Raw genomic sequence first — 121797 nt, forward strand, 5'->3', positions numbered from 1 at the left:
AGTTGGTAAGTGAAAATTGCGAAAAAAAATTATTTTTTAATATATTTTATAAGAAATCGGAACACATATGACATCACACTGAGCTAGTATTCACGAGTTTAATGTGGAAGACGAGTAGTATCTTTCAACCAAGCCATGTTTAAATTTAGTTTAAACTATATGAGATTAGGTTTACTTATATAATTAATCATTAGATGTTTGTTGCAGTGTTGCATATAGTTTAATTGATTTATCGCGATTATGTTGTTCTTAAAATTGCTTGTTTCAAGCAAGTTTTGAGTATTGCTAAAACATGAAAGATGGTATTCTGCTTCGTACCGGTTTACTAACTAAATATGAAATGCATATAATGACTTTAAAATTAGAAACTACTAGACCATTAACATACGACTATAATCAGAAGTTGGGTAACAATTACTTGTTTCATTTATTCAAAACCGAATAATGAAACATATATATTTTTATAATTAATGATTTTTATCTATTAATCCGATTCTTCTTACATACTTATATATCTTAGACACTATTATTTAGGATATACTATTATTTAAGATAATTCTTCATGTTGTAACTACCCATCTAGTTTCTAAAGTCAATTTTATTGCAAAGACCATTCATTTATTATTTTCCTTCTTTATAGAAAAATTAAAATATTTAAATAGAAAAAGAAATTCACTCACATATTCATCCATGTTTTATCTTCTTATTCATTTTTATATTAAAATCGACTTTAAATTATATTACTCGTGTAATTAAAAAGTAACCATGATAGAAACATACATATATATATATATATATGCTTATTTTTGTTAGAAATTTCTTGGCCATAAAAAAATCCAAAACTAAATTATATGATTTCTCATTGAGAATTTCTAATTATTAATCTTCTTGTTTCCTTTGCTCCATAGTCATTTATTTTCCTTGAAAAAAAAAGGAAATAGATATACCATGGATGTGATTGGGCATTCTAATGCACACATTCTTCTTTAATTTTTCTATTAAAATACAAAATTCACTTTGTTCTGAAACAAAAGATATATGATAAAATTCTCGATATATTTCTTTATTTCCCAGAAAAAAAAATCACAAAATTAGAAATTTTAAGGTGACGATCACTCAATTTTTTAAATTTTCGGTGAAAATATAACAATTAATAAAACCAATTTGTTCTATAATACATACTTTAATTTTTTTGCGAACTTTATAGTTATAAATAGATAATTTTCCTTAGTTAAAGGTATTTATTTTACTACCAAAACTGTTAAAATATCCACTTTCACATAAAAATGTAACTTCTCGAATTAGAGCTGATTTTCAGGAAATAATTTTAGTATGGTTATTAAAAATTTGAGCTTATTATATTTTGCAGCTCAATTATTTATCGGTCAAAACTAGTAAGACTAGCACTATTTGTTATCTGTATTCTTCGCATTTTTATTATATTACCATATTATTGAGCAAAACTAAAAACAATTACATTGCCATACTTGTTCATGTTGGTCTTATATATATTACCAAGTTGGATAGATAATGTTGGTAAATCATTAAAAACTAACACCCAACATTGACAGCAACAGGTCAAATAGAACTCTTTGTCGTTGGAATCTGTCTCAAGATAAGGATTTGTATGTGACTAAATCGTAATCTACACTTTTAGATAGAGTTAATAAGTAGCATAATTAATATTCAGATTTTTTCAGAAGGATATAGCGCAATGACGCACATCTTTATCTGATAATCAAGAGATTCCTGATTCGATAGTCAAGTGAGACTACCCTTACTGCTTTATTAAATATTATGATTATTTCATTATATTAGACTTATGAACCTCACTTTTAATCCAAAAATAATATCCAGATTTTTCTATTTATGGAGAGATGCTTTTTTCTCATAATAAAAGGTAAGTAAGTAACTGCTGGATTTTCAAGTTCATTGGGTAGATTTTACTTGCTTTCTTACCCGGTACCTACCACACATGGCCGAGGTTTAAAGTTTACATTAGGAATAGCTGGTCACGCACCAGAGAGGACATAACAAAAAAAAAAATCGCAATACGTACATCGTGAGAGTCTCTCTTTTGGCACCAAATTCTGTAAATAAAATTGTAAAGGAAAAAAGACAAAAATCTCTTTTATAGTTTGGAGTCGAGATAAATTGCATCATGTTGTTTTATTTTGAACAATTAGTCCCACTGTGATTTACTCCGTTAGACGTAGGGAGTTACGACGTTAATTTTTTTTCAATTTTCAATCATCAATCTTTAACCTTTTAACTATTTTGGTTTTAAATCTTTTTCTTTTATCGTTCATATCCTCAACTTTTCATTTTGTTTCATTTTAGTCTAATAGAAAATCAAAAGGGAAGGAGGGTACGGGCCGCCAATCGGCGACCCCAACCCCTCTGTTGAGGTCGCCGGCGTCCTTTGTAGGTACTAGCAACCTCGGCGGAGGGGTCGGGGTTACCGATTGGCAACCCCGACCCCGAATCGACCGAGGACTCCGATCGGAGGTCCCCCGTCAATTCGGGATCGAGGCCACCAATTGACGACCCGACCCCTCTGCCGAAGTCGCAGGCGTCCTCCATAGGTACCGACGACCTTGGCGGAGGGGTCGGGGTCGCCGATTGGCGGCCTTGACCCCGAATCGATCGGGGACCTCCAATCGGAGTTCTCGGTCGATTCGGGGTAGTTGGTACCCACGGAGGATGCCGGCGACCTCGGTGGAGGGGTTGGCGGCCCCAACCCCAAATCGACCATGTGATTTTCTATTGGACTAAAATGAAACAAAATAGAAAGTTGAGGATATGAATGATAAAAGAAAAAGATTTATAACCAAAATGATTAAAATGTTAAAAAGATTGAGGACTAAAAATAAAAAAAATAATGTCGTAACCCCTATGTCTAACGGAGCAAAACACATGGGGGCTAATTGTTCCAAATAAAAGAACATGGTGCAATTTGTTCCAAATCATAAAGGGGATTTTTGTCTTTTCCCCAATTGTAAAACCTTGTTTCTCTACCAAATGAATGGAATGGATTTGAATAGAATATACAGTAATTTTGCATTTCGTGCATTTTCAATTTTTTATGATGAACATGAGACGAGATAGAGGTCGAATTATAACGGATTGAAGAGATTGTAAATGGTAACATTTAAGAGACCACGAGGCCCAATTTGGTTAAGAGGCCGATGTATCCGGAAACTTGGGCTACTTTTATATGTAAGGCTCGACCTTTACGGTGCGTTTGGTTTCAGAGTTAAAGTAATTTTGATTTTGATTTTGATTTTGATTTTGATTGTGAAAAAGGACAAATGGGATGAGATTATAAATTTGACTTGGGAAATGTGTGTGTTTGTTGTTTAGTGTATTGAGTTAAAGTTAAAATTTTTGATTTGGAAAATGTGTATTTTTGTTGTGTAGTATAATGAGTTAAAGTTAAAATTTTTTAACCCGGAATCCTAATAAGGCTTATCTTGAACCTGAATGGGATCGGCCCAAATCGATTTGAAGCACGAGGATAAACTGCATTCGTATTCTAATTTTGAGTTTAAATCCCAATCAATTTTTTTTAGAATTAATATATTTTTCGGTTTAATTTATTTGTTGGTTTTTACAAGGAAATAAGCATTTACAAGTTTTATTCATGTGAACTGATAAGTGTCTATTACTTTAATTGGAAAATCAAATTCTTGACGGATAGAGGAACCACATACTCGTCTCGTGCAACCCAAATATAAACCTTCACGTAATAACTAAATAAGATACCAAAGGGCTATTTATTCTGAAGTCACATATACCGTCCTGCTCATATTTATTGCAAAGGAATGAAAAATGATGAAATCAAAATCTCCATATATAACGTTGTACAGCGAGAGTTCGCGGGACTGAATGGTGATAGGGTTTCGAAATGATAAAGTCTGCCTCAAACGATTTCATGACTCGGAAATTTAGCCGCTTTGAGGTCTCCAACTAATATCCACGCACGAGTCCGAAATAACCAAGCAGCCAACAAGCCTGCTTCTTATCTCGGCCAAGACAACCCAATTTACTGAGTTGTGAGTAGAGATAGCCCACTTGAGCAAGTGAACCCAAAATCCTCAGAGAAGCTTCGGCAGTTATTGCCGACGAACATAAAATCCTTCCATGAACACCCTGAAGCTCCAAGAATGAAATCAACTCGATAAGTCGACAGTTGCTGTGGTCTACGGAGAATCGGTTGAAGAGAAAAAAGCTACTCTTAACGTGGGAATGAACAGTGAAATGAAAGAAAAATGCGGTGAATGCAAATTGCGAGGAATATAAAGATAGAAAAACGAAAGATATGAGTTTGATTGATGGGTGTGTGGAACCCTACAACGATATTCGAGCCAAGTATTTATAGACTCGATAACAAAACCCTACGATATACCAATAAACATGACACTAATAAAATTAGCCGCCCCTGACCATGAGCGCACGTCCACTCCTTCAAGTTTTCCGTAATGGGCTCCTCAGTGGGCTTGATTAAAATGGGCCAACGTCACCAAATCTTGGGCTTCCTCTCTCTTGGACTCCAAATTAAATTCAACCCGAGAATCACTAATCACGGGCTGTCCTTCAAGCTCGAAACGACATGTCCAAAAACTCGGGATTATCCATTACGCGTTACGACTTGGCAATTCTCACGGGATGCGGAAAATAGGTGTAAACAAAAACATAGTCTCTTTCCTTTGTAACTTTATTTACAATTATATTTATAGTCTTGCGATTTGATTTGCGTAGTCTCGTCCATAGTCTTACTAAACCGTCTTATTACGATTTATTTTCTTTTTTACGGTGCCAAGAAAGAAGGCTCTCGCAACAAACGAATTTTGATTTTTCCTCTGTAAAACTTTTGCCCTCCGTTTGGATTGAGTTGAGGGAAACGGAGGGAAAGGAAAGAGAGGGGAGGAAAAGTTTATGGACCTTTTAAGGAGCCGGATCGAAGACAATTGGTTTGGAGGGGATGGACCCAAATTCAGGTCATATTTCGCATAGATAAATCTGATTTTTTTTTTTGAAAGTCCCAGTCTGGTCAATATTGTTAATCGGTTTTCAAAAACGTTTAACAAAAGGTGAAATGCATGTTCACTCTGGATCGACATAATTAATACTTTTAGTTTTTAACAAATTAGAGACCAGGGCTATAGCTATTATATGTGCAATCAGAGCAGGCCACTCTGATCCTGGTCCAACAGCTTGTTCTTTGTAGGAAGAATGTGATTCATCGATTTTCCGTACTGATAGAATTGCATTTAGTAGATTAGATTACTCCTTTTCGAATGGAACTAAGCATCTCCCAACATAAAGAGTCAAGCTCCATTTTTCAAAATTTTTAATTACTCGCCGGAAAAGGATTTTAAACGAATTGAAAGTATATTTTGCAGCAGAGATCAAATGGCATCCCAATGAAAATGAACTAGTTTTCAATCTGGTGCATTGCACGGTTTTTTTTACATATAATAATTATTCACAATTTATAAAGATGAATCTATTTGTTATGAACAATCATAATTTTCAATAGCTAATTTTCAATTTTGAATAACAATTACTAACACTTTAGACTTTAGATTGATTTTAAACGATTTAGGGTCGATTCTAGAACTAATTGTCTTATTTAATGTTCATTACATATTTATTTAACTGTATATTATGCGAAATCTAATTTCTCAATTTTTTAAATTTATGTTCCCTAATTGTATTTTGTGACTTTTTCATTTAAACTGAGACAAAAATTAGTAAATGAGAGAGTAATAAGTATTGAACGACTGATGCTGAAACTTCCAAGTTTTGGCATAGTACGTTTAGATATCAATTTATTATTTTGCATGGATTAAATTAACCTCCCGGCTTACACGGTAGGCGGGTCGATCCATTGATATCTCTTTATCAGCAGAAAAGGGCAGGAACGTCGATCCACTTCTTTTAGTAAGTTTGACATTGACATGGCAAGTGGTTTTGGAACGTTTGGGACGGATCGAGGAACTTGTCTCTTCTGCCAGTGGGAGAACCTTTTTTTTTTAATCAATAAGTCGGGGTATGATTTAGTAAGGATCACTTGGTCGAAAGTTGCCACGTGCTATTCGAAAACTAGATGAATCTTGACTAATTTAGGACAGAGCTGAATCGGTTCATTCAGTCAAAAAATTGCTTTACCTCACCCTGCACGGTACTTGGCCCTTGGCGAGGGCACTTATGCAAACATATATCTATTTATATGTATACTCTCTGTTTGAATTGACGAAAACATATTATAATGAAGGAAAAAAGAAGGAAAGAAAGATTTTTTTGAAATTTCTATACAACTTTTCTTCCCTGCCCGTCCCGTCGCTCCATTTTTATCCTCTCCATACAAGTTCTAGATGGGGAACCCTGGTTTATAATGAAACAAAGGTATCCATCTGTTATAATTTTCTTTTTCCAATTATAAGAAAATAAAAAATTTAATAAAAGGTATGATTAATTTCATGAGAATCAAATGTGAAGTCTCTATATTAAACAATTGCATACACATGCCACTATATAAAAGAGAAGAATTTTTTTTTGATGGAAGATGAAAGTGCAATAAAAGAATAAGAAAAGAATCTACCTTTTACTTTAAATTTTTACAATAAAAGATGAAGATGGAAAAAATTTTAATTTAAGTAGTTTGATGCTTATTTTTAGTGAGTAAGAGTATTGAGAAAATTCACGTTGAAAGAATTTTACTCATAATTGAGATGATCCAGTTTCACTGAATTAGTTGGGTCCATTAAACTTCTGAATATCATGCTACATACTGATAAAGAAAAAAAAGGGAGAGAAAAAAGAAAAAAGAAAAAAGAAAAGGCTGATTGGCAGGGACAATGTCTCCGGCGTAACGCACACTCTGCTCGGTTGAAGGAAGTCGAATAAAAGTAGGTAGTGTTCTTTCTGGCCTTCGGGTATGTCGGTGAGGGAGGGAAACGGACTGGAGAATTTGTATAGAAATTTTGCTAAAGACTTTCCTAAGAATTTCCAGTTAGCCCGAGCCCGAGGATTACTCTATGAATTACTTTCGTCCATATTTATAGAAGTTTTGATTATATACATAGCTCGTTCCTGTTGCACAAGATCATTGATACGCCGGGAAAAGTTACTAAGATTGAGCACAATTAGATCTTAGCAACATTACAGTTTGAGGCAGAGCGGTCATGGAAATGGAGGCATACAAGAACCCGAATATGCCCATTGAGTACCGAGTGAGAGATTTGATCGGTCGAATGTCTCTGAAGGAGAAGATTGGTCAGATGGCTATGACCGGGAAAAGTTCCCTCACTCCCACTGCCCTCCGAGATGGCTCCGTTGGTACTCTTTTCTCTTCTCTAGCCACTTTTAAGTGCCGTTTTACACAATCCTATGTAGATTCTCCCTGAACTAAGCATTACTTAATTATGTGCTGTCCTAATTTTAAGCACTCTCACTCACATATGGAGCGCACTTAGGTAGTGTTCCTTTTAACTTATAGATAAAGAAAATAAGTGCTATACTAAAATAAGTAAATTTTGTCTGATTGAGAAAAAAAAACTACATGCACTTAATTTCATTGATTTGTATTACCATTTTTTTCCTGATTTGGCCCCTATTATTTCAATATTAAATAGCCCAGCCTTCTCTTCTATCGGAGAGAGAGAGAGATAGAGAGAGAGAGAGGGCAGATAAGCCCTCCCTTGAGGTCGTAGGCGTCCATAGAGGTTGCCGATGACCATGATTTTTGGAGGAAGCATGATTGCAGGTCCGCTGCCTCTCTCTCTCTCTTTGTGATAGAAGAGAGGCGAGGCATTTCTTGTCCGTGGCGGTCTTGCTTAGACAAATTCGTTGACGACCTCTAGTGCCGCCGGTCACCTTAACTGGGGTAGTAGTGGCCCGTGTCGAAGTCACCGCAATCCTCTCACTCGCAGTCACTCCGGCATGAGAGTAAATGGGATCAATGCGCAAATTACTAGAAATTGGGTGACATTACTGCAAAACTTGAAAAATACCTGATTGGCTGAGCAAATCAGCTAAAAATATAAGGAGGTCTTCATTCAATCATCAAGTACGTTTTTGATTAACTCATTTAAGTCATTTCATTTTGTCCATTTACAATACAAACTGAACTAATTAATTTAAGTGCTTAATTTGGATAATCAAATACATATTTATCGATTTTGGTGTTGTTTTACTCCTATTTATAAGAGTTTCTTCTTCTTTTTTTCTTTTTCTTTATGACTTGGGGTGTTTGGGCTTCACTGGACTGATTCTCGAGGCTCCGTAAATCTCTAGTGGCGCGGCTGTCATTTTTCACCATCATAAATCACCGCCACTTGCTTTTGCTTCCCACATTTTATGGGTTTTGGGCTATTTACTTATATTTACAGTGTACAGTTTCGTAATTGTAATTTGGGTCATTTTTCGATTTTCGCCCAGACTGTTAGAGAGAGAAAGAAGGAGGGATGCCACAACATCATTTATATAGTAAAGAAAATTTTATATTCTTTTATCAATAAATATTTATTTATTGGGAAAAATATTCATAATATTTCCTTATCTAATATATAGTAGAATATATAGATTATATTTTCTTCATTTTAGAAATATATATATATATATATTTGCAGTATATATTATATATTGAGATTTAAGACTACTATTACCGATTATATATATGTTGTATATATCGTATAGTGGAACTTAGACTATTATTTTCTAAAATGAAAATTTCATTATATTGAAATTTTTATATTCGATAGAAAATTTTCATATTAATCTTTATGACCTTTGCACTATATATACTGTACATGTTTATTCGATATACTACCACCAATATTTTACATTGATTTGGTCGATTCTCAAGACTTCACCAGCATTTCACAAAATTTCATCAAGTTTTCTTAAAATTCCTGATTTTCAAATTCATTTTTTGTATAAAAATAATTTTTTAGAATGTTAGGTTGTTTAGTGCGTTTATTGCATGAAAAATTTTCTTTTTTAATCTATACCTTAATAGATTTTGAAGTGTTACAACGGTTTATCATATATTAAAAGAATTGGGATAGAAAAAAGTAACGAAATTATCAATTTTGATATGATTTTCCTTGATAAAGAGGTATACTTTGCGTGTTTGACCAAGTATATTATTTTATTAATAAAAATTAAATTTTTACTACTTTATTGTTTCTAATGAAATTAGGATTCATTGAGGTATAAGAAAGCTCCAGATTGATCTGTTTTGGACCTTACTTTTAGAATAAGCTTATACATAATTAATAATTTTAAGATAATTACATTCTCATCAAACTACAGTCAAGTTGATGTTCAAGTAAATATATCATTTTTGCTTAGTCGATATGAATGATTTTTTTGTAATTTATTGATATCCTTAACGTAAATCATTCGGTTTTAAAATTATATTTATGCAAAATGAATAAAATTATTGAGATTAGATGCAACAAAAAATTATTCAATTATGTCTGCGCAACGTATCCAAACAAACATATGTAATTCAGTGTTGATTTTCAACACTCACTAAATCTTCATAATGATATATCTTCCAAAATGATGGTTATGTAATGTACCTGTACCAAAGCCGTTTTGACATGCACACACTCTAAGCACTCTCACTCTCTTATGGAGCGCACTTGCGGACTTTGATGCACATATACATGTGGTCTTACTCCTATTTATCGGAGTTGATGGCGGTGATCTTCCGCCGTCATAAAACAGTGCGTCCCTTGATCTGCAACGCGTTGCTACACGGACTTGGAGCAGCAATAATATACATGCAAGCTCACAAATCATACTGATGTGCAGGAGGAATAAATGCAGAACGGGGGCCATATGACAGTGCACCAGTTAAGGATTGGGCGGACAAGGCAGATGAGTGGCAACAAGCAGCACTTCAGTCGCGACTCGGTATACCGCTCATACTGGGGGTGGATGCAATTCACGGCCACAATAACGCATATGGCACTACCATCTTTCCGCACAATGTGGGGCTAGGTGCCACTAAGTAACTTAGCGTAGTTTTTTATTCTTAACTCGTTAGGTACTTGAAGTAGCCAGAGCCAAGCCGTCGTCCGAACATGATAGTCTTGGCTGAGAATACGTCGTGTCTCACCAAAAATTTCACCAGGTGCTTTTCTTGGTTAACTGGGACATTTATTTTTCGCAGAATAATTAACTGGGACATTTATGTGTGACAGAGATGCTGAGTTAATCCAAAGGATAGGAGCAGCAACTGCTTTGGAGGCCAGGGCAGGTGGCATTAATTACACTTTTGCCCCTTCTGTTGCGGTAAGTTCTTGATAATGTATATAGACGTTAGTCCCCATTTGGCAATTTTTTTAGTTTTATTTAATAGTATAATTTATTATGCTATACATTATATTTAATTTTTCATGAAAAAAAGGAAATTTTGTCCATATACGCATTTTGATTTATTAGACAATTTATAACTAAAAACAAATTAAAAATTTAATTTATAAGAACATGGAAAAATAATCATATCCCGTTGTTATCATCATCATCATTACTATTATTATCTGCTGCTCGAATCCCTAAATACTTTTCTAACGAAAATACATAAGTGTGAAAACCAAATTAATGATAAAAAAATAATATTAAAAGTAAAAGAAAATTTCTGTTAAGATCGGAAAATAATGAACGTGTGAGGAGTAGTGACTATTATCTCTATGAATTAATCAAGATGAGACTGAAAATTGTTTACAGAAACACAAAAGTGAAAACAGAATATCAAGTTTGTGTTTCTAAATACAAGAACAGTGGCGATATATGTTAACATTGTGGCAGGTTGTTAAAGATGTGAGGTGGAACAGATGCTATGAAAGTTACAGCGAGGACCCGGAAATCGTGGGAAGGATGACTTCCATAATTACCGGCCTGCAAGGGATTCCGCCAGCTGAGCACTCAAAGGGCCACCCTTTTGTCGCCGGAAGGTAACTCGCCCAGTGCTTCAATTTGGAAGGGTGAAATGAAAAAGAGGACTAGTGTTTCTTACTAAGTTCCTGTCGTTGTTAGGAACAACGTGATCGCGTGCGCGAAGCATTTTGTTGGGGATGGAGGCACTGAAGGAGGGAAAAACGAGGGGGATACGAGAACTAGTTATGATGACTTGGAGACGGTCCACATGGGCCCTTACCTTGACTGTATCTCTCAACATGTTTGCACTGTCATGGCTTCCCACTCTAGCTATAATGGGCAGAAGATGCATTGTCATAAGTTTCTTCTCACTGACGTTCTGAAGAACAAACTTGGGTTTAAGGTAATCGCTTCACCTCTTTGTTTTGGTAATAAAATTGGGTCTCTAGGATATATGCATTTTCCAGTCAATGTTGAATATTCACACGGTAACCATTTCGGCATTTGTCGGGATTCATAATTTCTGATTGGAGAGGCATTGAAAAAATTGAAGTAGGGGCAGACTATCGTGTATTGGCTGCTCTTGGAATTAATGCGGGGATCGACATGGTAATATCCAAGACTTCTGATCCGGCTTGCTAGTTTAAACATGTTACATTCCCTTAGAAGTAGCTCCTTTATTTCTTTTCCTTTCTCGCAGGTTTTGGGCCCTCTTGACCTCGTAAAATTTCAAGAGGACTTGATGTCACTGGTGGAGGCAGGGGAATTGCCAATCTCGAGGATTGATGATGCAGTGGAGAGGATACTCAGGGTGAAGTTCGCCGCTGGAATTTTCGAACACCCTTTGTCCGACAGGTCATTGCTAGATCTTGTAGGCTGCAAGGTAAACCTCAGAAAATCTCATATATCGTTCCAGCCTTTCCTGAGAGATTCTTCCCGTGACCTAGTCCATTAAACTTGGGAAGATATCAACTTTCTGATCTGAGGACCACATGAAACCTGACGTGGTCCGATCTGATAAATGTTTGGTGTGATCAAATGATCTGCAGCCACATAGAGAGATAGCGAGGGAGGCAGTGAGGAAGTCCTTAGTCCTGTTGAAGAATGGGAAGGACCTGGAAAAGCCTTTACTTCCATTAAACAAGAATGCCAGGAAAATTCTTGTTGCGGGAACGCACTCAGATGATCTCGGGTATCAAAGTGGGGCCTGGACTGTAAGCTGGATCCGAGAAGGTGGCAGGACAACAATTGGTATGCACGGAATTGCATCTTTCATTTCTGTTGCAATCTTGCAGTCATAGGTTCTGCTGTGTCTGCCGAAGCATAGTTTTGATATTTTGTGTCTCTGCAGTTCAGTTTTTGTAGCGTAATCAGTGGAATTTGTTTTGGTTTCCGTTATACAGGGACCACCATTCTTGATGCGATTAAACAAACAGTTGGACCTGAAACAGAAGTCATATTCGAGCAATGCCAGTCCGTGGACACATTATCAGCTCATGATTTTGCATTCGCCATTGTAGCTGTTGGAGAACCTCCGTATGCAGAATATATCAGCTCAAAGACCGGACTTGTTATCCCTTCTGATATAGCTGATATGATATGTTCAGTTGCTGATAGAGTACCAACACTTCTGATTTTGATCACCGGGAGACCTCTAGAGCTAAAGCCACATATGCTTGAGAAGATTGATGCTTTGGTTGCTGCTTGGTTGCCTGGGACTGAAGGAAATGGAATTACAGATGTAGTTTTTGGAGATTATGACTTTGTGGGACGATTACCCGTCTCATGGTTCAAGAGGCTTGACCAATTACCAATGGATCCTGGCGCTAACATGTACGATCCTCTGTTCCCATTTGGCTTTGGATTGACACACAGCCCAAAATGAAAACCAACAGCATTTAGGCCACGGATCGGGCAATAAGTTTCGCTTCTATGACAAGACATGCATTAATTATATTCCTCAATATTAATTTGGATATATATGTTTGCTTTTAATTTTCAAATAAGTGTGTTCTATCTGATCACCATTACAAAGTACCCTAGAAGGTTGTGTAAGTTATCATTTACAGAGTTCAATGTTTATTGATCATCGTCAATGTAATATATTTGCTCTATCATTCTTTATATATATCTATTCCCACCCTCGCTTTCAACATCTTCGAGGCTCGCACAATAGTCAAAGTATCTTGAGTTGAGATAGATAGGGCACATAATCAGTTGGTCGGTGTTTGAAACTTCAAGAGGCTCAGCTGAACAACTCCCGGACCAAGATGATGAATGCACTGGGAATAACTCCAATCGCCAAGCAAAAGCCCACAATGAGCGCTCGCGTACTGGGGTTACAAGAACCTCCACAGTTGCTGCTCAACAGACGTCCCTTTACTTCTATAATATGGCATTGCAATTCCAGAACCATAATGAAGTCAAAGATGGAAAGATCAAATCATGAAGAAGGATGCGTGCCCTTCATTATGAACCTTTCTATGAGCGAGCACAGTAAACCTTTGGCACCAGGATGCTGGGAATGCCAAAAAAATAAAAAATAAAAAATAAAATCAGAAGCTTCAATGCCTTAAGCAGATAGAGAAGTTGAAGTTAATCACCACAACTCTCAAGGACCGTTCAGTTTAGAAAGATTGACCCGCATACATGCCTCGTCAATGCAAACTATCAGCAGCGCTCTAGATATGGAATATATATGGCTTCACTTTCTAATAGTAGATCTTGCATTTCCAAACTTTGAAATCTTCTACCACTATTTTATGATAAAGTTCCAATTCGAAGTTAACACGACAGGTAATCGACCTTACTTGAGACTCGATTATCTTTTGGCAGTGAAAGTGACCTAATTGAAGAAGAAAGGAGGCAGAATTTATTACGTCAATGCTTTGTCCAATGTAGGAAGTTAAAATGGTGTCCAGCTATGGTCAAAGAGTCCACTGCTCTGCACCATGCATTTTAGCCTGGTATGAAATTGTCGGCGGCTGAGCTCGAGTCAAGCTTTACCCAGCCCAAAAATGGTGGGCCCAAAAGATGTGAAAAAAAAAAAGAGTACACGATACAGCTCCCTCTAGCTTGGTGTGCGAAATCAGGTACCTTCCCATGAAGGTAAGGTACATTCTGAGAGGGCCACTACTATTTATGAATCTACCTTAGTAATTTGGCAATTTATTCAAAATATGAATTATATATTTCAAACTGAGCCAAATACATAACATTCTATCACATTCAAAGTATAATATTAGTCTTTTATATAGGAAAATATGTGTATTGAAATGGAGTTTGTTTTTCAAGTTAGATAGTGATCCAACTCAACCATATTTTGTACAATGATTGCAAGTATTAATAACTATATTGATGTGCGAGAATATATATATGTATGTATCTATGAATGTGAAAGTAGATGAGAAATGTATTATTAAAAAATTAATTATAAAAATGGTTAGGAAAAATATGAGTGTGAAATTATTATTAAATGAAAAATAAATAAAATAATAATGATTATAATGTTAAATTTGAGAAAAAAAATAGAACTGAGTTGGGTAAGGTAGCGATCCAACTTGAAAAACAAATGCAAAATTAGTGATTTGCACTTTTCGTCTAGCTTTGATGTTAAGTGATGCTTATGTAAATGCATAAAATGATTTCGAGCATCTACCTTCTTTTCAGAACAACTGAGCAATGAATATTGTTTTCACCGAAAGAAATTCATAAGGATGCAGTTACATACCGTCCCATCCATATTGCGGAAATGGAACAATTCTGAACCAGCGGAAAAACACCATCAAACCAACCAATCCGTGAATACAAATTAAGTGAAGCCTAATGAAGAACATGAAGTAAATTATTACTTAAAGAAACAAAATATTGGACCTGCTAAGTCGGCGTGTGAGAGGAGTCTCTATCAGCCAAGGACGTGCGGGCATTCCGATACCGGACTGTGCTCTCCTCAGGAGTCAGACACTATCTCAACCCCATGGGACTGTATCAGACGTTCTCTTCATCCAGTTTAGTTCTCCAAGACCTGGAATCTCTTCTCTGCAGCCTTGTACTCTCAATGCTCGTAGATTCTTCAAGTGCTATGTATTGGGTACTCTCCTGAGGGACAAGCAATAGACTACATCCAAGTACTTCAAACTAACTGGCAGTTGAGGCCCTAAACTTCTCAGTGAATCACATCCTGCAATGAATAATGTTTGTATAGATTCCATCAGTCCAAGGGCAACGATCTTCTTCACTTCATTGCAAGATTCTACCCGTAGCTGCTGTTGTTTCTTTAAGCATGACAGATCCGGTAATTTCTTCAGACTACCGCAATAAGATATACTCTGCAGATTTACTGGTAGATGATGCTCGATTCTTTTCAATGACTTGCAACTAGAAAGGTACATTATCTTCCAGCAACTCTAGCTCTCCAAGACCTGTAATCTTTACTAGTTGTTCGCAATAATCCATTGCCAACACCTCTAAAATCTTTAAGTGTGAAAGAAGATACTAATAGTCTCTTTAAACTTGCTGGCAAGTGAAGCCCCAACCGTTTCCATGACCTGCAGAAACCAACGGAGAGCACTTGCAGCGATTCTAACCCTCGAAGACTTGGAAGCCCAGATAGTTCTTCACACTCAACTGTTCTCAACATTTGTAGATTCTCCAAGTGGGAATGATCCGGTAAATTCTTGACATGCATGCAACTGTTTAAGTACAAGATTTGAAAACTTCCCAGCAGTGAAAGCCCATTGAGGTCACTATCTTCACTTGTAACGTAGAGAGTTTCCATCTGCTCAAGTTGTCCAACTCGAAGACTTTTAAATCCATCTTCTCCCATCCAACACTGAGAGAATTGTAAGTAGGATAAGCTCTTCAAGTTGGAGAGGCTGCTGGGCAGCTTTGTATCCATCTTCAAACGCTTAAGAGTTGAATTTGATAGACTTGATGGGGGGCTGCGGCAAACTTTCCAAGTCTTGGCAAACCAACTCAAGCGAGTCCAATTGAGAGAAAATGCCCAATAGTTCAGTGGGTAGGGTGGTGACTTTTGAAAGGTAAAATACAAGGCTTTTCTCCAATTTTGACGGATTCCTAATAGAATGTCTCTCGACCTCTGCTACCTTGCATGGGCACATGTAATTCGAAAATTTGATGGGGTCCGCGCGTGTTCGTTTGTTGAAATTGACTAACTCAGAATCAATCAGTTGGGTTAGATTTAAGAGATGTGGGACTCTTTAATAGCACTGACATGAACTTTAAACTGAGCAAATTTTTCGGAAGCATTGGCAAATCTTCAAGTTCATTAGTCTTCTAACCAGAGGGTTTCGGGCGAAGAAAGCTTACTTATTGTTGAGGGAAGCTTACTACCGCAAACCCATATAGGCACACTGGAAATATAAGATAATATATAAGAACATAGTTCACATGCTCGGATAAATGTGTGGGACATTCTAAAGATATTTTCATTTGCGTAACCTATATAAAATATTGACTAATTTATTAAGAATGATTTTTGGAGCAAGTCTCCGTATTTTGGTTTGGGAATTCCGAACTATGATAGTGGTTCAAGACGAATCTTTAGCGTAAGTTCTTTGTTGAGAATAACTATCAGAGCAAATTTCGATATTCTGGTTTAAGATTATTCGCGATCATTGACATTGATTTGAGACTAATCTTTAGTATCAATTTATTGAGAATTATAAAAACTCTAAATGTAAAATTATGAAAAGTTGAGAAACCATCTATTGAGCTTCGTATTTTTATATTAGTTATAGATTGGAGGAAGAATAATAGCATAACTAAATTAATGATGCGACTTTGCGAGAAGTCCCGTAGAAAAGCTAGCTAGATTGTAGTTTTCTTCTTCTTATTTATCCAACTTTTTATGTGTTATTTTGCTTACTTTTTTTTGCTTAGGTTATATTTCTTAATTTTGTTAAACAATGTTATGTTACTTTTGTTTTGTCTTCTCCGGCAAGCGCATATAGGATATAAAAGCAAAATAACAAGAGTGATGTAGGCAGTGACGTATGCCCTCACTTGGTAATTTAGAGATTCCAAGTTCGATATCTAATGGGACTATTCGTGCTTCTTTATTAGTTACTAGAAATTTTATTTTATTATACTAAGCCCATGGACCTCTCTATGTAAATATTTATATATTTATATATATACCAGTAAATATACACATATGTTGCACATGAAATTTTTTTCGATTAAGTAATAAGATATAATATTTATAAAATGCTAGAAAATATATACAAAATTAAATTTCATTCGTATAATATATAATTAATTATATAACATCATTAATAATCTTATTGATTGGTTTAAAGATACCGAATCAAATATTTATTACTTGATATCATTAATTTATATTTATAATTTTTTTGCCAAAATTAAGTCGATTTACCTTATAAAGTTATGATTAATATAAGAAGTGAAGGTATAATCTTTTAATATTGCGCATTACTTGGCTACTATATATTTGTTAGACTTCTGAAGTAGTTAATCCAAACAAAAGAAGGAAAAACTTTTCAATTCTAATGTATAACCAGAAAGAAATTAACTACATTAGTAATTTACTATTCTTTTTGTATTGCAAAAATAATAAATGTTAAAATAATATAAAAAACTTTCGCAGAAATCAGGATCTAAGTCATGATAATAAAGAGCAATATGAGTGAATACTATAAAATGAAAATAAGAGAAAAACAAAATAACAAAAAAAAGGTCGTCTAATCTATACTATCATAATAGGGGAACCAAAGTAGTTGGTGTGACTTTCCTTCTCCGAAAAATACCCCTAATTAGATAGCATAATTAAATAAAAAGCGCTGAACGTTTGGAAGTTAATTAAAGGGTGATTTAGTCAATTAATATCTTCATTAATTGATAACTATTCCACTTTTACTATCTTCTCACTCTCCCTCTCTCTTTCTTTCTCCACTCTCTCCGATCTCTCCTATTTCCTTCAGCATGTCCTTCCTTTATTTAATTTTATGATTTAATATTAAAATCATAAAAAACATTTGATAATCTATATTATTTGATTTATGTTATAAGTTATTGAAGATAATTATATATGATGGGAATTATAATTCCACATAGAAAATATGAAAGAATAACCATTAGTTTATATGAGACTTGGGTATCACCATTTATCAACTTGAACTTTTAAATGAAAATGAGCCCAAGCCTGTATAAGCCCAATACAAATTCAATATGGTATCAGAACTCAGATTACGCGTATACGCGCCGATACTCGCATGCGCATACACCTGCACCATGCCAAGCCCAGTATGACCGAGAGCAGTAAAAAAAGAGCACCTCGTGGCTAAGTCCCCCTCACCCATATATGAAAGATGAGCCCGACTCGAGGTTAATTGTCGAGAACAGGTGTTTAAGAGCACGTGACAACGTATAGGCAGAAATACACAACACATTGCACTTGATGGCGGGTATTGGGAATTATAATGTCACATGGAAAAAATGAAAAAACAACCATTGATTTATATGAGACTTGGGTATCATACTTTTCGGCTTAAGCTTTTAAGTGGAAATTGACCCAAGTCCGTATAAGCCCAATGGAAATTCAATAATATCTTTGCAAAAATTTTAAAATAGCAATGAAAACAGTTACGTTAATTCACGCAAGTGCAAGTCTTGATAACTAAGTCGTGCGTAGTGCGAGCACAAATCTTGTTGCTTGTAATTCTAATTCTTCGTGAAAAAATTACCTAGAAAGTATTGGATAATTATTGCTAATCTTCTTTTGTGTGTAAATCACATATAATTTCAATTTTTTTCTCAAGTTTTCATTTGGGATAAGTACCAATAAAATAAAAAATTTAAAACCTTTTTTCTTTCAGATCAAAACGTTTATTTTTGTATAAATGGGACATAATATTTGTTAATATTTAAATAAGGCCTTTCCAATAATTTGAATATTTTTAGGTTTCAAAAGTTAAACCTAAAATCTATAAATTCTAAAAAAATTAGAACGATGACATATGCACACATAAAGAGCAAACTTATGGGATCGAAGATTGAAAGAGAAAGGCAGATCGGCCGGCAGTAGTTTGTAAGAGGTAATCTCCGCTCATGACGAGGTCATGGGCAATGGTGGTTGTCGGCCAAAGGCCCCCACCGCTCAATTTCTTACTTCCTATGAAAATAGACCAAGAGTACGGAGAAAAAAGTCCGAAAGAAAATGACTAGAGATAATCAAATAATATTTCGGAATATAGAGGAAAATTTATGATATTCTTAAAAAAAAGAGTAAATAAGATTTAAAGGGTTAATTGAGAACCATATGAAAATATTATCTATTAAAAGCCTATAAAGTATTTATAAATTATAAGGGAATATAAATTTTATAAGAGGTGACATACCTTTTGAAATATAAGAACACGACCATTGAAATTTTCCCGCAACAACATCGAGATTCTTTTTAGTCTTTTTAATGAACTAATTTAAGAGAAAAGTTTTAGAGGAAGAAGGAAGTTCAAATGATTCATTATATTTCTGTTTCAAAATTGAAAGATAGATATAATAGAAAGAAATGCGGCTCTTTGAATAGTCATATCTCTTTAATAATCATATCATTTCACCAGAAAATCATATTTAACCAAATATGAAATAGTATTTGATGATTAAGAGAAAAGTTTTAGAGGAAGAAGGAAGTTCAAATGATTCATCATATTTCTATTTGAAAATTGAAAGGTAGATATAATAGAAAGAAATGCAACTCTTTGAATAGTCACATCTCTTTAACAATCATATCATTTCACCAGAAAATCATATTTAACCAACTATGAAATAGTATTTGATGATTAAATTTATCTATATTAATTTAACCATTAAATTTATCTTCTTATTAAATTATAGTTTTTTTTTATTTTTTTGGTTGAATTTGTTTTTGTTATACTAAAGAAGATATGCAATAAAAATAAAAACTTAAGTGATATGTGAATTTCGTTTAGCCGTATGAGATGTATGGGCCTCTTGAAATGTTGTTTGAAAACTTGTTTCACTTGTATTGTTTGAATAAAGAACATTTACCGAAAAGTACGATGATTTCAAAAATTAATTTGGTTCTGTTAATTATTTAAATGGGCAAATTTGTATATCATTATTTAAATGTGGGCAAAATGGGAAGAAAAATTGGAGAAACACCTCATTTTATTTTTGCCATTGAAAGCATGAAAGGCTGCATGAGACAAAGATTGTGTGAAATTGTTAGGCAATGATTATGTGATATGAAATTCTAATAAATCGATATGAAAAATAGGATAACCATACCTGCGACAATGACTAACTTGGTTGAGATGGATCTGAGGGGAAAGTTGTTAGAAATCAGACACAAAAGCACATGAGTATTTTTGAAATAATGAATATAAGTATTATGAAAACATGCGACCAAAAATAATGAACCTGAAAGGGTGCAATGAAAATTCACAAGGGCACAAGAGTATTTTTGGAATAATGAAAAATGGAGAAACATCTCATACTTTTATATATAGTATAGTCTTAAAAAAATGGTTTCAATTTTTAAATATTTTCAAATTTCTTGAAATACCTTCTACGGATAAATGTGGGAAAATTATCGAGCATCTTGGGAATATATGGATAATTTTTATAACTTAATGTATTCCTTAACAAGATCATCTGTATTACATATTTGTATCTAGGCTTTAATTGTTTAGCTCTAAACTCAAACGCTTGAGTATATTCATGTGGTGTTTCTTTACATTGATTTTATTTTTATCATTCATTTTAGTTTCTGCGAATGGGTGTAACTTTTGAAATTGTCACTATTTCATTTGATTCATAGAGTCTAGAAGGAATTCTTTTGCCAAGATCAAAAGTATATACTCTCTTTAATTGACTTAAGATTCAACGGTACGTGGGTGCATATGTGCATCTGCTGAATGCAATTTCACTTTATTTTTGGGCAAATCGAATTTCAATTTTTCCTTTGTAAAACTTTTACCCTCCATTCGGATTGAAAGAAATAGAGGAAGGAAAGATAGGGGAGGGAAAGTTGTATGTATTTAAAATAATATACAACTTTCTCTCCTATCCAAACGAGCTCAGAGCTCGTAAAAGTTGTGGACAACAATAAGTTATGTGGGAAGCATGCCATTTACCAAGGAAACAAGGCCCTCGAGAGCTTGTTGCACGTCTTTTATAAAAAGTTGTGGACAACAATAAGTTGTGGATGCACGATGAATTTAGAGACCTCGGAAGGAGCATTGTTGAACGAGGGAAGAAACTTAGCAGGCTGTCGACGCCCAAGGAAGCTTTAAAATATGCTGAATGATGACAAGGTAAAGTAACAGAGAAAATCAGAATACGTTGTCTAAGAAAACAGAACTGAGTCTTTTCGATGAGAATGAATTCTTTAGATGACTGTAATTAGCCATTATATACTCATAGCCTGTTTACGTTTCTTCCAGGGAACCAAGGAACTCGAGGCGCTATGCCTTTCGTTGGATCTTTACTTCAAGCTCGCTGCTAATGCACAAGATTTTACTGAGTTACGAGGCATAAGGTTCACAGAAATGGATTGGCCGAATTTCGAAGGAGACTGGATGGATTTCCTTAGGAAATTAAAATGGCTTGCTTTGTATAACAGTTCAATAAATTTTATAGCAACTAATTTTGTCTCGAAAGTTCCAATCTTGGTCAATATTGTTAATCGGGATTCGAAAACGTCCCACCAAAGGTAAAATGCATGTTTACTCTGGATCAACATAATTAATGCCAATGGTTTTATTCTTAGTTTTTAACAACTCAGAGGAGGGCCATGGCCATTACATGTGCAATCAGATCAGGGCTAGCCTCGACTGAGGCAAGTCTGGCGCCACAGGAGGTTAGGTTAGATCGCTCTGGTCCTGGGCTGGTTCTTTTGTAGCAAAAAAGTGATATCGATTTTCCGTAAATATTGAATTATTGATAAATTAAATTGCTGTTTTTCTAATGGAACCAAGCATTTCCCAACAGAAAGGATCAAACTCCGATTTCTAATTTTTTAATTACTAGCGGGAAAAGCATTCTCCGTAGGAGGGCTTTCCTATGCGGGTGTTGTTCCGTCGGAAATCCATTGGAAAAGGTCATTTACGACAGATTTTCGACAGCTTCCCGACAGATCATCTTGTCGAAAAAAGCGAGAATTCCAGCAGTGAGCCTTTCATTGTGTATCAGCTGCTTCAGAACCTGTTGACCATTCTGGCTTCTAAAATGAACTAGGGCATTTTCCCGGGTCTTTCCTTGCGAGCCCGCGAATTCATTTTCATCACGACATTGGTATCTTCACTATAACTGATCTCATAACATCGTCCATCTAGTATCTCTTCCAACCAGCGAAAGTTACTTCAGTAAATTTCTCAACCACCGCAAATACTACTCCAGAATAGGCAAAGTCAGAAGTGATTTCTGCCCTCTGAATCATCTCTGCTTCCCAATATATATAACAAGTAGATTTGGAATCATGTCATTTATTCCAGAGAATATACGATATTCTTTCACAAAGAATATTGTAACTCAAAATTCTTTTGATATATATTCGGAAGGCTCCTCTCTCGCTATCTCTTATCAGAAGAAAAGGCCAGGTCGTCGGGCCACTTCTTTTAATAATTTTGATATGACAAGTGATTTTGGAACTTGTCTCTGCTGGCAATGGGAATAACTTTTTCTCTTTTTAATCAATAAATCGGGGGTATGATTTACTTGGTAAGCATCCTGTTAATCAATTATGTATAGTTTGTCGTATAGTGAAAATTGAATTCGAAATCTCTAAATTTAATAGGTAAAAATATGTATCACTAATAAATAGATAAATCTCTCTCGTGAAGAATTAAAAAAAAAAGAAAAAGAAGACAAGCTGATTGGTAGGGATAATATCTCCAGCTGTAACGCGCACTCTGCTCGGTCTTTTCTCTGACAAGAAATGGACTGGAGAATTTGTATAGAAATTTCCGTAAGGACTTTCCTAAGAATCTCCAGTTAGCTCGAGCCCGACGATTAGTTCTGAGCAACATTACAGTTTGAGGCAGAGCGGTCATGGAAATGGAGGCATACAAGAACCCAAATACGCCCATTGAGTGTCGAGTGAGAGATCTGATCAGTCGAATGACTCTAAAAGAGAAGATTGGTCAGATGGCTATGCCCGGGAAAGGCTCTCTCACTCCCACTGCCCTCCGTGATGGCTCCGTAGGTACTCTTTTCTCTCCTCGTACCTCTTTTAAGTGTCATTTTACACAACCCTGTGTGGATGCTCCCTCAACTTATAAATAATCTGCTGCCCTCACTTTAAGCACTCTGACTCACATATGAAGCGCACTTACGTCGTGTTGGTTTCAAATTATAGTGCTAAAGAAAATAAGCACTTGCTGAAATAAACAAATTTTGTTTCATTGGGAAAAAAATGTATATTCACTGAATTCATTGATTTGTATAACCACAAAACTTTTTTGATTCCTACATTGACCCCTATTATTTTAGTAGCAGATCTCCTGCCTCCCTCTCTTCGTGATAGAAGAGAGGTGAGGCATTTCTGGGCGGTAGTGGACCCGCTTAGATAAGTTCACTAACAACCTCTAGTGTCACCGTTCACTTGATTGGGGCAGTAGTGGTGCTGAAGTCACCGCGGCCCTCTCCCCCGTACTCACTCTCCCTGGCATGAGAGCATATTGAATCATTTTGAAAATTACTAGAAATTGAGTGACTTCGCTGCAAAATTTGAAAGGTAGCTGATTGGCCGAGCAAATCAGCTAAAAAAAATAAGCAGGTCTTCATTTACTTTTAACTACTTTTTTTTTTCGGTGAGCATCATTTAGTGTTTTTTTGATTAAGTTAAGTTATTTTTCTTTTCATTCCCATATAAACTGAACTCAATTAAATATGAAATTAATTTCATGTAAAATTCGAAAATTTCACATGATATAACTCATTAAAAAAACATATGAATTTCCATACAAATAAGGAATATTCAGAAAATTACAACTGAACAAGTAGAATCCCAATAAAATGCCACAATTTTACCACCATTCAAGATTGTAAAAAATAATTAAGAGAATATATTTTGGGGATAAATTTGATGCCAAGTGAACAACCACAACCCAAACTAGTATTGAGGAAAATCCACAAGCCTACCTCAGACTCGGATCTAACCGCAACCCAAAAACTGAAGCCAATAGATTGCTAGACCATTATCTCTTATAAACCTATGGGTTTCTTCTTAATTTTTCCATGTGGGATTACCTCAAACATCCGCTCTCACCATTCTCCATATAGGAGAGAAACCGCCCGAACAATTCCCCCCCTTCTCGACTATAAGGAGGACTTCGTCGTAGTCCTCGTGATACGATGGCAAGCAACATACTGGACACAACTAACTTCGAGCCAGGCTTCCACTTCCGAACTCGGATACCAATTTTTAAGCCTTTCACTAGCCACGAGTTTCACAATCGGGTCTTGGTGTAGTATGAATTTCCACGCATATGCATGTGCGCTTCCCCATGATCATTAGCCTGAGCTCTAATATCACTTGTTGGGAAGGGTATGCTCGGTCAAACAACAATGCAGCGATTAGTCTTCCTCCTCTACTAGTGAAATCGAGATAGGAACCAACCAAATCAACCAACAATCAGTAAAAAAAAAAGACACCGAGAATTTTTACGTGGAAAATCCTAATGTGGGAAAAAACTACAGGACCAACTCCGAATTAACGATCTACTATCAATGAAGATTACACAGTGTTTTTCATCAGGGGTAAACCCTTGGATCATCAAACTCAAGAGACATACTCTCTTGGATCACCCAAACACCGAAATTCGTAAGCCACAAGGGTGATTTACAAAATCAGTTGAAATAACACCTACAGAGCTTTAATAGGAATTCTGACCGTTCAGAACTTAGCCACGTGTCGTGAAGCTTCTGTCAAAATTTCGTCTCAATCGGAGTTCGTTTGACGTCTCGATTGAGGTTTGATCTCCAGCTGCGCACTGCCATCTGTTCTTGAATTTCAGCTCCGTTTTTGTAGCTTCTCTGTACTGTAGATCGGCACATGTTTTGCTGCCTTTGTGCTGAAAAATAAACCCTAACAAAAATTGGTCATTGGGCCTACTAAACCCCGATAAAAGCCCAATACGATTTGAGCCCAATTTTTTCCAAATTGGAGGGGTACCCAACAAACTCCCCCTCCCAACTATTTGGAAGTTTCGAACATACTGGCTATACTTCGACAAACATGTAGCTTTTCCTTAGCGAGAGGTTTTGTCATCATATCAGCTCCATTCTCATCAGTGTGCACTTTGTCTAACTTCACCAGCTTAGACTCCAACACATCTCTAATCCAATGAAATTTGATATCATCGATATGTTTCAACCTCGAATGAAAAATAGGATTCTTACAAAGATGAATGACGCTTTGACTATTACAGTGTAAAACATACTTCTCTTGCTTCAAGCTTAACTCCTGCAAAAAATTTTGCAACCACAACATCTCCTTGCAACCTTTGGTCACCGTAATGTATTCGGCCTACGTAGTAGACACAGTGATGCACTTTTGAAGCCTTGATTGCCATGAGATAGCTTTCCCTGCAAAAGTCATCAAGGATCCCCAAGTGGATTTCCGGGAATCGATATCTCCCACCATATCTACATCCGTGTAGCCCACTAACTTCGGCATACCAAAGTGTAAACACACATTGGAAGTTCCTCTGAGATACCTCAGGATCCACTTAACCGCATTCTAATGTTCTTTCCCCGGATTGGAGAGAAAACGACTAACCACACCAATATAATGAGTGATATCTGGTCTTGTACAGACCATGGCACACATCAAACTCCCCGCAGCTGATGAATAAGAAACTTTCTTCATCTCTTCTTTCTCCTTCGCAATTATAGGGCAGTAATTCGAGCTAAGTTTAAAATGAGAAACAAGTGGTGATGAAATTGGTTTAGCATTACCCATGTTGAACCGATCCAAAATCTTCTCGATATACGTCTCTAAGAAAGCCAAAGTTTTCCACTAGATCTGTCACGAGAAATATGCATCTCAAGGATCTGTTTCGTCGGTCCCAAATTCTTCATGGCAGAAGACTTGCTGAGCTCTTTCTTCAACTCTGCAATCTTGCTCATATCATGACCAACAAGCAAGATATCATCCACATATAATATTAAAATAATAAAATCACCATCAGAGAATTGTTTCACGAATACACAATGATCTGAAGTGGTCCGTGTGTAGCCATGGCTCAAGATAAAAGAGCCAAACTTTTTGTACCATTGTCGAGGTGCTTGCTTAAGCCCATACAAACTCTTTTTCAGTCTGCACACCAAATACTCCTTATCATTAACTCAGAATCCTTCAGCTGCTCCATATATATTTCTTCCTCCAAGTTACCATGTAAGAAACCTGTTTTAACATCGAGCTGCTTGATCTCCAAATTCAGACTAGCTGCCAATGTGAGAACAACTCAGATAGATGACATCTTCACCATGGGCAAGAAGATCTCCTCGAAGTCAACTCCTTTATTCGGTTGAAGCCTTTCACTACTAGTAGATTTTTGTATCGGGGCCGTGAGTTCTCTGTCTTCAACTTGTAGACCCATTTGTTCTTTAATGCTATCTTACCTTGCGGTAGCTTAACTAGATCATACATGTAATTCTTAGACAAGGAGTTCATCTCCTAATTCATTGCCTTCAATCAATGCTCCTTGCGTTCATGTGCCACAACTTCATCATAGCACTCGGTTTCTCCCCCGTCATTCAGTAACACATACTCAAGAGGCGGATATCTTGTAGAAGGCCGTCTTACTCCGTTAGATCTCTTAGGTAGATTATCTGTAAGCTCTAATTGTAACTACGAGTCCGTATCATCCTCGGTCACATCATCATTTACTTGAGGAATCTCACTCCCAGTCATGGTTTCTACATACTCGGTAGGTAACTCTTCAACTCGATATTCTACATTAACCGGTACAGGAATAGAGATCTTGTGAGGACTGCCTACTATGACCTTCTCGAACTTATGCAAATCCTTGATTGTCTGGTCCTCAAAGAACACAACATCCCTGCTCCTAATGATCTTTCTGCTATTAGGGTCCCAAAACTTGTACCCGAACCCTTCATGCGCATAATCCAAGAAGATGCATTGTTTTGCCTTAGCATCGAGTTTCGATCTTTCATCTCGAGGAATGTGAATAGATGCCCTGCACCCCAAAAACTCAGAGATACCTGTACGATACTTCCTTGCTGGTCCATACCTGCTGGGGTACATCTTCATTAAGTGCAACTGACGGTGTAAGATTAATAAGATCAACCGCTGTCCTCATTGCCTAGCCCCAAAAGGATTTAGACAGTTTCGCCTGAGAAAGCATACAACGAACCCTCTCAACAATTGTGCGGTTCATCATCTCTACAAGCCCATTCTGTTGTGGTGTCTTCGGTACCGTCCTCTCCAGTTTTATCCCATGAATCCTACAATAGTTCTCGAAAGGACCCCTGTACTCACCACCATTATCAGATCTAACACATTTAAGCTTCATGCCCGTTTCTCTTTCCACTGCTACATGGAAGTTCTTGAAAATTGCAGTCACCTGATCTTTAGTTCTCATAGGATAAGCTCAAATCTTCATGGAGTGATCATTTATAAAGGTCATAAAATAGATCGCACCACCAAGAGATCTATCCGACATGAAACAAACATCAATATGCACAAGATCAAGTATATGATTGCATATGGAGGGACGACTTCTAACAAAAGAAACTCTCATGTGCTTACCAGCTAAATAGTGATCCAAGTGCTCAAATGCAAACCATTAATGGGCAAAGATTTCTTTCTAGCAAGAATTTGAATACTTTTCTCGTTGATATGCCCAAGTCTCCTGTGCCATATCTTGATAAGATAATCCTCAGCAACATCAACCTGACCGGAGTTGTGCCTGACACGCAGCCTGTAGAGAGTGTCGGTCTTCTGACCCCGTGCCATAATCAATGAATCCTTGGAGAGCTTCCATCTCCCATTGCTAAATTTGTTATTGTAGCCTTCATCATTAAGCTGACCCGTTGAGATTAAGTTAAGGCAAATTTTTGGAACATTCCTCACCTTCTTCAGAAGCAACTTGCAGCCAAGCTCGGTCTCTAGATAGACATCACCAATACCGACAATCTTGCATGACTGTCCATTTCCCATTCTCACATAACCATAGTCTTCGGAAGTGTAAGATGAGAAGAAATCCCAATGAGGAGTGACATGAAACGAGGCACTTGTATCTGCAACCTAGGTAGAGTCCTGACACGTAAGATTCACATATGTTTCATAAAATACGATGTAGGTCTCTCCATCAAATGCCACTGCTATAGTGCCTTCTTCCTTCTTGCTCTCACCATTACCATTTGGATTCCTCTTCAGAGCTCTACACTCCCTTTGTAGTGTCCTTCTTTTCCACAGTGATAGCAAGTGACCCCTTTTCTCCTCTTCGACTTTGATCTACCCCTCGGTTTGTCACGTGAGTTACGATGCTTGGAAGAGAAATTTCTGCTTTGACTTCTCCTGCGTTGTTCAGTAACCAAAGCTTCAGACCGATTGGAAATCCCAGAGCCTTTCTTTCTAGTTTCCTCATTAAATAAACTATCTGTCACCGTGGCTAACGATAGCCTTCCATTAGGTGCAGAATTGCTCAACGCAACCATAAGTGTGTCCCAATTATCCAGTAGAGTCCTTAAAAGTAGACAAGCCTGCAACTCATCGGGGAGTATTATCTCCAAGTTCGTCAACTGGTTAACAATATCCTGGAAATTACTCATGTGCACAATCATATTACCTCCATCCTGGTAACGAAGATGAACCAGCTTCTTCACAATAAATGCCTTATTTTGCGGAGTCTTCCTCGCGTAGAAATTTGCCAACTTATTCCACAAAACTTTCGCATTTGTCTCCTGAGCTACATGATGATAAATACTATTGTTTATCCACTGTCGAATCAAACCAATAGTCTTCCGATTTGCGTGTTCCCAAGCCTTGTCATCCTTATCTTTTGGTTTCGCCGAATTCCCTTCACTTGGATCGTACAAGTTCCTGCAAAATAGAATATCCTCCATCCGAGACTTCCATATAGAGTAGTTAATTGCATTCAACTTAAACATAGATCCTGTAGACTCCATCTCAAAAAAGACTGAAAACCTCAAACTTCTCTAACTCGAGGCTCTAATACCACTTGTTGGGAAAAATCCACAGGCCTACTTCAGACTCATATTTATCCGTAACCCAAAAGCTTAAGCTAATAGATTGCTAAACCATTATCTCTTATAAACCTATGAATTTCCTCTCAACTTTTTCATATTGGATTACCTCCAACACTCGCTCTCACCATGCTCCATATATGTGAGAAACTGCCCTAACAACTAGCGGGATCATAGTAGGGGTTCAATAATATCATAAATATATCATGGAGATCTCCAGAACTTAGATCATCCATGTGTCCCTTCATACCTCTCAACTATAGTGATGACTTCACACTGACAACCTCTCTGCTCCAAGCAATTATTTCCTATTGCTTGACTTACGACTGGCTTAGTTCGTCACATGACTTACCAACTTCCATCAACCTTAGTTACACAACTCAAAAAACCTCATTACTCATTTTCAAATATTATAACTGATTGTATAAAAATACATGCATGATCCGTGACACTAATATAGCCCTGTTAGTACTATTTTGATACACTAATTATAATCACGATAAAAATATCGGATTAGAAATAGATTACTCACTTTAACAAGACCCTGAATCTCAAATCTTCGAAAACCGATCGTTCTAATTTTCTAAAATTTTTCTCTCTCTTTCCTCACACGGTTTCTCTCTAACTCTCGACCTCTCTCTGTGCCGTGAAAGAGAAATTGAACCGCAAAGTGAAGAATACAAATAGGGCCGGCAATATTTGACACGACACGATAACACGACATGGATACGACACGAAGTTAAACGGGTTCGGGTTGAGGTTTTTTGATATTCGGTCTAAACGGGTTCAACCCGTTTAGACACGATTAATAAACGTGTCTTAACGGGTTGAACTCGCATAACCCGATTAGACACGATTAAACCTGTTTATTTAAACGTGTTTAATCGTGTTATTTAATCGTGTAATCCGTTAACCCGTTTATCTAATCGAATTTACCAATATACCCTTCCACTAACCCTAATTTTAAAATTCCTCCTGCTACTGCGCTGCTTGCTTGGGAAGTTCCCGTTCCGCCTCCACCTCTGTCACTGTCAGCAGAAGAACTGAAGAAGCCTCCATCGCTCCACCGTGACGCGCCCCTTGCTCTCAAGTCTTGATCGTCACTATCATCACTGCCGCTGGCCTTTTCTTCTGATCTAACTTCGGTTTCTTCCTGTTCTGCTAAAGGAAATTGTTCTTATCTCTGCTGATCCTTCATTTCTTTGCCGCAATCAGTGGATCCCAGCCTTGGTTACTGTAATCTGTTGGACACAGCGATGGTGGCAGTGATTCATCATTTGATCCGGTCAGTTCCTGTAACTTTATTTTCATTTCTATTCTCATCGTTGACATTCGAGCTGTTGCTGCTGTCCTCCTCTGCTCTTATGATTTTGAATGCATTTTGGTGATGTTATTTTTCGGTTAGTGTGACTGAAATTGCCTGAAGAAAGGAATGCAGGATGTTTCCAGTTTCATTTGAGCAATTGTACATGAGTGGGAGGTCTCTCTTTGTCTGTCTTACTGAATATTCAGCCACTATGAATGGCGCTCATAATGTGGTTAATCCCAATACTCAGTGGCAATGCTGAGACAAGGTAGAAATTCTAGGTGAAATTAGTATATGATAACTTAAAGTACTGAGCTTTCCCGTTGGAGGCACTGTTGATTGGGAGAGGACTTCTTTAACAATGAACTTTCTTAAATATACATTGGATAGTTGCCTGAAACATACTTTATGCACTTTATGCTGGCTATCTTGTCATATCTTGTCACCATACTTTTGCAATTTAATTTGCGTGTTCTTTTTCCATTTGCATTAACCGATTTCTCATTGTCTATTTTATTTAGAGATGAGTTCAGAAAATAATTTGGAGGTGAACCTGGAATCCTCTGGGAAGGAAAATCCTTTATTCACAATAAATGAAGATGATGATGTAATTGAGCTCATTGGAGATGAGATCAAAGACACTGTAACAGGAGCTCAGGCAGGGACATCGACGGGCAAGCGAAAAAGAAGGCTTACCTCACCTGTGTGGCACTTTTATGAGAGGTTGGCAGAAAAGACGATTGATGGTAAGAGTCGTTGTAAGTGCAAGAAGTGCGGCGCTATTTTTATTTCTGATAGTCAATATGGGACTGGAAATCTGAAAAGGCATAGTGAAAAATGCGTTCGTAAGGATACACGAGATGTTGGTCAGTTGCTCATGAACCATGATATTTCTTTGAGAAATGCTACATTTGATCCTGAACGCTTTCGTGAGTTATTGATTGCTGCCATGATTATGCATGATCTGCCTCTTGCCTTCGTGGAGTATGCTGGAATTAGATCTGTGTTCTCATATTTGCGTGAGTCGGTCTCTGTTATATCTCGAAACACTGCAAGGGCTGATGTGTTGAAAGTTTATAAGAAAGAGAAGTCACGGATTAAATGCTTGCTTGAGGAAGCTAGTGGTAGGATTTGTTTGACATCTGATTTGTGGACCTCGATTGCTACTGATGGGTATCTCTCTTTGACTGCACATTTTATTGACAAAAATTGGATTTTGCAAAAGAGGATTCTGAATTTCTCCCTGATGCCACCTCCACATACCGGTGTGGCATTGTGCAATAAGATTACCTCTTTGTTAGCTGAGTGGGGTATTGAGGGAAGATTATTTTCTATTACTTTGGACAATGCCTCTGCCAATGACACTTTCGTGGGCTTGTTGAGATCGCATTTAAATTTGAATTATGCACTCCTAGCCAAAGGTGAATTCTTCCATCAACGATGTTGTGCCCACATAATTAATTTGATTGTGCAAGATGGACTAAAAGAGATTGATGTTGCAGTCGACAAAGTGCGGGAGAGTGTCAAGTATGTTAAGGGGTCTCAAATTAGAAAAGAAAAGTTTCTTGAATGTGTGAGACTCATGTCTTTGAATCCGAAGAAAGGCTTGAGGCAAGATGTCCCTACTCGTTGGAATTCAACCTTTCTTATGCTTGAAAGTGCATTTTATTATCGCCGTGCATTTTGCCACCTAGAGTTAAGTGATTCAAATTATACAAATTGTCCTACCTCATTGGAATGGCAGAAGATTGAGAAGATAAAGAAGTTCTTGGGGGTTTTCTTTGAGATTACGAACTTATTTTCTGGAAGTAAGTATCCGACTGCAAATCTATACTTTCCTTCCATTTTCAAAGCATATGTAATGCTCAAGGAGTATAGTGATGGGACAGATGAAGATCTGAGAGCAATGTCGTTGAGGATGCTTATGAAATTTGAAAAATACTGGTCTGAATTTTCTGTGATTTTATCGATTGCGGTGATATTGGACCCTAGGTATAAACTTGAGTTTGTGGATTGGAGTTACAGAAAGTTGTATGGTAGTCAATCTTCAGAATTTCAGACTGTTCGAGACAAATTATTCTCATTGTATGAAGAATACACAACACATCAAAAGGTGAATCGAACATCTGCATTACAAGAGAAAGTGGCGTCAAATCTTGATCAAGAGTCAGAATCCGTAGATATGCTAGAGGTAAAATTTTTAATAATGTTATGTATATTACTTTATCAATATTTGTATTTGTCCCCCATGTATTTTCTTTTTCTTGTTGTCATTTGCACTTGGAATATGTTTGTCATTTCATTCTCCTTGTTATTTTTAATTTTTTATCAGGAGTTCGATGATTATGCTGATAATGTGTATTCAGCGTCTTCGAAAAAGTCTGAGTTAGAAAAGTACTTAGATGAGACAAGGAGTGATAGAAAGACGGACTTGGACATTCTTGAGTATTGGAAGCTTAACTCCCAACGATATCCGACGGTTGCAAGGATGACTCGTGATATTTTGAGTATTCCCGTATCCACGGTTGCCTCTGAAGCAGCATTCAGCTGCGGAGGTCGTGTTCTCGATCAGTATCGGAGTTCTTTGAAACCCGACCTTGTGGAAGCACTCATGTGCTCTCGAGATTGGCTTTATGGATTAACTGGTAAGTTTACTTTTCAATTCTGATTTCTAAAGTTCTTTTGTTGATCTCTCTCTTTTTTGAATGTAGATAGTTGTGGGATTTCCATGGATCAAATTACAGAGGATGTGATGAACTTAAATATTAGTGAGGAGCCATCAACTCAAGGGTCTAATACCGTGGTTAATTAAAGGAGCGATCAATTCAGATGCCATCACTGCAAGGGCATCTTTGGTTCTTGATTGGCTACTACTAGCATTGTCAGCATTTCATCTGAGTTAGCCTAATTACTCTTTATTTGAACAATGCTACCTACTTTGGAAGAATTAATGATATGATGCAATTATAAGTTATTGTGATCTATTTTAAGACTAGACTTACATATCATGATATATGTACTTCCTAGAAATTTCTGTTCGGAATAAACAGGTCGTAATCGTGCTAATGTGTCGAATAAACGGGTCGTGTTTACGTGTCGAATAAACGGGTCGTGTTAACGTGTCCATGTAATCGAGTTGATCGGATAAACGGGTCGTGTTAACGTGTCCGTGTAACCGGACTAATCGAATAAACGGGTCGTGTTAACGTGTCCGTGTAACCGGACTAATCGAATAAACGGGTCGTGTTAACGTGTCGGGTAATCGGGTATAATCGTGTCGTGTACGAACACGTACCTATTATGACACGTTTCGATAAACAGGTTTAAACGTGTCGTGTCCGGGTTGACACGGATATAAACAGGTCGTGTTCGTGTTTTCAAAATCTGACCCGTTTAATAATCGTGTCGTGTACGGGTTATGACTTTGATGACACGAACCCGATTAGACACGACACGTATAAACACGACACGACACGAATTGCCAGGCCTAAATACAAATATAAAAGGAAGAAAAAGCAAAGGGGTGGGATTTGGTCAAATTGAGTGGCCCGCATGAAAAGGCAAGAGTGTGGGGAAATTGACACATGAAAGCAAAAACTCAAAACTTATCTTCTTAAAAGAAAGTATTCATATTAATTAACTAATTAATAAATCTATATCAAATGCAATAATTGAAAAATATACATGTATAAGCACGTGAAATAAATTTGGTATGTTACTCGACACTCAATTTGTACATGACAGACTCGTGCTATGCTCAGGCTTTTATAATTTCTATTGATTAAAAATCCGATTCACGCTACGTGTATTTTTATTTTTTATTAGCTTTTAAAATATAATTATTTTCGTGATTTTTCAAAATATATATAGGTTAAAAGAAGATTTTTATTAATACTGATATTAAATAATAAAATTAATAAAAAATAAAAAATAAAAAAATGTTGAGGATAGAGAGAAAAAGAGGGAGGGAACGGTGGAAGAAAACGAGAAGGGGGTGGGGGAAGGGAAAAAAAAGGGAGAGAGTGAAAAGTTATTTTTGGTGGTTAATAAACACATAAATATATTATATCATCCTCTTAATTTTTGATAATTTTAGTAGTTACTAAATTGATAATATTATACTGTGAGGGGTACTTTAGGGAATATGAACGTTACCCTATTTCAATTTGTAATATTAGACACACATAATCAAATACAAAGGGCGTACACATAATTTGAATGACACTAGTAGTTAATAAAAAAGAATCATGATTTTAGAAAAGTTATATTAGTAATTCTCCTTTTTCTTTTAAGTCTATTTCTTTTTATGTTATGAAAAAAAAATGCCGAATATCATATTCTTTCCCTACAACAAAAGATGTCTTCCAGTCCAATAAAAGACAGTCGCTGAGTTCCCCAATGAATTTTTCAAAAAAGGAATGAAAAAAAGTTCTTTAGAATCAACATCAACGATGCTACAACCTCGAATCATTGGCGAGGAACATTATGAAACTGCACAAAGAGTTAAACAAACTTTACAACGTTACAAAGAACTTCAAGACATTATAGCTATCCTTGGGTTGGACGAATTATCCGATCATTATCGACTTTGGTACTCATGTACAATGTTGTTTTACTCCCGGTTTATAAGAGTTAATTGGCCGTCATTTTCCCGTCATAAAACACCGCCACTTGCTTTACTTCCCTCATTTTCTGGGTTTTTTCTTTTCTTCTTAAGATAATTCCTACGTAGTAGTAAATATCCACTACTTCCTTCACCGAAAAAATAACCACTACTTCCTAGAATGATCAAAAATATATACTTCTACATATTTACTTCGTAATTATTTTGAATTTTCCTTTGTTGACAAGTAACCAAAATACTTAGTGTTGATTTTCAGCACTCTTCCCTCAACACCAACTCTTTATGACGATATTTTCCGTAATCATGGTTATGTGCTAGTACAAAAGCCGCCTTGACATAGGAGATCAATTTTTGTTCACGTAAAAAACGTTTTGACACCAATTCGACAATGCCTGTGGTGATTGCAGACGTGTCAGGAAGTGGTTCTAAGAATTGACGTATTACTAGCTGGCCCCACCGATGCAAAACGTAGTATATGGCTTTAGAAGTTTGGGGGATTGAACGGTGGTTAGATTTTAAATTCCAAGTTGAAATGCGCTTTAGACGATTCACAGTTCAGGAATTTAACCGTTTAGGGTTCTTCACCAAAATCCACTTGATTGAGAATCCGAAACCACCAAGCCGCTGTAGAGCCGGCCTGATAAAATTTGGCCAAAAACTCAGCCTCGGGAAGCCAATCTGAAGATGGAACAAGTTCCACTCATACAAGGGAACTCGAACCTTGAGCATGCTTCGTCAAGTGGTGCCGAAGGATGATAGGATCTCGTCTTGGTGCTTGGAAGCTCCAAAAACAATGATAGATCTGATTCAAGAGGAATTTATTGAAGGTAAAGGTACGGGACTAAAAGTTTAGGTATTGAAAGGTGCAAGTATTGAAAGATGAGATAAATGAAAGTGTGGATAATTGAAAGTGCGGGATAAGTAAAGTGCAACCAACGAAAGATATGAAAAGTACGAGTTTGATTGATAGATGTGCAGAGAGTTACAACGAACTAGACTACACATATATATAGGCATGAACATTGAAACCTTAAAGAATATATCTAAATCAGATATGCTTATAATATTGAGATCAAGACATTATCAAAATAAGAAATTGACTATTTAAAAAACCTAAATTACCTAAAATAAGATATCAAATAAAATTGGAGGAATATCCAACCTATTTGACTTCCTAAAATAAAAGATAACACAAGACAACACGAGAATATTAACATGCTTGATCTCCAAGATTAAAATCTGCCACCAAAGGAAAATCAATTCCTCTCCGCCCTTTGTTAAAAATTCGTCCGTCCATGCCCATGCCATGTTATGTGCTCCAGTCACCATCTTGGGCTCCTTCACTGGGCTTCAAAATCGAGCCTCTTCCTCAAATTGACTCTTGGGCTTGATCTTCAAGACCTAAACCTCCAAATTCGACCTGAAATTCTTCCGAGACTTGGGAAAAATTATTGAATCATCACACACGTATCATGGCTCGGCTATTTTAACATATTACGGAAAATTGGTGTAAACAATTCTATCTGCAGGGTGACAAGTATACACAATTACACTCATCGATCCAATTCCTCTTACATGCACACAGTCAAAAGTCTAAGCACTCTCACTTACTTATGGAGCAGACTCACTGACTTTGCACATTTCCAACCCAAAAGCTTCACTCACTTATGGAGCAAACTCACTGACTTTGGTGCACATATGCATTTGCAACCCAAAAGTTGTTGGACCTATTTCATATAAACTACCCACTTTTCTTTTTCTCAACCGGTGTGGGACATTCTTTGTCCTCTCACACTCTCCCATTTTCTCCAACATCCCACCCTCACGCGGTATCATGTACACAATTGATTTAATCACACCCACCCTCGCTTAGAAGTCCCAACATCAGACACAACGGGACAACGAGCGTCCTGCTCTAGGCGCACGCTACGCTTACACTTGAGCCTATGGGTTGTACATACCCGCGCAAATGCATGTTATGCGCACTATATCGCATGAAGGTGGTAGGATTCTAACCATGGGCTCTAATACCGGTGGGATAAATTTTTATATAAAATGAGACTAATTCGGACTTGGACCCATTTGCAACCCAAAAACTTAAGCTAGTAGGCTACCGAGCCTTTATTTTATATAAACTACCCACTTTTCTTTTTCTTAATGTGTGAGACATTCTTTGTCCTCTCACACCCTCCCATTTTCTCCAACAGTTGATCGGTGGTGATTTTCCACCGTCATAAGCACTGCATCCTCGATCTACTACCGTCTTGCTACTTTGATTTTGAGCAGCAATAATATAGATGCAAGCTTAAAAATCACACTGATATTGGTGTGCAGGAGGACTAAATGCAGAAAGTGGGCCGTATGACAGTGCGCCAGTCAAGGACTGGGCGGACAAGGCAGATGAGTGGCAACAAGCAGCACTTCAGTCACAGCTCGGTATACCGCTTATACTCGGAGTGGACGCAATTCACGGCCACAATAATGCCTATGGCACTACTATCTTTCCGCACAATGTGGGGTTAGGTGCCACTAGGTAACTTAGCCTCATTTATATATATATATATATATATATATATATTCTTAATTTGTTAGGTACTTGAAGAAGTCAGGGTCAAACCGTTGCCCGAACATGATAGTCTTGGCTGGGAATACCTCATGTTTGACGAAAAATTTCATTAGGTGCTTTTCTTGGTTAACTGGGACATTTATATGAGACAGAGATGCAGAGTTGATCCAAAGGATAGGAGCAGCAACTGCTCTGGAGGCCAGGGCAGGTGGCATTAATTACGCTTTTGCCCCTTGTGTTGCCGTAAGTTCTTGATACTATATGGAGATGTTAGTCCCCATTTGGCAATTATTTTAGTTTTATTTTATTTAATCCAATAATTTAGTTTATTATACTATATATTTTCTTTAAGTTAATTGATGAATAAAAGCAAAAAAAAAAGAAGGGATTTTGTCCATGCACATACTTTTTTTTTGTTAGATAATTTATAATTAAAAACAGATGAATTATTTAATTTATAAAAACTAGGAAAAGGAGTCACATCCTTTTCTTTCCGGTGCTTGAATCCCTCAATACTTTTCTCATGAAAATACACAAATATGGAAGCCGAATTAATGATAAAAGATAATATTAAAAGTAAAAAAGAGTCTCTTAATATTGGAAAATAATGCACGTATAAGGAGTAGTGGCTATAATCTCAATGAATTAATCAAGATAGAATGAAAAATTTGTACGGAAACAGAATATATATATATATATATTGCTCAAGAAGTGAAAACAGAATGGCTTTCATTTGGCAGGTTGTTAAAGATTATTATGGCAGGTTGTTAAACATTATTATGGCAGGTTGTCAAAGATGTGAGGTGGAACAGATGCTACGAAAGTTACAGTGAGGACCCGGAAATCGTGGGAAGGATGGCTTCCATAATTACCAGCCTGCAAGGGCTTCCGCCAGCTGAGCACCCAAAGGGCCACCCTTTTGTCGCCGGAAGGTAACTCGCCCAGTGCTTCAATTTGGAAGGGTGAAATGAAAAAGAGTACTAGTGTTTCTTACTAAGTTCCTGTCTTTGTTAGAAACAACGTGATTGCGTGCGCGAAGCATTTTGTTGGAGATGGAGGCACTGAAGGAGGGAAAAACGAGGGGGATACGAGAATAAGTTACGATGAGTTGGAGACGGTCCACATGGCCCCTTACCTTGACTGTATCTCTCAACATGTTTGCACTGTGATGGCTTCCTACTCTAGCTATAATGGGCAGAAGATGCATTCTCACGAGTTTCTTCTGACCGATGTTCTGAAGAACAAACTCGGGTTCAAGGTAATCACTTCAACTCTTTGTTTTGGTAATAAAATTGGGTCTAAGATATTTGCATTTTCCCGTCAATGTCAAATATCAACATGGTAACCATTTTGACATTTGAAGGGATTCGTAATTTCTGATTGGAGAGGCATTGATAGACTCAAAGACAACAGGGATTCAGAAGGGGCAGAATATCGTGTATGTGCTGCTCTCGGAATCAATGCGGGGATCGACATGGTAATACCCAAAACTTCTGATCCGGCTTTCTAATTTAAACATGTTACATTCTCTCAGAAGTGGCTCATTTATTTCTTTTCCTTTCTTGCAGGTTTTGGGCCGTCTTGACCTCGTAAAATTTCAAGAGGGCTTGATATCACTGGTGGAGGCAGGGGAAGTGCCAATCTCGAGGATTGATGATGCCGTGGAGAGGATACTGAGGGTGAAGTTTGCTGCAGGAATTTTTGAACACCCTTTCTCCGACAGGTCATTGCTAGATCTTGTAGGCTGCAAGGTAAACCTTCAGAAAATGTCACATAGCTTGCCGGTCTTTCCTTGGATAGATTCTTCCCATGACCTAGTCCATTAAGATTGGGAGGATATCCACTTTTTGATCTGCGGACCACATGAAATCCGACATGGTCCAATCTGATTTATGTTTGGTGTGATAAAATGATCTGCAGCTGCATAGAGAGAGAGCAAGGGAGGCAGTGAGGAAGTCCTTGGTCCTGTTGAAGAATGGGAAGGACCCGGAAAAGCCTTTACTTCCATTAGACAAGACTGCCAGGAAAATTCTTGTCGCGGGATCGCATGCAGATGATCTTGGTTATCAATGTGGGGCCTGGACTGTAAGCTGGGCCGGAGACAGTGGCAGGACAACAATTGGTATGCACGGAATTGCGTACTTCATTTCTGCTGCAATCTTAGAGTTGTAGGTTCTGCTGTGGTTGTCAAAGCTTAGTTTAGAAATTTGTCTCTCCAGTTTAGTTTTTGTGGCGTAATCAGGGGAATTTATTTTGGTTTCTTTTATACAGGGATCACCATTCTTGATGCTATTAAACAAACAGTTGGACCTGAAACCGAAGTCATATTCACGCAATGCCCATCAGTGGACACATTATCAGCTCACGATTTTGCATTCGCCATTGTGGCTGTTGGTGAACCTCCATATGCAGAAAATATCAGCTCGAAGGCCGAACTGGTTATCCCTTCTGATCTAGCTGAGATGATATGTTCAGTTGCTGATAGAGTACCAACACTTCTTGCTTTGATTACTGGGAGACCTATAGAATTAAAGCCAGAGATGCTTGAGAAGATTGATGCTTTGGTTGCTGCTTGGTTGCCTGGGACTGAAGGAAATGGAATCACAGATGTAGTTTTTGGAGATTATGACTTTGTGGGACGATTACCTGTCTCATGGTTCAAGAGGCTTGACCAATTGCCGATGAATCCCGGCGCTGCCTTATACGATCCTCTGTTCCCATTTGGCTTTGGATTGACATACAGCCCAAAAATGACAACCAACGGAATTTAGGCCACGGGTGGGCAATAAGTTTTCGCTTCTATGTCAAGACATGCATTAATTATATTCCTCGATATTTATTTGGAGACATATGTTTGTTTTTAATAATTTCCATGTATGTGTGTTTATCTGATCACCATTACAAAGTACCACAGATGGTCATGTAAGTTATCCTTTAGAAAGTTCAATGTCAAATGACCGTCAATGTAATATATTTGGTCTATCTTATATATCTACAACTCCTCGACCAAGATGAATACATTAGGAATAACTCCAATCGCCTATCAAAAGCGCATGATGAGCTCGCGTTCTGGAGTTACTGTTACAAGAACCACAGTTGCTGCTAGACAAGACATCCCTCTACTTCTATAATATGACGTCTGCAATTCTAGAACCATGATGAAGTCAAAGATGGAAAGATCAAATCATGAAGAATCATGTGTACTCTTCATTAGGAAGCTGTGAATGCCCCCCCAAGAAAAAAAAAAAGAAATCAGAAGCTGAGAAGTTGAAGTTAATCGCTACAACTCTCAAGGATCCTTCAGTTTAGAAAAGATTGACCAGCATACATACGTACCTCGCCGATGTAAACAATTAACAGCACCCTTGATTAGGAATATAAATACATGGTTTCACTTTCTAATAGTAGATTTTGCATTTTTGAACATTGAAATCTTCTAACCCCATTGTATGAATAAGTTCCAATTCGAAGTTGACACGGCCTGTAATGGACAGTACTTGGGACTCGATCATTCTTTTGGCAATAAAAGTGGAATTAATTGAAGAAGAAAGGAAGCTGACTTCATTACACTGAGCCGATGCAGGATAGTAGAATGGCTAACTCCAGGCTCCAGCTATGGCCAAGGGTCCACTGCCCTGCACCATCATTTTAGCCTGATATGAAATTTTCGGCTGAGCTTGAGCCAGGCTTTACTCAGCTCAAAACCGTAGGCCTAAAAGATGTAAAAGGGAATATATATATATATATATATATATAGCTCTCTCTCTCTAGCTCGTTGTGCGAAATTAAGTAATTTTCCATGAAGGTAAAGTACATTTTGAAAGGACCACTACATTTTTGAATCTATATTTGTAATTTTGCAATGTACTCAAAATATGAATCATAGATTTCAAAATTGAGCCAAATATGTCACATTCGAAGTATAATATTAGTTTTATTTGGAGGAAAATATGTAAATTGCAATGGTAGCTTTAACCTTAATTGGTGTTTATGTAACTGCAGAAAATGACGTTGATCATCTACCTTCTTTTTTAGAACAACTGAGCAATGGATATTGCTTTCACCTAGTGAAATTCATGAAATTGCAGTTACATGCCGTCCCATCGGTCTTGCTGCCTTGGAATAAACCAGAGGAAAGCACCATTAAACCAATTAATCCATAAATAAAAAAGTGAAGCCTAACAAAGAACACTAAATTAACTATTACTTAAAGAAACAAAATATCTGACCCGCTATATCGGGGTGTGAGAGGAGTCTCTATCAGTGAAGGACATGCAGGCATTCTGATAGCGGACTGTGCTCTCCTCGCCAATTTCTGAATATGGGGGTCTGACACGGGACAATGTCAGACTCTCTCTCCAAGACCTGGAATCTCTTCTCTGCGGCCTTGTACTCTTAACGCTCCCGAGGGACGAGCAATAGACTATGTCCAAGTATTTTAAACTAACTGGCAGTTGAGGCCCTAAACTTCTCAGTGAATCACATCCTGCAATGAATAATTCTTGTAAAGATTCCATCGCCCCAAGGCCGACGAATCAATAATCTTCTTTACTTCATCGAGGCATTCTACCCTTAGCTGCTGTAGTTTCTTTAAGCAATACCGATCTGGTAATTTTCTCAGACAACTGCAATAAGATATTGTCATACTCTTCAGATTTACCGGCAGGTGATGCCCAATTCTTTTCAACGAGTTGCAACTAGAGAGGTACATATCTTCCGGCGAGTCTGGCCCTCCAAGACCCGGAATCTTTACTAGTTGTTTGCAGTGGTCTATTGCCAACACCTCTAGAATCTTTAAGTGCGAAAGATTCGGTACTTCCTTCACACTTGTGCGAGTATATTCTAACAGTCTCTTAATCCTGCTGACAGGTGAAGCCCCAACTATTTCCATGACCCACGGAAACTGACAGAGAGCTCTTGCAGCGATTCTAAACCCCCAAGACTTGGAAGCCCAGATAGTTCTTCACACTCAACTATTCTCAACACTTCTCCAAGTGTGAAAGATCCGGTAAATTCTTAATATGCATGCAACTATTTAATTACAAGATTTGCAAACTTCCCGGCAGTGAAAGCCAATTGAGAGGTCACTATCTTCACTTATAATTCGGAGAGTTTCCAACTGCTCAAGTTCTCCAACTTGAAGACTTTTGAATCCATATTCTCCTATCGAACACTTAGAGAATTGTAAATAGGATGAGCTCTTCAAGTTGGAGAGGCTGGGTAGCTTTGTCTCCATCTTCAAATACTTAAGAGTCAAATTTGATAGAATTGATGGGAGATGCGCAAACATTCCAAGTCTTGGCAACCCAACTCAATTGAGTCCGATTGGGAGAAAATGCCCAATAGTCCAGTGGGTAGGGTGGTGACTTCTGAAATGTAAAATACAAGGCTTTTCTCCAATTTCGAAAGATTCTTAATAGAATGTCTCTCTACCTCTGCTACCTTGCATGGCCACATGTAATTTAAAAATTTGACGTGGTCGGCGCGTATTCTTTTGTTGATATTGGCAAACTCCAAATCAATCAGTTGGGTTAGATTTAAAGGATCCGGGACTCTTTAATAGCACTGACATGAACTTTAAACTGAGCAAATTTTTCGGAAGCATCGGCAAATCTTCAAGTTCATTAGTCTTCTAACCAGAGGGTTTGGAGCGAAGAAAGCTTACTTATTGTTGAGGGAAGCAGGCATATTTTGGTTTGGGATTTCGTATATATCCCAATTTGGCTTGGGATTTCTCCTTTCAGAGAACTCGGAGCATCCAACTCTTCAAGCTTCTTCATGTTTCCAATAGAGCTTGGTAACTCATGGACGTTGCAACCACTCATCTTGATCACTTTCAACCCCTTCAGCTTCCCAATAGAATCAGGCAACTGAACAAGTCCAGAATTAGATATATCCAATTCATATAAAGATTTTAGATCACCAAACGGGTTTGGAACCTTCTCAATCTTGCGAAAACTTCTTAAAGAAAGGCGCTGAAGCTTTTTAAGGTTCCCAGAGGAATCGGGTAATTTAGTGATGATTGCTTTTGACAGATCTAATTCAACTAATGATTGCTTGTCTCCAAATGTCTCAGGAAGTCTTTCTAACCAACTCCCAATGAGCGAGAGGCGTTTAAGTCTCCTTAGCCTTCCAACAGTCGGAAGGTCGATAATATTGACTTCTACTACTCTACTTCAAGGATAATCAAAAATTTCAAATAACCAATTGATTCCGGCAATGACTGGAAATCGTAATTAAGGTCTTTTAGGAACATCTCTTCTAATAATTCCAAGGAACCAATATTTCTTCGGGCAAACCCTTAGGAAAACGACAATGCTTCAAATTTAAGTGCTTCAAGTTCTTTAATTTGCCAATGGATCTATCGATTTCACTTAAGGAATAACATTCTAGGATCGATCTCTTCAAGTTCCGACACTGTGAAAGATTGAGCATTTTATCTAATATGCAGAACAACAGATCCAAAACTTCTAAACTATCTCCAGCATGGCAAAATTGTAAGAACAATAAAATGAGAGATGACAAGACAAACAGACATCTATAGAGAGTGTGACTTTTGAAGCCCTCAATCAAAATAAGACCTAATGTATGTATTTACAGAGCTGCGATGGTTTCTGCTAGCTAATGGACTTTTAATGCATAGACCATTTGATTTTCTCCGAAGTTTTTGAATTTTCATTAATTTTCATTGCTGTATAAAAATGTAATGTTTATACAGGATGAAAACCTGCGTGTTACACATAAAATATTTGTGACTTTCTGTAGTGATAAGTAATATGAAATAATTAAATATATTATGTACACATCTTGTTCACTGAAAATGGAGAGGATCATTTAGTTTGTCGCCATGACCATTGCGTTGTTAGTAATTTTTTCTTTCGGTTAAGTGCGTTGTTAGTAATGTGATTCTGCCAATGTATCCGCCAACGTGATAATAAATGAATTTGTATAACAAAGAGAAGTAATTTCAAAATATATATTTTGAAATTGAAAAATAATTTCAAAGAAAAAAGGAACCACACAATCTGAGAAAATTATTTTAAGATAATTATTGTAGGAGAATCAGTAATTACTACAAGTAAGGTTTATTATAAATATTATATAATTTTCACTTCAACATATATATGTATATATCTCTATATATATTATAAATATTTAAAATTTAAAAGGTAATGAATCACGTGGATTAACATATTCATTGGGTAGAGTGAACTAACGATTTGTATATCATTGACATAATATGTATGAATCCTCGGTTTCTTATCATGCATCTACAGTGTGACCACTTTCATATGCTATCAAAATAACATTTCCGAAACCCATATGGAGGATTGGGTTTCACTATCTATAAACTCAAGTTTTTAAATTGGACAGTACCCCCCTATAGGTACGCTGGAAACATAAGGTAATATATAAGAACAAAGTTCACATGCTCGGATAAATAAGTGGGACATTCTAAAGATATTTTCATTTGTGTAACATATATAAAAGGGTATATTGCACTATATAGTTTAACGTTGACACATATTCTTAGATCTATCCCAACGTCGATTTTTGGCCTGAGATATCCCAATGTTGCTAATTTGATGTCACAATTTAGCCCCAGGGGATAGTTGGTGAAACAAAAATAGCAATATTGGAATACCTCAAGCAAAAAAACGACGTTAGGATAGATCTAAAAATATCCGTCAACGTTAGAGTATATGGTGCAATAAATCCTATATAAAATATTGACTAATTTATTAAGAATGATTTTTGGAGCAGGTCTCAATATTTTGATTTGGAAATTCCGAACTATGATCGTGGTTCAAGACGAATCTTTAGCGTAAGCTCTTTATTGAGAATAATTATCGGAGCAAATTTCGATATTCCGGTTTAATATTATCGGGATCGTTGACATTGATTTGAGACTAATCTTTAGCATCAATTTATTGAGAATTATAAAAAAGGGGTATTTACCTAAAATGACCCATGATTTGCCCGTTTTGTCAAATCTATCCTTTTTTTTTTGTCAAATTTATCCCATAGTTTACTTTTTGCATCAAATCTATCCCGACGTTATCTTTTCCGTCGACATCTAATAGCCGTGCTGACATAGCGCCTACGTGGCAAGGGTGGCCTACTCTCTCTCCACGTGCCACGTCAGCACAGCCGTTCGATGTCGACGGAAAAGATAACGTCGGGTTAGATTTGATGCAAAAAGTAAACCATAGGATAAATTTGACAAAAAAAAGCATAGGATAGATTTGACAAAACGGACAAACCATGGGTCATTTTAAGTAAAAACCCCTATAAAAAACGATAAATGTAAAATTATGAAAAGTTGAGAAACCATCTATTGAGCTTCGTATTTTTATGTCAGTCATAGATTGTAGATAGAATAATTGCATAACTAAATTAATGATGCGACTTTGCGAGAAGTCCCTTAGAAAAGCTAGCTAGATTGTAGTTTTCTTTTTCTTCTTAGTTTTCCTAATTTATGTGTGTTATTTTGCTTAATTTTTTTTTGCTTAGGTTATTTTTCTTACTTTTGTTAAACAATGTTATGTTACTTTTGTCTTCTCCGGCAAGCGCATATAGGATATAAAAGTAAAATAACAAAAGAGATGTAGTGCAGTGACGCATGTCCTCACTTGGTAATATAGAGGTTTTAAGTTTGATATCCAATGGGACTATTCGTGTATTTTTATTAGTTACTAGAAATTCTATTTTATTATACTAAGCTCATGGACCTCTCATGTAAATATGTATGTATATATACTAGTAAATCTACAAGTGCGTTGCACGTGAAAATTTTATTGATTAAGTAATAAAATATAATATTTATAAAATACTAGAAAATATATTAAAAAAATTAAATTTCATTCAAATAATATATAATTAATTATGTAACATCAGTAATAGTCTTATTGGTTGGTTTAAATATACCAAATCAAATACGTATTACTTAATATCATTAATTTATATTTATAATTTTTTCGCCAAAATGTAGTTGATTTACCTTATAAAGTTATAGTTAATATAAGAAGCGAAGGTATAATCTTTTTATATTGCACATTACTAGGCTATTATAAATTTGTTAGACTTTGAGGTAGTTAATCCAAACAAAAGAAGGCAAAAATTTTCAATTCTAACGTATAACCGAAAAAAATTGTAATAAACATTCATTTTAAGTAAATTAGTGATTTAATGTACTTTTTGTAGTACAAATATAATCAATGTTAAAATAATATAAAAAAGCCTTTGCAGAAATCATGATTAAAATTATGATAATAAAGAGCAAAATGAGTGAATACTATTAAAGGAAAATGAGAAAAAAAAATAAAATAACAAAAAAAGAAGACCATGTAATCTATGCTATTATAATGGGGGAATCAAAATAGTTGGTGTGACTTTTCTTCTCCAAAAAATACCCTTAATTAATTAAATAAAAAGCCTAAATTATCATAAGTTAATTAAAGGGTGATTTAGTCAATTCATATCTTCATTAACTAACAACTATTCCACTTTTCCTATCTTTTCACTCTCCCTCTCTTTTTCTCTCTCATCTCTCTCCCATCTCTCCTATTTCCTTCCGCATGTCCTTTCTTTATTTAATTTTATGATTTAATATTAAAATCATAAAAACATTTGATAATATATATTATTTGATATACATTATAGGTTATTGAATATAATTATATATGTTGGGAATTATAATCGCATATGAAAAAGATGAAAGAAAAACATTGGTTTATATGAGATATGGGTACCGCCACTTATCAGCTTGAACTTTTAAGTGAAAATGGATCCAAGCTTGTATAAATCCAATGGAAGTTCAATATGGTATCAGAGTCCAGGTTACTGCACCACGCCAAGCCTAATTTGCCCCAGAGCAGTAAAAAAAGAGCGTCTTATGGCTAGTCCCCCCTCGTCTAAGTACGGAAGATAAACTCGACTTGAAGTCAATTGTCGAGGGCGGGTGTTTAAGGACACATGACAACGTGTAGGTAGAAATAGACCACACATTGTACGTGAGGGCGAATGTTGAGAATTATAATCTCACATGGAAAAGATGAAAGAACAACTATTGTTTTATATGAGACTTGGGTATCATCACTTATCGCTTGAGTTTTTAAGTGGAAATGAGCCAAAGTTCATATAAACCTAATAGAAATTCAAAAATATCTTTGCAAAAATTTTAAAATAGCAATGAAAACAATTAGGTTAGTTCACACAAGTGCGAATCTTGATAACTAAGTCGCGCGTAGTGCTAGCACAAATCTTATGACTTATAATTCTAATTCTTTGTGAAAAATTACCTGGAAAGTAATGAATAATTATTGTTAATCTTCTTTTGTTTGTAAATCACATATAATTTCAATTTCTTCTCAATTTTCATTCGGGATAAGTACCAATAAAATAAAAACATTTAAAACATTTTCTCTTTCAGATCAAAACGTTTATTTTTGTATAAGTGGGACATAATATTTGTTAATATTTAAATAAGGCCTTTCCAAATATTAGAAAATTTTTGTATATGAAAAGTTAAACCTAAAATCTATAAATTCTAAAAAAAAAAAAAGAACAATTACATATACACACATCAAGAGCAAACTTAAGGGGTCGAAGATTGAAAGAGAAAGGCAAATTGGCCGGCAGTGATTTGTCAAAGGTAACCTCCGCTCATGATGAGGTTATGGGCAATGGTGATTGTCGGTTAAAGGCCCCCACCGCTTAATTTCTTACTTCCTATGAAAATAGACCAAGATTACGGAGAAAAAAATTAAAAAGAAAATGACAAGAGATAATCAAATAATATCTTGGAATATAGAGGAAAATTTATGATATCCTTAAAAAAAGGAGTCAAACCTATGAGAAGCAAGATATAAAGTGTGACTTTAGAACCATATGTAAATATTATCTATTAAAATCCTATAAAGTATAAATTATAAGGGAATTGATATCTTATAAGAGATGACATACATTTTGAAATATAAGAATACGACCACTAAGATTTTCGAGCAACAATATCGAGACTCTTTGGAGACTTCCTAATGAACTAATTTAAGAGAAAAGTTTTAGAGGGAGAATGAAGTTCAAATGATTCTTCATATTTCTATTTGAAAACTGAAAGGTATATATAGCAGAAAAAAATGCAACTCTTTGAATAGTCACATCTATTTAGCAATAATATTCTTTCACCAAAAAATCATATTTAACTAAATATGAAATAGTGTTTGATGATTCAATTTATCTATACTAAGTTAATTATTAAATTTATCTTCTTATTAAATTATAGCTTTCTTTTTATTTTTTCGGTTGAATTTTTATATTTTTTTGTTATACTAAAAAAGACATACAATAAAAATAAAAACTTATGTGATATGTGAATTTCGTTTAGCCTTAAGGGATACAAGGGCCTCTTGAAATGTTGTTTGAAAACTTGTTTCGCTTGTATTGTTATAATAAAGAACATTTACCGAAAGGTATGATGATTTTAAAATTTAATTTGGTTATGTTAAGTATGTAAATGGGCAAATTTGTAATATCATAATTTAAATGTGGGCAAAATTGGAGAAACACCTTATTTTATTTTTGCCATTGAAAGCATGAAAGGCTTCATGAGACAAAGACTGTGTGAAATTATTAGGCAACGAACATATCATACGAAATTTTGAAATTATAAATCGATATGAAAAAATAGGACAAACATACTTGCGACAAGGGCTAACTCGCTTGAGATGGATATCAGAGGAAAATTATCAGAAATTAGACACAAAAGGACATGGGTATTTTTGAAATAATGAATATGAGCATTATGAAAATATGCGACCAAAATGAAAGGGTGCAACAAAAAGTCACAAGGGCACGAGAGTATTTTTAGAATAATGAAAATTGGAGAAACACCTCATACTTTTATATATAATATATGGATATTTAGTCTTAAAAAAATGGTTTCAATTTTTAAATATTTTCAAATTTCATGAAATATCTTTTAAGGATAAATGTGGGAAAATTATCGAGCATCTTAGGAATATATGGATAATTTTTATAACTTAATGTATTCCTTAACAAGATCATCTGTATTACATATTTATATCTAGGCTCTAATTGTATAGCTCTAAACTCAAACGCTCGAGTATATTCATGTGGTGCTTCTTTATATTGATTTTATTTTTATAATTCAATTTAGTTTCTGCGAATGGGTGTAACTTTTGAAATTGTCACTATTTCATTTCATTCATAGAGTCTAGAAGGAATTCTTTTGCCAAGATCGAAAGTATATATTCTCTTTAATTGACTTATGATTCAACGGTACATGGGTGTGTGCATATCTGCTGAATGCAATTTTACTTTATTTTTCGGTAAATCAAATTTCAAATTTTCCTTTGTACAACTTTTACCCTCCATTTGGATAGAAGGAAACGGAAGGAAATAAAAGGAATGGGAGGGAAAATTGTATGGAAATTTTTGAAAATTCTATATAATTTTCTCTCCCCTCCCCTCCCCTCCCCTCCTATCCAAATGAGCTCAGAGCTTGTAAAAAGTTGTGGACAACAATAAGTTATGTGGGAAGCATGCCATTTACCAAGGAAACAAGGCCCTTGAGAGCCTGATGCACATGTACTTCATAAAAGTTGTGGACAACAATAAATTGTGGATGCCCGATGAATTTAGAGACCTCGGAAGGAGCATTGTTGAACGTGAGAAGAAACTTAGCAGGCTGTCGATGCCCAAGGAAGCTTTTAAACATGCTGAATAATGGCTAGGTAAAGTAACAGAGAAAATCAGAATACATTGTCTAAGAAAACAGAACTGAGTCCTTTCACAGAGAATAAATTCTTTAGATGACTTTAATTAGCCATTGTATGCTCATAGCCTATTTATGTTTCTTCCAGGGAACTGGGGAAGTCGAGGCGCTACGCCTTTAGTTGGATCTTTCCTTCGAGCATGCTGTTAATGCACAAGATTTTACAGAGTTATGAGGCATAAGGCTCACTGAAATGGATCGGCCAAATATCGAAGGAGACTGGACGGATTGCCTTAGGAAATTAAAATGGCTGGCTTTGTATAACAGTCCAATAAATTTTATTGCAACTAATTTATCTCTAATTAGCTTGGTCATTCTGGACCTTTCAAGGAGCTCGATCAAAGACGACTGGCGTGGGTGGACCCAAATTCTGGTGCTATTTCGCATATGCAAATCTGATTTTGTCTGGAAAGTTCCAGTCACAGTCAATACTGTTAATCGGGATTCCAAAATGTCCCACCAAAGGCGAAATGCATGTTTACTCTGGATCAACATAATTAAGGGCATATTTATATCCCATGATTTCACCTCTCTTTTAAATTTATCATATACTTTTAAAATGATCTGAAACATTTATGGTTTACATTTTTTTTCAAATATATCCCGCCGTTATATATTCGTCAACATTTAACGGTCTTGCCACTGTATCCCTTTTACCGAGATAGATCTGAGAAAAAAAATTAAAATTATGAAATAGAATTGAGAAAAAAATAAACCATATGATAGATTTGAGAAAAAATTAAATCATGGGATAGATTTGGAGCCTACTTACGTTTCATTAACGAAAAATATAACGTCAAAATAGATTTGAAAAAAAAATATAAACCATAGGATATTTTAGATCATTTTAAAAATATATGGTAAATTTGAAAGAAATGTGAAACCATGGGATATGAGATAAAAACCCCACATAATTAATGCCTATGGTTTTATTCTTAGTTTTTAACAACTCAGAGGTCAGGGACATAGCCATTACAGGGGCAATCAGATCAGGGCTAGCCTCGACTGAGGCAAGTCCGGCTCCACATGAGGTTAGGTTGGATCGCTCTGGTCCTGGTCCTGGCACAAGATTAATTTATTATTTTGCATAGATTAATTTGGCCTCCCGGCCTACACGGAAGGCTCCTCTCTCCCGGTCGTCGGTCCACTTTTAATAATTTTGATATGACTAGTGATTTTGGAACTTGTCTCTTCTGGCAGTGGGAAGAACTTTTTCTTTTTTTAATCAATAAATCGGTGGTATGATTTACTTAGTAAGCGTCCCTTTAATCAATTATGCATAGTCTGCCTTACACCAAAATTAAATTCAAAATCTCTAAATTTAATAGGTAGAAACATGTGTCACTAATAAATAGATAAATCTCTCTCGTGAAAAATTAAAAGAAAAAGAAAAAGAAGACAGGCTGATTGGTAGGGACAATATCTCGGCGTCACGCACACTCTGCTAGGTCTTTTTCTAGCGTACGGTATGTTAGCAAGGGAGGGAAATGGTGGGACAAGAAATGGACTGGAGAAATTGTATAGAAATTTCCATAAAGGCTTTCCTAAGAATTTCCAGTTAGCCCAAGCCCGAGGATTACTCCAAGAAGTTTTGATTATATATAGCTCGTTCCAGTCGCAAAAGATCATTCATACACCAGCAAAAGTTACTAAGATTGAGCATGATTAGGTCTGAGCAACATTACTGTTTGAGGCAGAGCGGTCATGAAAATGGAGGCATACAAGAACCCGAATACACCCATTGAGTACCGAGTGAGAGATTTGATCGGTCGAATGTCTCTGAAGGAGAAGATTGGTCAGATGACTATGACCGGGAAAGGCTCCCTCACTCCCACTGCCCTCCGTGATGGCTCCGTCGGTACTCTTTTCTCTCCTCGTGCCTCTTTTAAGCGTCATTTTACACAACCCTGTGTAGATGCTCCCCGAACTTAATTAAGCATCACTAAGTAATCTGCTGCCCTCACTTTAAGCTCTCTCACTCACATACGAAGAGCACTTACGTCGTGTTCGTTTCAACTTATAGTGCTAAAGAAAATAAGTACTTACTGAAATAAACAAATTTTGTTTGATTGGGAAAAAAAGTATATGCACTTAATTCATTGATTTGTATTACCACAAAACTCTTTTGATTCCTACATTGGCCGCTATTAGCGCGATAGAAGAGAGGTGAGGCATTTCTGGGCGGTGGGGACCTGCTCAGATAAGTTCGCTAGCAACCTCTAGTGTCGCTGTTCACTTGATTGGGGCAGTAGTGGTGTTGGAGTCACCGCGGTCCTCTCCCCCGCACTCACTCTCTCCAGCATGAGAGCATATGGAATCCTTTTGCAAATTACTAGAAAATTGAGGAACATCGCTGCAAAATTTGAGAGGTAGCTGATTGGCCGAGCAAATCAGCTAAAAAAATAAGCAGGTCTTCATTTACTTTTAACTACATTTTTTTTTTGGGTCAGCATCATTTAGTGTTTTTGGATTAAGTTAGTGTTTTTTGTTTGAATTAAGTCATTTTTCTTTTCATTCCCATATAAACTGAACTCAATTAAATATTGAAATTAATTTCAGCATGTGAAATTTCCAAAATTTCACTCGATAAAAGTCAATAAAAAAAACATATGAATTTCCATACAAATAATGAATATTCAGAAAATTACAACTGAATGAGTAAAATTCCAGTAAAATGCTACAGTTCCACCACCATGCAGGCTTGTAAAAAATAATTGAGAGAATATATTGTGGGGATAAACTTGATGTCCAGTGAATAACTATAACCTAAACTAGTCGAATCATAGTAGGTGTACAATAATATCATAAATATATCATGGAGACCTCCAGAATTTAGATCAACTACGTGTCCTTCGTACCTCCAGACCATAGTGGTGGCTCCACACTGGCAGCCTCTCTACTCCAAGCAGTCATTTCCCGCCACTCAATTTATGATTGACTCAGTTCGTCACATAACTTACCAACTCCCATCAATCGTAGTTACACAACTCAAAAAAACTCACTACTCATTTTCAAACATTTTAACCAATTGTACAAAAATACATGTGTGATCTGTGACACTGACATGGCAATGATAATGCAATTTTGATACACTAATTATAATCACAATAAAAATATCAGATTAGGAATAGATTACTCACTTTAACATGACCTTGAATCTCAAATTTTCGAAACCAATTGTTCTAATTTTCTAAAATTTTTCTCTCTATTTTCTCACACGATTTCTCTCTAACTCTCGACCTCTCTCTCCAGTGAAAGAAAAATTGAACCACAGGGTGAAGAACACAAATATCAAAGGAAGAAAAAGCAAGGCGGCTGGATTTGATCAAATTGAGTGGCCCGCATGTAAAGACGGGAGTACGGGGAAATTGACGCATGAAAGCAAACTCAAAACTTATCCTCTTGTTCACCAAAAAAAAAAATTCTTCTTAAAGTAAAGTATTCATATTAATTAACTAATTAATAAAACTATATCAAATGCAATAATTGAAAAATATACGCGAAACAAATTTGGTATGTTACCCAACACTTAATATGTACATGACACAGACCCGTGCTATGCTCGGGCTTTTATAATTTCTATTGATTTGACTTAAAATATAATTATTTTCATAATTTTTAAAAATATATTTAGGTTAAAAGAAGATTTTTATTAATATTGATATTAAATAATGAAATTAATAAAAAATAAAAATGTTGAGGATAGAGAGAAAAAGAGGCAATGAACGGTGAGAAGAAAACGAGAGGAGAGAGAGGAGGACGGAAAAGGAAAAAAAGGGGAGGGAGTGAAAAGTTATTTTTGGTTGTTAATAAAATGCATTAATATATTATGTCATCCTCTTAATTTTCAATAATTTTAATGATTACTAAATTGATAATATCATACTGTGAGGGGTACTTTTGGGAATATGAACGTTACCCTAACCACCACCCAATTTTAATTTGTAATATGAGACAAAATTAAATACAAAATTATCGACTTTGGTACTCATGTACACTCTTGTTTTACTCCCGATTTATAAGAGTTGATTGGCCGTCATTTTCCTCTGTCTCAAACCACCGCAACTTGCTTTGCTTCCCCCATTTTCTGGGTTTTTCCTTTACTTCTCAAGATAATTCCTACTTAGGAGTAAATATCCACTGCTTCCTTCACCGAAAAAATTAACCTTTGCTTCCTAGAATGATGTAAACTATATACTTCTACATATTTAATTTGTAATTATTTTGAATTTTCCTCAATAATTAGTGTTGATTTTCAACGCTCTCCCTCAACACTAACTCTTTATGACGATATTTTCCGTAATGATGGTTATGTACTCGTACAAAAGCCGCCATTACTTCCTTAGGAGATTAATTTTTCTTCACGCTAAAAATGTTCTACACCAATTTGGCCACGCATTTGGTGATTGTAGCCGTTTCAGGAAATGGTTTCAAGAATTGACGTGTCACTAGCCGGCTCTACTGATCCAAAGCGTTGTACCATGGCTTTAGAAGTCCGCGAGATTGCACGGTAGCTAGATTTTAAATTCAAAGTCGAAGTGTGCCTTAAACAATTCTTATCTACAACCGTCATAAGGACTGCATCCTTGATCTACAACCGTCTCGCTATTCCGATTTTGAGCAGGAACAATATAGATGCAAGCTTAAAAGTCACACGGATATTGGTGTGCAGGAGGACTAAATGCAGGCAGAGGGCCATATGACAGTGCGCCAATCAAGGACTGGGCTGACAAGGCAGATGAGTGGCAACAAGCAGCACTTCAGTCGCGGCTCGGTATACCGCTCATACTGGGAGTGGACGCAATTCACGGCCACAATAATGCCTATGGCACTACCATCTTTCCGCACAATATGGGGCTAGGTGCCACTAGGTAACTTAACCTCCTTTTATATATATATATATATATATATATGTTCTTAATTCATTAGATACTTGAAGTAGTCAGGGCCAAACTGTTGTCCGAACATGGTAGTCTTGTGCTGGGAATACCTCATGTTTCACCAAAAATTTCATTAGGTGCTTTTGTTGGTTAACTGGGACATTTCTATGAGACAGAGATGCAGAGTTAATCCAAAGGATAGGAGCAGCAACTGCTTTGGAGGCCAGGGCAGGTGGCATTAATTACGCTTTTGCTCCTTGTGTTGCCGTAAGTTCTTGATAGGGCAGTTTTTTTTTTGTTGTTCAAGAAGTGAAAACAGAATATTAAGTTTGTGTTTCTCAATGCAAGAAAAATGGCGATATGCGTTAAACATTATTATGGCAGGTCGTTAAAGATCTGAGGTGGAACAGATGCTACGAAAGTTACAGCGAGGACCCGGAAATCGTGGGAAGGATGGCGTCCATAATTACCGGCCTGCAAGGGCTTCCACCAGCTGAGCACCCAAAGGGCCACCCTTTTGTCACCGGAAGGTAACTGGCCCGGTGCTTCAATTTGGAAGGGTGAAATGAAAAAGAGGACTAGTGTTTCTTACTAAGTTCCTGTCTTTGTTAGGAACAACATGATCGCGTGTGCGAAGCATTTTGTTGGAGATGGAGGCACTGAAGGAGGGAAAAACGAGGGGAATACGAGAACGAGTTACGATGAGTTGGAGACGGTCCACATGGCCCCTTACCTTGACTGTATCTCTCAACATGTTTGCACTGTCATGGCTTCCTACTCTAGCTATAATGGGCACAACATGCATTCTCATAAGCTTCTTCTGACCGATGTTCTGAAGAACAAACTCGGGTTTAAGGTAATCGCTTCAACTCTTTGTTTTGGTAATAAAATTGGGTATAAGATATTTGCATTTTCCCGTCAATGTCAAATATCAACATGGTAACCGTTTTGACATTTGAAGGGATTCGTAATTTCTGATTGGGGAGGCATTGATAGACTCAAAGACAATGGGGACCCAGAAGGGGCAGAATATCGTGTATGTGCTGCTCTCGGAATCAATGCGGGAATCGACATGGTAATACCCAAAACTTCTGATCCGGCTTTCTAGTTTAAACATGTTACATTCTCTCAGAAGTAACTCATTTATTTCTTTCCCTTTCTTGCAGGTTTTGGGCCCTCTTGACCTTGTAAAATTTCAAGAGGACTTGATATCACTGGTGGAGGCAGGGGAAGTGCCAATCTCGAGGATTGATGATGCCGTGGAGAGGATACTCAAGGTGAAGTTTGCTGCTGGAATTTTTGAACACCCTTTCTCCGACAGGTCATTGCTAGATCTTGTAGGCTGCAAGGTAAACCTGCAGAAAATGTCACATAGCTTGCCGGTCTTTCCTCGGATAGATTCTTCTCATGACCTAGTCCATTAAGATTGGGAGGATATCCACTTTTTGATCTGCGGACCACATGAAATCCGACATGGTCCAATCTGATTTATGTTTGGTGTGATTAAATGATCTGCAGCTGCATAGAGAGATAGCGAGGGAGGCAGTGAGGAAGTCCTTGGTCCTGTTGAAGAATGGGAAGGACCCGGAAAAGCCTTTACTTCCATTAGACAAGAATGCCAGAAAAATTCTTGTCGCGGGATCGCACGCAGATGATCTTGGTTATCAATGTGGGGCTTGGACTGTAAGCTGGACTGGAGGCAGTGGCAGGACAACAATTGGTATGCACGGAATTGCGTCCTTCATTTCTGCTGCAATCTTACAGTTGTAGGTTCCGCTGTGGTTGTCAAAGCTTAGTTTCAAAATTTGTCTCTCTAGTTTAGTTTTTGTGGCGTAATCAGTGGAATTTGTTTTGGTTTCTGTTATACAGGGACCACCATTCTTGATGCGATTAAACGAACAGTTGGACCTGAAACAGAAGTCATATTTGAGCAATGCCCATCAGCGGACACATTATCAGCTCATGATTTTGCATTTGCCGTTGTGGCTGTAGGTGAACCTCCATATGCAGAATATATCTGCTCGAAGACCAAACTTGTTATCCCTTCTGATCTAGCTGATATGATATGTTCAGTTGCTGATAGAGTACCAACACTTCTTGTTTTGATCACTGGGAGACCTATAGAGTTAAAGCCAGAGATGCTTGAGAAGATTGATGCTTTGGTTGCTGCTTGGTTGCCTGGGACTGAAGGAAATGGAATTACAGATGTAGTTTTTGGAGATTATGACTTCGTGGGACGATTACCTGTCTCGTGGTTCAAGACGCTTGACCAATTGCCGATGGATCCCAGTGCTAACTTATACGATCCTCTGTTCCCAGTTGGCTTTGGATTGACACACAGCCCAAAAATAAAAACCAACAGCATTTAGGCCACGGATTGGGCAATAAGTTTCGCTTCTATGACATGACATGCATTAATTATATTCCTCAATATTAATTTGGATATATATGTTTGCTTTTAATTTTCAAATAAGTGTGTTCTATCTGATCACCATTACAAAATACCCCAGAAGGTTGTGTAAGTCATCATTTACGGAGTTCAATGTCTATTGATCATCGTCAATGTAACATATTTGGTCTATCATTTCTTATATATATATATCTATTCCCACCATCGCCTTCAACATCTTCGAGGCTCGCACGATAGTCCACCTCGAGAGCTAGCTTGAACAAGGGGGGTGGGAGCTGCAGTGGAAATCCCATATGGGGGCAAGGTAATCAAAGTATCTTGAGTTGAGATATATTGGGCACATAATCAGTTGGTTGGTGTTTGAAACTTCGAGAGGCTCAGCTGAACAACTCCTGGACTGAGATGACAAATGCACTAGGAATAATTCCAATCGCCAAGCAAAAGCCCACGATGAGCGCTCACGTACTGGGGTTACAAGAACTTCCGCAGTTGCTGCTTGACAGACGTCCCTTTACTTCTATAATATGACATCTGCAATTCCAGAACCATAATGAAGTCAAAGATGGAAAGATCAAGTCATGAAGAAGGATGCGTGCTCTTCATTGTGAACCTTTCTATGAGCGAGCACAGTAAACCTTTGGCACCAGGAAGCTAAGAATGCCAATAAAAAAAAAAATCAGGAGCTTTAATGCCTTAAGCAGATAGAGAAGTTGAAGTTGATCACTACAACTCTCAAGGACCCTTCAGTTTAGGAAGATTGACCCGCATGCATACCTCGTCGATGCAAACTATTAGCAGCGTTCTAGATATGGAATAAATATGGCTTCACTTTCTAAAAGTAGATCTTGCATTTCCAAACTTTGAAATCTTCTACCCCTATTTTATGATAAAGTTCCAATTCGAAGTTAACACTACAGGTAATCGACCTTACTTAAGACTCGATTGTCTTTTGGCAGCGAAAGTGAACTAATTGAAGAAGATAGGAAGCAGAATTTATTATGCCAATGCCTTGTCCAATGTGGGAAGTTAAAATGGTTAACTCCAGGATCCAGCTATGGTCAAGAGTCCTCTCTCCACTGCCCTGCACCATGCATTTTAGCCTGATATGAAATTGTCGACGGCTGAGCAGGAGACAAGCTTTACCCTGCCCAAAAATGGAAGGCCCAAAAGATGTAAAAGAAAAAAAATAAAAAATAAAAAACATTATACAGCTCCCTCTAGCTCGTTGTGCGAAAGCAGGTACCTTCCCATGAAGGTAAAGTACATTCTGAGAGGGCCACTACTATTTATGAATCTATCTTAGTAATTGTGCAATTTATTCAAAATATGAATTATATATTGCAAACTGAGCCAAATACATAACATTCTATCACATTCAAAGTATAGTATTAGTCTTTTCTATAGGAAAAAAATGTGTACTGTAACGGCGTTTGTTTTTCAAGTTAGATAGCGATTCAACTCAACTCGATTTTGTGCGATGATTGCAAGTGTTATTGATGTGTGAGAATATATATATATGTATGCTTATATGGATGTGAAAGTAGATAAGATATTTATTATTAAAAAATTAATTATAAAAATGATTAGGAAAAATATGAGTGTATAATTATTATTAAATGACAAAAAGGATAAAACAATAGTGATTATATTGTTAAATTTGAGAAAAAAAATAGAGTTGAGTTGGGTAGAGTAGCGATCCAATTTGAAAAATAAACTCAAAAATAGTGATTTGCACTTCATCTTGCTTTAATGTTAAGTGATGCCTATGTAAATGCAGAAAATGATTTCGAGCATCTACCTTCTTTTCAGTATCGTCCCATCCATCTTGCGGAAATGGAACAATTCTGAACCAGAGAAAAAACACCATTAAACCAACCAATTCGTCAATACACATTAAGTGAAGCCTAACGAAGAACATGAAGTAAATTATTACTTAAAGAGTCACAATGTAGATAATTGATGCTCATTCCTGAATATGAGGGTCAGACACTATCTCAACCCCATGGGACTATATCAGACTTTCTCGTCATCCAGTTTAGTTCTCCAAGACCTGGAATCTCTTCTCTGCGGCCTTGTACTCTCAACGGTCGTAGATTCTTATTGTTGAGGGAAGCAGGCATATTTTGGTACGTGATAGCACCAATACTCTCAAGCTGGAGAACCGCCCAATTTGGCTTGGGATTTCTCCTTTGAGAGAACTCGGAGTATCCAACATTTCAAGCTTCCTCATGCTTCCGATAGGGCTTGGTAACTCATGGATGTTGCAACCGCTCATCTTGATCGCTTTCAACTCCTTCAGCTTCTCAATAGAATCAGGCAACTGAACAAGTCCAGAATAAGATATATCCAATTCATATAAAGATTTTAGATCACCAAACGGGTTTGGAACCTTCTCAATCTTGCGACAACTTCTTAAAGAAAGGCACTGAAGATTTTTAAGGTTCCCAAAGGAATCGCGTAATTTAGTGATGCTTGCTTTTGACGGATCTAATTCAACTAATGATTGCATGTCTCCAAATGCCTCAGGAAGTCTTTCTAACCAACTCCCAAGGAGCAAGAGGCATTTTAGTCTCCTTAGCCTTCCAACAGTCGGAAGGTCGACAATATTGACATCTACTACTTCAAGGATCATCATGGATTTAAAATTACCAATTGATTCCGGCAACGACTGGAAATCATAATTAAGGTCTTTTAGGAACACCTCTCCTAATATTTCCAAGGAACCAACATTTCTTCGGGCAAACCCTTAAGAAAACGACAATGCTTCAAATTTAAGTGCCTCAAGCTCTTTAATTGCCAAGGGATCTATCAATTTCACTTAAGGAATAACATTCTAGGATCAATCTCTTCAAGTTCCAACACTGTGAAAGATCGAGCATTTTATCTAATATGCAGAACACCAGATCCAAAACTTCTAAACTATCTCCAGCCTGGCAAAATTGTAAGAACAATAAAATGAGAGATGACAAGACAAACATACATCTATAGAGAGTGTGACTTTTGAGGCCCTCAATCAAAATAAGACACTAATGTATGTATTTACAAAGCTGTGATGGTTTCGGCTAGCTGATGGACTTTTAATGCATAGACCATTTGATTCTCTCAGAAGTTTTTGAATTTTCATTGCTGTGTAAAAATGTAATGTTTATACAGGATGAAAATCTGCGTGTTACACATAAAATATTTGTGAAAATCTGCGTGTTACCATGCATTTAGAGTGTGACCACTTTCATTTGCTATCATCTCATTTGCAATCAAAATAACATTTCCGAAACCCATATATAGAATTGGGTTTCACTATCTATAAACTCAAGTTTTTAAGTTGGACGGTACCCCAAACCCATATAGGCCCACTGGAAATATAAGATAATATGTAAGAGCAAAGTTCACATGCTCGGATAAATGAGTGGGACATTCTAAGGATATTTTCATTTGTGTAACATATATAAAATATTGACTAATTTATTAAGAATGATTTTGGGAGCAAGTCTCAGTATTTTGGTTTGGGAATTCCGAACTATGATAGTGGTTCAAGACGAATCTTTAGCGTAAGTTCTATATTGAGAATAATTATCGGAGCAAATTTCGATATTACGGTTTAAGATTATTGCGATTGTTGACATTGATTTGAGACTAATCTTTAGTATCAATTTATTGAGAATTATAAAAACGCTAAATGTAAAATTATGAAAAATTGAGAAACCATCTATTGAGCTTCGTATTTTATATTAGTTATAGATTGTAGGTAGAATAATTGCATAACTAAATTAATGATGCGACTTTGCAAGAAGTCCCGTAGAAAAGCTTGCTAGATTGTAGTTTTTTTCTTTCTTATTTTTCCTCTTTTTGTGTGTTATTTTCCTTACTTTTTTGCTTAGGTTATATTTCTTAATTTTGTTAAACAATGTTATGCTACTTTTGTCTTCACCGGCAAGTGCATATAGGATATAAAAGTAAAATAAAAGAAGAGATATAGCGCAGTCATGCATACCCTCACTTAGTGATCTAGAGATTCCAAGTTCGATATCTAATGGGACTATTCGTGTCTCTTTATTAGTTACTAAAAATTCTATTTTATTATACTAGACCTATGGACATCTCTATGTAAATATGTATATATTTATACATATACTATAAAATATACATGTGAGTTGCACATGAAATGTTTTTCGATTAAATAGTGAGATACAATATTTATAAAATGCTGAAAAATATATACAAAATTAAATTTCATTCGTATAATATATCATTAATTTTATAACATCATTGATAATCTTATTGTTTGGTTTAAAGATACCGAATCAAATATTTATTACTTAATATCATTAATTTATATTTATAATTTTTTTTGCCAAAATTAGGTCGATTTACCTTATAAAGTTACACTTAATATAAGAAGTGAAGGTATAATCTTTTAAATTACTTGGCTATTATATATTTGTTAGACTTTTGAAGTAGTTAATCCAAACAAAAGAAGGAAAAAATTTTCAATTCTAATGTATAATCGAAAAGAAATTGTAATAAACATTCATTTAACTATATTAGTATTTTACTATTCTTTTTGCATTGCAAATATTATAAATGTTAAAGTAATATAAAAAAAACTTTCACAGAAATCAGGATCAAAATCATGATAATAAAGAGCAAAATGAGTGAATACTATTAAAGGAAAATGAGAGAAAAGCAAAAAAACAAAAAAAAGATCATTTAATCTATATTATTATAATGGGGAACCAAAGTAGTTGGTGCGACTTTCCTTCTCCGAAAAATACCCTTAATTAAATAAAAAACCTTGAACGATTGGAATTTAATTAAAGGGTGATTTAGTCAATTCAAATCTTCATTAATCGATAACTATTCCACTTTTCCTATCTTCTCACTCTCCCTCTCTCTTTCTCTCTCCACTCTCTCCGATCTCTCCTATTTCCTTTAGCATGTCCTTTCTTTATTTAATTTTATGATTTTATATTAAAATCATAAAAACATTTGATAATCTATATTATTTGATATATGTTATAAGTTATTGAAGATTATTATATATGTTAAGAATTATAATGCTACATGAAAAAGATGAAAGAACAATCATTGATTTATATGAAACTTGAGTACCGCCACTTATTGACTTGAACTTTTAAGTGAAAATGGGACAATGCCCGTATACGCCCAATGGAAATTTAATATGGTATCAGAGCTTAGGTTACGCGTATAAGCACCGATGCTTGTATGAGTGTATGAACTTGCACCATGCCAAGCCCAGTATGCTTGAGAGCAATAAAAAAGGAGCGCCTCGTGGCTAAGTCCCCCTCACCCATGTACGAAGGATGAGTCCGACTCGAGATCAATTGTCGAAGGTGGGCGTTTAAGGGTACGTGACAACATGTAAACAAAAATAGGCCGCACATTGCACGTAAGGACGGGTATTGAAAATTATAATCTCACATGTAAAAGATGAAAGAACAACTATTGGTTTATATAATACTCAAGTACCACTACTTATCAGTTTAAGCTTTTAAATGAAAATAAATCCAAGTTCATATAAGCCTAATGGAAATTCAATAATATATTTGCAAAAATTTTAAAATAGTAATGAAAACAATTACATTAGTTCACGCAAGTCTGAGTCTTGATAACCAAGTCGCGTGTAGTGCGAGCACAAATCTTGTTGCTTATAATTCTAATTCTTTGTGAAAAAATTACCTAGAAAGTATTGAATAATTATTGCTAATCTTCTTTTGTGTGTAAATCACATATAATTTCAATTTCTTCTCAAGTTTTCATTTGGGATAAGTACTTGTCAGCACCCAATTTTGGTCCACCGGCTTCAGAGGGGCAGAATCGTCGTTTTTTTGCCGCCCGTGAGGGAAGTATTTCCGATTAATTACCCGAGTATTCACGACTTTTCGGAGATAGCACATTTTCCTAATCTAGCACCAATTTTATGATTTTTCAAAAATAATACTATTTTGGGACGTTTTCAAATTTCGCGTGCATCGATGTTAATTTTCAAAATTCGGGACAAAATTCGAGATTGAAAATAATTTTATCGCATAATATCGATCATCAAATTTTTCGAAGCGTGATGGCGGTCTCGAATTATTTTTCCGACGTCCGATCAAGAAGACGAGATTTTTAAATTTATACGCGCGTCGATTTTGAAATTCGAAAAAAAAAAAAAAGTCAGCAACGGTCAGAAGTCACTGACTTTTGACCGCTGCTCCTCTTTCATCATTTATTTTCCTGTTCTTCTTCTTCCTCTTTTCTTCTTTTCTTTCTCTTTCTTTCCTTCTTCTTCTCCCTCCTGGCAGGGACGGACCCGAGCCTCCCGCGCCGCTGCACCCGAGCCTGCCACACGCCAACTCCTCTGCACACGCCAACGTCTTCCTCTTCACACGCGAATGGATTTCGTGCACGCGATTTCTCTCTCTCTCTCTCTCTCTCTCGATTCCGGAACAAAACCGGAAGCTCACACGAAAAATGGGGGGGACAGACGAAAAAATCCCGGAAGCTCATCGATTCTCTCAAAAAAATTCCTACAGCCCACGCTCTCCCTCAGCTCGTTCGGACGATTCGCCCTCAGCTCCCGGATTCGAACCCCCTCAGCTCACGAACTCTCTCTAAAATCCCGGCCCGACTTTCCGCCGAGATCCACAGCTCGACCTCACGCCGAGACCCGCAGCTCGCCCACGGCCGAAAAAAAAACCTCCAGCTCCCTCGCCGAACCCGCAGCTCGAGTCTGCCTCACCCACGGCTCGGCCGCCGAACCGCCTCCTCTCTCCCTCTGAGTTTCCGTGTTCTGCTAACCGGGTCGGTTTCTCTTTTTCGGGTTGAACAGGCACGCCATCCAGCAGCTCGGCCCGCGCACGCCAGCCCAGCCCAGCCATCGCGGTCCGGTCCGGCCCACTAACCGCGGTCCAGTCAGGCCCAATCTGCCCTCATCGGCCCAGTTCGGCCCGATACCCCAGTTTGGCCAAATCCGGCCCAATCCGGCCCCTCTAGCAGCCCAACCCGTCCGGCGTTTTTAAATTTTTTAAATTTTTTTATTTTACAGATTCACCCCCAATCTCCCGAACTAGGTAAATCCCCAACTTAGTGGCATGTTTAGGACTCCGCTTTTGAATATTAATGTTTACTTGGATGAATATGATGCGAAATGAATGTTATTGGGCTGTGCGGGTGATCGGATTTGTCTCATGCTCGATTTTACGAACTTTTCGTTTTGTCTCATTTCAGTACAGAGGACGCAATTTTTATTTTTCATCTGCCCTGAATTTTAAAATTGTTTCCAGTCAAGTCCCGGTTATTTTAATATCTTCAGATCAGTCCTGAACTTTTCGGAATTTTTAAATCAGTCCCTAAACTTTTTGCAATTTTCAAATCAGTCACTAATATTTCGGAATTTTCACATTAGTCCCTGAACCTTTCGATTTTTCACATCAGTCCCTGAGCTTTTCGGAATTTTCAAATCAGTCCCTTAACTTTTCGGAATTTTCAAATCAGTCCTGAACATTTTCCAAAGACATCCGACCCTTTCCTACTTGGATCACCGACCGACAGCGCGTGTGCCATGTTTAAATATTTTATTCTTGTAATTATATGTATACGGCATGACAACGTGTGTGCTTTGCATGATTTTTCGCTTTCCATGAATCGGTGCCGTTTTATTGATTTCGTTGATATCGTGTTTGCGTGTATGTTTGTATGTGTTTATCATGATCATGGCGGCACCGGTTATGTAAATTTGTATGTTTGCCGTGCTTGATGTGGTGATATGCTCTTGATCTGTGCTTAAAATGCTTTATCGTTTAAATCAAAACCTCTCATGAATCGGGTTAATCATGCAAACTCGACTTAAAATTAATTTTTAAATCCTAAGGCGATCGGGAATTAGGATTCGCATCGGACGGTCCATCAATGATCGGCTCAACGGTCCGAAACCCGAATATTTAGAGCATTTGGCAAAACATTAATTAATTTAATCAATAATTTCACTAACGGGGTAATTGGACGTTCACACGATTAATTAATTCACTTGGCCCTAATAATTTTGTACGAATTGGTAATAAACCGGTAACACGCGTCGATAGGTTGCAAACATGCGTTGGTGCCCTTCTCAAAACTTGCAAATTTTATAAAACTCGAGACACGTAGTTCGATGTGACATGGATGTCTAGGAAGGACTTGCGCGTCTTGACTCGAGGCCTCACCTGATTTCAGGAAACTCAGGTCTGGACGTGGAAGTTCTTCTTAGATCACTTCCGGATAGATTAACAGATCTTTTGGCTCTTTAGGGTTCTTGACAACCCTAGAAGGTCCAGGGGATCGGTTAGCGCCGGTCACAGGCCGAGGTGGCCCGCACCGCGTAATCTCTCTTTCCCGAAAACAATTTTTATCTCAAGGGCAAAATCGTCTATTTGCAACCTAGTGACACCCCCCTAGGGTTAGAATAAGAGAAACATGCGGTATCAAGGTAGGGATGGGCTACCTATCTAGGCGCAGGTTCATCTGCATAGCCCGCCCTATCCGACCGATGAGTTTTTGTTATTCTAGCATATTCTCGGGTAGTTAGTTCGGGTGGATTAGCTCAAAATACAAATACCGAATTAATTGTATACTCGGCTAAGACAAAATGGGCAATAGCGGGATAGGCACTAGGTTCCAGGATGTACAGGCGGAATCAATGTTCGGTAATAACCTGTAACAACCGTAGTGTCACGACATAGAACAATCCTAAAAATAACCCACAAACACAAGACTTGATAACAGACGTCACGTACGTCAAGCCCTCGGAAAATAATGCCAAATGCGAAATACCTTCCCGAGGCGATCCCTGATCGATTCGCACCTTGTACCCATTTTGTCTGTTTTAGGGTAGGATTTGCATGCCAAGATATCCCGGTTAAAAATCGGTTAATTCACGTAAATTCGGCAATAACAAAACCCCATTGTTTGCTTATTTATGCCCGTTTTGTTACATTCTTGCACTTGTTTTGTTACGCGGATCGAGCTCGATTCCTCAGGATGCGATCCATATGGGGTCCAACGCCCCACCGTAGATCACGGGGTCTAACCCCCTAACACTGAGCGCGCATCTTAATTTCAATTCCAGTCTTTTCAAACCACACGGTGAGCACGAGTGGAATAATAACCGAACGCGATTCGACCGGGATTCAGTTGTTGTAACTTGTATTTTATTTATTTGAGAGGACAATGTAAGGATTTATATTGTGCATTCATTCATGTAAGAATCCCGGTCGGAGAGTGGACGGTCGGAGTGTTCCTTCGAATTTACGGTGTCAAAACGCGTAAGATGAGCGGAACTTAATTAAGCGGTAATTAAATAAAAATGGCAAGCCTAGACAAGCTAGAGTACCGATAGGGCATGCGAGATATAGGCTCGCATGTAACAGAACCCCCGAATTCGGAATCTCGGGTTCCGCAGACCATATGCCTTAGCAATTAGGTGTACCCTGTACCCCTAGACCCGGGTAACTTGCCGGCCCTCGACCTTTCGGGTCGTAAAATGGCAAGTGGCGACTCCTTCTCACGTGCGTCCGTCGCGCGTCCCCGGGAAGGTGGACACTCCCAAGCCGCGTTGCATAGGCGCGCGCACGCGTGCCCCGACGAGATGAAATTCGGGTGCGCACAGTACCAATAAAATAAAAATATTTAAAACATTTCCTCTTTCAGACCAAAACGTTTATTTTTGTATAAGTAGGACATAATATTTGTTAATATTTAAATAAGGCCTTTCCAATAATTTGAATATTTTTATGTTTCAAAAGTTAAACCTAAAATCTGCAAATTCTAAAAAAATAGAACAATTACATATGCACACATAAAGAGCAAACTTATGGGATCGAAGATTAAAAGAGAAAGGCAGATCGGCTGGCAGTGGTTTTTAAGAGGTAAACTCTGCTAATGACGAGGTCGTGGGCAATGGCGGTTGTTGGCCAAAGGCCCCCGCCGCTCAATTTCTTACTTCCTATTAAAATCGACCAAGATTACTAAGAAAAAAGTTCAAAAGAAAATGACAAGAGACAATCAAATAATATCTTGGAATATAGAGGAAAATCCATGATATCCTTTAAAAATAAAGTAAACAAGATATAAAGGGTTACTTGAGAACCATATGTAAATATTATCTATTAAAAGCCTATAAAGTATCTATAAATTATAAGGGAATGGACATCTTATAAGAGGTGACATACCTTTTGAAATATAAGAATACGACCATAGAGATTTTGGGGCAACAATGTCGAGATTCTTTTGAGACTTCTTAATGTACTAATCTAAGAGAAAAATTTTAGAGGGAGAAGGAAGTTCAAATGATCCTTCATATTTCTATTTGAAAACTGAAAGATATATAGAGTAGAAAAAAATGCAGCTCTTCGAATGTCACATCTCTTTAACAATCATATCATTTCACCAGAAAATCATATTTAACCAAATATGAAATAGTATTGATGATTAAATTTATCTATACTAATTTTGCTATTAAGATTATCTTCTTATTAAATTATAGTTTTCTTTTTTTATTTTTTTGGTCAAATTTTTTTATTTTTGTTATACTAAACAAGATATGCGATAAAAATAAAAACTTACGTGATATGCGAATTTCGTTTAGCCATATGAGATGCAAGGGCCTCTTGAAATATTGTTTTAGAAAACTTGTTTCACTTGTATTGTTTGAATAAAGAACATTTCCGAAAAGGTACAATGATTTCAAAAATTAATTTGGTTCTGTTAATTATTTAAATGGGCAAATTTGTATATCATTATTTAAATGTGGGCAAAATGGGAAGAAAAATTGGAGAAACACCTCATTTTATTTTTGCCATTGAAAGCATGAAAGGCTGCATGAGACAAAGATTATGTGAAATTGTTAGGCAATGAACATATGATATGAAATTTTGAAATTATAAATCGATATAAAAAATAGGATAAACATACTTGCGACAATGACTAACTTGGTTGAGATGCATATGAGGGGAAAATTGTCAGAAATCAGACACAAAAGCACATGAGTATTTTGAAATAATGAATATAAGTATTATGAAAACATGTGATCAAAAGTAATGAACCTGAAAGGGTGCAACGAAAATTTACAATAGCACAAGAGTATTTTGGAATAATGAAAATTGAAGAAACACCTCGTACTTTTATACATAGTATATAGATATTTAGTCTTAAAAAAAAGGTTTCAATTTTTAAATATTTTCAAATTTTCATGAAATATCTTCTACGGATAAATGTGGGAAAATTCTCGAGCATCTTAGGAATATATGGATAAATTTTTATAGCTTAATGTATTCCTTAACAAGATCATCTGTATTGCATATTTATATCTAGGCTCTAATTGTTTAGCTCTAAACTCAAACGCTTGAGTATATTCATGTGGTGCTTCTTTATATTGATTTTATTTTTATCATTCATTTTAGTTTCTGCGAATGGGTGTAACTTTTGAAATTTTTCACTGTTTCATTTGATTCGTAAGAGTCTAGAAGGAATTTTTTTGCCAAGATCAAAAGTATATATTCTCTTTAATTGACTTAAGATTCAACGGTACATGGGTGCATATGTGCATCTGCTGAATGAAATTTCACTTTATTTTTTGACAAATCGAATTTCAATTTTTCCTTTGTAAAACTTTTACCCTCCATTCAGATTGAAGGAAACAGAGGGAAAGGAAAGAGAGGGGAGGGAAAGTTGTATGGAAATTTTTGAAAATTCTATACAACTTTCTCGCCCCTCCCCTCCCTTTTTCTCCTATCCAAACGAGCTCAAAGCTCGTAAAAGTTGTGGACAACAATAAGTTGTGTGGGAAGCATGCCATTTACCAAGGAAACAAGGCCCTTGAGAACAACAATACGTTGTGGATGCACGATGAATTTAGAGACCTCGGAAGGAGCATTGTTGAACGTGAGAAGAAACTTAGCAGGCTGTCGTTGCCCCAGGAAGCTTTAAATATGCTGAATAATGACAAGGTAAAGTAACAGAGAAAATCAGAATACATTGTCTAAGAAAACAGAACTGAGTCTTTTCCCCGTGAATAATTTCTTTAGATGACTGTAATTAGCCATTCTATGCTCATAGCCTGTTTATGTTTCTTCCAGGGAACTGAGGAAGTCAAGGCGCTATGCCTTTCGTTGGATCTTTCCATGGAGCGTGCTGCTAATGCACGAGATTTTACAGAGTTACGAGGCATAAGGCTCACTGAAATGGATTGGCCGAACTTCGGAGGAGACTGGACGGAATGCCTTAGGAAATTAAAATGGCTTGCTTTGTATAACAGTCTAATAAATTTTATAGCAACTAATTTATCTCTAATTAGCTTGGTCATTCTGGACCTTTAAGGGAGCTCGATCAAAGACGACTGGCGTGGATGGACCCAACTTCAGGTACTATTTCACATATATAAATCTGATTTTGTCTTGAAAGTTTCAGTCTCGGTCAATATTAGTAATCGGGGTTCGAAAACGTCCCGCCAAAGGTGAAATGCATGTTTATTCTGGATCAACATAATTAATGCCTATGGTTTTATTCTTAGTTTTTAACAACTCAGAGGTCAGGGCCATTGCAAAAATGTGATATCGATTTTCCGTAAACATTGAATTATCGATAAATTAAATTGCTGTTTTTCTAATGGAACCAAGCATTTTCCAACAGAAAAAAATCAAACCCCATTTTTCAAAATTTTTAATCACTAGCGGGAAAAGCATTTTCCGTAGGAGAGCCCTCCTACCTCGGTGTTGTTTCATCGGAAATCCGTCGGAAAAGGTCACTCACGACGGATTTTCGACAGCTTCCCGATGGATCATCCCGTCGGAAAAGGCGAGAATTCTAGCAGTGAGCCTTTCATTGCGAGCCCACGAATTCATTTTCACCACGACATTGGTATCTTCACTGTAACTGATCTCATAACATTCGTCCATCTAGTATCTCTTACAACCTGCGAAAGTTACTTCAGTAAATTTCTCAAAAACCCGCAAATACTATTCCGAAAATAGGAAAGTCAGAAGTGATTTCCGTCCTCTGAATCAGCTCTTCTTCCCTATATATATAGATAGTTAAGTAGATTTGTAATCATGTCATTTATTCCAGAGAAAATTCGATATTCTTTCACAAAGAATATCGTAACTGAATATTCTTTTGGAAGTTTGGTTTGTAAAATCCGCTGACCAGTCTGCCCAGTGGCACCGAGGCCAATTTTGTGAGGGAGATGGTGGCGCAGACAGACATCGTTGTTGCCGCGAGCCACATCGATCCCGTAATGTTAGGGGAATTCCAAGCCGTGAGATGTGTTTAGATATCAATTTATTATTTTTGCAAGTAAAATGCACTTCACATCCCGACCTTTGGGCCTAGTCGGAAAGTGCCTCCCGACTTTTCAAATTTTGCACTACACCATCCGGACTATTTAGAAAGAAGTAAAGTGCATCACCAATCGCTTCTCCGATCACTTTTCCGACCAAGATTTAATTTATTATTGTTTAATTTCAGATTTTAAAAATAATTTCAATTATTAAAATTTCAAAAATTAAAAAAAAACAGAAAGAACATAAAGACACTGCCTCCTCCTCAAATCTCATCGGTGGCTACAAGTGGATCCAGCCCCATTTCTTACCGATTTTCGGTGAGTATCCATCATCGAGGAATCCGTATGTGATGGAAGTTGTGATCAAGGAGATCAGAAGATCAAGCTTATTCGAATTCTATGGAAGGATTCCGATGGGATTAGTCTCTACCAATTTCGGAAGGATTCCAATGGGGTTATTATGCTCTATCCTCTCTTTCTATATGTGCATTGTGATTAACAAATCTAATATTTCCCCTTGGGGTTATCCGGTGTTACTTATTCGAATTTCTCATTCGGGAATTTGAGCTCTGTGGAGCAATTCACAGGACAAAACTTGGGCAACTGTCCTGATTATTAACTCTGTTATTCTCTCATCTCCTCTAACACAAACACGAGAAGAACCCAACACAATCTCCTTCTCATCAGTATGATTCCACCCTTCTCTCCCAACGATCTTTTGGGGCTGCTTTTCTTTTCAACATTCTAAGTTTTTAATAATTGAAATCATCTTTTTAAAATCTGAAATTAATAAAACAATATTAAATTAAATCTTTGCCGGAAAAATGATTGGAAAAGTGATCGGAAATGTACTTTGCTTCTTTCTAAATAGCTCGGGTGGTTTAGTACAAAATTTGAAAGGTCCGGGCACTTTACTATTAGACCGAAAGATTAGGGTGCAAAGTTCATTTTACTCTTAATTTTTGCATAGATTAATAATTTTGAATGACTAGTGATTTTGGAACTTTTGGAAGCATCGAGGAACCTGTCTCTTCTGGCAGTGGGAAGAACTTTTTTCTTTTTTTTAATCAATAAATCGTCCCTTTAATCAATTGCGCGTATTCTGTTTTAGAATGAAAATTGTACCTGAAATCTTTAAATTTAATAAATGGGGACGTGCACCACTAATAAATAGATAAATCTCCATCGTGAAGAACTAAAAGAAAATGACAAAGGATAAAAGTTGATTGGCAGGGATAATATTTCAGCGTAACGTTCACGCTCTGCTCGGTTTTTTTGTGAAGAATTTGTATAGAAATTTCCTTAAAAGACTATCCTAAGCTAGCCCGAGCCCGAGGCTTACTCTATGTACTATTTTCGTCCCTGCTCAAAGAAGTTTTGATTATATATAGCTGGTTCCAGCTGCAAAAGATAATTCATACACCAGCAAAAGTTACTAAGATTGAGCACGATTAGATCTGAGCAACATTACAGTTTGAGGCAAAGCAGTCATGGAAATGGAGGCATACAAGAACCCGAATACACCCATTGAGTACCGAGTGAGAGATCTGATCGGTCGAATGTCTCTAAAAGAGAAGATTGGTCAGATGGCTATGCCCGGGAAAGGCTCCCTCACCCCCACTGCCCTCCGTGATGGCTCCGTTGGTACTCTTTTCTCTCCTCGTGCCTTTTTTAAGCGTCATTTCACCCAATCCTGCGTAGATGCTCCCTGAACTTAATTAAGCATCACTAAATTATCTGTGGCCCTCACTTTAAGCGCACTTCTGTCGTGTTCGTTTTCAACTTGTAGTGCTCAAGAAAATGAGTACTTATGGAAATAAACAAATTTTGTTTGATTGGGAAAAAAGTATTCACTTAATTCATCGATTTGTATTGCCACATATCTTTTCTGATTCCTACATTGGCCCCTATTATTTTAGTAGCAGATCTGCTGCCTCTCTCTCTTCGCGATAGAAGAGAGGTGAGGCATTTCTAGGCGGTGGTGGACCTGCTCAGATAAGTTTGCTAGCAACCTCTAGTGTCGCCGTTCACTTGTTTGGGGCAGTAGTGGTGTTGAAGTCACCGTGGCCCTCTCCCCCGTACTCCCTCTCTCTAACACGAGAGCATATGGAATCATTTTGCAAATTACTAACACGAGAGCATATGGAATCATATTGCAAATTACTAAAAATTGAGGGACATCACTGCAAAACTTTAAAGGTAGCTGATTGGCTGAGCAAGTCAGCTAAAAAAATAAGCTGGTCTTCATTTACTTTTAAGTTTTTTTTTTTCGGTGGGCATAATTTACTTTTAAGTACTTTTGAGGGCAATGGTGTTTTTTGATTGACTCGTTAAGTTATTTTTCTTTTCATTCCCATATAAACTGAACTCAATTAAATATTGAAATTAATTTCAGCATGTAAAATTCAAAAATTTCACCAGATAAAAGTCCATAAAAAAACATATGAATTTTTATACAAATAAAGAATATTTAAAAAATTACAACAACTGATCGAGTAAAATCCTTATAAAATGCTACAGTTTCACCACCATTCAAACTTGTAAAAAATAATAGAGAGAATATATTTTGGGATAAATTTGATGCACAGTAAATAACCATAATCTAAACTAGCTGGATCATAGTAGGAATTTAGTAATGTCATAAATATATCACGGAGACCTCCAGAACTTAGATCATCCATATGTCCTTTCATACCTCCCGACCACAGTGGTGGCTCCACACATAGCAGCCTCTCAACTCCAGACAACCATTTTCCACTGCTCGACTTACTACTAGCTCAGCTTGTCACATGACTTACCAACTCCCATCTCATTTGCAAATATTATAATCGATTGTATAAGAATACTTGCATGATCAGTGACACTGACATGGCCATAATAATGCCATTTTGATGCACTAATTATAATTGCGATAATGATATCAGAGTAGGAATAGATCACTCACTTTAACAAGACCTTGAATCTCAAATCTTTGAAAACCGATCGTTCTAATTTTCTAAAATTTTTCTCACTATTTCCTCACACGGTTTAACTCTGACTCTCGATCTCTCTCTCTGCTGTAAAAGAAAAATTGAACCACAGAGTGAAGAACACAAATATAAAAGGAAGAAAAAGCAAGGCGGTGGGATTTTGATCAAACTGAGTGACCCGCACGTAAAGTCGGGTGTGTGGGGAAATTGACACATGAAAGCAAACTCCAAACTTATCTTCTTGTTCACCGACAAAAAAACTTATCTTCTTGTTCACCGACAAAAAAACTTATCTTCTTAAATACTTTATTAATTAACTAATTAATAAATCTATATCAAATGCAATAATTGAAAAATATATGTGTATAAGCACGTGAAACAAATTTGGTATGTTACACAGCACTCAATTTGTACACGATATAGACCCGTGCTATGCTCGGCCTTTTATAATTTCTTTTGATTAAAAATCCAACTCATGCTATGCATGTTTTTATTTTTTATAAGGTTTTAAAATATAATTATTTTTCATAATTTTTCAAAACATATATAGATTAAAAGAAGATTTTTATTAATATAGATATTAAATAATAAAATTAATAAAAAGATAAAAATGTTGAGGATAGAGAGAAAAAGAGGGATGGAACGGTGAGAAGAAAACGAGAGCAAAGAGGGGGGGAGGGAAAAGGAAAGACAAGGGGGAGAGTGAAAAGTAATTTTTGGTGGTTAATAAACACATAAATAAATTATATCATTCTCTTAATTTTCAATAATTTTAGTGGTTACTAAATTGATAGTATTATACTGTGACTTCAGGGAATATGAACGTTACCGTAGCTACCACCCTATGTCAATTTGTAATATTAGACATACATAATCAAATACAAAATTATCGACTTTGGTACTCATGTACAACGTTGTTTTACTCCCTATTTATAAGAGTTAATTGGCCGTCATTTTCACGTCATAAACCACCGCCACTTGCTTTGCTTCCCACATTTTCTGGGTTTTTTCTTTTCTTCTCAAGATAATTCCAACTTAGTAGTAAATATCCACTGCTTCCTTCACCGAAAAAATAACTTCCTAAAATGATCTAAACTATATATTCTTTATCCTCTCACGCCCTCCCATTTTCTGCAACAGTTGATTGGTGGTGATTTTCCACCGTCATAAGCACTGCATCCTTGATCTACAACCGTCTTGCCACTCTGATTTTGAGCAGCAATGCTCTAGATGCAAGCTTAAAAATCACACTGATATTGGTGTGCAGGAGGACTAAATGCAGGCAGAGGGCCATATGACAGTGCGCCAGTCAAGGACTGGGCTGACAAGGCAGATGAGTGGCAACAAGCAGCACTTCAGTCGCGGCTCGGTATACCGCTCATACTGGGAGTGGACGCAATTCACGGCCACAATAATGCCTATGGCACTACCATCTTTCCGCACAATGTGGGGCTAGGTGCCACTAGGTAACTTAGCCTCCTTTTTTTATATATTTGTTCTTAATTCTTTAGGTACTTGAAGTAGTCAGGGCCAAACCGTTGTCCGACCATGATAGTCTTGTATTAGGAATACCAAAAATTTCATTAGGTGCTTTTCTTCGTTAACTGGCACATTTATATGAGACAGAGATACAGAGTTAATCCAAAGGATAGGAGCGGCAACTGCTTTGGAGGCCAGGGCAGGTGGCATTAATTACGCTTTTGCCCCTACTGTTGCCGTAAGTTCTTGATACTATATGTAGATGTTAGTCCCCATTTGGCAATTATTTTTGTTTTATTTTATTTAATCCAATAATTTAGTTTATTATACTATATATTTTCTTTACGTTAATTGATTAATAAAAGCAAAAAATAGAAAAAGAGATTTTGCCCATGTACATACTTTGTTTTATTAGATAATTCATAATTAACGACAGATGAATCATTTAGTTCAGAAAAACTACGAAAAGGAATCACATCCTTTTATTTTTCGGGTGCTTGAATCTCTCGATACTTTTCTCATTACACATCCTTTTATTTTCTCTCAATACACAAATATGGAAACCAAATTAATGATAAAAGATAATATTAAAAGTAAAAAAGAATCTCTAATGCACGTATAAGGCGTAGTGGCTGTAATCTCGATGAATTAATCAAGATGAGACTGAAAATTTTGAACAGAAACAGAATATATATGTATATATATATTTTTTTTTTATTTTATTTTTGCTCAAGAAGTGAAAACAGAATATTAAGTTTGTGTTTCATAATGCAAGAAAAATGGCGATATATGTTAAACATTATCATGGCAGGTTGTTAAAGATCTGAGGTGGAACAGATGCTACGAAAGTTACAGTGAGGACCCGGAAATCGTTGGAAAGATGGCTTCCATAATTACCGGCCTGCAAGGGCTTCCGCCAGCGGAGCACCCGAAGGGCCACCCTTTTGTCGCTGGAAGGTAACTCGCCCGGTTCTTCAATTTGGAAGGGTGAAATGAAAAGGAGGACTAGTGTTTCTTACTAAGTTCCTGTCTTTGTTAGGAACAACGTGATCGCGTGCGCGAAGCATTTTGTTGGGGATGGAGGCACTGAAGGAGGGAAAAACGAGGGGGATACGAGAACAAGTTATGACGAGTTGGAGAAGGTCCACATGGCCCCTTACCTGGATTGTATCTCTCAACATGTCTGCACTGTCATGGCTTCCTTCTCTAGCTATAATGGGCAGAAGATGCATTCTCATAAGTTTCTTCTGACCGATGTTCTGAAGAACAAACTCGGGTTTAAGGTAATCGCTTCAACTCTTTGTTTTGGTAATAAAATTGGGTCTAAGATATATGCATTTTCCCGTCAATGTCAAATATCAATATGGTAACCGTTTTGACATTTGGAGGGATTCGTAATTTCTGATTGGGGAGGCATTGATAAACTCAAAGACAACGGGGATCCAGAAGGGGCAGAATATCGTGTATGTGCTGCTCTCGGAATCAATGCGGGGATCGACATGGTTATACCCAAAACTTCTGATCCGGCTTTCTAGTTTAAACATGTTACATTCTCTCAAAAGTAGCTCATTTATTTCTTTTCCTTTCTTGCAGGTTTTGGGCCGTCTTGACCTCGTAAAATTTCAAGAGGACTTGATATCACTGGTGGAGGCAGGGGAAGTGCCAATCTCGAGGATTGATGATGCCGTGGAGAGGATCCTGAGGGTGAAGTTTGCTGCTGGAATTTTCGAACACCCTTTCTCCGACAGGTCATTGCTAGATCTTGTAGGCTGCAAGGTAAACCACACAAAATGTCACATAGCTTGCCGGTCTTTCCTTGGATGGATTCTTCCCATGACGTAGTCCATTAAGATTGGGAGGATATCCACTTTTTGGTCTGAGGACCACATGAAATCCGACATGGTCCAATCTGATTTATGTTTGGTGTGATAAAATGATCTGCAGCTGCATAGAGAGATAGCGAGGGAGGCAGTGAGGAAGTCCTTGGTCCTGTTGAAGAATGGGAAGGACCCGGAAAAGCCTTTACTTCCATTAGACAAGAATGCCAGAAAAATTCTTGTCGCGGGAACGCACGCAGATGATCTTGGTTATCAATGTGGGGCCTGGACTGTAAGCTGGACCGGAGACAGTGGCAGTACAACAATTGGTATGCACCGAATTGCATCCTTCATTTCTGCTGCAATCTTACAGTTGTAGGTTCTGCTGTGGTTGTCGAAGCTTAGTTTCGAAATTTGTCTATCCAGTTTAGTTTTTGTGGCGTAATCAGTGGAATTCGTTTTGGTTTCTGTTATACAGGGACCACCATTCTTGATGCGATTAAACAAACAGTTGGACCTGAAACAGAAGTCATATTCGAGCAATGCCCAACAGCGGACACATTATCAGCTCATGATTTTGCATTCGCCATTGTGGCTGTTGGTGAACCTCCATATGCAGAATATATCAGCTCGAAGACCGAACTAGTTATCCCTTCTGATCTTGCTGATATGATATGTTCAGTTGCAGATAGAGTACCAACACTCCTTGTTTTGATCACTGGGAGACCTATAGAATTAAAGCCCGAGATGCTTGAGAAGATTGATGCTTTGGTTGCTGCTTGGTTGCCTGGGACTGAAGGAAATGGAATTACAGATGTATTTTTCGGAGATTATGACTTCATGGGACGATTACCTGTCTCGTGGTTCAAGACGCTTGACCAATTGCCGATGGATCCCGGTGCTAACTTATACGATCCTCTGTTCCCAGTTGGCTTTGGATTGACACACGGCCCAAAAATGAAAACCTACAGCATTTAGGCGAAAGATGGGGCAATGAGTTTCATTTCTATTTCAAGACATGCATTAGTTATATTCCTCAATTTCAATTTGCAGACATATGTTTGTTTTCAATAACTTCCATGTATGTGTGTTGGAAATAGTTCATACTATTTCCAAATGAACTATTTCCGTCAGAATAATATGTTTTTTAATTAGAAATAAAATTTAATTTCCGTTGGAACTATTTCCAAATGGACTATTCCTACTAATTTTCCAAACAATGGATGGGCCGGGAATATCTCTCTACCTGATAACATGTTAAATGTATTTAATTCAGTGTTATTAGAACCGGACCGGATGATGAACCGGAAGGGGTACGGGGTCATGGGTTTATGGGTCCAACCGGGGGTTCGATGGGTCGGATTGCACGTTTATTTAAAATAAAATAAATATTCATATTATTAAAAAAATTATGATAATTAAGTAAAAGTATGATGATTTTAAAGAAATATAACAATAGTATAAGAAAGTATCTATATTTAATATTTCTTACTTCAAAATAAATATTTTATTTTAATAAGTACTTAAAAGTAGAGTTAAAAGAATAAAAAAGTGGTGGTGGCTTGGTTGGTAGTATGCTAATATGATAAGCAAGAGGTCATGAGTTCAAATCCTTACACAACCAACCAATTTTTACATTAAATAGGAAACCCATAGAACCGGCCGGTTCAATGAAATTTTACTTAAAATCTTCCGGTTCAATGGGTCCGGCGGTTCAAAGCTGCCATTTCGGTTGTCAGGTGAACCGGACATGGTGCCGGTTCCCGGTCCGACCGGTCGAACCGGCCAGTCCGATCCGGTTCTGATAACAATGGTATCTATTGAGTGATAAGTGGTTTTTTTTCTTTTTTTCTTTTTTTGTGAATCTCTTAAGAAAAGGCCTAATAATAAAAAGCTTGTTGCCAATGCAATTATTGGCAGATCTCGATCTTTAATATAATCGAATGCCATTGTAGGTCAGGACTTGGGACCATACGATATAAAAAGATATCTCTTCCTCATGCTTTGGTTAATTAAGGAAATCACGCTTTATAATCTTTTTATATTTATTTATTAATTTCTTTTTTGGTGAAATGGGAGGAAAGGAATTATATCCTTTAACCCATAACCATGCAAAAGGGAATGAATAAGAGAAGTTAGGAATCGAATAAATTATGTTTCTTTTACCTAATTTATTAAAAATAATCAAATTCGTGAACTCTACATGCTCATCTTGGGGAACTGTTGATGATTTAGGAAATAGGATATTCTCAATAAGATTATATCGACGAGTTAGGTAGTTAATATATTCGATATATCTAGATTTGATTTAGGTTGTGTTTGATAACTCCAAATTAAGTGCTGAAATTAAAATTTCGGCATTTAACTGAATTAAACTTGTTTGATAATACAAAATGAAAATTGACATAATTGAATGAGCTAATCAAAAAAGTGTGATTAAGTAATCCTAAAGCTACTTAATCAATCAACGGTGTTTTTGCTTACTCACTCAGCACGGGCGACTTTTGGATTATTTGCATCCATGCATCTGAAGTGTTTTGATTTTGCAATCTAGTCCCATTTCACAAATTTCATCCAGAATGTTAGAGAGAGAATGTGTGTGCACGTCCGATGGAGGGGAAACTCCCGGAAATTGGAGCGGGTGGCTCGATCCCAACTACCACTGCCTTCATCGAGGTCACTGGTAACCACTGCTCCGATTTCCTTCTCCTCTCTCCCTTCGAATCAAAGAGAGAAACGGGAAATCCAAGAGGTAGTGTCCGCAATCCCGACCACTACCGCGTCCGTGAGGCTGCCGGCGACTATAGAGGACATCGGCTACCTTGTATGTGGTGATGAGGGTCAGGATCGAGGCCCCAATGCCCACTTCCTCTCTAATCAGAGCCTTCGAGCTTTTATTTATTTATTTATTTTGTGATTTTGATTTTTAAAATTTTTGAGATTGAAAAAAAATGCGGATTAAAAATGAAAAGAATTTCAATTATAGGGTAATGTATAAATATAACTTTAGCATTTATTATCATTACTCAATCACACTTTTTACTTAATCAATTAAGCATTTATTATGTTTGTTTGGACTTCAAATTAAGTGCTGAAAATTTTATCACTTAAGAGAATAAGTACTTAATTGATTAAGTCAAAATTATTTGATAAAGTTAAATTGTTGAAAAATTAGAGCTTTTGGTGTAGTACTTGCATTGTAGCCACTATTTTCTTCCTTCACTTTGACCAAACTTTTAATATTTTTTATTTTTGTCATTTCTGAAAATTAAAAAAATTTGAATTCTTTCTAAAAAAAGAGTAGAAAGCGATCTGCACAGGGAGGGGATAGTAGTCGTCGTCGTCGTTCCGACCACCACCGCCATAATCGAGACCATCAGCGATCTTGCCTGAGTGGGCCACCACCGCTCGGAGATCGAGGTTCGACCCCCATCTCCCTCTTCGATTCAAGGGGGTTCAAACCCCAATACTAGACGGTGGTGGTCCCGATCCCAGCCACCACTGCCCAAGCAAGGTTGCTGGTGACCTCGATTATTGCAGTGGTGGCCATAATCGACGGCCACCGCCGCCCTCCTCCCTCACTCATCGCCCCCTTCTTTTTTCTCTCTTTATCTCTCTAAAAGACGGATGGACTGATTTGCAGACTTTATAAAAGTTCAGGGGTATCAGTGCAAAAAAGGTGAGAAATCCCCCCAACCGAGCGTATAAGCTAAATTTGCTGAATGATTAAGTTGGTTCCATTTACTTACTCATTCAATACTTTTTTGACTTATTCACTAAGTTAAGTTATTTTTATTTCGTGTTTATCTAAGAAGCTTATTCCAATTAAATTTCAACACTTAATTGGAGTGATCAAACACAACCTTTCAACACTTAATTTTCAGAACTTAAAATTAAATTTAAACAAACACCACCTGTTATTATTTTTATATTTGTTTCTAGATTTGACTATTTTCCTTGTCACCTATAAATAGGCTAGTAAACTATGTTATTTATTGAGTCGTTCTACTCAATGAATATATATTTATATATGTATATATATATATATATATATATATATTCTATCCCGTGGTTTTCGCCCCATGGCCACCACGTATATATAATTATATCTCTACTCTCTCTTCTCGTTATATGAAATTGTCAGCCAGCAAAGGGAAATGACTCGACAGAAAAATCTATGGAATTGCCAGAATCAATTGGCAATGAGCTGAAGTCCCACTTGATTCTTGAAACAACTAATCTAGAAATTGATAGACTTCCGGAGTCTATTGGAAAGCTAGAGAAGCTTGAGCATCTGTGTCTGGAGGGGTGTACCGTAAAAGAGAAGTTTCCTGACTCGCTCGGAAATCTAACATCCTTGATCCAGTTAGATCTATCTGAGTCAAAGATCAGTGCCCTACCAGATACTAATATTCGATATAAATAAATTGAAATTAATGAATATGAGTTCCAGTGTTATTCTGCATTTCACTAGTGCTACTGTGGAGGCAGAGAAGGAATTGCAGTCTAACATGCACACAAATTTGCCCGGAGAAACTCCCGAAGATATTCACGAGTCGCCTAGTCTGACAACCTTGGGTCTATCAGTTACTGGCATCTCCAGCGTGCTTGAGAAAGTTGGTGAGTTACCCCATCTGCAAATACTTCTTGGGATCAAGTAACAGCATCGAGCAGCTGCCGAAGCTTCCGATGAGTCTGACCAGTCTACCCATTAGACTAACAGAGCTTAACTCTTTGAAACACTTCTTGGCAGATAATTGCGATTTTAGGATGGTCAACGGTCTTTCCCAGCCGAAAAGCTTGGCAGTGTTGTCAAAATTTAACAGCAACTCCATGAGGTCAGCAGGAAAGGCCGAGTCCGATGATACAGAGGCGACCAATTATCAACCTATCGGGTTTGAGTAAGCTAAGGCAATTTAAGCCGTCTGACTGCAAAGAGCTAACCGAGGTTCGACGTGTGGGATCTTCGAAATCCTTATAAGAGTTAATCATCCAGCATTGCGACTCCTTAAATACATGGGGGACTCTCGCACATTTGGAGCAGTTGGAAGTTCTTGAATTACTCGACAGCGAGAATCTTAGTGTCAAAGAACCCCGAGGTCTGAAGTTTCTGAAACTCAACAGGTTTAGGGGGGTGCGAGTTTGTCGAAGCTCTTTAGTATTCATTTCTCCCTGCACCTTCTACTAAGTGCAATGCACATCGCATTCTCAGCACATCTATATATTATAATAATTTGCTTTACTTTGCAAGAAGCCTCTTCATTATGTATCAGCTGCAACCTGTTGAACATTGTGGCTACTATTCCGCTAGTTCTGAAGACAGCGGGTTCTGAATGACCTCCCTCTCACGGTAAAAAAAGTGGTTAACCATCTCGCATAAATCCATATCGTCCGCGTGGGTGGTGGGAATATGGTGGTCTTTCCTTGCAAGTCCGCAAATACATTTTCATCATGACATCGGTATCTTCACTGTAACTCTCATAACGTCGTCTATCTATTGTCTCTTGCAACCTGTGAAAATTGCTGCAGTAAATTTCTCAACAACCTGCAAATACTCCACCGGAAATTGGCAAAGTCAGAAGTGATTTCTGTCCCCTCTCCACAGTATTCCTTTCTCTCTACAGAGATTTGGCCGCAATCCTCTGCTCCGCCGTGCCTCAGCCCTTATTCAGCCTACTCTGACGACCTCACAGGAGCTAATCCTATGAGTTGGTACGTCCGTACTAGTCCATGTCCTCCCAGTCACTATGAATGTTACATTTTGGAAATTAAATGACCCCTTGACCACAGCGAACATCAGTCCAGCTGAGCTGAGACGAAAATTATTAAATGAGAGAGCGAGTACCGAACGGTTGATGCTGAAACTTCCAAGTTTTTTGACACGGTACGTTCGAATGTCAATTTATTATTTTGCATGGATTAAATTAATAACCCTCCCCGCTTACACGGTGGGCAGGACCAATCCATTAATTAATATCTCCTTTCAGCAGAAAAGGGCAGGTCGTCGATCCACTTCTTTTAATAATTTTAACATGACAAGTGGCTTTGGAACGTTTGCAAGTATCGGGGAACTCGTCTCTTCTGCCAGTCGAAGAACCTCTTCCTTTTCTCAATCAATAAATCGAGGTATGGTTTAGTAAGGATACACTCAATCGAAAGTTACTCTTTTGTATGCACTATTTGATATCCGAAAACTCAATGAATTTCGACTAATTCAAGACCAAGATGGATTGGCTCATTCAGTTAAAAAGTTGCTTTACCTTATCCTGCACGGGACTTAGCCATTGGCGAGGTCACTTATGATATGAAGCAAAAGTATCCGTCGATTATTATTATTTTTTAATTATATGAGAGGTTTATGAATAAGTATAAGAAAAATAAAAAAAAATTTAATAAAAATGTATGAGTACGTCGTACAATGATAATTAAATCTGTAACCTCTAGATTTAATAGACAAGAACGTGTGCCACTAATAACTAGACAAATCTTCCTCTCGGAAAGAATTGAAAGAAAATAAAGAAAGTTGATTGAGACGGACAATGTCTCCGGTGTAACCCACACGATCTGCTGGGTTGAAGAGGAAAAGAAGTAGATTAGTGTTTTTTCTGGCTTACGGGTATAGTCGTGAGGGATAGAAATGGAGATTCCACCCAAAAAAAAAAGGGAAAAAAGAAAGAAAAAGAAAGAGGACTTGGAGAATTTGTATAGAAATGACTTCCCTAAGAATTTCCAGTTTGCCCGAGCCCGAGGCTTACTCTATGTACTGCTTTCGTCGCTATTCAAACAAGTTGCAATTATATATATATATAGCTCGTTCCTTTTGCATAAGATCATTGACACACCAAGAAAGGTTACCAATTAAAATTGGGCACAATTAGATCCGAGCAACATTACTGTTTGAGGCAGAGTGGTCATCATCCATAAAAAAAAAAAAAACGAGGCAGAGTGGTCATGGAAACTGAGGGATACAAGAACCCAAGTATGCCCATTGAGTACCGAGTGAGAGATTTGATCGGTCGAATGTCTTTGAAAGAGAAGATTGGTCAAATGACTATGCCTTTCCCTCCCGCTACCGCTGCCCTCCGTGATGGCTCCGTTGGTACTCTTTTCTCTTCTCTTCTCTTCAACTACCCCAGCATTCTTTTATACTCGCAGCCATGCACCTGAAGTTTTTCGTCATTACCATTTTGTTTTTTACTTATGAAGTAGAGAGAAGGGGGTAAACCTGGCCGAACGGGAGGGGGGGGGGGGGGGGGGGGGGGGTGGACCCAATCTCGGCCACCATTGCCTCCGCCCGGAATTTTGTCCTTTCTCTCTATTAGGGAGAGAATCAAGGCAGATGATATGGAGAAAATCAGTTAGGGATATCGAAAAACATTTGATACCAATGATCTCCTTGAAATCGAAGAGAGAGGGGGCATGAAATTGGAGCGGTGGAGCCCCCGGTAGGGGTTTCGACGCTAGCCCCCACTGCCACAAGCCAGGTCGCTGGCGACCTTGGACAACCTCTTTTGTGGTAATGGGGCCAATGTCAAAGCCCTTATCGCTCCGATTTGAGGGAGCTTGATCTGCTATTCTTGAGCAGTGGTGGCTATGATAAGTCAACACAAATACAACCTTAAATTAAGTCAAATTTTCTTTCGGTAATTTAAAATAAGTAATTTTTTTAATTAAAATAACTAAATCTACTTAATTGTTAAATCTTAAGCGATTCACTAGGCCCATAAGTGTCAAAAAGTTTGAACTGATAAGTTGTGGTATCTAATTTCTTATAAACTTGAGAATTTTTTTTTATATATTTTCAGCATCGGATTTAACTCATTCTTAACTCTCAAAACTAAGCACTCTCGCTCCCTTATGGAGCACACTTACTGACCTTGGTGCACATATAAGAAATGTGGTCTTACAACTATTTATAAACAATGCAACCTTGATCTACAACTTTGCTGCTCGGATTTGGAGTAGCAAAATAATATATATGCAAAGTATCACGCTGATATTGGGGTGTAGGAGGAGTGAATGCTGGCAGAGGGCCATGTCACAGTGCGCCGGTTAAGGACTGGGCGGACAAGGCAGATGAGTTGCAACAAGCAGCACTTCAGTCACGGCTCGGTATACCACTCATATTGGGAGTGGATGCAGTTCATGGCCACAATAACGCCTATGGCACTACCATCTTTCCGCACAATGTGGGGCTAGGTGCCACTAGGTAACTTAGCCTTGTTGTTTTTATTCTTAATTCGTTAGGTACTTAAAAGTAGCCAGGGCCAAGCGGTCGTGCGAACATGATAGTCTTTCTTGTTTTACTGAGACATTTACGTGAGACAGAGATGCAGAGTTGATCCGAAGGATAGGAGCAGCAACCGCTTTGGAGGCCAGGGCAGGTGGCATTAATTACACTTTTGCTCCTTGTGTTGCCGGGAGTTCTGGATACTTATTTTAGTTTTATGTAGTAATTTAAGTTATTATAAATATATATTCTATTTAAGTTATGACGGATATAAGTTAAAAAAAAATTTTGCTCATGTACGTACTTTATCTTATTAGACAATTTATAATTCAAAACAAATTAATTATTTAATTTATGAAAACAAGATAAAAGAATTCAAATCTCTTATTTCTTTTGGGTGCTCGGATTCCTCAATACTTTTCTCATGAAAATACATAATTATGGAAGACCAAATTAATGATAAAAAAATAATATTAAAAGGTAATGAAAGTTTCTCTTAAGATTGGAATATAATGCACGTACAAGGAGTAGCGGCTATCATCTCAATGAGTTAATCAAAATGAGACTGAAATTTTTCTACGGAAACTCGAAAGTGAAATTTAGAACATTATGTTTGTGTTTATCAATTCAAGAAAAATGGCAATATATTTTAACATTATGGCAGGTTGTTAAAGATCTGAGGTGGAACAGATGCTATGAAAGTTACAGTGAGGTCCCGGAAATCGTTGGAAAGATGGCTTCCATAATTACTGGCCTGCAAGGGCTTCCGCCAGCTGAGCACACAAAGGGCCACCCTTTTGTCGCTGGAAGGTAACTCGCCCAGTGCTTCAATTTGGAAGGGTGAAATGAAAACGAGTACTGGTGTTCCTTACTAAGTTCCTGTCTTTGTTAGAAACAATGTGATCGCGTGTGCGAAGCATTTTGTTGGAGATGGAGGCACTGAAGGAGGGAAAAACGAGGGGGATACGAGAATAAGTAACGACAAGTTGGAGATGGTTCACATGGCCCCTTACCTTGACTGTATCTCTCAAAATGTCTGCACTGTCATGGCTTCCTTCTCTAGCTATAATGGGCAGAAGATGCATTCTAATAAGTTTCTTCTGACTGATGTTCTGAAGAACAAACTCGGGTTTAAGGTAATTGCTTCCCCTCCTTGTTTTGGTAATAAAACTGGGTTTAAGACATGTGCATTTTCCTGTCAACGTTGAACATTAACACGGTAACCGTTCTGGCATTTATAGGGTTTCGTAATTTCTGATTGGGAAGGTATTGATAAACTAAAAGAAAACGAAAACCCAGAAGGGGCAGACTATCGTGTATGTGCTGCTCTCGGAATTAATGCGGGGATCGACATGGTAATACCCAAGACTTCTGATCAGGCTTGCTAGTTTAAACATGTTACATTCCCTTAGAAGTAGCTCCTTTACTCCTTTTCCTTTCTCGCAGGTTTTGGGCCCTCGTGACGTCGTAAAATTTCAAGACGACTTGATGTCACTAGTGGAGGCAGGGGAAGTTCCGATCTCTAGGATTAATGACGCCGTGGAGAGAATACTCAGGGTGAAGTTTGCTGCAGGAATTTTCGAACACCCTTTCTCCGACAGGTCATTGCTAGATCTTGTAGGCTGCAAGGTAAACCTGCAGAAAATGTCACATAGCTTGCTGGTCTTTCCTCAGATAGATTCTTCCCATGACCTAGTCCATTAAGATTGGGGGATATCCACTTTTTTGATCTGTGGACCACATGAAATCCGGCATGGTCCAATCTGATTTATGTTTGGTGTGATAAAATGATCTGCAGCTGCATAGAGAGATAGCGAGGGAGGCAGTGAGGAAGTCCTTGGTCCTGTTGAAGAATGGGAAGGACCCGGAAAAGCCTTTACTTCCATTAGACAAGAATGCCAGGAAAATTCTTGTCGCTGGAACGCACGCAGATGATCTTGGTTATCAATGTGGGGCCTGGACTGTACGCTGGATCGGAGACAGTGGCAGGACAACAATTGGTATGCACGGAATTGCGTCCTTCATTTCTGCTGCAATCTTACAGTTGTAGGTTCTGCAGTGGCTGTCGAAGCTTAGTTTCAAAATTTGTCTCTCCAGTTTAGTTTTTGTGGCGTAATCTGTGAAATTTGTTTTGGTTTCTGTTATACAGGGACCACCATTCTTGATGCGATTAAACAAACAGTTGGACCTGAAACAGAAGTCATATTCGAGCAATGCCCATCAGTGGACACATTATCAGCTCATGATTTTGCATTCGCCATTGTGGCTGTTGGTGAAACTCCATATGCAGAATATATCAGCTCGAAGACCGAACTTGTTATCCCTTCTGATCTAGCTGATATGATATGTTCAGTTGCTGATAGAGTACCAACACTTCTTGCTTTGATTACTGGGAGACCTATAGAATTAAAGCCAGAGATGCTTGAGAAGATTGATGCTTTGGTTGCTGCTTGGTTGCCTGGGACTGAAGGAAATGGAATCACAGATGTAGTTTTTGGAGATTATGACTTTGTGGGACGATTACCTGTCTCATGGTTCAAGAGGCTTGACCAATTGCCGATGGATCCCGGTGCTGCCTCATACGATCCTCTGTTCCCATTTGGCTTTGGATTGACATACAACGCAAAAATGAAAACCAACAGCATTTAGGCCACGGGTGGGCAATAAGTTTCGCTTCTATGTCAAGACATGCATTAATTATATTCCTCGATATTTATTTGGAGACATATGTTAGTTTTTTAATAATTTCCATGTATGTGTGTTTATGTGATCACCATTACAGAGTACCACAGAAGGTCATGTAAGTTATTTTTTATAGAGGTCAATGTCAAATGACCGCCGTCAATGTAATATATTTGGACTAATCATATTTTATATATATCTATTCCTACCATTGCCTTCAACATCTTCCAGGCTCGAACAATGGTCCACCTCGAGAGCTAGCTTGGACAAAGGAGGTGGAAATCCCATAAATGGGTAAACTAATTAGAGTACCTTGAGTTTATAGGGCACATAATCAGTTGTGATTTGAAACATCAAGAGGTTCAGCTGAACAACTCCACGACCAAGATGAATACACTAGGAATAACTCCAATCGCCTATCAAAAGCGCATGATGAGCTCGCGTTTTGGGGTTACTGTTACAAGAACCATAGTTGCTGCTGGACAGACATCCCTCTACTTCTATAATATGACATCTGCAGTTCTAGAACCATAATGAAGTCAAAGATGTAAAGATCAAATCTTGAAGAAGGATGTGTAATCTTCACTACGGACCTTTTCATGAGCGAACAAACGGTAAACTCTTGACACCAGGAAGCTGGGAATGCCCAAAAAAAAAATTCAGAAGCTGAGAAGTTGAAGTTAGTCGTACAACTCTCAAGGACCCTTCAGTTTAGAAAAGATTGACCAGCATACATATGTACCTTGTCGATGTAAACAATTAGCAGCACCCTTGATGTGGAATATAAATGTATGGTTTCACTTTCTAATAGTAGATTTTGCATTTCCAAGCTTTGAAATCTTCTATCCCCATTGTATGATGAAGTTCCAATTCGAAGTTCACACGACCAGTAATGGACAGTACTTAGGACTCGACCATCTTTTGGCAATAAAAGTGGAATTAATTGAAGAAGAAAGGAAGAAGACTTCATTACACTGAGCCAATGCCATGTCCAATGCAGGATTTAGAATGGTTAACTCCAGGCTCCAGCTATGGCCAGGGTCCAGTGCCCTGCACCTTGCAATTTAGCTGATATGAAATTATTGGCTGAGCTCGAGCCAAACTCAGCCCAAAATGGTAGGCCTAAAAGATGTAAAAGGAAAAATATATATATATACAGCTCTCTTTCTAGCTCGTCGTCCAAAATTTAGTACCTTTTCATGAGACAGTCTGCCGCATGAGTCACGATCTAGATGATTGCTACTAATTCCTGAATATGGGGGTCGGACACTAGCTCACCCCATGGGACAATGTCAGACTTTCTCATCAAGACCTGGAATCTCTTCTCTGCGGCATTATACTCTTATTAACGCTCGTAGATTCTTCAAGCGCGATCCATTGTGTACTCTCCTGAGGGACGAGTAATAGACTATGTCCAAGTACTTTAAACTAAGTGGCAGTTGAGGCCCTAAACTTCTCAGTGAATCACATCCGGCAATAAATGTTTCTTGTAAAGATTCCATCTCCCCAAGGCCGACGAATCGACGATCTTCATTAGTTCATTGCAGCATTCTACCCTTAGCTGCTGTAGTTTCTTTAAGCATGACAGATCTGGTAATTTTCTCAGACAACTGCAATAAGATATTGTCATACTCTTCAGATGTACTGGCAGGTGATGCCCGATTCTTTTCAACGACTTGCAACTAGAAGGGTACATATCTTCCAGCGACTCTAGCCCTCCAAGACCCGGAATCCTTACTAGTTGTTCACAGAGGTCTATTGCCAACACCTCTAGAATCTTTAATTGTGAAAGAAGATACTAACAGTCTCTTTAAACTTGCTGGAGAATTATAAATAGCATGGTTGTTAGAATCACGATTCGAATCGTAGAATCGGACCGATTCTATGATTCTGGTTTCAACTCAAAGTCGTATGCCCCCTCTCTCTCCCTCCTCATCTCTCTCATTGTGCGATAGTATTACTTATTGGTTCTCTTATTTTATGAAAATTTTGAAACTTATCTCCTGGCTATAAGTGATAAGGACTTGGAAAGTTTTTGGAACTCGTTAGAATTGAGTTCCGGCCAATTCTTGATTGCCATTTGGTTTGAGATGATTTAGGCTGGAATTTTTTCGACTTTTTTAGGTGCAGAGAAAGATGACTCCAAGAAGGGACAGACCAAGAAGAAGTTAGGGAGGAAAAGCAGATTCGCCTATAGGATTCGTGATTACAGTACTATATTGATTTTCATGAGAGGTTGTTATAGTGGGAGTACTCTCTTGTGAAGACTAAACCATCTTATTTTGACGAACGAAGTAGGAAGTATCGAGATTTATCATTTGATGTTTACTTCTATTATTTCTAATATGAGATTTGGTGTATATATATATATATATATATATTCTATTTTTTTAATTACAGGTAGAATCTTACTATTCACGATTCGATTCTACTATTCACGATTTCACGATTCTCAATCAATTCTAGGTAGAATCGCGATTCTGACAACCTTGGTAAATAGGATAAGCTCTTCAAGTCGGAGAGGCTGCTGGGCAGCTTTGTATCAATCTTCGAACCCTTCAGAATTGAATTTGATAGACTAACAAACGTTGAGTAGCTACGTATTTGAGAAAATGTTTCTTCTACATTTCATTACAAAACTTGAGAGATACTTATACAGAACGTCCAATGTACAATAAGAAAGTATATGAGAATAAGGAAGCATTACAGAGAGAATATTGTACACATGAATTTTCTAATTAGGTGAGATTTGGTGCATCAGAATCGGGAGCTGATATGCCTTCTTGTCTTCCCATATCTTCGGGATTCTCAGTGTGATTTATTTCCCTTACACTCCCCCTCAAACCGGTCGCAGGTAATTCCCAAAGACCGAGTTTGTTTCGAATATCAAGAAAACTAGCTCGAACCAACGGTTTAGTGAAAATATCAGCCACTTGAAGCGTTGTCGGCACAAACTGCGTGACTATGGACCGAAGAGCCACTTTCTCTCGCACAAAATGATAGTCGATTTCCACATGCTTCGTACGGGCATGAAAGATAGGATTCAACGTTAGATGTAGTGCAGAGATGTTATCTGTGAAGAGCAGCGAGGGTCGCGGCTGAAAAACTCCAAGGTCTCGAAGTATGTAGGAGATCCATGTGAGTTCTGCAGCAGCTACAGCAAGGGCCCTATATTCAGCTTCAGCTGTAGAACGAGCAACAGTCGGTTGCCTCTTGACTCCCCAGGAAATACAATTTGCTCCTAGAAAGGCACAAAACCCAGTGGTTGATCGTCTTGTTTCCTTGCACCCGGCCCAATCAGCATCTGCAAACGCATGAAGATCAAGGCTGCTAGACGAGAGAATACGAAGGCCAAGAGAAAGTGAACCCCGAATATAACGTAGTATACGTTTGACACGTTGAAAGTCAGCCAAAGTCGGGGAATGCATTTTCTACGAAACAATGTTGACCGAGTAAGCTATATCCGGCCTGGTAAGAGTTAAATATTGTAGAGCTCCAACAAGACTTCTATAGTAAGAAGCCTCTGAATAAGACTGGTCATCTAATTTCCCAAGAGGGTGTTTGAGTGCTATCGGAGTCGCAATAGCTTTGCATTGTCTCATGAGAGCACGGTCAAGAATATCACATGCATATTTCCTTTGGGAGAGAAAAATGCCATTCGAAGTACGAAGAACCTCAACACCCAAGAAGTAATGTAAGAGGCCGAGATCCTTCATTGAGAAGACACGACCAAGAGAGACAGTTAAATCGTGTATTAACGAATCAGAGTCCCCAGTGATGATGATATCGTCAACATATAAAAGAAGAATAAGAATGTGCTGATCACGACGAAACACAAATAGAGAAGGGTCGGCCAGACTACATTGGAACCCATATTGAAGGAGAAAATCACTGAATCGTTCAAACCAAGCCCGTGGAGCCTGTTTAAGTCCATAGAGTGCTCGGTGTAAGAGACAAACATGATGAGGACAAGTATCATCACGAAAGTCGGGAGGTTGCTCCATATAGACAGGTACATCCAAACTTCCATGCAAAAAGGCATTTTTAAAATCAAGCTGTCGAATGGACCAATTCCGAACAACAGCTAGAGTGAGGACAATACGAATAGTACCTGGTTTAACGATTGGACTGAATGTTTCAAGATAATCAATCCCTTCTTCTTGATGAAATCCCTTAGCCACTAGTCGTGCTTTAAGACTATCCAAAGTGCCATCCGCCCGAAGTTTTGTTTTAAAGACCCATTTACATCCTACAACATTCATTTGATCAGTGCGAGGAACAAGCTCCCAAGTGTGATTTTGACGAAGAGCCTTTAATTCTTCAAGCATTGCCTCCTTCCATCCATGATGTTTGAGAGCACTTTTGACACTCCGAGGTTCAGCAGGAATATCTAAAGTGGAAAGATTAGCAAACTTAGAATTTGGTTTTGATATACCTGCCTTAGCACGAGTGATCATCGGGTGCAAGTTGTCAGTAGATGGAAGAGGAGGCTGAATAGCATGTGGCTCAGAGGAAGCCTCGGATATGTTGTGAGCAACAGGTGCAGCAGTAGAGTCAGAAGCCTTGGATATGTTGTGATCAGCAGGTGCAGCAGCAGAGTCACGAAATAAAGCTCAGTTGAGAGGATCGGGAGCTGAAGATGTTACCGCAATCTGTTCTTCATTAGAAGGGACAGGCACAACAGAAGCAGCAGAAGTGAGACCAGATGAGGAGAATCCAGTTGGAGTTTCATCATGAGAGAAAACTGATGAATTAAAAATTCGAGCCCATTCTCGCGTGGTTGTCCATATTGAAGGCTCATCTTGAGAAGTATGTTTCTCCCCCTGTGAGATATTCTGGAAAGGAAAAGAATCCTCATTAAATATAACATGCCGTGAGATATAGACCCGGCCACTAGATATATGCAAGCACCGATAGCCTTTGTGCTTCTCACTATACCCCAAGAAGACACAGGGAAGAGACCTCAGTTCAAACTTATGTTTCGAGTAATTTCAAAGTTATGGATAACAGCGAGAGCCAAATACTCGAAGCATGGAGTAGTCGGGATCTTTGTTGAATAGCACCGTGTATGGACTGGTCATCATCAAGGAAACAGAGGGGAGACGATTAATAACAAAGACAACCGTTGTAAAGGCCTCAACCCAATAACTTAGTGGCATAGAAGAGTCAAATAGCAGTGCAAGGCCAAGTTCAACAATTTGCCGATGTCTCCGTCAGCCATGCCATTTTGTTCTGGTGTATTCGGACATGAGATAAAGTGTTGAATACCACAACTGGTTAAATGGTCCTGAAAAGCTGACCCGACAAACTCTCCCTCGCCATCAGATTGAAAAACTTTAATTTTGCGGTCAAATTGATTCTCTGCCATCTTTTGAAAGGAGATAAAAGTTTTGAAGAAATCAGACTTTTTCTTCAGGGGATAAATCCAGGAATAGTGAGAGAAGTCATCAACAATAATAGCATAATATCGGAATCCTTGCATAGATGAAACAGGAGCAGGCCCCCATAAGTCACAGTGAAGTTTTTGTAATGGAAAAACACTCCTCGAATTACTACGACTAAAGGGCAACTTGGAGCTCTTGCTAATTTGACAGGTATCACAGAACCTGTGTGTCGTTTTATTTGATAAAACAGAAATTTGTCTCTGCTTCCACATTTGTTGCAGAACACGATCATGGGAATGTCCCAAGTGCCGATGCCACACTTCAGCAGATGCAGACTTATTTCGATGCGAGAAGAAAGCTGTCCAACTATTGCTCATTTCTGTGTAGAGCCCACGATCCTTAGTTCCCCTTGCTAGGACCCGATTTGTCTTCGAATCCTTGATACAAAATCCAGCATTATCAAAGATAAAGTAACAAGGATAATCATGTGTCAGTTGAGAGACTGATATCAAATTCTTCTTAATCTCGGGTACCACCAGAACATTTTTCAGTGGAAGCTGACATGGTGGTTGGCCAATATAGCTTGTTCCAGTATGTGTAATAGGGAGAGCAGCACCATTGCCAACCATCAAGTGATCCGAGCCACAATAATTAGCAAGATCATTGAGTTTACCTGGATCATTAGTAACATGAACATTGGCTCCAGTATCCGGGTGCCAATTCTCATCAGCCGCATCAGAAATCTGTAAGGCAGCCAAGGCTTGAGGGATGTTGTTAGCTTGATAGCTATTGTCAAATCTGTGATAGCACTTCAATGCAGTATGCCCTCGTCTCCTGCAGATTTGACAAGTAGGAATCCCGGGCTTGTGAAGACCTCCTTGACTCGAGCCTCTATGATTCTTCTGCTGAGGCTGCTGAGAATGTCCTGCACGATTAAAAGAGCCCTTTCCACTAGAGTAGCTTTTTCCTCTGCCAGAGCCATGATAATCATTCGGAGTTTGAGCCACAAAAGCAATAGAATGAGAAGGGGTTGCATAAGTAACAGATTGAGGAGGAGTAGCATGGAGAAGATTCCTATTGCGTAGCTCATAACCCCTAAGCTGTGAGACGAGATCAACATACTTGGGATTGGAGGGCGAAGCATGGTGGTCTTGAAAGACTCATATTTGTCACCAAGCCCTTCCAATAGCCTGAATACCTTATTGACATCTGAAACAGGCTTTCCAATAGCAGAAAGTTGATCACAAATGGACTTAAAATTATTGAGATACTTGCTTAGTGTAAGATCTCCTTTCTCAATATGCTGGAGTTGAGAAAGGAAATCGAACTCTCTTGCAATAGAGTGTTGAGCAAAATGCTCAGTTAGAGCCTTCCATACCTGTGCAGTGGTTTTTAATCCAACTGCAAGCCCCAAAACTTCTTCAGACAGAGTCCCCACAAGTCATGACTTTACAAGCCTATCAGTACGAACCCAGGCAAAGTAATCTGGATTTGCAGCAACCTCTCCCTCATTGGCTCCAGGAATGGTTTCTGTTGGTGCTGTAGTCTCTCCAGTGAGAAAACCAAGAAGATCCCGACTTTCAATCAGAGATACAACCTGTGTTTCCCACAGCAAATAGTTGTCTTCATTGAGCTTAATAGTGACGAAATTTGCTATATTAAGATTTGAGGGAAACGGGTAAGAACTATTGGCATTGGCCATTATGTGAGTAGTAAGAAAGAGGATATCTCCTCCTATAGGCTCTGATACCAAACGAACGTTGAGCAGCTAAGTATTTGAGAAAATGTTTCTTCTACATTTCATTACAAAACTTGAGAGATACTTATACAGAACGTCCAATGTACAATAAGAAAGTATATGAGAATAAGGAAGCATTACAGAGAGAATATTGTACACATGAATTTTCTAATTAGGTGAGATTTGGTGCATCAGAATCGGGAGTTGATATGCCTTCTTGTCTTCCCATATCTTCGGGATTCTCAGTGTGATTTATTTCCCTTACAAGACTTGATGGGGGCTGCGGCAAACATTCCAAATCTTGGCAACCCAACTCAAGCGAGTCCAATTGGGAGAAAATGCCCAGTAGTTCAGTGGGTAGGGTGGTGACTTTTGAAAGGTAAAAACAAGGTTGTTCTCCAATTTTGACGGATTCCAAACAGAATGTCTCTCTAGCTCTGCTACCTTGCATGGCCACATGTAATTCGAAAATTTGACATGGTCGGCACGTATTCTTTTGTCGATATTGGCTATCTCCAAATCAATCAGTTGGGTTAGATTTAAGAGATCTGGGACTCTTTAATAGCACTGACGTGAACTTTAAACTAAGCAAATTTTTCGGAAGCATTTGCAAATCTTCAAGTTTATTAGTCTTCTAACCAGAGGGTTTGGAGCGAAGAAAGCTTACTTATTGTTGAGGGGAGCATGCATATTTTGGTACGTGATAGCACCAATACTCTCAAGCTGGACAACCTCCCAATTTGGCTTGGGATTTCTCCTTTTGGAGAACTCGGAGCATCCAACTCTTCAAGCTTCTTCAAGTTTCCGATAGAGCTTTGTAACTCATGGGCGTTGCAACTGCTCAGCTTGATCACTTTCAACTCCTTCAGCTTCCAAATAGAATCAGGCAACTGAAATCGGCCAGTATTTGCCCGAAATCTTAAAGCTAGATGTTTTGTCATAGCTTACTCTGTAAGGGGGTGAGCTTCTCCTTGAAACGCAGTTTGTTAGTTCAACTGGAACCGATGTGCTAACTGAAAGGAAATGGTGTGCCTGGACACAAATCATGAAAAAAATTTCTTAGATTGATTTCCGAATACAACATCATGCACGCAGGAGTGAGAGAATCTTGCATCGAATACTCTAGTCAACTTTGCTTTCCATGCTGCTCCATAATTCAGGAGAGCGAGCAAAAGACGAGCTTCATTATGGTTACAAGAACTTCTACAGGTGCTGCAGTGTGACATGTACAATTCTGGAATCAAAGTGAAATCAAAGATGGAGATGTCAAATTATGATGAAGGATGTGTACTCTGCTTTACGGACCTTTCTGTGTGATCACTGCGACCTCTTGCCACCGGGAAGCTTGGAATGACGACAATCCAGAAGCGGGTGCGTTTGAATTCAGAGGTAACTTTGATTTTGATTTTAATTTTGATTGTGGAAAATGACAAATGAGATATAATTATAAATTTGATTTGGGAAACGTGTGTTTTTGTTGTGTAGTGTGTTGAGTTAAAGTTAAAGTTCAAATTTTTGACTTGGGAAATGTGTGTTTTTATTGTGTAGTACGTTGAGTTAAAGTTAAAGTTAAAATTTTTTGTTCCTGAATCCAAACATGGCCTTAATGGCTTGAGCAGGTAGAAATTGAAGTTAACCCCACAACTCTCTAAGGACCCTCCAGTTTAGAATAGATTAACGAGCACACGTTAACTAAAACTAGTAGCAACCCTCCAGATATGGAATATATGGATTCACGTCTTAGTAAATTTTGCATATCCAAACTCTGAAATCCCCTACCTCTGTTTTAGGATAAAGTTCCAGATCGAAGTTAACACAGTACATAATTGAAAGCACTGAGACTCGATCATCTTTTGTTGATGAAAGTGGAACTAATTGATGATAAAGGATACGGATTTTATTACACAGAGACAATGCCTTGTCCTACTTGGGAAATGAGAATGTTTAGCTCCAGGCTCCAGCTATGGTCAAGAGTCCACTTTCTTTGCACTGCGCATTTTAGCCTGATATCATTTTTCGGCTGAACTCGGGGCTGTACTCAACCCAAAAAAGATTGGCCTAGAAGATGTAAACAGCTCCCGCTAGCGCCGTGTGCGAAATTAAGTACCTCCCCGAGAAGGCAAAGTACCCTTTAAGAGAGGCTGTACTATTTATGCATCTTTACTAGTAATTCTGCAATCTATTCAAAGTATGGATTGTAGACTTCAAAACCGAGAAACGCCATATACATCACAGTCAAAGTATGTAATTAGCATTATTTAGAGGAATATGAATTGCAATAGATAGCTTGGTGATTTGGAATTTTCATTCATTTGTAGTGTTAAGTGATGTTGATGTAACTGCGGAGGATGACGCCAAGCGTCTAGCACCTTTCAGCAGCAGTCGAGCAATTGATCTCATTTTCACCGACTGAAATTCAAGAAAATGCAGTTACATACTGCCTCATTCATCTTGCGGAAATGGAACAAATCTGAACCAAGAGAGAATAAAACCATTAAACTAATCAATCCATTAATCAACAGACAAAAGCCTGACAATAACACGGAAGTATTTACACTACTTAAAAGAAACATAAAAATATCTGACCTGCTATTTTGGAGGGTGAGAGGAGTCTCTATCAGCCAAGTAAGCATGAGCATTGTGATAATGGAAGGCGGTCTCCAACTAATTCCTGAATTTGGGGGTTGAAACATGCGAGGGGATAAAATCAAAACTCTCTCTTCATGCATCTTAGTTCTCCAAGACCGCGAATATAATCTCTTCACTGCGGCCTTGTATTCTCAATATATGCTTGCAGATACTTCAAGTGTGATGTGATACATCGGGTGCTTTCCAGAGAGATGGGCAAAAACCTACGTGCAAGTACATCAAATTAAGTGGCAGTTCAGGCCCTAACCTTTTCGTTGAATTGCAGAGACCATAAGAGTGCGTTTGAATTGAGAGTTGAGTTGAGTTTTAGTTTTAATTGGTTTGTAATGATTGTATTATTGAATTATGAGAAAAAATGTGAAAAAATAATAAATAATTGAGAGAAAATAATGATTAAGTAATGATTGTGTTGTTGAATTATGAAAAAATAATGAATAGTTGAGAGAATTTAAAATAAAAAATTGAATTGAATGGTTAAAAATATTTTAAAAATAAAAAAGTAATGATTGTGATGTTGAATTGAAAATAAGTGGAGTTGAGTTGAGTTGAGTTGAACATTGTTTATAAAACAAACACACCATCTCTCCGAGGCCCACGATCCATCTGGATCATTTGCATGGTACCATAATTAAATGGAACTGAAGAACTTGCGGTTCAGTCGTTGTCTTCTGTTATCATTCTAGCTTCTTTGCGATTTTATATATGCAGGTGAAGGCAATTTTGACATGGTTTTTGTAAATAATATAGGAGGGGATGAAATTGGTACTGAAGAAAGAGCCTATTGGTAAGTTTCTCTTACCCTTAATTTCGTATGTCCAGAAAACTCCATAGCAAAAACAAGCGATCATGTAGCGAAAATTTTTCTTTCATCTATAAATTAAAATTTTCGGTGCAAAGAATTTATTGGTAAGTCTCTGTTCAGCCTTAAAACTCAGCTCTGGTACAAGCTCCACAATTCTGCATAGGCTCCCTTATCATTGATTTAAGATATTTGAACTAGATAGTATCTTGTTAGTTAGTGTTTGTCTTTAATTTTACATCACATATAATCAATTGGCTTGACTATTATTGAAGTGCGATAATTTTAGTGATTAGCAAAATTATTAGATCAATTGGGAATGATACTTGGCTCATCCTTTTATTATTGCATGACCCGTATACTTGCGGGAGACAACACTTATTTACATATATATATGTATATATATATATATTTTTTTTTCCGACTTCCATGAGTTCTAGTAGGTAACATAATATAGAAGAAATGAAAAAAGAAACTGAGACTAAGGGTAGGTAACATATATATTTTTTTCAACTCCATTCAAACTATAAATAATTATATTTATTTAGGATTGTAATGATTGCGTTGTTGAATTATGAAAAAAAAGGGAAAAAAAAGTAATAAATAGTTAAAAGAAAGTAATAATTGTGTTGTTGAATTGTAAAAAAAATTAATGAATAATTGAGATAATTTAGTATTAAAATATGAATTGAATGGTTAAAAAAATTGAAAAAAATTAAAAAAATAATAATTGTGTCGTTGAATTGAAGATAAATTGAGTTAAATGGAGTAGAGTTAAAAAAAAAACTCCAAAACCAAATATACTTAATAATTTCAGTAAGCCAAAAGCCCCCTTTCTCGATTGAATCATAAAGTTCGCCTGCCTTAGGAGACATGAGAAGAATAAATATAAAATCACTTTTTTTATGGGAGATTTTACCACGGGCATTTACAAAAAAAAAAATCGCTGTGATTGTTTTATTTTTAGCCGTTGGATCAAATTTGGCAAGATTCAGACTGTACGCGTGTCCAAATTTTTTTTAATAAAGGATTCACTCCTCTATCTTTGAATTCTGATAATTTCGACCACACATCTTCTCAACGATGCCTAATTTCATCCGTCAACGAGCAAAAGTCGACTCGATATTAAACCGAACCAAAATATACTAGTTCACTTAAATAAATAACAACTTCATTTTATTAAAAAAGAGAAAAGAAAAGTAAAATAGAAAAATACACAATTATATCGACATCGGAATGTTTATTGCCCCATCGTATACATAAAAAACAAAAACAAGAACAAAAAAAGAAAATCAAATCCGTAAAGATCAAATCCGTAAAAAGGGACTCTCATTCTCATCCGGCTATCGCTTCTTCAGGACTTCCACCACCTCGTCACCACCGACTGAACTTGCAAAAAGCTTCCTGACTGGACGAAAAAACTGTCATAAGATCGCTATGTCGAGCCTTTATTAGTTAATAAGACAATAGACATAATCCGTGGATAGATTCATCGGCTAAAGGATTGAAGACCGAGTGGCATGTCTCAAGTCCGGCTCCTGAGACTCACTTGCGAGGTTCCATGAGCTCTTGCAGCGCTCTCGGGGCCAAATAGTTTCGCCGGGAGCCCATCAGCAAAAATGGAAATGCTATCTCTTTTCACGCTTACATGGGCTGCATACAAATTCATTGGAGACGTTGCGCATGACGTGTACAAGAACTGCACTGCCGATCATCGGGTTGTCGGCAAGCAGCCATTTCCGGAGAGCCCACTCCAGGTTCTTTAGGCCTTCCTGCAGGTCGTTTCTGATAGCATCGTAGATCTTCTCCATTAGCTTCCTCCCCGTTAATGACAGGCTCATCAGCCCGAGCTGCAGCTGGCTGCAACATAAGTCCATTTAATCGGCCCAACCTAAGGAAACAATGACAAGAGCAGGTTCAAACACGACGGGCAAAGTGGGAATAGGCCGTCGGGTAAAGAAGGAAAAGGTTAAAGGAACCACTGCTTAGTTCCGATTTCTTCAAAAGTTTTTGCTGGAAATTTCTACAAAAGTTGTTTATTAGCTGTTTGGTGGCACAAACAGATGATTATATTAACAAATAATTAATGGATTAATCAAATAGATAATCTCTAATGTGGGATGAAAAGAGGCTTGGTCTTGGTGGTGGCAAAAATTGGGGATGTCTGTTTTTCTTGTTTTTGTGTTTTTATGTAAATGGCGGGCAATAAACATTATGGCATCGATATAATTGTGTATTTTTCTATTTTATTTTATTTTTCTTTATTTTAATAAAATGAAATTGTTACTTTAAATTTTCGTTCAGTTTAATATCGAATTGACTTCGGCTCCTTCACGGATACGATCGAGAGTCGTCGAGAAATTGCGTGATCGAAAATATCATACTTCAACGATTGATGATTACATCATTTATTAAAAAAATTTGAACATGTACGTGGTCTGGATCTTGCCAAATCCGATTTAACAGTTGAAAATAAAACAATCATTTTTTTTTTTCAAACAACTGTGCTTGCATCATTCCTTTTTTAATAATAGATGTCAATCACAGAGGGTCGATATGCAATTATCCCATTTACGAAGCTTCGTGGAAGGTATGCACTTGAGATGATGTTTCTCCGATTGGGTGGGGTAAGAAAATACGTTGCGCTGTACTCGAAGGAAGAAAAAAATAATAATAATATTATTATTTAATTAATTAATTGATTGTGCTCTTCTTGGAAGAGCAAGGGTTTGGGGACAGTCCCTAAAGCAATTGTCAAACCTACCTTGCTTCCTTCACAGTAACTTGCCATTCGAGTTCGAATCGCCATGGATGTCCCCGAGATTTCATCTTCGGCTGCGGGTGCCTATGATTACGATGTTTTCTTGAGTTTCAGAGGCTCTGATGTGAGACTAGGTTTCGCCGATGTCCTCTACCACAGCCTCATGGATGCAGGGGTTCGCGTCTTCCGGGACGATGAGGAGCTCGCCCAAGGAGATTTTCTCCCCGATGGTCTTCTTCAGGCAATCAAGCGCTCTAGAATCTCCATCCCTATCTTCTCGAAAGATTATGCTTCCAGTAGGTATCTCCTCGAGGAGGTCGTAGGAATGCTGGAGTGCCGGGAACGAGAGGGCCACAAGGTCATCCCGATATTCTATGATGTTGATCCAGGAGATGTAAGAAATCAGAGGGGGACCATTGGGGAGTCTTTTGCTTGCCATGAGGAACGTGGAGTCGACACCGGTAGGATTCAGACATGGAGGCAGGCTCTTCATGAGGTCACGTCCTTGAGAGGCTGGGAACTGCGCTGTCATGGGTAACTCTTATTCCTCTTGCTTCTCCTTTTTCGCTAATAGACTGACCCAATATGGATTTTCAAGTCATTAGTATTTGTATATTGCTGTGATTCACCCTGCACGCATGTGTTCTTTGTAGTTTTAGCGAAGTCGTGAAGCGGATCGTTTCAGAGGTTCTTCGGATATTGAAGATGGATGTCTCCGAGAGCTCGTCTTTGGCTGCGGGAGCCTATGATTACGATGTTTTCTTGAGTTTCAGAGGCTCTGATGTGAGACTAGGTTTCGCCGACGTCCTCTACCATGGCCTCACGAATGCAGGGGTTCGCGTCTTCCGGGAAGATGAGGGGCTCGCCGAAGGAGATTATACCACCGATGCTCTTCTTCAGGCAATGAAGCGCTCTAGAATCTCCATCCCTATCTTCTCAAAAAATTATGCTTCCAGTAGGTTTCTCCTTGAGGAGGTCGTACGAATGGTGGAGTGCCGGGAACGAGAGGGCCACATGGTTATCCCGATATTCTATGATGTTGATCCAAGAGATGTAAGAAAGCAGAGGGGGATCATTGGGGAGTCTTTTCCTCGGCATGAGAAACGTGGAGTAGACCGCGATAGGATTCAGACATGGAGGCACGCTCTTCATGAGGTCGCGTCCTTGAAAGGCTGGGAACTGCACAATAATGGGTAACTCTTATTCCTCTTGCTTCTCCTTTTCCGCTAATAGACTGACCCAATATGGATTTTCAAGTCATTAGCATTTGTGTACTGCTGAAATTCACCCTGCTCGCATGTGTTCATTGTAGTTTTGGCAGGTCTTTAGGCGAAGCCGTGAAGCGGATCGTTTCAGATGTTCTTCGATTATTGCAGTTGGATGTCTCCGAGAGCTCATCTTCGGATGCGGGAGCCTATGATTACGATGTTTTCTTGAGTTTCAGAGGCTCTGATGTGAGACTAGGTATCGCTGATGTCCTCTACCATGGCCTCACGAATGCAGGGGTTCGCGTCTTCCTGGACAATGAGGGGCTCGTCCGAGGAGATCTTCTCCCCGATGCTCTTCTTCAGGGAATCAAGCGCTCTAGAATCTCCATCCCTATCTTCTCGAAAAATTATGCTTCCAGTAGGTTTTGCCTCGAGGAGGTCGTAGGAATGCTGGAGTGCCGGGAACGAGAGGGCCACATGGTCATCCCGATATTCTATGATGTTGATCCAAGCGATGTAAGAAATCAGACGGGGATCATTGGGAAGTCTTTTGCTGGGCATGAGAAACGGGGAGTCGACCCCGATAGGATTCAGACATGGAGGCAGGCTCTTCAAGAGGTCGTGTCTTTGAAAGGCTTGGAAGTGCTGAATAATGGGTAACTCTTATTCCTCTTGCTTCTCCTTTTTCACTAATAGACTGATCCAATATGGATTTTCAAGTCATTAGTATTTGTGTACTGAAATTCACCCCGCACGCATGTGTTCATTGTAGTTTAAGCAAAGTCATGAAGTGGATTGTTTCAGAGGTTCTTCGAAAATTGCAGATGGATAAACCACAATTACCTCGTCTTTTAGTTGGTTTTGATGATCGGGTAGAAGCAGTGATGAACCTGCTTGATGTTAATGCTGGTGGTGTGAGAATGGTTGGAATATATGGCATGGGGGGCATTGGCAAGACTACTCTTGCAAAGGCTGTTTACAACAGGCTTTGCAATTTCTTTGGAGATCATCGCTGCTTTCTCCCAGACATTAGAGAAATATCTATGAGACCAATGGGTCTGCTACGTTTGCAACACCAGTTAGTATGCGAGGTCCTAAGGCAAGAGAATGTTTTCATTACAGATTATCATGAAGGCATTCATTTCATTAGAAGAAAATTTTGTCATAAAAGAGTTATGGTAGTCCTTGATGACGTGGATTCACGCGAACAACTTGATGCATTAGCTGGGGCACCTGATTGGTTTGGTCCAGGAAGCAGAATTATCATAACAACCCGAAGCCTCGATGTTCTCGATAAGTCGGCAATCTTTGGAATATATGAGGTTGAACCGATGAGTGAACATGAAGCTCTTCAACTGCTTAGTAGGCATGCTTTTCGAACAGATTTTCCTCCCAAGGACTATTATAATATTTCTGTTGGGATTGTTTCTTCTACTGGAGGACTTCCTTTAGCTCTTGAGGTTGTAGGATCTTTTCTGTTGGGTAAAAGGAAGGATGTCTGGGAAGAGACATTGCAGAAAGTAAAAAAAGTACCCTTCCAAGCAGTTCGAGACAAGTTGCAAATAGGCTATGATGCTCTAGAGCAGGAAGAAAAGGAAATTTTTCTTGACATAGCTTGTTTTCTGACTGGTGAGGATATGAGAGTTGCCTGTTACATGTGGGAGGACTCTGGCTTTTCTCCTTATCTTGCTACTGGAAGATTGTCCAACCAGTCATTCATGAAAGTCGGGAAAAATCGCGAGCTGCAAATGCATGATCAACTCGGAGCTCTTGGTCGTGAAATTGTACGGGCAGAAAGTCCACGAGAACCAGGGAAGAGAAGTAGACTGTGGAATCACGATGAAGCCTTTGATGTACTGAAAAAGAGGAAGGTAATTTCTGTCTTTCAATTCCTTATTTACTGAACAGATAAACCATCAGCAAGTGGGACCATTACCAACCTAGTTATACTTGTTTCGTCTAATTAATCACTTTCATTTGAACTTGGCAGGGAACTGGACATGTTGAAGCCCTTTGTCTCACATTTGGTGATGATTCATGCAACAGTTTTACTTCTTCGGAATTTGATGGTTTGTCTAATTTAAGATTTTTGAGATTGGATCGAGCTAGCATACAAGGAGATTTTGGTGATCATCTCTCAAGATTAAGATGGCTTAACTGGGAAGGCTGCAAGAAGTTAGATGATCTCCTGAATTTGCATTTAGAGAAATTGGTCGTTCTTGATCTGTCAAACAGTCAAGTTACTGGAGATCCAAATACATGGATTGAAGTCATGAAGGTGCCACACTTGCTTCTTCATTTTGATTCACGATTGTATAGAAAATGATCCTTCACCATAATTTGTCTTGCAGATGGCTGCGAGTTTGAGAGTTTTACTCCTCAATAGTTGCCCTGAATTACGCATTTCTCCTTGCTTCCCAGCTGAAATGAGGCTGGAAATACTAAGTTTTGAAGGTTGCACTCAACTTAGGGAGATTGACCCGTCCATTGGTAATTTGAAGGAGTTGAAGTACTTAAATTTGAACTTCTGTGTCCATATTGACCATCTGCCAGAAGAGCTAGGTTTGATGGAAAATTTGGAAGAACTCTTGATTGATGGAACTTCCATTAGAAATCTTCACTTTACTGAAGGCTCCTTGAAGCAACTTGAAGTTCTTAGTGCTAGTAGTTGTACAAACTTGGCTCAAATACCGGATTCAATTGGTCATCTAGAATCTCTCATATATCTTTGCCTAGACAATCTGAATGCAATTGGGTTGTGGGCAGAACTTCAAGGCTTTTTATTGGGGATCAAGGACCTCAAAATAAAGATATCAAACTCCAAAATTGGTGAGTAAACTTAAACCCCGAAATTGGAAAATTTTGAAGTGTTGACGAGGGAAACCGAATTTCGCAAGCGCAGGTCTTTAGATGACACTGAGTATTCACTTTTACAAATACCAAGCTGCGATGGTCTGATTTTTTTAATGAAGTCATCTTGAGATGCCAATTTACCATTTGTGCTAACCTAAGTCCAGGCAAGAAATCTTATGTTTCCTAATTTAGTTTTAGTGCCTGCTGAACATTTTCTATCGATCCAAGAATATCATTTGACATCTAGCTAGACCATCTGTTTCTGTAATGCATTCATTCTGATAGTACCTTGATTAATTAAAAGGATAGTCCCTGTAGTTTTTCTTAACTGTGTACATACAGTAGGGCCTTTCATATATTAATTCCGTTGGTAATCTCCATCTGACATACCAACTCGTGCATGGAATTAGAGTAAATATATGCATAATATACATATATATACACCAATAAACTTGATCCTCCATCTGTAATGGTTTGCATTCTTCATGAATGTGCAGACATAACTTCAGGGACATTAGCAACTCATTTTGAGGTTTTCTTGAGTTTCTGTACCCATAATGAAATTGCCAGCTCATTGTATGAAGATATGAAAAGTTCTGGGATATCTGCATTTGGAGTTGATGAAGAACTCAATGAAGATAAAGAGGTTGGCAAGAAGCTTTTCTGGGCAATTGACAACTCTGACATCTGCATACCTATCTTCACCAAGGATTATGCTTCTCATGTGTGGTGCCTGCGTGGACTCTCACATATGATGGAGTGTCAGAGATATTCTGTTGGGCAGCAGGTTGTACCCATTTTCTATGATGTTGAGCCATCTGATGTGAAGCTGGAAACAGACTTGTACATCAATGCACTGAAGGAGCACAAGGAGAATTTTTCTGTCGAGACAGTGCGTCAGTGGGAAGAATCTCTTAGGGAGGTTGCTGAACTAAAAGGATGGAAATGTAAAGCTGAAGGGTGAGTGTCATTCCATCTCGAGTCATGTTGAAGTTGCTACAAGGATTTTAATCCCTTAATAGATTTATTATTGATACATTAAGCATACAAATCATGCTTATATCATTTATGCTCTGTTGTGCTACTGAGATTATTTTCTTTATGAACTTAATGTGATAAGTGACCTAAAAAAGAAAAGTCAAAATATCATTATACCTATAGTTGATATTACATTCACATCTAAGAATGAATTGGACTTAATTAAACGAACTTATACAATGCATGTAATCGGTATCTTCTTGCAATATCAAATATTGTCATTAATTTAAGTCTAGCTCATCAAATTTTATAGTGCATATTATCTTGTAATGCTGAAACTGTTGGCAACCACAATAAAGTCATCAACTATCAACAAATTGATTGAATTAAAAGTAACAAATGTGTGGAACTTAGGGGGATCAAAATGGACCTCCAATTCATGGCTTAGATTTTATATATCATGTCTTGCTGTAGTTACTTACAAAACTGGGGCAGTTTACCTGGCAGTTGCTTTATTTTCAGTTTACAAATGTTTGAACCAAGAATGATCTGTATGTGATATACTAAATTTATAAAGGAAAAGCACCGTAGGAATGTAACCTAAATTAGCAGTATTAACATAGTAAAATCCATGTCCTTCCGTTTACATTTGCTCAAATACCATAATGTCTGTTTCATATGACACTTCATATGTACCCTAAAGTTATCATCCGACAAGTATTTCTTACATTCACCTCTAAGAAAATGTTTTATTATATTGCAGTTTCAAGAGATACAGCAAGTTTGTTGTAAGTGCAACTCTAAACAAGCTTAAGGGAAAACACGGAAATGTCCTAGTTGGATTGCATGGTCAAGCAGAGGAGCTGAAGAGAGTATTAGATCTTGAATCTAGAGATGTGCTGTTTGTGATTATTCATGGAATTGGTGGTATTGGTAAGACGACTTTGGCCAAGGCCGTTTTTGACCAACTCTCCGCTCACTTTGAAGGCTACAGCTTTCTCAGAGATATTCGAGAAACATCAAAACACAAGGGTCTTAAATATTTGCAGGACCAACTACTGAGAGACATACTTGGTGCTGACACTGATTATGGAACCAGGATGATAAGCCATAGGTTTCTCGAGAAGAAAGTTCTTATTGTTCTTGATGATGTTGATGATCGGGGGCAGATCAAGAAGCTAGTTGGAAAGTCTAATCGGTTTGTTGCAGGAAGCAGGATCATTGTTACAACAAGGGATATCAATGTGTTGGTAGTTGAGAATGAAGCAAGAGACAGATGCTTCGTGGAGTTGCCTGAGGAAGTTCGGCCTTTTAAAATGGAGGGAATGAAATTCAGTGAAGCTCTTCAACTTTTTTCTATCCATGCTTTTGGAAAAGTCCTTCCTCCTGACGACTACCTAATTACATGTGAGCGAGTTGTTTCTGTACTACGTGGACTTCCTTTGGCCCTTGAGATTATAGGTTCATCCCTAACTCGCAAACCTGAAAATGTCTGGAAGGCTACAGTGGAGAAATTGGAGAACCCACTTGATCAAGAACTTCACTCAAAACTGATGATAAGTTATGAGGCACTAGACAATGAGGCAAAAGAAATATTTCTTGATATTGCGTGTTTTTTCAATGGTAGAGAAAAATCCACTGCAATCCACATGTGGGATGCTTGTGAACATTTTCCGGAAGAGAAACTTGAAGTCCTCATCTTCACGTCTTTCATCAAAATTTTGGGCGACAATAGGTTATGGATGCATGATGAGGTCAGAGATTTTGGAAGAAAAATTGTCTCTGGAGGAACCATTATTGATTCGGCCAAGGGTAGTAGGTTGTGGGCCAACAAGGAAGTTCTGGACGTGCTAAGGAGCAAGGAGGTAAAGCACATGAGAATATCATCAATTCTTTGAGTAATTGAATCTGGCAGTTCATTAGATAAATTATTTCACCTCTTTAATTATTAGAATAAGATTTGATATTCTATAATCTCTTATTAAAGTAAATTGCTTGACTAGTGGTCCTTGGATGGATCATATCTTGCAGTTTCTTATCACCTCTTGTGGACTTCATGGCAGGAAAATGGAAATGTTCGAGGTCTCAGGCTACACTTTGATGAATTTCTGCGGGAATGCACTTTTCCAAATGAAGAACTTGGAAGATTGCTGAATCTAAGGTTTCTTGAATTGTCGGGGTTTCCCTTTGCAGTAAAGCGTGGCCTACCAAAATTAAGATGGCTTTCATGGCATTTTTGTCCTTCGGATGTTGCGGCAACTAACCTACATCTGGAAAATTTAACGATTCTTGACCTTTCTCACAGTCAAATCGGTGATCATCAGTTGGGTGAATCGGGCCAACTTGGGGTAAAACTTTTTTTCCACGAATTCATCTCTGTTTTCATTGTTTTTCCAGTCTAGTTTTTGTTTGACTATCTTCCATGTCAATAACTGTTCTGCAGATGGCAAAGAATCTGAAAGTTCTCAATCTCACAGGTTGCAAAAGCATAACCAAAACCCCCATTTTCTCTGAGTGCATGATTTTGGAGAGGTTAATTCTGGAAAATTGTGAAAATTTGGTTGAAATTGACAGCTCCATTGGGAAATTAAAGCAGCTTGTGCACTTGAACCTCAATGGATGCAATTCTCTTAAAGCATTGCCTGACGAACTCTCTTCAGCTAATGCTCTGACAGAGATTGTCATGAAAGGGAATGGTCAGTCTTTCAACTTACAAGAATCAATTACCGGTCTTACATCCTTGTTGGTTCTGGAAATAGATCACGTGAAAATTGTCGATCCCTTATGTACCGGAAAGTCTGAGAGTCTTGAGCGCCTAACCTTATCCGAGTGCACTGGAATCAAGGAACTTCCAGAATCATGTCAGTTTTTCCAGTCATTGGTCATGTTAGATTTATCAAGGACGGAAGTTACTAAATTACCTGACTCCATCGGAGATATGAAGAAGTTGAAAGTGATAAATATGGAATATAGTTTGATATCTGAGTTGCCTAAATCTATTGGGAAGCTGGAAAAGCTTGAAGAGTTGCTAGCCAAACATTGCGAAGGTTTGCAAGGAGAAATTCCAAGTGAAATTGGGACCTTATCCTCCTTGATCATCCTAGATTTGTCCTTCACCAGAATTTCATCATTGCCCCCGACATTGAGTAAGCTCTCCAATCTCCAGACACTCAATTTAGAATTCTGCCATGAGCTTAGAGAATTGTCTGTGCTTCCGAAGAGTTTGGTCACTCTGCATGTCATGTCTAAGAAGCTAGAGGAGCTGCCGGATCTTTTGGAGATGAGTAGTTTGACTGATCTGCAGTTATTTTGCGCCGTTGATAAGTTTCAAACTAACATCGGGAAGTTATCCAGATTGGAGAAGTTGGAGTTGTACATTCCAAGAATCAAAACCCTCGAGTTTGGCGTTACATCTCAGCTCGGATCACTTTCTTTATCTTGCCGGGAAATAGAAACTTTACCCCAGTTGCCGTCAACTTTGTTGAGGTTGTCTGTGGCACATCTCAACGGAACTATGAAATTTCCAAGTATCAGCAACTTGAAAAGATTGACATTCTTAGAGTTCTATAGCTGTTCAATGGGCAGCGATGAATTCAGAAATCTGGGAGTTGTGGAGTTAAAATCATTGGACCATCTCTCTGCAAGCAAATGCAACTTTAGCAGTATCAGTGGACCTCTTCTGCCAGAAAGATTGAAAGTGTTATGCATGACAGAATGCGAGTTTCTTGATGGCTTACTTGATCTGTCAAGTCTCAAGAGTTTAATGCGCTTGGAGATAATGAATTGCCAATTGTTGACTGAGATTAGAGGTTTAGGAAAACTCGAGTCCGTGGAAGAAATTATTATCTGCTACTGCAATTCTCTGGAAACATTGGGCGATTTATCTGATTTGGAAAAGCTTGAAGCTCTCCACATAGATAGTTGCGAGAAGCTCGTTGAAGTTAAGGGTCTTGGAAGAGTAAAATCTTTGAAGCGCTTGGAGATTTATGGTTGCAAGTCTTTGGAAAGATCAGTGCATGTATCAAATTCCAGGTTGAGAAAACGGGATGTGCTTACATAAAGGCAAAGCTGGGTCTTGAGGCATACTAGAATCCTGATACTCAAGACATCCTGTCAAAGCAGGGAGTGTCATGTCCAGAATGGCATTTATTGCGAGGGACTTCAATTACAATATGTATGCTCAAGCAGTTAACCTATCTACTATTTGTGGGGTTTGGTTTCATAAATATAAGTATTATACCTCATCTTTCAGGAAGGGAAGGTATCACAACTCCTATCTGGCTATCTTCGGGCATCAACGGTGAGTTATGTCCATGAATCGGTATGCTTCTCCTGTTTGCCTTTCTGACAAAATTTTAATTAGTTTCTGGAATTCATTTCCATTCATCTGACCTTCTAGTTCCTTGTTTAATTATGAATTCTGGGAATAGGAGATATTGCCGAAGAGAAGCTATAGTGCAAATCTCCTCCACACTTTGTCCAGGTATGAATGTCTTTACCCTTGGACTTTTAGTGTGCGTTTGTTTGGACTGGAAATTAAGTGCTTAAATTTTAAGCACTCAATGAAATAAGTGCTTAATTGATTAAATAAAAGTTGTTTTGTAAAGATAAATGTGGAAAACTTGCAGCTTTTTAGAATATTTTATTTATCTTCCAGCCCAGCATTTACCTTATATTACACTTTTGACCCCAGCCTTTAATTATAATATTATTTAATACAATTACTGAAAGTTAAAAAAAGAAAAAAATTGGAAGTTTTATAAAAGAAAAAATAAGGAGAAGATAGTGAGATCGAAGATGAAGGGGGTGGTGGCGGCTCCAATCTAGGCCACCGTCGCCCAAGGCGAGGTTACTAGTGACACCACTCCGAGAGAGGGACGATTGTGGTGGCATTGGCCTTGAGCCCGGTCACCATCGCCCAAGCGAGGTCGCCAACGACCTTCCCTTGGTTGGTGGTGGCCGGTATTAGGGCCACCACTGTCCCTTCCCATGAATTGCCCTTCCCCCAAACCTCCCTCCCTCTCTGTCTGTCTCTTTAACAATCTGAGTGAAAATCAGAAAATGTGACCAAATTGCAATTACAAAAAAGTTCAGGGATACTGATGCGAATATGAGAAAAATGCACCCCGGCTGAGTGATTGAGCCATTAAGTGCTTAATTATTAAGTAGGTTTCCACTTACTTAATCATTAACCGCTTTTTTAACTCAAGTCTATTAAGTCAAGTCATTTCTTTTAGGTTGTGTTTGTTTGGACTTATCAGCACTTAAATTTATGTGCTGAAATTTTAAGCACTTACTAGGATGAGTGCGTAAGTGGTTTAAGTCAAAATTGTTTGGGAAGCGAGTATCGAAATTATGAAAACTTTGTGGTGTGATATTCACACGTCAGCCTCATATCTTCTTTTCTTTTCACTTTTGCTCTAACATATTATTATATTATTTTTTACAATGTCAAAAATAGATGGCACGTGGGGCGAGCATGTGTAATTCATTCAATCCATTGGGGCGTGCATGTGTAATTGATCATTGCGTGCTTTACTGAATCATACAATCAAGTCATGTGATGTCTTTTTTTTTTTTTGGCGAACAAGCTTAATTCCATTACCGATGTTGAAATTTCGATTCAGTGCTTAATTGACTTGCCCAACACTTGGAATTTCAGAATACAGTGAATTAATTATGCATTGCTTCTGGCTACCTCGCTACCCCTTTGGCTGAAAATCGGTTTTGATGCTGCAGTGTGCTCAAATTGGTCCCGTCTGGCTGCTGTCCATTGGATCCTCTTTGCTTATCTCCTCGGGGGCTGAGGTTAATGGTGCTCACTTACTGATCATCCCGATCCAAGCAAACTGGTTTTGGCGTGTGCCGTATAGTGATTCTCATCTCCCCATAGGACTTCGCAGAAAATCTTGTCCATAGTTGATATCATTTATATTTTTGTTTGTTCTTTTCATGACTGGTCTCTTGTTTGGGTTTCGAGGGGATCTCACACCCTTTTCACATGTTTGGGCTTCCGTACTTCCCAATGCATTCACCCAGGGTTATCGGAACCGGATCGGATGGTGAACCGGAAGGGGTATGGGTTCATGGGTTTATGGGTTTAATCGGGGGTTCGATGGGTCAGATCGCATGTTTAATTAAAATAAAATAAATATTCATATTATTAAAAAATTTATGATAATTATGATAGATGTATGGTGATTTTAAAGAAATATGAGAATAGTGTAAGAAAATGTTTATATTTAATATTTTTACTTCAAAATAAATATTGAATTTTAATAAGTACTTAAAAGTAGAGTTTAAAGAACAAGAAAGTGGTGGTGGTGTGGTTGATAGTTAGTATGGGAAGTAAGGGGTCATGAGTTCAATTCTTTACGTAATCAAGCAATTTTTACGCTAAATAAACAATTTATAAAATCTATAAAATCGGTCGGTTCAATGAAATTATGCTCAAAATCAGCCGGTTTAATTGGTTTGGCGATTCAAATTTGCAATTTGGGTTTTCGAGTGAATGGAAAATTTGCAATTTGGATTCAATCCGGTTGGTTTTGATAACAATACATTCGCCATCATCACTGGTCTAATTGAGTTGAGTTGAATATTTTGTAAGTTATGGGATTCGATTGTAAGATTGTCCCTCAATTTGGGATCCGATTTTGATCTACGCATTCAACTGGTTTGCTTCTTTTCGGTACATGCAACTTCCTATAGGAGCTGGAATTGTCTGTTATTTCAGCAAGACTGCATATGCAGGTACCGTTCACAGCGTCATTTTCCCACCGCCATTAGAGCATTTGCAATGTCGTCCCTCAATTTGGGAGTCATTTGCCAATTCAAGGGGCTCACGTGATGTCACATCATTCGAATTGTCCCCGAAGAAAAAATTTCCCTCCGACAACTGGGTGTCCCATTTTGGGATTCATTTGTGACCTCAAATTTTATTTAATTAGATTTATTTTCATATTTATTAAATAATCTTATAATTATGTTTACTTTTGCATTTAAATTTCAGATTGAAAAATAATTTTTTATTTTAATTTTTTTTAGGTATCTAAAAAAATTAAAATTACTATAAGAAAATTTTTTTTATTGATTTTTTCTTTTACAACTCAAGAAAAACAATTTACTTTTGCAATAAAAAAATTAAGTGCAAGGAGCCAATTTAAAAAATAATTAGATCAGGCAAAGACCCGTTGCTCAATTGCAAATGCTCTTCGAGACATTTTGGATCGTGTACGTCCGTGCAGTTACTATACCTGCTCATTCAAGTCAGAGACACTGTTACTCACTTACCTGACTCTCCCATACGTGGTGCTACTTTGACAAGCCGATGTGTTTTCCATTAATTTGAGGGTTTCGTGCATAAGATGGTGCGAATATTTGGATGGACGGAAAGACACTGGTCTAGAAATGGGGTCCTTTGGACAAGTGTGCAACGGACAGTTTATGTGGTAAAGTTGGAGGGCAATATATCGAAATTGCAAAGGCTCACTGTAAACTAGACAGTTGTAAATAAGCAAGTTCTGGTACGGTAAAAAGTCTTTGAAGCACAAATCTGAATCTATGTTGTCACCCATCGCTGCAAATCTCGAAGGACATAGGATGCAGAGAAGTAGGTCCGCCACCCAGATATCATGACTAGTTTTATGATCACCATCGGCTCCCCTTAATGTTTCTAGTTTCTCTGCATGAAATGAATTAAAACATGCATGAAAAAAAATCATAAAAAAATAAGCTTGTGGACGATAGAATCCGTTCACAAGTCCGATGGAATTGTGTAGTTGTAGTAGTCCTACCACTGCTCATTGTAGTTGGAGGTTTTAGGCTCCAATTAATCATGTAATATCATCTGAAATAGCTCCAGAATAGAGATCCTGCAAGTTGGTATATACATCGTAAGTTAAGTTTTCATCTCCATAAGAATTACACCTTCCGTTAAAAGCAGGAGATCATTCAGAATGGAGATTTTCCTCCTAGTAAAGAGAATAAATATGATCTTTATTAGGACATTACCTTACCCACTCTGTAATTAATCAAAACCTTGATGTCTGCTGTGTTTCGGCCTCAATATGTTGGCTGAAGGCAAACTGCGACCCGTAGCCTCGAAGCGCTTCAGATCTCTAGCACGCACTCTTTCGAGACCCTCAAGCTTTCCGAGCTTATGGTTATCAATGAGTCTGAACACCCTTAGTCGCTTTGAGTTGGACATATCACCCTCCAACCTTTCCAAGGAAGGGCACTCGAGAATAATCAATTCTTCCAACAACTCCAACTCTCCGAGACCTTTAACCTCAACTAGTCGTTCGCAGTACGATATCTCCAGTCGCTTTAGACACTTCAAGCCTGAAAGGTGAAGTACGGTATTGCGGAATTCACATTCAATTACATTCAGCACTCTCAGAGTCTTTGGTGGACGAAGTTCATTGGCAATGCTAAAGAGGCAACTTGATGGGGACAAATGCACCAATGTCGCTAATCTACAGATTTCGATGGTGCCCCCACAGTCACTATCATCATTTAACTTGCAATTGAGCAACTCTAAGGATGACAACCTTTCCAAATTGTCCAAGTGTGGCAATCTCGTATTTACCACAACATTTGTCAGGGTCAGCTTAGATAAACTGGATGGGAGCTCCGAGCAGCAGCGCAAGTCCTGGCAAGACAGATGAAGCGACTTCAGCCTATCAGGGAACTGGAATTTAGGCTTCAAGTTGGGGTCATTTGGAACATGCAGTTCCAACTTCTCTAGTTTGGTCAATCCCCGAAAATCCAATTCCCAATTGTACCGTTCAATCAGTGGATGATCATGCCTGGTGTCGATTACCAAGTGGGACAAAGTACTTCCGAGTGCTGATAGATTGGAGACTTGATACAGTGCCCAGAATGTAATTCCCAAATCAGTCAATTTCGGGGGAAGCTGTGACAAATTTTGAGGGTCACAGCATGGTTGTATCTGTAGTTTCTGGAGATGAGTGAGCTGGCTTAAATTTTCTGGTAACCTGCCAAGAGAGGTATGTGACAAGTCCAGTATTTTCAAATGGCATAACATCCCGATTCCATCTGGAACTTCGCCCTGCAAATCTCTACTGTGTTTAGCATGCAGCTCTTCAAGCTTTTCCACCTTGCCAATAGTAGGTGGCAACTTCTTTATTGAACTATGTTCCATCTTTATCACTTTCAGCTCCTTCAGCATTCTAATTGACTTGGGCAATCTGATGATCTGTGTCTCTGATATATCCAGCTCAACCAGTGATTTTAACTGCCCAAATGATTTTGGAAGTTTCTCAAAACCGGAGCACCCGAGTAAAGACAGGCGCTGAAGGTTCTCCAAACTTCCAATGGACTCTGAAATTTGAGCCATCCTCACCCTGACAATTTCGAGGATTGTCAATGATTTCAGCAAGCCAATAGACTCTGGCAAGCTGAAGGGCCTGCAAACCTTTTTCGTGATTAGTATCTCTCTCAACATTTCAAGGGAGCATATTTGCTCAGGTAACTTCGCTAGAGAATCACATCCCTTAATATTCAAGCACTTGAGGCGCCTCAATTCGCCAATCGAATGGTCTATTTCAGTCAAGCTTGTGCAATCCTCAATAATCAACCTCTCCAGATTCTCAAACTGAGATAAACGGGGTGTCTTGGTTAAGATATCGCAACATTTTAGGTCAACAACTCTCAAGTTATTCTCCTGTGAAACAGATAAATCACCCCCAAATGAGCAATCGTAATTTGAACAAATACAGCATGATAATCCATTCGTGCACTGAACTACCATACCTTAAATTGATTCCAACCGTCCCATGTATCTGTGATGGAACTATGTGCAAGGTCGAGAACAACCAAATTCGCTGATGCAAAATTGGTTGCGCTAAATTCCCCACCGTTGTGCCAACAAAGCCATCTTAACTCTCGAAGTCGATTGGTAAAGTCTCCATGAAATTCCACATAATACAATTTAAGGAACCTTAGCTTGCACTTGCCTGTAAATTCTTCCCGTGTAAGTTTTGTAAGTTCCCCCTTATACGATAAGCAAATCCCTTCAACCTCCTGGTTCAACTGCGAGAAACAAACCGCTGATCAGAAAAGATAAGAAGCTCGGTACGTTTGGTTTCAGAGTTAAAATAACTTTGGTTTTGATTGTGGAAAAGGATAAAATGTAGTAATACATAAGAAATTGAGGTAAAATCGCTTGTCTGTTTACCTCTTTATTCTTTAGCACGTCCAATGCTTCTTCATGTATCCACACTCTGCTATGCTTCCAAAGTGGATCACAATAATTATTACGAACAATATCCCTTCCGAGCTCTCTAAGATAGTCATGCATCCATAATTTATTGTCATCAACAATTTTTACCAATGAATATTCAAGAAGAGCCTCAATTCCCTCGGAATTATGATAACAAGATCTCCACATGTATGTTGGTTTAGTTTTTTCCGCGTTTACAAAAAAGCACGCAATATCAAGAAAAACTCTCCTCGCGCTGTCCTTCAATGCATCATAACTTATCCTCAACTTCTCCTTTACTGTTTTTGAATCCTTTAGGCTCTGTATTATCTGTTCCCATCTTTTCATATCTCGCTCGCGATGAAGAAGAGAACCCATGATCTCAAGGATCAAAGGCAGCCTTTGAGAATAGATGACAATTTGGCGGGACAGGTTTTCAAAAGTTTCCAATGGCGAGTCTTGCCCAAAAGCATACCTGCTAAAGACTTGAGCTGCTTCATTAAACTCCATCTCCTCCATCTCGAAACCAAAAAATTCTCTTGCTTGGTTCAGGTTGCGTTCTTCTGATACTTCATGTTGAATCGACAGAACCTCTCTGTTTGAGGTCGTAATTATTATCCTACTTCCAGAACCAAACCAAGTAGACATGCCTGCTAGTTTCTTGATTTGTTGCCATTTGTCCACACCATCGAGTACTATGAGAACTTTCTTGTCACGAAAGCTTAATTTGACAGATCTTGACTCACCATAATCGCCACAGATGTCGCTCAGCAGTTTGCGCTCTAGATTTTCAAAACCATAATGCCTCTGTATTTCTCCTACATCAGGAATGAAGCTGCTACCTTGAAATCGGGTAGAAAATTGCAGGAAAAGAGATCTGGCAAGAGTTGTTTTCCCTGTGCCACGTTCTCCATGGATTACTAGGAACCGAACATCACCAGACTCAACATCTAACAACTTCTCCGCAGATTTTGCCCGTTCATCCATTCCCACTAAATGGTAGCTCAGATACCTCATCCTTAGTCTGAACCGAACGTCCTTAACGATCATTTGACTAAAATCTACATCTCTGCACCAATAAGACAAAGTAGGAATATGAAAACAGAGAACCTGCGCTCTTATTCTACAGTATTAGCTTAGGTAACATAAAACACTAGTAATTTTCAGTTTCGACATGAATATTTCGAGCAGCCCAATCATTCATTCACTCACTAGCAATAATTCGAACCCCAAATTATTTGAATTGAAAAGTTGAAACTGATTCCGATTGGAGTCCTCCTAATATTAAAAGTAGGGGAGAAGCTTTACCCGGTGTTGCCCTTGTGCAGTCCCTTGATATGGCCGACCCTTATGAGAGCATCTGTCCACTCCTGCCGATCCTTTTCCGCGATGCTTAGGTTCTCCAAGGTGGCTCTATACGAGGAGGTCTCTTTAAGCTTGACATTCTCAACAGTGACATCGCAGAACATGGGCAAGATCACTTTACGGCCATTGGACACCGCTTGACACTTCACCATGTGCGCAAGCTCCCGAAGGCACCATTTACTCTCAGCATAGTTCTTCGAGAGCATGACTATATAGACATGTGATCTCTCTATGCTTCGCAAAAGCTGCTCACTAATCACATCGCCAGTGTGCAATGAGTCATCATCATAGAAGCAGCGGATTCCAGCAGCTTCCATGAAGTACCGTATGATGTCAATCAACCCTCCACGTATATCTTTCCCTCTAAAGTTCAGAAATACCTCGTAGTCAGTCACGTATCTCCTCCACGAATCGGACCACAGATCATGATCCATTGTGGCCGAGACCATATTCTTGATAGTGGATCTCATGGTCCGCTAGGTGCACTTTCGAAGCTTGGTATTGCAGATGGGATGAGAGGCCTCGGAGTTCTTCTGATTGAAAGTTCACTTCGCCTTAGGGCTGACGTTGACTCATCCTTATTGGCTGGGTGTCATTTTAACTATGAATAACTAATCTCTAGCCCAAATTTTTTTTTTCTCGATAATCAATCAATGAATGCCCATTGATATTAAAAAAAACAGACAGAGAGAGAGAGAAGAGTCCAAAGATGGTACATTATATAAGTAGAAAATACAGCGTATCCTTCTAAATTACCGTAAAGAAAAGTACCTATGGCCAAGCACATTGGATAAATATATAAATATAATTATAAAAATCTTTTCAATTGTTGTAGGTCATCTTAACCTTTTGAGATTGAACTCCATATGAACTCTAGTAAAGATTAGGAAACAAAGCATAACATAATCTATATAGAAACGGCTACAATAGAGAAGTCGAGCCAAAATGAGTCTTGGGTTGGTACTCGGTACAAGAATCCGTTTCTATAGCCCAAGTTCATTTTCATATATTTATATATTATTTCATTTATAATTATTTATAATTTGGAACACCAATTTTTTTATTAATTAAAAATAATGAATTTTTTCAATGATTAATTTCATATTTTAAAATAATAATAATAACTTTTAGTTTTTATTGAAAATTAGAATATGCTGTTAAATAAATTAATAATAATTAGATTATGAAAATGACAAATTAGACTATGCTCATGGGGGATCCAAATGGGCACCCATCGAGAAGGCAAGGAAAGGTCACCAATGAGAGAAATTGTATGGTGCAATAGTTGCATGATGATACCACTTTCTCGATCGTCGAATAATTAATTATTTATTTATCAACAATTGGACTATAGATCGTCGAATAATTAATTATTTATTTATCAACAATTGGACTATAGACCTTCCCTCAAATGATAGCAGTAGTGTTACCCTTATAACTAATAATAAGTTTTAGCTTATTCTGTAGCCATTCTTTTTATTTTTTGATTGATGAATATGATAATGATGAATAATTGATCCATTAGTAATTAATTGTACATTAAAATATGCTGTTAGAGAAGACTAACTAAACTCATTTGAATTATTATTTCTGCGATCACATTTCTTTTTGGTGATGATAGCTTGTAAATCGATTAAAAATATGTGTCATTACGTGGGAATCTCTGGTAGTCCAACAACTCCCACAATTGCTGAATGCATGGCTTAACACGAAAACTATAGGTATTGCCCTTCATTCATTCTGTAAATTAAAGTTGTAACAAGTTTTTGACTGGAAAGCGATCAAATGAGAAGGTTAATTTAAAGAGGTCGTAATACACGATCTATCGAGCAACTTTGCTGTCATAGCGCTATGATAGGACCAATAATGGCTTCGACCAACATGACCTAGCTTGACTTGGACTTAAGGCCGCCGAGGCTATAACCCACCCTCCCCAGGATAATCCCATGGCCTGATATTGGCACTCTCATCCGATAAGACCGATACCCGTTGCAATCTTGGAAAGATTAATATATGGCCCTATTAATGTTGGTGACCTAAGGGTTGCGCGTGATTCTGTTGAGGGAGGTGTGTCTGAACAGATCTGGAATTAAAATAAAGGAGCAAAATGGGAACATCCATTCCAAATTTCCAAATATCAACCAATTTGAAATTGGTGGTGCCATATCCTACGGAATGGCTGAATATACATACATATATTCTATTCTTGATACTTCGAGGAAGGTGCATCGTGGTCATTAATTAGGGAAAATTGCCTCTCTCCTCTGTCTCTCTCTCCCCTCTCTTTCTCTCTCTATTCTCTCTCCCCTGTCTGTCCCCTTCACAGCTGCATTGCAGCGAACAAAGAAAAAAAAAGCAAACAGATGCAATCTTAATTCACTCATCGATTTCGGTCCCAATTAGACTGGAATTTTGTGGGCTTGCGGTCCCGTTCTGCTTGGTGGTGATTTCTGATTGTAAATTAAGGTTTAGCTGCGGTCCTTCTCTCATCTTTCCTTCCCTCTCTGTCTCCTCTTTCGATCTCTCTCTCATCTTTCGTTTAATTGAAGTTTTTTATTTTTTATTTCTCTTCCCTAATTCATTGCAATATGCACCCCGAATTGGCTTTCGAGATCACCAATTTCATGTTTTCCTTCCGTTAATTTCGATTTTGTGAGGTTAGGCTCGGGTTTCCTCTACGATTCTTGTTGAATCTTTCGTGGCTGTGGGATTCCTGTCATTCCAGGTTTCCGATTTTCTGTTCTTGATTTTTCATGTCGCATGCCACTGGAGCTGATTGGGTTAAAACGTCAGAGTTTGTTTCCATTTTGTCCATCGCATTTCCTTTTGCAGAATGATTTCCTTATTTGCTTTGATGAGTGGAGATGATTGTTGGCCAATATGTAAGATCTGTAGAGAGAGAGAACGGGGGAGACGAGAGAAAGAGAGAGAGAGATCGAACATAAGAACATGAGACCGAGAGCTTGACCTCTGGGCAAATCTATCGGAGTGGTAGATCGAAGAAGACGGCTTCTTCAACAGCAAGTGGACTAGGCCACAGACGAATACAGGGAGAGAGACGGAAGAGAGAGAAGGAGAGAGGTTTTTACGGAGGACAGAGATGAGAGAGAGGAGATATAGGTTTGAGAGAGAGAGAGAGAGGAGAGAGATACAGACAGGAGAAATAAGTGATTTTTTTTATTTTAATTGAAAATTTAAAAAATAAATTTATTATTATATTCATCGTGTCACTTCGGATTGACAAGTGACAGGTCATCTGTCACGTATGTCGAAACTAACGCTGTCAAACCAAAATTCATGGAAGGTGTCTGATTGTTACGTTTTTCAAACGGTTTGTATTATTAGTGTAATTTTTAAACTTTTTTGTACCTATTGTGCAATTTCTTAAAACTTATTGTATGAATGGTGCACTCATTAATTAAGATTAACTTTCTTTGAGTCGGCTCCTTAAAAGAGTACCTATTGCGGAGTTCAATTAAAATGACATGCATCTTCCCTTCCTAAATGGGAGATGCTATTTCCTCCCACCCATTCCTCCGAAATTTCAAGCGAAAGCATACATATAAACACGTATCAGTATGATGACATGGACATTAAATGCTTGGGATTTGGTTGCAGAAAATATCTCATCTC

General features: G+C 37.8%; 8 protein-coding genes across 18 annotated transcripts; 6 read left to right on the forward strand and 2 right to left on the reverse strand.

Moving 5' to 3' along the window:
• Positions 1–10832: 10832 nt before the first annotated feature.
• On the forward strand, positions 10833–12972 carry LOC116188661 (beta-glucosidase BoGH3B-like). 2 transcript variants are annotated; one of them, XM_031518151.1, is made up of 6 exons: positions 10833–10973; positions 11056–11298; positions 11406–11505; positions 11597–11779; positions 11946–12147; positions 12300–12972. In XM_031518151.1, the coding sequence occupies exons 1-6, from the start codon at positions 10897–10899 to the stop codon at positions 12779–12781; spliced, it is 1287 nt and encodes a 428-aa protein (XP_031374011.1). In that variant the 5' UTR covers positions 10833–10896; the 3' UTR covers positions 12782–12972. The 2 variants fall into 2 exon arrangements, with proteins under 2 accessions (XP_031374011.1, XP_031374010.1); XM_031518150.1 differs by lacking the exon at positions 11406–11505 and having other exon boundaries at positions 11056–11299.
• A 9832-nt stretch (positions 12973–22804) lies between these two features.
• Positions 22805–40612, forward strand: LOC116187030 (zinc finger BED domain-containing protein RICESLEEPER 2-like). Of its 2 annotated transcripts, XM_031515610.1 has the most exons (9): positions 22805–23101; positions 37398–37596; positions 37782–37872; positions 38416–38561; positions 38644–38887; positions 38993–39106; positions 39198–39380; positions 39550–39751; positions 39901–40612. In XM_031515610.1, exons 1-9 carry the CDS (start codon positions 22948–22950, stop codon positions 40398–40400), a joined length of 1833 nt encoding a protein of 610 aa, XP_031371470.1. In that variant the 5' UTR covers positions 22805–22947; the 3' UTR covers positions 40401–40612. The 2 variants fall into 2 exon arrangements, with proteins under 2 accessions (XP_031371470.1, XP_031371469.1); XM_031515609.1 differs by lacking the exons at positions 37398–37596; positions 37782–37872; positions 38416–38561; ... (3 more) ...; positions 39550–39751; positions 39901–40612 and adding exons at positions 30349–30418; positions 30961–32630; positions 32772–33084; positions 33151–33403 and having other exon boundaries at positions 22979–23101.
• An 11400-nt stretch (positions 40613–52012) lies between these two features.
• LOC116187211 (beta-glucosidase BoGH3B-like) lies at positions 52013–57911 on the forward strand. Of its 5 annotated transcripts, none has more exons than XM_031515848.1 (9): positions 52013–52280; positions 55095–55293; positions 55479–55569; positions 55687–55832; positions 55915–56158; positions 56264–56377; positions 56469–56651; positions 56821–57068; positions 57172–57263. In XM_031515848.1, the coding sequence occupies exons 1-9, from the start codon at positions 52127–52129 to the stop codon at positions 57185–57187; spliced, it is 1395 nt and encodes a 464-aa protein (XP_031371708.1). In that variant the 5' UTR covers positions 52013–52126; the 3' UTR covers positions 57188–57263. The 5 variants fall into 5 exon arrangements, with proteins under 5 accessions (XP_031371708.1, XP_031371704.1, XP_031371705.1 ...); XM_031515844.1 differs by having other exon boundaries at positions 52032–52280; positions 56821–57022; positions 57172–57911; XM_031515845.1 differs by having other exon boundaries at positions 52032–52280; positions 56469–56579; positions 56821–57022; positions 57172–57911.
• Positions 57912–59792: 1881 nt separating this feature from the next.
• LOC116188689 (leucine-rich repeat-containing protein 1-like) lies at positions 59793–64593 on the reverse strand. The gene is made up of 2 exons (XM_031518173.1): positions 64413–64593; positions 59793–60457 (listed from the first exon to the last, which is right to left on the reverse strand). The coding sequence occupies exons 1-2, from the start codon at positions 64591–64593 to the stop codon at positions 59793–59795; spliced, it is 846 nt and encodes a 281-aa protein (XP_031374033.1).
• Positions 64594–72436: 7843 nt separating this feature from the next.
• LOC116187213 (beta-glucosidase BoGH3B-like) lies at positions 72437–78475 on the forward strand. Its single transcript, XM_031515849.1, has 9 exons — positions 72437–72671; positions 75264–75462; positions 75623–75713; positions 76287–76432; positions 76515–76758; positions 76864–76977; positions 77069–77251; positions 77420–77621; positions 77771–78475. Exons 1-9 carry the CDS (start codon positions 72518–72520, stop codon positions 78268–78270), a joined length of 1833 nt encoding a protein of 610 aa, XP_031371709.1. The 5' UTR covers positions 72437–72517; the 3' UTR covers positions 78271–78475.
• Positions 78476–84228: 5753 nt separating this feature from the next.
• Positions 84229–88268, forward strand: LOC116187215 (beta-glucosidase BoGH3B-like). 3 transcript variants are annotated; one of them, XM_031515851.1, is made up of 9 exons: positions 84229–84391; positions 85303–85501; positions 85621–85710; positions 86186–86332; positions 86415–86658; positions 86764–86877; positions 86969–87151; positions 87321–87522; positions 87672–88268. In XM_031515851.1, exons 1-9 carry the CDS (start codon positions 84244–84246, stop codon positions 88169–88171), a joined length of 1827 nt encoding a protein of 608 aa, XP_031371711.1. In that variant the 5' UTR covers positions 84229–84243; the 3' UTR covers positions 88172–88268. The 3 variants fall into 3 exon arrangements, with proteins under 3 accessions (XP_031371711.1, XP_031371713.1, XP_031371712.1); XM_031515853.1 differs by having other exon boundaries at positions 85309–85501; positions 85621–85715; positions 86197–86332; XM_031515852.1 differs by having other exon boundaries at positions 85309–85501.
• A 13218-nt stretch (positions 88269–101486) lies between these two features.
• LOC116187207 lies at positions 101487–112593 on the forward strand. 2 transcript variants are annotated; one of them, XM_031515839.1, is made up of 13 exons: positions 101487–102069; positions 102189–102728; positions 102848–103399; positions 103516–104614; positions 104734–105021; positions 105095–105572; positions 106094–106556; positions 107338–108439; positions 108638–108922; positions 109018–110748; positions 110827–110895; positions 111005–111057; positions 112314–112593. In XM_031515839.1, the coding sequence occupies exons 1-10, from the start codon at positions 101582–101584 to the stop codon at positions 110632–110634; spliced, it is 6912 nt and encodes a 2303-aa protein (XP_031371699.1). In that variant the 5' UTR covers positions 101487–101581; the 3' UTR covers positions 110635–110748; positions 110827–110895; positions 111005–111057; positions 112314–112593. The 2 variants fall into 2 exon arrangements, with proteins under 2 accessions (XP_031371699.1, XP_031371698.1); XM_031515838.1 differs by having other exon boundaries at positions 110827–110874.
• Positions 112594–114044: 1451 nt separating this feature from the next.
• On the reverse strand, positions 114045–118735 carry LOC116187209 (TMV resistance protein N-like). Of its 2 annotated transcripts, none has more exons than XM_031515842.1 (6): positions 118108–118735; positions 116776–117868; positions 116352–116630; positions 114593–116262; positions 114371–114448; positions 114045–114258 (listed from the first exon to the last, which is right to left on the reverse strand). In XM_031515842.1, the coding sequence occupies exons 1-4, from the start codon at positions 118632–118634 to the stop codon at positions 114604–114606; spliced, it is 3558 nt and encodes a 1185-aa protein (XP_031371702.1). In that variant the 5' UTR covers positions 118635–118735; the 3' UTR covers positions 114045–114258; positions 114371–114448; positions 114593–114603. The 2 variants fall into 2 exon arrangements, with proteins under 2 accessions (XP_031371702.1, XP_031371701.1); XM_031515841.1 differs by having other exon boundaries at positions 114588–116262.
• Positions 118736–121797: the final 3062 nt, after the last annotated feature.

The sequence above is a fragment of the Punica granatum genome, chromosome 8 (genome assembly GCF_007655135.1).
Source record: "Punica granatum isolate Tunisia-2019 chromosome 8, ASM765513v2, whole genome shotgun sequence".
Taxonomy (NCBI): domain Eukaryota; kingdom Viridiplantae; phylum Streptophyta; class Magnoliopsida; order Myrtales; family Lythraceae; genus Punica; species Punica granatum.

Excerpts from the sequence above, each read along its gene's own strand:
- LOC116188689 (XM_031518173.1), bottom strand. The coding sequence starts at position 64,593 with ATGGCTGGGCTGGGCTGGCGTGCGCGGGCCGAGCTGCTGGATGGCGTG. Across the intron at positions 60,458-64,412 it reads GTTCGGCGAGGGAGCTGGAG|GGTTTGCCCGAAGAAATGTT; the intron begins GTTTTTTTTTCG and ends CGTTTTCTTAAG.
- LOC116188661 (XM_031518151.1), top strand. The coding sequence starts at position 10,897 with ATGACTTCCATAATTACCGGCCTGCAAGGGATTCCGCCAGCTGAGCAC. Across the intron at positions 11,506-11,596 it reads TTAATGCGGGGATCGACATG|GTTTTGGGCCCTCTTGACCT; the intron begins GTAATATCCAAG and ends CCTTTCTCGCAG. Across the intron at positions 11,780-11,945 it reads TAGATCTTGTAGGCTGCAAG|CCACATAGAGAGATAGCGAG; the intron begins GTAAACCTCAGA and ends AATGATCTGCAG.
- LOC116187207 (XM_031515839.1), top strand. The coding sequence starts at position 101,582 with ATGGATGTCCCCGAGATTTCATCTTCGGCTGCGGGTGCCTATGATTAC. Across the intron at positions 103,400-103,515 it reads TTGGAAGTGCTGAATAATGG|TTTAAGCAAAGTCATGAAGT; the intron begins GTAACTCTTATT and ends TGTTCATTGTAG. Across the intron at positions 104,615-104,733 it reads ATGTACTGAAAAAGAGGAAG|GGAACTGGACATGTTGAAGC; the intron begins GTAATTTCTGTC and ends TGAACTTGGCAG.
- LOC116187211 (XM_031515844.1), top strand. The coding sequence starts at position 52,127 with ATGAAAATGGAGGCATACAAGAACCCGAATACACCCATTGAGTACCGA. Across the intron at positions 52,281-55,094 it reads CCTCCGTGATGGCTCCGTCG|GAGGACTAAATGCAGGCAGA; the intron begins GTACTCTTTTCT and ends ATTGGTGTGCAG. Across the intron at positions 56,378-56,468 it reads TCAATGCGGGAATCGACATG|GTTTTGGGCCCTCTTGACCT; the intron begins GTAATACCCAAA and ends CCTTTCTTGCAG.
- LOC116187213 (XM_031515849.1), top strand. The coding sequence starts at position 72,518 with ATGGAAATGGAGGCATACAAGAACCCGAATACACCCATTGAGTACCGA. Across the intron at positions 75,714-76,286 it reads CTTTTGCCCCTACTGTTGCC|GTTGTTAAAGATCTGAGGTG; the intron begins GTAAGTTCTTGA and ends TTATCATGGCAG. Across the intron at positions 76,759-76,863 it reads AGAACAAACTCGGGTTTAAG|GGATTCGTAATTTCTGATTG; the intron begins GTAATCGCTTCA and ends TGACATTTGGAG.
- LOC116187215 (XM_031515851.1), top strand. The coding sequence starts at position 84,244 with ATGGAAACTGAGGGATACAAGAACCCAAGTATGCCCATTGAGTACCGA. Across the intron at positions 86,659-86,763 it reads AGAACAAACTCGGGTTTAAG|GGTTTCGTAATTTCTGATTG; the intron begins GTAATTGCTTCC and ends TGGCATTTATAG. Across the intron at positions 87,152-87,320 it reads TAGATCTTGTAGGCTGCAAG|CTGCATAGAGAGATAGCGAG; the intron begins GTAAACCTGCAG and ends AATGATCTGCAG.
- LOC116187209 (XM_031515842.1), bottom strand. The coding sequence starts at position 118,634 with ATGAGATCCACTATCAAGAATATGGTCTCGGCCACAATGGATCATGAT. Across the intron at positions 117,869-118,107 it reads CTGCACAAGGGCAACACCGG|AGATGTAGATTTTAGTCAAA; the intron begins GTAAAGCTTCTC and ends TTATTGGTGCAG. Across the intron at positions 116,263-116,351 it reads ACGGTTGGAATCAATTTAAG|GAGAATAACTTGAGAGTTGT; the intron begins GTATGGTAGTTC and ends TCTGTTTCACAG.
- LOC116187030 (XM_031515609.1), top strand. The coding sequence starts at position 30,963 with ATGAGTTCAGAAAATAATTTGGAGGTGAACCTGGAATCCTCTGGGAAG. Across the intron at positions 32,631-32,771 it reads AATCCGTAGATATGCTAGAG|GAGTTCGATGATTATGCTGA; the intron begins GTAAAATTTTTA and ends ATTTTTTATCAG. Across the intron at positions 33,085-33,150 it reads TTGGCTTTATGGATTAACTG|ATAGTTGTGGGATTTCCATG; the intron begins GTAAGTTTACTT and ends TTTTGAATGTAG.